The sequence below is a fragment of the Homo sapiens genome, chromosome X (assembly GCF_000001405.40).
Source record: "Homo sapiens chromosome X, GRCh38.p14 Primary Assembly".
NCBI lineage: Eukaryota > Metazoa > Chordata > Mammalia > Primates > Hominidae > Homo > Homo sapiens.
In genome coordinates, this window is record NC_000023.11 from 135,705,869 (window position 1) to 135,821,075 (window position 115,207).

Consider the following 115,207-nt stretch of genomic DNA (forward strand, 5'->3'; position numbering starts at 1 on the left):
TCAAGCATGTCCTGAAGGCGAAAGTAAGTTCCATGATGAAGTGGCCAAAATACACATGGATCCTATTCCTGCCACACAACTTTCTCCATCTACGATTGGCAGGATACTAAAATGGTCCCCATGAATTTCACCCCCTGATTAAGTTACCTAGCATGACAAAAGCGATTTTGCAGATGTGAGTAAGGTTACTAACCTGTTAACCTAAATATAGAGGAATTCCTCAGGTGGGCCTAACCCACACACATGAGCCTTTAAAAGCAGAGTCTTTTCTCCAGCTGGTACCACAAGAGGATGAGACAGTTATGAAGAATGAGAAGAATTTGACATGCTGATGCTGGCTTGAAGATAGGGAAGGGACCTCGTGAAAAGATCTGGTAAGCCCCTTTATGAGTTGAGAGTGAGTCCCAGTTCACAGCCAGCCAGAATCAAGGATTTCAGTTCTGCATGGCAAGGAATTGGATTCTGCCAAATATCCAAATGAATTTGGAATTGCATTCCACCCCAAACTTTTTAGATGAGAACACCGCTTGCATACAATTTTGATTTTGGCCTTTTGAGACTCCAAGTAGGGAACCAAGTCAAGACCTCCCAGATTTCTGAACTGCAGAACTGTGAGATAATAAATAATAATTCAGTGTTGCTTTTAGCCATTTAATTTGGAGTAGTTTGTTACAGGGCAATAAAACTAATACATTCTCTCAATCTGCACCTATATCCCTAAGGGGAGTACACTACAACCAGTTGAATGAAGAAGCAGTACCTCAGGGTTAGTTTACCAATAGAGCTGAATGACATGCAGGCACCACTTATATTAGTTTTCATACAGGAAAAAAGAGAGAGAGAATATAAATTAATTACAATCTCATTTGTTGGACTTATATTTAGGTTAAAATGTAACATATAGGAGAAGACTACTGGAATCACGGAGGAAAGACCAGTGAAAATCCACGCTTTTATTTTTTAAAAGTCGCAAATATTGTCAACATAAAGATTCTTGAAATTCCAGGAATTCAACAGTCCGAAGAATATTTATTCAAGAAAAATGGCTAAATCACACTACCAACCATAAGCGTTGTGATGTTTTAACTTGTTCCATTCCCCCACACTCTGCTCTGCTCCAATGTTAGCCTTTAAACTTACACCCTCACAACTCTGGTAGCTCTGAATACCATCAAATTATCAGCCACTTGCAGGGAGCTACTGGTTGGAGCTCCCCTAAAATCTCTATTTCCAGACAATCACTACTTTGAATATTAATATTATTATTATGTTTGAGACAGGGTCTCTCTCTGTCTCCCAGACTCGATGGCACTGGCACAATTATGGCTCACTGCAGCCTCGACCTCCTGGGTTCAAGAGATCCTCCTGCCTCAGCCTCTGGAGTAGCTGGAACTACAGGCATGAGCCACCGCGGCCAGCCTAATCATCACTATTTAGCATGCCACCAAAACTCCCTGAGAAGCACCATTCTCAGAGCTTGTGTTTAATTAAACTGTCTGATAGCTGGCTTTGTGTGAATACCCCATCCACTATCTTCAGGTGTAAGCTAGGAATTCCTGTAGGGCTGTGTTGCACAGAAGTGATGGCAGTGGGCAATGCTGTCCTGTTTTGATTTTACAAGGAATGCATCTAAGATTTCTCCCCTGCGAATAACGTGTGCAGTGGATTTCTGATAGACCCACAGCTAGTATCATACTGAATGATAGAGACCTTTCTTATATGCGTTTACATTTTTTCTCATGAATAGGTTGTTGCATTTTAACACGGTTTATGCTTTAAGTGTGATGATAACATAGATTTCTTTTTGTGTGTGTGTTAATATAGTGTGCCATCCATGAACTTACTGGCGGTCAGGTACAAATTCACCCCATTCTTTTTGAGACAGGGTTTGGTTCTGTCGCCCAAGGTGGAGTGCAGTGGCGGGATCTCGGCTCAAGGCAACCTCGGCATCCCAGGTTCAAGTGATCCTCCCATATCAACTTTCCTAGTAGTTGGGTCCACAGGTGCGCGCCACCACGCCCAGCCAATTTTTGTGTTTTTCTTTTTGGTTGGTTGGCTGTTTTGTACAGCCAGGGTCTGGCTATGTTACCCAGGCGATTTCATCCCGCTGTGTGAGAAAGTTCTGCGTTCCTCTCCCTACGTAGCTGTGCAGTTGTTACTGAAGGCCGACTGTAGAGGGCGCCAGAGTCAGCGAATGGGAGGGCTGTGCTTCCTGGTTCCCCTGGCTGGAGCCCATGGTCTTGCAGAGTACAAGCCTTCACCTCGGGACTCTGGCGCCCCCAACAGATTCCCAGTGTTCAGCTGGGGCAGGACAAGTGGTGGCCAGCAGCTTCCCTTCCATCCCCCTTGGGCTGTACGGGATCAGTGCTTCTGGTGAGATGCGTCCCATGCACATCATTCACAGGTACCCTAGAGGGCACATATCCCACAACTCCCAGAGGGCAAGTTTCCAGAAAGTACAGCCAGTGGTGGAATTTTCGCTGCCATTTTGTGAGGTGCCACAGCCGCTCCTCTGGAAAGGTTAGGACTTCAGGACTGTGAGTGGGGCAGTTTTTCTCTGGATGCTTTAATATCGCCCCAGAAAGTGTCTTTCTGGGGTGCTCTGCGTTGGGTGTGTGGTACGGCTCCCTGGGTGATGTGGTTCCGCTCTGGAGACACCACCGTGGGTGCCTGTGTCAGCCGTCGGAGACCGTTTTCCTTGGGCACCTTGTCTTCGCTAGCAGGGTTTCACTAACTTGTCAATGTGTCACGGTACTGCACAACATTGATAAAACAAGCATCTATTATGCAACTCGCTTCGTGTTCCTTATTTAGTGGTAAGAAAGGCAAGATGTAGGAACTTCCTGTTCACCTTATGAACACCATCTTGACATGCCAGACTACTAGATTGTTAAACGTTTCACTCAGTTAGAAGGTCCCTGATTTTGTGTGGGAATTATTTCTCACATAATGTCTTGTAAGTGTGTCGCTAATGTGTCTGGATTAGTTGCTACCTCCTGCGCAGTCAGCATAATGTCATCAGTGCAAAGAATGGTGTTACATCTGGTTTAAGAGAAAGGTGGTCATGGTCCCTAAGGACTCGTTTAGGATATAAACCTTGAGAGTTGATATAAGGTTGAAAGAGGAGATGATAGTACATTGCTGTCCTTTCTAGCTGGACCCAAACTCTTCTTTATGACAACTACTGAAAGTAAACAAAACATTCACCTAATTAATATTATATATCAGGTTGCCAGGGATGTCACGGTTGCTGACGCAACAAAACCACCTGCAGTACAGCAGCTGCAGTTGGAACAACAATTTGATTAAGTTTATGGTCCGATCTCGGCTCACTGCAACCTCCACCTCCCAGGTTCAAGCAGTTCTCTTGCCTCAGCCTCCTGTGTAGCTGGGACTATAGGCATGCACTGTTACACCTGGCTAATTGTTTGCATTTCTTAGCAGAGACAGGGTTTCACCATGTTGGCCAGGCTAGTCTCAAACTCCTGACCTCGAGTGATCTGCCCACCTCAGACTCCCAAAGTGCTGGGATTACAAGCGTGAGCCACCGCGCCAGGCCCCGGCTATTTTTTGTATTTTTGGTAGAGATGTGGTTTTGCCATGTTGGCCAGCCTTGCCTGGAACTCCTGACCTCAAGCGATCCACCCACTTCTGCCTCCCAAATCCTGGGATTACAGGCGTGAGCCACTGTGTCTGGCGAAAACTTCACTTTTAAGTGAAACACAGAAACAAAATCAGATAATCAGAAAATGAGATACTGCATGTTCTCATTCATATGTGGGAGCTAAACAATGGGTACACATGAACATAAAGGTAGAAACCATTGACTCTGAGGACTCCAAAAGGGAAGTGGAGGGGAGGGAGGGAGCGGGTTGGAGGGTTGAAAAACTACCTATTGGATGCTCTCTTCACTATTTGGGTGATGGGTTCACTAGAAGCCCAAACCCCAGCATTATGCAATTATACCCAAGTGAGAAAACTGTACGTGTACCCTTCTGGTATTTATAATTTTAAAAAGGTTAAAAAAGAAAGCTTCAGTTTTAAATCTTAACCAGATATACATGAAAAGGATTACTACACTTTGACACCTTTACAAGTTTCTATGTTAGTTTTTAGTATTAAAGGTGAAACCTATTCCTTGACCACTTTATTAATTGTATATCCTCTTTGAACAAACATCCAAAATACAAGACTGTCACTTTTCGTTCTGTAACTGTGATTCTTCACTGCAGTCTTCTATAGATTTTACAGAGTTAATGGTCCCTAATATCTGCCATTCTCCAACTGTCCTGGGTGGCGAAATGGCTGCCATAGTAAACTTGTCACTGATAAATAGAGTTTCTGGAAACATGCAGGGCTTGTTATTTAAGAGTGACTCCATTTGGGCATTCTGGTGGATGGCCTACAGGTTTTCTTGCAGAGTATACTAGAGTCTCCAGAATGAATAACCCTAGGAACTTGAGGAACTAGCGCTTTCCAGAATTTTGGAAGCCAAGATACAAATATTGGTTTTCTCAAAAGCAATGCAAGTGGGAAGGAAAATCCATATCTAGACTAAATGTCTGTTGAGGTAAGAAGAAAGCACTTCTCTTTTTACAATAGAAGTGATCTATTGTAATCCACATACCAACTAGTGGCTGGCAGATCATTTTGGAGTCTGGTGCTAAATTGGGGGCTTAGTGTTGGTCTCCATTCCTGGAAGATTGTTCACTCAGCAATGACTGTAGCCAGGTTTGCCATGGTGAGTGGAAGTCCATGCTACTGCGCATAATCTCCATCCTTGACAGTTTGACCACTTTGTTGAGCCCATAAGATTGTGACACAAGTGTTGGGGAAAGAGGCTAATTAATATGTAGATAATAAGTACCTTATCCATCTGATTATTAAATTCTGCTCTGCTGAGGATACCCTTTGCTGAGAACTCTCATGAGACCCCAATATCTTCACATTGTATGTCCACTTGGAAAGGTCTGTCCACATATTTGTTTTTTTTTCTCAGACGTCCTTGACAGAAATTTTTAATCATGTGTCCTCAATGTCCCTGACAATTCAGCGAATGAGTGGGACACAGCCTATGCATGGTACATACTTACACGTCTGGATATGCCTCCTCCAAGAAGGTGCACTGCTCAAAGTTCTTCCCTCTGGGAGGATTTCCCTTCATCACTGTCCTTCAGGGCTGTCCCAGTCAGGACTGTCACATGCAGCTGTCCACTTGTGGCTTGTGTGGTAGGCAGGATTCTAATTAAGCCCCAACAAGATTCCAGTCTCATGGTTATTCAATCAAATACTCATATGAGTACTGCTGTGGTGGGATTTTTTTAATGCAAAAATGAGTATTTCATTTTGATAACACTAGAAGAAACAAACAAAACAACTGTGTTCCTACATCGAAGTGAAAACAATGTTTAAGCTTTCCTATCAATCAAATATATTCCAAAAGAAAATGTGTTCTGTAAAGGTTCTGAAACACAGGCAAATATTAATACAATAGGCTAGGAAGCTATAATACTGAAAATGACTCTCTTCTGACAGGGTACTTAACAAACATAATTTTTAATTTTAATTTTAATTTATTTATTTTAAGACGGAGTCTCCCTTTGTCGCCCAGGCTGGAGTGCAGTGGCTCGATCTCTGCTCACTGAAGCTTGTGCCTCCCAGGTTCAAGTGATTCTCCTGCCTCTGCCTCCCGAGTAGCTGGGATTGCAGGTGCCCACCACCATGCCTGGCTATATTTTTAATTTTTTTTTTACAAACATAACTTTTGAATTACAAAACCAGTGAAGTAATCCCTTCCAAATAATTGTGTCAAGAGTGAAACTGCTTGTTCCATTAAAACTCCAAAACTTTCGCTGTAATATTTTTTGCCACTATGAACAATTCAAGTAAATTTTGCTGCACTTAAAATAAGTTATGAAAGTGGAAAAATGGGCGGGGCGTGGTGGCTCACACCTGTAATCCCAGCACTTTTGGAGGCCAAGGAAGATGAATCACTTGAAGTCAGGAGTTTGAGACCAGCCTGGCCGATGTGGTGAAACACTGTCTCTACTAAAAATACAAAAATTAGCCGGGCATGGTGGTGCATGCCTGTAATCCCAACTTCTGGGGAGGCTGAGGCAGGAGAATCACTTGAACCTGGGAGGCGGAGGTTGCAGTGAGCCGAGATTATGGCACTGCACTCCAGCCTAGGTGACAGAGCCAGACTCTGTCTCAAAAAAAATAAAAAAGGTGGAAAAATATACAAAGTTCCAGATTAAAATGATTAATAGATGCAATATAATAAGGTTTCCCCTCCTTTCTTTTTTTCTTTCTTTTTTTTTTTTTTTTTTTTTTTTTAGACAGTCTCACTTTGTCACCCAGGCTATGCGATCAAAGCTCAATGCAGCCTCAAACTCCTAGTCTCAAGCCTCCTGGTCTCAAGCCTCCCAAGTAGCTGGGACCACAAGTACACTTTCAGCTAATTTTTGTATCTTGTGTACAGACGGGGTTTCACCATGCTGCCCAGGCCACTCTTGAACTCTTGGGCTCAAGGAATCTACCCACCTTGGCCTCCCAAAGTGCTGGGGTACAGGCATGAGCCACCACACTGTGGCCCTCATTTTTCTTATCAATTAACAACTGTTACCTTTAACAGATAGAGGTTGAATTTATATTTATTTATTTATTTATTTATATTTTTAGACAGAGTCTCGCTCTGTTACCCAGGCTGGAGTGCAGTGGTGTGATCTCAGCTCACTGCAACCTCACTTCCCCAGTTCAAGTGATTCTCCTGCCTCAGCCTCCCAAGTAGCTGTTGGGACTACAGGTGCGCGCCCCACGCCCGGTTAATTTTCTGTATTTTTAGTTGAGACGAGATTCACCATGTTGGCCAGGCTGGTCCCGAACTCCTGACCTCAGGTGGTCCAGCTGCTTTGGCCTCCCAAAGTGCTGAGATTACAGGCGCGAGCCACAGCGCCCGTTGGGGTTGACTTTAAAACACAACCCCATCCAATGAAGATTTCAGTTTGTTGATGTTGTCGTTTCTTTCTTTCTTTCTTCTTTCTTTCTTTCTTTTCTTTTCTTTTCTTTTTTTCTTTCTTTCTTTCTTTCTTTCTTTCTTTCTTTCTTTTCTTTCTCCTTCCTTCCTTCCTCTCTCTCTCTCTCTCTTTCTTTCTTTCTTTCTTTCTTTCTTCTTTCCTTTTTTTTTTTTGAGATAGAGTCTCCTCTATGGCCAGGCTGGAGTACGGTGGTGCGTTCTCGGCTCTCTGCTACCTCTGCCTCCTGGGTTCCAGCGATCCTCCCACCTCAACTTCCCGAGTAGTTGGGACCACAGGCGCCCGCCACCATGCCCAGCTAATTTTTGTGTGTGTTTTTTTTTTTTTTGGTTGGTTGGTTGCTCTGTAGAGCCGGGGTCTCACTATGTTACCCAGGCGATTTCATCCCACTGTGTGAGAAGGTTCTGCGTTCCTCTGCTTATGTTGCTGTGCAGTTGTTACTGAAGGTCGCCTGTAGAGGGCGCCAGTCAGCGAAGGGGAGGGCTGCGCTTCCTGGTTCTCTGGGGCACGAGGCTTCACCTCAGGATTCTGGCGCCCCCAACAGGTTCCCAGTGTTCGGCTGGGCCAGCACACTGTGGCTGGCTGCTTCCCTTCCTTCCATCCCCTTTGGACCAAACGGGATCGGTGCTTCTGGTGAGACGCCTCCCCATGCACATCACTCCCAGGTGCCCTAGGGGGCACATTTCCCACAACTCCCAGAGGGCAGGTTTCTAGAAAGTGCCACCAGTGGGGAGGCGCCACAACTTCACTGCCATTTTGTGAGGTGCTGCTGTCTCTCCTCCAGCAAGGTCAGGACTTAAGGACTGTGAGTGGGGCAGTTTTTCCCTGGATGCTTTAATTTCACCCCAGAAAGTGTCCTTTTTCCTCAGAAAGAGTCTTTTCTGTGGTGTTCTCTGTCTGGTGTGTGGTAGGGCTCCCTTGGGGAAGTGGCTCAGCTCTGGGGACACCGCCATGGGCGCCTGTGTCAGCCGCGGGGGAGCGTTTTCCTTGGGCACCTCGTCTCAGCCATGTTGTGAGGCCGGGGGGCTTTTCTTGGGGGCTCTGTCTCGGTGATGCTAGGGACTTTTCCTACTGAAATGACCTGAGCCCGGGGGTGGGGGCCATGCCTTGGTTGCTTGTGTCGGCCTCGGGTGCGGTGCTGTTTCTTTCCCACTCAGTCGCAGTCCTGAGCGGGGGCTCTGCCTTGGGGACTCTATCTGTTCTCATGGAACATGGTGGGGGTGGCTGTGTCCCAGACGCATGATCGCCGCCCTGTGGGATCGCTGACGGGGGCTTTATCTCAACCTGCGAGGGACTCTTCCTTGGGTGCTGATGTCGTCCGTGAGGCACATTTGCCCTTGGATGTCGCTCACTCTCAGCTAGGATGTGTTGGCTTTTCTTTGGTTCTGCTTATCCGCGATGTGGACGCTTACCGGATGCTTTGTCTTGGTGGTGGGTGCTCTCTCCCGGTGCTGCGGGGGAATGGGGTGCTGTTCCTTGGATTCTCTAAGCCTATGGTGGGACTCAGGGAGCTCTGTGTCAGCCATGAGGGAGGCCACGTGACCTTGGGAACTCTGTCTCTACCCAGGTTGGGGTGCTTTTCCTCGGTGGGTTGATCTCAATTCTGAAGGAACTCTTCACCGGGACTCTATCTGACCTTTCGGCCACAGCCTCAGGTGTCTGTGTGGGAATGGAAGTCCAGAAATATTCGAAGGTTCCAGCTGTGCCACATTCGAACACTCGCTGTACAGTTAGTCTTTCATTCCAGCCACTCCGATGGGTGTGCAGTGATCTCTCCTTATGTCTACACTCGCATTTCTCTGCCGATTAATGAGATTGAGCACCTTTTTAAAAAAATTGTTTTTATTTATTGATTTTTGTTTGTCTTTTGAGATGAGGTCTCCCTCTGTCACCCAGACTGGATTGCAGTGCCACCACACCCAGCTATTTATTGTTTTTTTTTTTTTTTGAGCACCATTTTATGTGTTTATTGGTCATTTAACTATGTCTTTCATGAAGTTCCTTTTCAGGTATTTTCCTCCAGCTTTTACTGAGATGTTTGTATTTTAAAAATGGATTTGTAGTTTCCATATATTCTGTATTTGAGTTATATACACATGCACGCAGGCATATATGTACATATATAAAAATACGTATACAATTTTAGTATCTTCTATAAATCTTTTTTGCTTTTACACGATCTCAATAATGTATTTTAGATGAACAGATTCTCTTAATTTTATTAGTCAGTGTATTATTTATGGGTAGTGCTTTTTATTATTTAAGAAACATCTTTGAATCACCCAATGCCATTACTATTATATATATATAATACTTATATATATATAATACTTATATATATAATACTTATATATATATAATACTTATATATATATAATACTTATATATATAATACTTATATATACAATACTTATATATAATACTTATATATTATATATATATAATACTTACATATAATACTTATATATATAATACTTATATATAATACTTATATATATAATACTTATATATAATACTTATATATATAATACTTATATATAATACTTATATATATAATACTTATATATAATACTTATATATAATACTTATATGTATATAATACTTATATATATAATACTTATAGGTATATAATACTTATATATAATACTTATATGTATATAATACTTATATATATAATACTTATAGGTATATAATACTTATATATAATACTTATATGTATATAATACTTATATATATAATACTTATATGTATATAATACTTATATATATAATACTTATATGTATATAATACTTATATATATAATACTTATATATATAAAATACTTTAAGTTCTGGGATACATGTGCAGAACGTGCAGGTTTGTTACATAGGTAGACACATGCCATGGTGGTTTGCTGCACCCATCAACCCATCATCTACATTAGGTATTTCTCTAATGCTATCCCTCCCCAGCCCCCCTCCCCCAACAGATCCCACTGTGTGATGTTCTCCTCCCTGTGTCCATGTGTTCTCATTGTTCAACTCCCACTTATGAGTGAGAACATGTGGTGTTTGGTTTTCTGTTCCTGTGTTATCTTGCTGACACATGTCCCTTCAAACGACATGAACTCATTCTTTTTTAGGGCTGCAAAGTATTCCATGGTGTATATGTGCCACATTTTCTTTATCCAGTCTATCATTGATGGGCATTTGGGTTGATTCCAAGTCTTTGCTGTTATGAATAGTGCCGTGATAAACATACGTGTGCATGTGTCTTTATAGAAGAATGATTTATAATCCTTTAGGTATATACCCAGTGATGGGATTGCTGAGTCAGATGGTATTTCTGGTTCTAGATCCTTGAGGAATCGCCACACTGTCTTCCACAATGGTTGAACTAATTTGCACTCATGATGATAATATTCTAAGTTTTCTTCTAGATCTCCCAATCATCAGAAATAAATTCTCATGGAATGGAGTAAAGTCAGAGTCCAGATATATTTGATGTGATTATTAGCCATTAGAGTATGACTCTTATGAAGTGCATATTCAGCTTTTCCCCCCAAATTTTAGTGGGATGTTTGTTTTTTAGAAATTCATTTGTAGTTCTGGATATATTCTGGATTCCATTCATTTGTTGCCAGATAAATATGTATATATGTGTGTAAGTAATATATATTTTATATATAACCTATACTATATACTACATAATGTATAATCTACAAACATGATTTGGTTTTTCACCTCTTAATAGTGTCTTTGAGGAACAGAACTTTTCCATTTAATTATGTCTAATTAAACAATTCATTCTTTATGGTTAGTGCTTGTTTATCCTCATTAAAAACATCTTTGCCTATACTATAGTTGTGAAGACAGTATCTTAAGTGTTTACTAGATTGTCTATCCATCTTTAATAAAGTTTTGTGGAGTGGGAAGAAGTAAGAGTCAAGGTTTGTATTTTCCCTGCATTTATCAAGTGCATTTATTAAAAGCACTGTCTTTTCCACAATGATTTACAACTCTTCTGTATTTTGTATTTCCAGATTGTTTCTGGCCTCTGTGTCCTCTTCCCTTGGTGTATTTGCCTGTCATTGCTCCAGTACCACACTGTTTTAATTACTCTACCTTTATAGTAAATTTCATATATAGTAGTGCGTATCTACTAACTTAGTTCTTTTTCTTTAAAAAAAACTTTGTATTTTCCTTGGCTTAAAAAAAACTTGGCTTTTCCAAATCTTTAATTTGCATATACTTAAAAAATGATCTGCTTGTGAATTTTCAGAAAAACTTTTGTTAACATGGTGGAATTTTAAATATGATTGCTAGGATCATTCTGAGAGACTTGACAATAATGTCTTTTAATAATGTCTTTTAATAATGTCTTCCAGCCAGGCATGGTGGCTCACGCCTGTAATCCCAGCACTGTGGGAGGCCGAGGTGGGCAGATCACTTGCAGCCAGGAGTTTGAGACCAGTGTGGCTAACATAGTGAAACCCCGTCTCTACTAAAAATACAAAAATTAGCCAGGCGTTGTGGCAGGCGCCTGTAATCTCAGCTACTCGGGAGGCTGAGGCAGGAGAATTGCTTGAACTCAGGAGGTGGAGGTTGCAGTGAGCAGAGACTGTGCCACTCTACTCCAGCCTGGGCGACAGAGGGAGGCTCCGACTCAAAAAAAAAAATGATGTCTTCCATTGCATGGAAAGAATATTTTTCTCCATTTACTGCAGTCTTGAATTTCTCTGAGTGATGTTTTATAATTTTTGTGTAGTGCTGTACCACATCTTGATTAAATTTATTCCTAAATATTTGATGTTTTTGGTACTGTTTTTAATGACATTTGAAATCTCATATTCTAATTATTTGTTGCTATTAATTATACAGAAATGCCATTGGTTTTCATTATATCTAGTAAGTTGACTAAATTTGCTTATTAACTGTAATGATTTTATTCTTCTGCATTTTTCTATGTACAGAACAATGTCATCTGTGAATGACAGTTTTATTTCTTTCCAAATTTTAAACCTATTGTATTTTCCTGATGCTACAGCACTTTTTAGAACCTCCAATAGATTGTTGAATGGATAGTGGACATCTTTGTCTTGTTTTCAAACTCAGGGAGAAAATACTGATACGTCACTATGAAGTATGGCATTTAAAAATTTTTTGTACATATGCTAACCAGAATAGGAAACTTGCCCTTTTTCCTAAGTTGGTGATAGTTTTTATCACGAATGGACTTTAAACATTGACCATGTATGAAAATGATCATGTGGTGTTTCCCTGTTTGTTGCTGTTGTTGTTGTTGTTAATGTGGTGCATTACATTTATCGATTATCAAATGTTAAATCAATGTTGCCTTTCTGCAATATACTCCACCATGATGTATGTCCTTTTTAAGTACTATTGCATTTTATTTGCTCACCCTTAGTTTGGAATTTTTGTGTCTAAGTTCAGGGGTGATATTGGCTTGTATTTTTGGCTTGATCTTGTAGTTTTTCATTCTTCTAAATTCCTTGTCAGATGTTGTTATCAGTTTTGTATCAATCTTCTAATAAGAGTTCCTAATAAGGGTTAATACAGATTGGTTTATACATCTATTTGAATATATAAGTATAAATACTTATATATTAAATACATATTTTGCATAATATAATGTATAATATATAGTTTAAAATATAATGTTTAACAAGGGTTAATACAGATTGGTTTATACAGCTATTTTTCCTAATAAGGGTTAATACAGATTGGCTTATACATCTTCAAATAGGTAATAATATTTTTATCTATTTTTGGTTGATGACAGCTGCTTATTCCACAAGCATTCTGATTGATTTGGTTATACCATCTTTCTTCTGTTTTACTTTGTGTACATTAAAATTAGGTTTCTTTTCCTGAGAACAGAGTGTTTGTTGAGACTTGGTAAATCTTGGCTCATGATTAAAAGTGAAATTAATGATTCAAAGTCTTGGTTGTATACACATATGCAGATTGCTTGCCATTTTGTGATTGTTAGATTTTTGTCATGAATAGAATATATTCATTGATGTTTTTCAGGAAACAATGACCGATAAAACAGAGAAGGTGGCTGTAGATCCTGAAACTGTGTTTAAACGTCCCAGGGAATGTGACAGTCCTTCGTATCAGAAAAGGCAGAGGATGGCCCTGTTGGCAAGGAAACAAGGAGCAGGAGACAGCCTTATTGCAGGCTCTGCCATGTCCAAAGCAAAGAGTAAGTAAGCCTGTCCTCACGTCCTCCTCATGCTCCTGCCTCATCCCCTCCAGAGAAACTGTCCTTGTCAAGGTTAACAGTTTCGGCTGACATTGCCATTAACTTCTCAGCAGCATTTGACAGTTGTTCACTCGCTTCTTCATGAAAACCTTCTAGGATTTCCATTTCCGACAATCTTTTTTTTTTTTAATTTCTTGTCCGTATTGGTGAATCCCTATCATTTTTTTCTTGAGATGGACTTTCGCTCTTCTCAGCCAGGCTGGAGTGCAGTGGCGCGATCTCGGCTCACTGAAATCTCCGTCTCCTGGGTTCAAGTGATTCTTCTGCCGCAGCCTCCCGAGTAGCGGGATTACAAGCACCAGCCACCACACCCAGCTAATTTTTGTAAGTTTAGTAGAGATGGGGTTTCGCCATGTCGGCCAGGCTGGTCTGGAACTCCCCCCCTCAGGTGATCCACCCACCTCAGCCTCCCAAAGTGCTGGGATTACACGCACGAGCCACCGCCCCCGACCCCATCATTGTTTTTTTCTACATTTCTTTTTCTTCTCTTCTCTAAATACTGCAAAAAATTCCTGAACCCCAGCATCTCTCTCTCTCCTTCTATTCCACTCTGCCACGATCAATCACTGAGCTCCTGAGATACCTCCATGTTTCCCATTATTTCCCGCATCAAACACATACCCTCCAACCCTGCAGCCGGGTCATGATGTTGGCATGTAAATCACGTGATGCCATGTCGCTCCTGAACACCCATCCTCAACACTCCTAAGCACTCAGAACCGACTGCGAAGCAGCTTTGGTCTGTGAGGTTCTGCGTGGCCTGGCCTCCGTCACCCTCTCCTCACACGGGCCCCATCATCTCCTGACTCTCTCTGCTACTGTCCTTCACCCCGTAGTGCCCGGTCCATCCCCACTCCAGCCCATATCCTTGGCCTCACCGCAACCTGGAACTCCCCCTCTGCCTCTGCGCAGGCAGCTCTGCTTTCTCCTTCAAGCCCTGCCCAAGGGTACCTCCACAGAAGGCTCTGCCCAACCAGCAGCAGCTCCTGGGGCTCCCTCTGCTGCTGTTGCCCACAGGCCTGTGGACTGCTTCCTTACCACTAGCCCAACACTGTATGTTTCATTTGCTCATTGTGCACGTACTGTCTGACCGCCCCATGAGGATGTGAGCTCCAGAAGGGCAGGGAACGTTGCTCTCTGGGCTGTTTACTGCTGATCCCCAGCTACCGGCACGCTGCCTGCCACAGACGATGAATAAATGAGAGGTGTCAGACCTGGAGTGAAAAGAAAGTCACTTTTGTGAGACAGAAAGGAAGGATGAGGAAAATCATACACTAAAAGGGATTTTTTGTTGATGGAGTACATGTAGAACTTTCAGCAGTAATGGCCACCTCTATTTTCTCAGAATATGTTTGATGTAGAGAGGAGGCTGGTTGAGGTGTGTCCAAGTTGTCTGGCTTCCAGCTTAGTAAAACATGGCAGTTTGTAAGTGAATTTGAGAAATCATGATATCAAGTGAGACTTGCTGCTTTCAACTTGTAAAGCATAACAAGCTGAAACTGTCCCATGAGTACCAGGGATCTGTGAATGTTGCTTTAGAGTTGTACTGCCTTACTTGGTTTCCATGTCTATTCATAGGGCCAGAAAATAAGAGGTGGTTTTATTGTATTATGTGTCCTGGCCTCCGTTTGTCAGGCCTGGGATTTCTCCCTGGTGTATCCTCCCATTTATGAAATAAATAATTCCCTAGAAACTGAGGAGCACATAGATGTACCCAGAGGGGTGATGAAACACACATATCTCACAGCTCAGCTTCTCAGTTTGATTTCCAGAGCTGTCATTCATGAGGTCTATGTGGAGGGGAAAGAAAGTGGTCAAACACCAACTGATGGCTTTTACTCAAAATCTGTTTCACCAGAGCTTATGACAGGACATGCTATTCCACCCAGCCAATTGGATTCTCAGATTGATGACTTCACTGGTTTCAGCAAAGATAGGATGATGCAGAAACCTGGTAGCAATGCACCTGTGGGAGGAAACGTTACCAGCAGTTTCTCTGGAGATGACCTAGAATGCAGAGAAACAGCCTCCTCTCCCAAAAGCCAACGAGAAATTAATGCTGATATAAAACGTAAATTAGTGAAGGAACTCCGATGCGTTGGACAAAGTAAGTAATATAAGAATGTCTGTTTTATAAAACTATAGGAAGTCTCTCTTTCTATGATTCAGAAGATATTCATGTTGCCTGTTGAGTTTCATTCTTTGCCAGAGTTGAGATTGCACATAATTTATGGTGGTTCCTCTTTTCTTTGACTAAAGCATGTACATTTTTTCTTTTTCTTTTCTTACTTGGTTATGGTTAAAGGAGTTACATTCGTATGTATGTGCAGGTGTCTTTTTTATTATTTAGGTTTTGTATGTGCAGGTATCTTGATTTAAGCATTTAAAACATTTCAGCCTCTGAAGCATGATTGCTGAGGTGTAGATTCACTTCTATTCTTCTTTATATTTGATAATACTGAAGTTTTTTTTTTTTCAACATCTTCAGAATATGAAAAAATCTTCGAAATGCTTGAAGGAGTGCAAGGACCTACTGCAGTCAGGAAGCGATTTTTTGAATCCATCATCAAGGAAGCAGCAAGGTGGGTAGAAATAGGAACTGTCCAATTTCTTTAAGCACTTGGGCTCAATAGAGCACTGGGGGTGAGCGTTGGGGAACAGCCCCTGCCTTGCGTTTCTCAAACCCTGGTCCTCACTCACAGTTACGGCTGTCTCCACAGTTACTTAGGCTAATGTTATCTGAGTGTAACTCATTCTTCGAAGACTATGGAGACTTCCATTTTCACCATAGTCTGAGGTGCGCATTGTCCCTCAATTGACACTCTTTGTATTTGCTAGACTACCTCTTTTTAAAAAATTTGTGTAGGCACATAGCAGATGCATATATTTCTGGGCTATATGAGATATTGTGATACAGACAACAATGTGTAATAATCACATCAAGGTAAGTGGGGTTTCTATCACCTCAAGCTTTTATCCTTTGCGTTACAGAGAATACAATTATACTCTTCATTATTTTTAAATGTGCAATTAAATTATTACCGACTATAGTCACCCTGTTTGGCTATGAAATACGACATCTTATTTATTCCATACTTCTACGTATTAATCATCCCCACTTCCCACACCCTCCACCCCCACTAACCTTTGTAGCCTCTGGTAACTGTCATTCTACTCTCTATCTCCATTAGTTCAGTTGTTTTACACTTTTACTCCCAAAAATAAGTGAGAACATGTGAAGTTTGTCTTTCTGTGCCTGGCTTATTTCACTTAACATAAGGACCTTCGGTTCTATCCGTGTTGTTGCAAATGACTGAATCTCATTCTTTTTTTTATGGCTAAACAGTACTCTGTGGTGTATATGTACCATATTTTCTTTACCCATTCATGTGTTAGTGGACACTTAGGTTGCTTCCAAATCTTGGCTACTGTGGATGGTGCTGCAACAAACATGGGAGTGCAGATATCTGTTCGGTACACTGACTTCCTTTCTCTTGGGTATATACCCAGCAGTGGGATTGCTGGATCATATGATAGCTCCATTTTTAGTTGTTTGAGGAACCTCCAAACTGTTCTTCATAGTTAGTTGTTGTAGTAATTTATATTCTCACCAACAGTGTATGAAGGTTCCCTTTTCTCCACACCCTTGCCAGCATTTGTTATGCCGGCTAGACTGCCTCTTACCATGCAGATACATTTCTATTTCCATGCTGACTGTTACTTCATCTTTCTATCTGTCACAGCGCTTCCTACAGCATAGGTTCTTTGGCTATCTTTTGGTTAATGACATGTCTCTTTCTTTTCAGATGTATGAGACGAGACTTTGTTAAGCACCTTAAGAAGAAACTGAAACGTATGATTTGAGAATACTTGTCCCTGGAGGATTATCACACCCCAAATGCATAATCTCGTTAATGATTGAGGAGAGAAAAGGATCAGATTGCTGTTTTCTACAATGGAGCAGGATATTGCTGAAGTCTCCTGGCATATGTTACCGAATCAAATAGCCTTCCAGAGGCTAAGAAATTTCTGTTAGTAAAAGATGTTCTTTTTCCCAAAGCATTTTATTTGAAAGGATAACTTGTGTTTTGGTTATTTTGTATTCCCACCTGTGCTGGTAGATATTATTAACCCATTAGGTAAATACTATTACAGTCGTGGTTTCTGCAGCAGCTCACAGTGTTGTAGCTGGTATTTATCACTACGTTCTTTCGCTACCCATTTCACATTCCCTTTGCCCTGAGATAGCATGTCAGTTGGTCATGATGCTTGGCCTGGCAGGATGACTCAAACCTTCATTACGGAAGAGTCTGAACCATTAGATGTCCTGCCTGGATGGGGTTGCTGTGATCTTCCATTAACTCTAATCGAAAAACACGGGAGGACTAAGAAGCTCTCTAGACATATCACACATACTCTTCCTTAGCCCCTGGTGTAGTGGGAACCCGATCTCAATGTTGAAATCTGTATCATCAGCCTTCAACGAAAAGGCAGAACTAATGGGAGATTTTAATGTGTGTGTGTGTGTATTTTACACACACACACACATTAAAATACACACACACTTTAAAATCTCCCATTATACATGTAATGCACATTATACCTGTGTGTGTGTGTGTGTGTTGGTAGGGGGTATATATACCTACACACACACACTTTGTAATCTCCCATTATACATATAATACACATTATACACATTACACATATTACATATACACCCCTATTCATATATATATACCCCATATATATATATACCATATATAGTATATATATATATATGTGGTATATATACCATATATATATATATGCACGTAGGGTGGTATATCCAATATATATAATAAAGGTAGTTCCTAGATAGGATTGGCCTGATAACAATAATTTGGAGCTTCAGTAGCAGTCCCTTTAAGACTGTTGTCTCCAGATATGACTTGCACATTCTATGCTTTTTATTTTATTTTTTTAAGACAGAATCTTGCTCTGTTGCCCAGGCTAGAGTGCAGTGTCACGATCACAAGTCACTGCAACCTCCAGCTCACCCCAGTTCAAGCGATCCTTGTGCTTCAGCCTCCCAAGTAGCTGGGATTACAGGTGCACCACAGGTGCCATCACGCTGCTAATTTTTGCATTTTTAGTGGAGATGGGGTTTTGCCATGTTGTCCAGGCTGGTCTCGAAACCTGGCCTCAAGTGATCTGCCCATCTCAGCCTCCCAAGGTGCTAGGATTACAGGCATGAGCCACTGCACCCAGCCCATTCTATGCTTTTTTTAAAATTAATTCATTCATTGATTCAACAAATATTAATTGTTCCAGGTACTTTTCTTTTTTTATTATTATACTTTAAGTTTTAGGGTACATGTGCACAACGTGCAGGTTTGTTACATATGTATACATGTGCCAAGTTGGTGTGCTTCACCCATAAACTCGTCATTTAACATTAGGTATATCTCCTAATGCTATCCCTCCCCCCTCCCCACACCCCACAACAGGCCCCGGTGTGTGATGTTCCCCTTCCTGTGTCCATGTGGTCTCATTGTTCAATTCCCACCTACGAGTGAGAACATGCGGTGTTTGGTTTTTGTCCTTGGGATAGTTTGCTGAGAATGATGGTTTCCAGCTTCATCCATGTCCCTACAAAGGACATGAACTCATCATTTTTCATGGCTGCATAGTATTCCATGGTGTATATGTGCCACATTTTCTTAATCCAGTATATCACTGATGGACATTTGGGTTGGTTGCAAGTCTTTGCTATTGTGAATAGTGCCGCAATAAATATACGTGTGCATGTGTCTTTATAGCAGCATGATTTATAATCCTTTGGGTATATACCCAGTAATGGGATGGCTTGGTCAAATGGTATTTCTAGTTCTAGATCCCTGAGGAATTGCCACACTGACTTCCACAATGGTTGAACTAGTTTACAGTCCCACCAACAGTGTAAAAGTGTTCCTATTTGTCCACATCCTCTCCAGCACCTGTTGTTTCCTGATTTTTAAATGATTGCCATTTTAATTGGTGTGAGATGGTATCTCATTGTGGTTTTGATTTGCATTTATCTGATGGCCAGTGATGATGAGTATTTTTTCATGTGTCTGTTGGCTGCATAAATGTCTTCTTTTGAGAAGTATCTGTTCATATCCTTCGCCCGCTTGTTGATGGGGTTGTGTGTTTTTTTCTTGTAAATTTGTTTGAGTTCATTGTAGATTCTGGATATTAGCCCTTTTTCAGATGAGTAGATTGCACAAATTTTCTGCCATTCTGTAGGTTGCCTGTTCACTCTGATGGTAGTTTCTTTTGCCGTGCAGAAGCTCTTTAGTTTAATTAGATCCCATTTGTCAATTTTGGCTTTTGTTGCCATTGCTTTTGGTGTTTTAGACATGAAGTCCTTGCCCATGCCTATGTCCTGAATGGTATTGCCTAGGTTTTCTCCTAGGGTTTTTATGGTTTTAGGTCTAACATGTAAGTCTTTAATCCATCTTGAATTAATTTTTGTATAAAGTATAAGGAAGGGATCCCATTTCAGCTTTCTCCATATGGCTAGCCAGTTTTCCCAGCACCATTTATTGAATAGGGAATCCTTTCCCCATTTCTTGTTTTTGTCAGGTTTGTCAAAGATCAGATAGTTGTAGATATGCGGCATTATTTCTGAGGGCTCTGTTCTGTTCTGTTCCATTGGTCTGTATCTCTGTTTTGGTAACAGTACCATGCTGTTTTGGTTACTGTAGCCTTGTAGTATAGTTTGAAGTCAGGTAGCATGATGTCTCCAGCTTTGTTCTTTTGGCTTAGGATTGACTTGGCGATGCGGGCTCTTTTTTGGTTCCATATGAACTTTAAAGTAGTTTTTTCCAATTCTGTGAAGAAAGTCATTGGTAGCTTGATGGGGATGGCATTGAATCTATAAATTACCCTGGGCAATATGGCCATTTTCACGATATTGATTCTTCCTACCCATGAGCATGGAATGTTCTTCCATTTGTTTGTATCCTCTTTTATTTCATTGAGCAGTGGTTTGTAGTTCTCCTTGAAGAGGTCCTTCACAATCCCTTGTAAGTTGGATTCCTAGGTATTTTATTCTCTTTGAAGCAATTGTGAATGGGAGTTCACTCATGATTTGGCTCTCTGTTTGTCTGTTATTAGTGTATAAGAATGCTTGTGATTTTTTGCACATTGATTTTGTCTCCTGAGACTTTGCTGAAGTTGCTTATCGGCTTAAGGAGATTTTGGGCTGAGACAATGGGGTTTTCTATATATACAATCATGTCATCTGCAAACAGGGACAGTTTGACTTCCTCTTTTCCTAATTGAATGCCCTTTATTTCTTTCTCCTGCCTGACTGCCCTGGCCACAGCTTCCAACACTATGTTGAATAGGAGTGGTGAGAGAGGGCATCCCTGTCTTGTGCCAGTTTTCAAAGGGAATGCTTCCAGTTTTTGTCCATTCAGTATGATATTGGCTGTGGGTTCGTCATAAATAGCTCTTATTACTTTGAGATACGTCCCATCAACACCTAATTTATTGAGAGTTTTTAGCATGAAGGTTGTTGAATTTTGTCAAAGGTCTTTTCTGCATCTATTGAGATAATCATGTGGTTTTTGTCTTTGGTTCTGTTTATATGCTGGATTACATTTATTGGTTTGCGAATGTTGAACCAGCCTTGCATCCCGGGGATGAAGCCCACTTGATCATGGTCGATAAGCTTTTTGATGTGCTGCTGGATTCGGTTTGCCAGTATTTTATTGAGGATTTTTGCATCAATGTTCATCAAGGATATTGGTCTAAAATTCTCTTTTTTGGTTGTGTCTCTGCCAGGCTTTGGTATCAGGATGATGCTGGCCTCATAAAATGATTTAGGGAGGATTCCCTCTTTTTCTATTGATTGGAATAGTTTCAGAAGGAATGGTACCAGCTCCTCCTTGTACCTCTGGTAGAATTCGGCTGAGAATCCATCTGGTCCTGGACTTTTTTTGGTTGGTAAGCTATTAATTATTACCTCAATTTCAGAGCCTGTTATTGGTCTATTCAGAGATTCAACTTCTTCCTGGTTTAGTCTTGGGAGGGTATATGTGTCGAGGAATTCATCCATTTCTTCTAGATTTTCTAGTTTATTTGCGTAGAGGTGTTTATAGTACTCTTTGATGGTAGTTTGTATTTCTGTGGGATCGGTGGTGATATCCCCTTTACCATTTTTCATTGCGTCTATTTGATTCTTCTCTCTTTTCTTCTTTATTAGTCTTGCTAGCGGTCTATCAATTTTGTTGATCTTTTCAAAAAACCAGCTCCTGGATTCATTGATTTTTTTGAAGGGTTTTTTGTGTCTCTATTTCCTTCAGTTCTGCTCTGATCTTAGTTATTTCTTGCCTTCTGCTAGCTTTTGAATGTGTTTGCTCTTCCTTCTCTAGTTCTTTTAATTGTGATGTTAGGGTGTCAATTTTAGCTCTTTCGTGCTTTCTCTTGTGGGCATTTAGTGCTATAAATTTCCCTCTACACACTGCTTTGAATGTGTCCCAGAGATTCTGGTATGCATGGTACTGTTACCAAAACAGAGATATAGACCAATGGAACAGAATAGAGCCCTCAGAAACAATGCCACATATCTACAACTATCTGATCTTTGACAAACCTGACAAAAACAAGAAATGGGGAAAGGATTCCCTATTTAATAAATGGTGCTGGGAAAACTGGCTAGCCACATGTAGAAAGCTGAAACTGGATCCCTTCCGTACACCTTATACAAAAATTTATTCAAGATGGATTAAAGACTTAAATGTTAGACCTAAAACAGTAAAAACCGTAGATGAAAACCTAGGCAATACCATTCAAGACATAGTAGGCATGGGCAAGGACTTCATGACTAAAACACCAAAAGCAATGGCAACAAAAGCCAGAATTGACAAGTGGGGTCTAATAAAACTAAGGGGTTCTGCACAGCAAAAGAAACTACCACCAGAGTGAACAGGCAACCTACAGAATGGGAGAAAAAATGCTCCTCATCACTGGTCATCAGAGAAATGCAAATCAAAACCACAGTGAGATGCCATCTCACACCAGTTAGAATGGTGATCATTAAAAAGTCAGGAAACAACAGGTGTTGGAGAGGATGTGGACAAATAGGAACACTTTTACACTGTTGGTGGGACTGTAAATTAGATCAACCATTGTGGAAGACAGTGTGGCCATTCCTCAAGGATCTAGAACTGGAAATACCATTTGACCCAGCCAGCCGATTACTGGGTATATACCCAAAGAATTATAAATCATGCTGCTATAAAGACACATGCACATGTATGTTTATTGCGGCACTATTCACAATAGGAAAGACTTGGAACCAACCCAAATGTCCATCAATGATAGACTGGATTAAGAAAATGTGGCACATATACACCATGGAATACTATGCAGCCATAAAAAAGGATGAGTTCATGTCCTCTGTAGGGACATGGATGAAGCTGGAAACCATCATTCTGAGCAAACTATCACAAGGACAGATAACCAAACACCGCATGTTCTCACTCATAGGCGAGAAGGATAGCGTTAGGAGATATACCTAACGTAAATGATGAGTTAACGGGTACAGCACACCAACATGGCACATGCATACATATGTAACAATCCTGCACGCTGTGCACATGTTCCCTAGAACTTAAAGTATAATGAAAATAAATGAATAAATAGAAGTTAGACCTGCCAATAACCCAAATGAGCTTGAAAATAATTTCTCTCTGAGTCCTCAGTTAGTCAGCAGCCTGGTTGATAACTTACCTTTGATTTGTGAGATCCTAAGCAGAGATACCAATCTAGGCTGCATGGATTTCTGATCTACAGAACTGCTTATATATTTGTGTTGTTTTAAGCTGCTAAATTGGGGATAATTTCTTTTGCAGTAGTAACAAACTTAATAGACGTGGTGCCGGCATATTCTGAAATAACAAATGAAAATCAGGCATGATGTTTTTTATTTTCTCATCAACTGGTCGCAGGGAACTCCCCATGAGACCGCAGGTGCAGGACTAAGGAAGCTTCTCTTTTTCTGGGCCCCAATCCATGCTAGCAGGGTTTCAGGCACCTGTCAGTGGGTCACAGTACTGCACAACATTGAGGTATATACTAAGACAACATCTATTATGGAACTCGTTTCTGTGTTCCTTATTTAGTAGTAAAAAAGGCAAGATGTAAGAACATGCTGTTCACCTTATAACCACCATCTTGACATGCCAGACTACTAAGTTGTTAGACGTTTCCCTCAGGTAGAAGACCCCTGACGTTGTTTGGGAATTATTTCTCACATAATGTCTTGTAAGTGTGTCGCTAATGTGTCTGGATTAGTTGCTACCTCCTGCGCAGTCAGCATAATGTCATCAGTGCAAAGAATGGTGTTACATCTGGTTTAAGAGAAAGGTGGTCATGGTCCCTAAGGACTCATTTAGGATATAAACCTTGAGAGTTGATATAAGGTTGAAAGAGGAGATGATAGTACATTGCTGTCCTTTCTAGCTGGACCCAAACTCTTCTTTATGACAACTACTGAAAGAAAACAAAACATTCACCTAATCACGATTATATATCAGGTTCCCAGGGATGTCACAGTTGCCGATGCAACAAAACCACCTGCAGTACAGCAGCTGCAGTTGGAACAACAATTTGATTAAGTTTATGGTCCGATCTCGGCTCACGGCCACCTCCACCTCCCGGGTTCAAGCAATTCTCTTGCCTCAGCCTCCTGTGTAGCTGGACTATAGGCACACACTATCACACCTGGCTAGTTGTTTGCATTTCTTAGTAGAGACAGGGTTTCACCATGTTGGCTAGGCTAGTCTCAAACTCCTGACCTCGAGTGATCTGCCCACCTCAGACTCCCAAAGTGCTGGGATTACAAGCGCGAGCCACCGCGCCAGGCCCCGGCTATTTTTTGTATTTTTGGTGGAGCTGTGGTTTCGCCATGTTGGCCAGCCTTATCTGGAACTCCTGACCTCAAGCGATCCACCCACTTCTGCCTCCCAAATCCTGGGATTACAGGCGTGAGCCACTGTGTCCAGCGAAAACTTCACTTTTAAGTGAAACGCAGAAACAAAATCAGATAATCAGAAAATGAGATACTGCGTGTTCTCATTCATATGTGGGAGCTAAACAATGGGTACACATGAACATAAAGGTAGAAACCATTGACTCTGAGGACTCCAAAAGGGAAGTGGAGGGGAGGGAGGGAGCGGGTTGGAGGGTTGAAAAACTACCTATTGGATACTCTCTTCACTATTTGGGAGATGGGTTCACTAGAAGCCCAAACCCCGGAATTATGCAATTATATCCAAGTGAGAAACTTGTACATGTACCCGTCTTGCATCTATAATTTTAAAAAGGTTAAAAAAGAAAGCTTCAGTTTTAAATCTTAACCAGATATACATGAAAAGGATTACTATACTTGGACACCTTTACAGGTTTCTATGTTAGTTTTTGGTGTTAAAGCAGAAAACTGTTCCTCGACCACTTTATTAATTGTATATCCTCTTTGTACAAACATCCAAAATAGAAGACTGTCACTTTTGGTTCTGTAACTGTGATTCTTTACTGCAGTCTTCTACAGCTTTTACAGAATTAATGGTCCCTAGTATCTGCCATTCTCCAATTGCCCTGGGTGGCGAAATGGCTGCCGTAGTAAACTTTTCACTGATAATTAGAGGTTTTGGAAACATGCAGGGCTTGTTATTTAAGAGTGACTCCATTTGGGCATTCCGGTGGATGGCCTACAGGTTTTCTTGCAGAGTATACTAGAGTCTCCAGAATGAATAACCCTAGGAACTTGAGGAACTAGTGCTTTCCAGAATTTTGGAAGCCAAGATACAAATATTGAAGAGTCCAGTCCCAGTTATAATCACCATCAGAAGAGAAAATGTCTGTGCATTCAATCAGTGTCTAATTGCCATCCCAGGTGAAGGCTAGACCCATATCATGCTCTGTGGATTTCCAGGGTCTTTTTTCATTTTTCATTTTTGTCAGTACCTAGTGGGTGTATATATTTATGGATTACATGAGATATTTTGATAAGGCATACAATGTATAATAATCACATCAGGGTAAATAGTCTCCATCACCGCAACCATTTATCCTTCCTTTGTGTTACAAACAATCCAATTATACTCTTTTAGTGATTTTAAAATTTATAATAAATTATTGACTCTAGTCACCCTGTTGTGCTATCAAATGCTACATCTTACTCATTCTACCTAACTATATTTTTGTACCCACGAGCCATCCCCGCTTCCCCCGACACCCCCACTACTCTTCCCTGCCTCTGGTAACCATCCTTCTACTCTCTATCTCCATGAGTTCGGTGGTTTTAATTTTTAGCTCCCACAAAGGAGTGAGAACATGTGAAGTTTGTCTTTCTTTGCCTGGCTTATTTCACTTAACATAATGACCTCCAGTTCCACCCATGTTGTTGAAAATGATGAGATCTCATTCTTTTTTATGGCTGAATAGTACTTCACTGTGTATATGTACCACATTTTCTTTATCCATTCATCTGCTGGAGGACACTTAGGTTGCTTCCAAATCTTAGCTATTGTGAATGGTGCTGCAACAAACATGGGAGTGCAGATACCTCTTCCATATACTAGTTTCCTTTCTTTTCCAAGTTTTTATATGCACTTCATCAGCAGTGCTGTAGAAACTGCAGCTGGCAATGTAAGTCCCTGGAAAGAGAACATCACACCCAGGGCACTCTTGCCACTCTGATAGCTACATCTTTTTGAAGACATGGTAAAAGTCTGGGGTAAAGTAGTGGTTGTTCTCTAGCAAAAATCGAACACCAGCCTACCCCTGAAGTATTTTGAACCTTTCGCATACAAAATGCAAATTACAATACCAAAGTCATTTGATGTGGCCAAATGGGTGGGGATTCTTGGGATTAAGCACCCCATCTTCAAAGCTGCATTCTTCTTCAGGTACCTGAGGCAATGTCTGGGGTTATTACGGGGAAACTCATTGGGGTACCAACAAATGCTGAAAGGAGAGAACATTGGTAGAACCGGACAGCCTCACAGTGGTGGCCTTGGACTGTAGCAGTTGGAGCTGGCTCTGGCAGCTGCCCTCATCTTGGGTCCTGGGGTGCCTGCCCATAGGCTCTCAGCTGCCCTGCACTGCCGGGGCTCCGCATCCTCGCCTGGCAGCTGCAGCTCATCAGACTAGGAGCTGCCAGGGCTCAGTGTCACCTCGGTCCTCCCAGTTCAGCATCCAGGTCTGTCCTGGGAGAAGCCCTGCCTGAGCCCCACCCCAGCCCTCTTTGTTCCCTGTGCTGCCAGCGGACTTGCCTCCTGGGCACACTCATCCATCAGTGGCCAGGGGCCTGCAGGACCCAGCCAAGCAGCCTCTGCCCACTCCAGCAGTGACTGGCTGGGGTGGGCTTTTGCAGATGGCATAAACTCCATATCTCAGTTATCCCTGAGGTGTCCCTGTGGATGGGCCTGCCACACTCAATTGAGTCCTTTAAAAGCAGACAGAGATGGGCGTGGTGTTTCACGCCTGTAATCCCAGTGCTTTGGGAGGGTGAGGTGGGCAGACCACTTGAGTCCAGGAGTTCGAGACCAGCCTGGCCAGCATAGTGAAACCCCTGTCTCCAAACACAATTGTTTTTTTAAATTAGGTGGGCGTGGTGGTGCGTGCCTATAGTCCCAGCTACTTGGGAGGCTGAGGCGAGAGGATCATTTGAACCCAGCAATTTGAGGCTGCAGTGAGCCATGATCACATCACTGCACTCCAGCCTGGGAGACAGAGCGAGACCCTGTCTAACAAACAAACAAACAAATGAACAACACCACTGATGCCCCCCCACCCACCCCAATAAAAACACATAAAAGTCGACAGATTTCTTCACCAGAGAGCAGAAACAGAAGTACAAGATAGTCAAAGGACAAGAGGGATTTGATTGGGCTTTACTGTTTTGAAGATGTAGGAGTACACAACGAAGCTATGCTGGAGGGCCTAGGAGCTGAGAGTAGTCCCTGGCTGTCACCCAGTAAAGAAACCAGGACCTCATTTCTACAACCTTAAACACAGGAATAGATCATCAATGTCCTCAGACATTAAGGAAATGGAAATCAAATCCACAAGGAGATACTACCTCACCTCACTGGGATGAATATTAACAAGTAATTAACAAGTGTTATAGAGGAGAAATTGGAACCCTCCACCATTGCTGCTGGGAATGTAAAATGATGCAGCATCTTTGAAAAATAGTCTGGCATTTCTTCACAGAATTGATAATAAAGTTATTGAACAACCTGCAAATTCCACTTCTAGCTAAATATCCAAGAGAAATACAAGCATATATCCACAGCAAAACTTGCACACAAATATTTGAAGCCAGATCCAATATTATATTTTGTACACCTTCATACCCCAGCCTTAAGAACTACTCTCACACATTTACCAGAGACTACTATATTGGAAAAATCATACAGTTGTTTCGGTGACTATCACACCTCTTGACAGGGCTCAGTGTTTAACTCACTGTTTTGGCCAGCAGGAACTTGAATTTAAGTGCAGGTTAAGAAGCAATGAGGGGTGCTGGTGTTAGTTTCAGAGGAGGAGCAGCGGTGCCCTTCAAGGCAACGATCTCAGGTGAGACCCTCACAGCTCTTCGGGTAAAGGGGAACCTCGGGCAGGAGGAGTGGGAGGGCTGCTTCTATTGACAAAGACACCCGGAGAATTTAGGGATTTGCAATGGACCGAATGTTTGTGTCCCCCGCCACATTCATTTATTGAAATCCTAACTCCTATTGTGATGTTATTAGGAGGTGGAGCCATTGGAAGGTCATGAAAGTGGAGCCCTAATAAATGGGAATATTGTCCATATAAAAGGGACCCCAGAGAGCTCTCTGTGCCCTGGCAACATGGAAGAGGGCCCTCACCAGAACCTGACCATGCTGGCACCTTGATCTCAGACTTACAGCCTCTAGAAATGTGAGAAATACAATTTCTGTTGTTTGTAAGCTACCTAGTATATGGTATTTTATTATAGCAGCCCTAACTGACTAAAACACAGTTCTAAGTGCCCAGATTCATTGGCATAAACCTATACGTTTCCATTCCAGTTTTCAGTATCTGATTTCTCCCTATTAGTGCCCTAACATTAGCAGAAGAGACCCTTTTGAGGTTGTGAATTCAATTTGTGCTGTAATTCAGCCACTGACAGGAGTAGACTTTGGATTTCATTTTCCCAAATCTTGGCCTGGTTGCTATAGGAGATGACAGTTTCTTTCAGGCCAGTCATAGATGTTATCAGGTCCTTCCTTCACACCTTGAGCAAGAACTTTAACGACTTCTTTCTTCATGTTCTACAGTACATTAGAAACAACAAATCAACCACTCAATACTCCTTATTTTGACCAAACCATTCTAAGATATCAAAGCACAAGAAAGCCAACCAGGTCAGGGCCGGTGGCTCATGCCTGTAATTCCAGCACTTTGGGAGGCTGAGGCAGGAGTATTGCTGGAGCCCAGGAGTTAGAGACCAGACAAAAAATTTACAGTTAGTCACCCAGGGACTTGTCTTTTATAGGCACTTCATTATAGGACTCTAAAGGTGTAAATGTGAGTAATTCTTTTGCTATTTCTTACTGTGCACTACCAGTGCTCATTTTACTACTGCAAACTGTTGGGGTGACCAGACCCAGCACCAGGTCGTGGGAGCGACAAAGTCCAGCGGGGTCAAAGGATTGTGAAAAAGACAGTTTGAGAAGGAAAGTGGGACCCGGGGCCATCATGATTGTGGAGGCTGTGAAGGCCCTGAGCTCTGGGAGCCCATGCTATTTATTGGTAATCCAACAAAGAGACAGGTGGTGAGAATGTAAGGGTCAAAAGGGCAGGTGCATGATCTACAGCTGTGACGGTTTAGCATTTATATGGAACATGTTCTGCTACTTGAGATAATGGGAATAGAGTTGATCTAGGAGCCTAGGAGGGCTAGAAGCAAGGAGCCAGCAAGTCTGGACACATTCCAGAGGACATTATGTCAGACATGCAAGCCCTGCCTCAGTTTTTTTTTCCCAACACTCAGCATTTTCCAAAGAAAAACAGGTTCATTAAAGCCTCCAAATTTAATCACAATTAAGAAATATTCCAGAAAACCCAGAATGAATTCAAGGAAGGTGTCATTAAGACTTTCTTTGGAAGCACTCTCAATGTTGAAATCTGTATCAGTCAGCCTTCAACGAAAAGGCAGAACTAATGGGAGATTTTAATGTGTGTATACACACACACACACATTAAAATCTCCCATTTATATACACACTTTAAAATACACACACACACACACACACACACACACTTTAAAATCTCCCATTATACATGTAATACACATTATACCTGTGTGTGTGTGTGTGTGTGTGTGTGTGTGTGTGTGTGTTGGTAGGGGGTATATATACATACACACACACACTTTATAATTTCCCATTATACATATAATACACATTATACACATTACACATATTATATATACACCCCCATATATATATATGTATGTGTGTGGGGGGGGTATATCCAATATATATAATAAAGGTAGTTCCTAGATAGGATTGGTCTGATAAAATAATTTGGAGCTGCAGTAGCAGTGCCTGTAAGGCTGTTGTCTCCAGATATGACTTGCACATTCTACGCTTTTTTATTTTATTTTTTTAAGACAGAATCTTGCCCTGTTGCCCAGGCTAGAGTGCAGTGGCATCATCACAAGTCACTGCAACCTCCACCTTACCCTGGTTCAAGCGATCCTTGTGCCTCAGCCTCCCAAGTATCTGGGATTACAGGTGCACCACAGGTGCCATCATGCTGCTAGTTTTTGTATTTTTAGTGGAGATGGGGTTTTGTCATGTTGGCCAGGATGGTCTTGAAACCTGGCTTCAGGTGATCTGCCCGTCTCAGCCTCCCAAAGTGCTGGGATTACAGGCATGAGCCACTGCACCCGGCCCATTCTATGATTTTAAAGCACAAAAAGAGCAAAATATTGTGTGGTTTTACCTTTAATATTTTACAAAGGTTTACATTTATAAGTAATGTTTTGTTTCTTATTAATTTGCAAATATTTTGTGTACAAAATGATTTCAACTTTTCATATATACAAAGAAAACATTTTGTTAATTTTCACAAATCCATTAATGCTGGAGAAATTTCTAGTTGTCTTTTCTTTCTTTCTTTCTTTCTTTCTTCCTACCTTTCATTCTTCCGTTCATTCTTTAATTCTTTCTATCTTTCCTTCTTTTCTTTCTTTTCCTTTCTTTCTTTCCAACAGAGTTTTGCCCTGTTGCCTAGGCTGGAGTGCAGTGTCAGAATCTTGCCTCACTGCAGCCTTGGCCTCCCAGGCTCAGGCGATCCTCCCACCTCAGCCTCCCGAGTAGCTGGGACTACTGGTGCACACCACCATGTCTGGCTAATTTTTGGATTATTATTATATTTTTTGTAGAGCTGGGGTCTCGCCATGTTGCCCAGTATGGTCTCTAACTCCTGGGCTCAACCAATCCCCCTGCCTCAGCCTCCCAAAGGGCTGGGATTACAGGCATGAGTCACCACACCCAGCCTAGTTGCCTTTCTTGTGCTTTGTTATTCCTTCATGGAAAAGTAAATTGTACTATTTTCTTTCAGAATATTCAGGTAAGAACATCACAATTTAGACTTCAAAACTACACTCACTGTCAACAGTGGTATTTGTTCATGCTTGATTATGAAATATTGACCTTAGCAGCAAGGAAATTTTTAAAAATGGATTTCAGGACAGGCCGTGTGTACTAGTTATCAGCATAGAGTAAAACTTTGCAACTCTATAAGCAGGTGATACAATGAGGCTTAATAAAGGCAGTGGATAGATGCACAAATTGAATGATGATTTGTTAAAAAGAATTGGTCTTACACAATTGTGAAAGGTGGTAACGCAGTCTCTATAAGGCTTTTATTGTCTCTACTGAGGATGGCGATGTAACAAATAGGCTGAAACCTACAAAGAGGATCTGGAACATTATGAGGGCAGATGGAGGTACATGTTCATTTTTGTTGCCTCTGATCTTAGTGATGAGGGCGTCCTGCAGTAGCCAGGAAAGGCTCTTTCAGAACCTAGCAGAGCTAAACATATACACCTGGCCCAGAAGATAGAGAAGGTGAAAGAGCATCCAGGGGAAGGAAGAGAAATTGCAGGTCTGGCTGCAGCTTCATACCAATAAGGTGAATCCAGAGAGCAGCAACAACGTGTGTAGCTACAAATGGCTGCTGCCTCCTATCCACTGCCCTGCACAATTTTTCAAAGAACCTCCACGGGGAACACCAGATACTTCCCAGAAAGAGAACTGTGGCTAATATAATTCGGCCTAGCCAAGCTGACAAATTGCATGTTATACCCTTGTCACTTGAAAATACAAACTCTTCTCCAAAAGAGGGCACTAAAGCCCCACATTTTTCTTAAATCTTGTTCAATCTGCTGCTACCTAATTCACACTGTGCCTTTAATATCCTGCATCTTAAATTCTGAAAAATAAAGTTAACTTAATAACACATCTTGTGGTAGATCAGGGGATGTCAGGAGGTCAAAACCAAAAATATTTAGTTTATATATATATTATAAAACATATATGTGACACATATAATATTAATATATATGCAAATGAATTCATATCAAAATAAGGAAGTGATACTCTTTATTCTGAAACAAACACAGAAACAAGGACTTATGTTAGTGTTTGTATCTGCCTATGGTCATGTAGTCACTTTTCCCACTACCCATTTTATACTCCCTTTATCCTCATCAAGCACCTTCCCTGGTGACAGACCTTTTCAGAGTGGGGTGACTCAAACCTCCAATCTTGAGGTTCACGGCCATAAGCAGTCCTGATTGAATTAGGCTGTTGTAGTTTTCATTGACTTTCATCACTGGACACAGGAGTACTAAGAGGTGCTCTATAGGCTCTCCTGAATTTTAGACATATCTCTCCTTAACCCCATGATGACTGAAAGGTTGTGCCTCAATCAACTTGCAGACTTGACTAGTTTATAGACCTAAAACCTCATGAATTAAGACAAGGCCTCTTGAGGAGGGACCTTTCTAAAATGAAAAAGTTTATACCACCACTCTTTCTCCCATTCTTACTCAAAGAAGGCCTGTAGCCCTTCACTAAGGTGAAAGTACATGCGGAAGAGAAATTATTAGATTTCTCAATGACTACAGGACCCCAGTTCTGAATTGACACGAATTTCTTGAAGACACAAACATCATGCTGATTCTTTCGAAAAATATGTGATTTATTACTGAGCCTTGGGTGACATTCAATGCTTGACCATGGACGCCAAATTATAATGCTACTTAGACATGCCTGTCTTATCCTAGGTGCTTTCTGACCCACCAAGTTACAGCAATGGGTATGCATAGAAGCACACCATTATTAAATGGAAGTGGTATGTACAAGATCAAGCATGTCCTGAAGGCGAAAGTAAGTTCCATGATGAAGTGGCCAAAATACACATGGATCCTATTCCTGCCACACAACTTTCTCCATCTACGATTGGCAGGATACTAAAATGGTCCCCATGAATTTCACCCCCTGATTAAGTTATCTAGCATGACAAAAGCGATTTTGCAGATGTAAGTAAGGTTACTAACCTGTTAACCTAAATATAGAGGAATTCCTCAGGTGGGCCTAACCCACACACATGAGCCTTTAAAAGCAGAGTCTTTTCTCCAGCTGGTACCACAAGAGGATGAGACAGTTATGAAGAATGAGAAGAATTTGACATGCTGATGCTGGCTTGAAGATAGGGAAGGGACCTCGTGAAAAGATCTGGTAAGCCGCTTTATGAGTTGAGAGTGAGTCCCAGTTCACAGCCAGCCAGAATCAAGGATTTCAGTTCTGCATGGCAAGGAATTGGATTCTGCCATATATCCGGATGAATTTGGAATTGCATTCCACCCCAAACTTTTTAGATGAGAACACCGCTTGCATACAATTTTGATTTTGGCCTTTTGAGACTCCAAGTAGGGAACCAAGTCAAGACCTCCCAGATTTCTGAACTGCAGAACTGTGAGATAATAAATAATAATTCGGTGATGCTTTTAGCCATTTAATTTGGAGTTGTTTGTTACACGGCAATAAAACTAATATATTCTCTCAATCTGGACCTATATCCCTAAGGGGAGTACACTATAACCAGTTGAATGAAGAAGCAGTACCTCAGGGCTAGCTTACCAATAGAGGTGAATGATATGCAGGCACCACTTATATTAGTTTTCATACAGGAAAAAAGAAAGAGAATATAAATTCCAATCTCATTTGTTGGATTTATATTTAAGTTAAAATGTAACATATAGGAGAAGACTACTGGAATCACGGAGGAAAGACCAGTGAAAATCCATGCTTTTATTTTTAAAAAGTGGCAAATATTGTCAACATAGAAATTATTGGAATTCTGGGAATTCAACAGTCCGAAGAATATTTATTCAAGAAAAATGGCTAAATCACACTACAAACCATAAGCTTTGTGGTGATTTAACCTGTTCCACTCCCCCACTCCCCTCCTCTGCTCCATGTTAGCCTTTAAACTTACACCCTCACAACTCTGGTAGCTCTGAATATCAGCAAATTATCAGCCACTGCATGGAGCTACTGGTTGGAGCTCCCCTAAAATCTCTATTTCCAGACAATCACCACTATTAATACTAGTACTATTATTATGTTTGAGACAGGGTCTCACTCTATCTCCTATACTGGATGGCAGTGGAGCACTTATGGTTCACTGCAGCCTCGACCTCCTGGGTTCAAGCAATCCTCCTGCCTCAGCCTCCCAAGTAGCTGGAACTATAGGCATGAACCACCTAATCACCACTATTAAGCATGTCACCAAAACTCCCTGAGAAGCACCATTCTCAGAGCTTGTGTTTAATTAAACTGTCTGATAGCTGGCTTTGTGTGAATACCCCACCCGCTATATTCAGGTGTAAGCTAGGAATTCCTGTAGGGCTGTGTTGCACAGAAGTGATGGCAGTGGGCAATTCTGTCCTGTTTTGGTTTTACAAGGAATGCATCTCATATTTCTCCCCTAGGAATAATGTGTGCAGTGGATTTCTGATAGACCCACAGCTAGTATCATACTGAATGATAGAGACCTTTCTTAAATGCTTTTACATTTTTTCTCATGAATAGGTTATTGCATTTTTAACATGATTTATGCTTTAAATGCGATGATAACATACTTCTTTTTTGTGCATTAATATAGTGTGCCATCCATGAACTTACTGGCGGTCAGGTACAAATTCACCCCATTCTTTTTGAGACAGGGTTTGGCTCTGTTGCCCAAGGTGGAGTGCAGTGGCACGATCTCGGCTGATGGCAACTTCTGCCTCCCAGGTTCAAGTGATCCTCCCACGTCAACTTTCTGAGTAGTTGGGGCCACAGGTGCGCGCCACCACGCCCAGCTAATTTTTGTGTTTTTCTTTTTGGTTGGTTGGCTGTTTTGTACAGCCATGGTTTGGCTATGTTACCCAGGCGATTTCATCCCGCTGTGTGGGAAAGTTCTGCGTTCCTCTCCCTACCTAGCTGTGCAGTTGTTACTGAAGGCCGACTGTAGAGGGCGCCAGAGTCAGAGAATGGGAGGGCTGTGCTTCCTGGTTCTTCTGGCTTGCGCCCGAAGTCCTACAAAGCGTGAGGGCTTCACCTCGGGACTCTGGCGACCCCAACAGGTTCCCAGTGTTCGGCTGGGGCAGGACAAGTGGTGGTGGGCAGCTTCCCTTCCATCCCTCTTGGGCTGTATGGGATTTGTGCTTCTGGTGAGATGCGTCCCATGCACATCATTCGCAGGTGCCCTAGGGGGCAGATTTCCCACAACTCTCAGAGGGCAGGTTTCTAGAAAGTTCAGCCAGTGGTGCAATTTTCGCTGCCATTTTGTGAGGTGCCGCCGCCGCTCCTCCGGCAAGGTCAGGACTTCAGAACTGTGAGTGGGGCGGTTTTTCTCTGGATGTTTTAATTTCGCCCTGGAAAGTGTCTTTTCTGGGCTGCACTGCATCGGGTGTCGGATGTGTGATACGGCAGCCTGCGTGATGTGGTTCCGCTCTGGAGGCACCACCGTGGGTGCCTGTGTTAGCCGTGGGAGAGCGTTTTCCTTGGGCACCTTGTCTCGGCTATGTTGTGGGGCCAGGGGGCTTTTCTTGGGGGCTCCCTCTCGATGATGTGAGGGACTTTTCCTGCTGAAATGACCTGAGCCCGGGGGTGGGGACCCTGCCTTGGTTCCCTTTGTCAGACTCGGGTTAGGGGATGTTTCTTCCCCATTCAGTCACAGCCCTGAGTGGGGACTCTGCCTTGGGCACTCTGTCTGTGCTCAGGAGCTGGGGTGGGGGTGACTGTTCTCTGGATGCATGATCGTCGCCCTGTGGGGTTACTCTCCATCGGGGGCTTTATCTCAGCCCGCGAGGGACTCTTCCTTGGGTGCTGATGTCGGCCGTGGGGCGCATTTGTCCTTGGATGTCGCTCGTTCTCAACTAGGATGTGTTCGCTTTTCTTTGGATCTGTTTATCCCTGATGGGGACGCTTACCAGATGCTTTCTCTTGGTGCTGGGTTTTAAAATAATATTATCTGTGGGTTCTCTCTCTCGGTGCCACGGGAGGGTGGAGTGCTGTTCTTTGGATTCTCTAAGCTTATGGTGGGACTCGGGGAGCTCTGTGTCAGCCATGAGGGAGGGCACCTGACCTTGGGAGTTCTGTCTCGCCCTAGGGTGGAGTGCTTTTCCTCGGTTGGTTGATCTCAGTCCTGAAGGAGCTCTTCTTTGGGGTTCTGTCTGACCTTTGGGCCATAGCCCTGGGTGTCTGTGTGGAAACCGGGGTCCAGAAATACTCGAAGGTTCCAGCTGTGCCACTTTCGCTCAATCGCTGTACAGTTACTCTTTCATTCCAGCCACTCTGATGGGTGTGCAGTGATCTCTCTTTATGTCTACACTTGCATTTCTCTGCCGATTAATGAGATTGAGCACTATTTTTTTTAAAATTGTTTTTATTTATTGATTTTTGTTTGTCTTCTGAGACAGGGTCTCACTCTGTTGCCCAGGCTGGAGTGCAGTGGCATGATCTCGGCTCACTGCAATCTCAACCTCCCGGGGCTCAATTGACTCTCTTCCCTCAGTCTGCCAAGTAGCTGGGACTACAAGCGCAGGCCACCAAGCCCGGCTAATCTTTGTATTTTTTGGTAGAGACGGGGTTTCACCACGTTGCCCAAGCTGTTCTCCAACTCCCGGGCTCAAGTGATCCACCCCCTTGGCCTCCCAAAGTGCTGGGATCACAGGCGTGAGCCACCGCGCCCACCTATTTATTGATTTTTTTTTTTGGAGTATCTTTTTATGTGTTTATTGGTCCTTTAACTACAGCTTTTCGGAAGTTCCTTTTCAGGTCTTTTCCCCCAAATTTTATTGAGATGTTTGTATTTTAAAAATGGATTTGTGGTTTACATATATTCTGGATTTCAGTTATACACAGGCATATATGTACATATAGACAAATATGTATACAATTTTAGTATCTTCTACAAATCTGTTTTGCTTTTACACTATCTTAATAATGTGTTTTAGATGAACAGATTCTCTTAATTTTATTCATCAGTGCTTATTTATGGCTATTCCTTTTTATTATTTTAAGAAACATCTTTGCCTCACCCAATGCCATGATGATAATATTCTAAGTATTCTTCTAGATCTCCCATTCATCTCAAATAAATTTTCATGGAATGGAGTACAGTCAGAGTCCAGGTATATTTGAGGTGTTTATTAGCTATTTGAGTATGACTCTTATGAAGTGCATATTCAGCTTTTCTCCCCAGATTTTATTGAGATGTTTGCTTTTTGAAAATTGATTTGAAGTTCTGGATATATTCTGGATTCCACTCAGTTGTTGTCAGATGTATATACAGATGTATATGTGTGTGTGTGTGTGTGATTAATATATATTTACATGTATAACCTATACATATATACTGTATGATATATAATCTACAAATATACTTCGTTTTTTCATTGTCTTAATAGTGTCTTTTGAGGAATAGAAGTTTTCCATTTAATTATGTGTAATTCAACAATTCATTCTATTATTTATTTATTTTTGAGACAGAGTTTTGCTCTTGTTGCCCAGGCTGGAGTGCAATGGCACGATCTCAGCTCACTGCAACCTCTGCCTCCCGTGTTCAAGTGATTCTCATGCCCCAGCCTCCCGATGAGCTGGGATTACAAGCACCCACCACCACGCCCAGCTAATTTTGTATTTTTAGTAGAGACGGGGTTTCTCCATGTTGGTCAGGCTGGTCTCAAGCTCCTGACCTCAGGTGATCTGCCCACCTCAGCCTCCCAAAGTGCTGGGATTACAGGTGTGAGCCACCGCGCCCGGCAAACAATTCATTCTTTATGGTTAATGCTTTTTTATCCTCGTTAAAAACATCTTTGCCTATTCTATAGTTGTGAAGATAATATCTTAAGTGTTTACTAGATTGTCTATCCATCTTCAATAAAGTTTTTGGAGTGGGATGAGGTAAGATTCAAGGTTTGTATTTTCCCTGCATTTATCACATTTATCAAGTGCATTTATTAAAAGCACTGTCCTTTCCACAATGATTTCCAGGAGCTCTCCTGTGGTAAATCTAGCTATTTTGTATTTCCACATTGTTTCTGGCCTCTGTGTCCTCTTCCATTTGTGTATTTGCCTGTCATTGCTCCAATATCACACTGTTTTAATTACTCTACCTTTATAGTAAATCTCATATTTAATAGTGTATATCTACCAACTTACTTCTATTTCTGTTCTTTTTTTTTTTTTTTTTTTTTTTACAGATGGAGTTTTGCTTTTGTTGCCCAGGATGGAGTGCGATGGCATGATCTCCACTCACTGCAAATTCGGCCTCCCAGGTTCAAGCGATTCTCCTGCCTCAGCCTCCCAAGTAGCTGGAATTACAGGTGCCTGCCACCATGCCCGGCTAATTTTTATATTTTTAATAGAGATGGGGTTTCACCATGTTGGCTAGGCTGGTCTCAAACTCCTGACCTCGTGATCTGCCCGCCTCGGCCTCCCAGAGTGTTGGGATTACAGGTGTTAGCCACCACGCCTGGCCACTTCTATTTCTTAAAGATTGCCTGGGGTTTTCCAAATCTTAAATGTCCATATACTTTTAAAAATAATTATCAGCTTGTCAATTTTTGGAAATTTTTTTTTACATGGTGGAATTTTAAATAAGATTGCTATGATCATTCTGGGAGAATTAAAAATAAAGCCTCTTAATAATGTCTTCCATTCCATGGAAATAATATTTTTTCTCCATTTACTGTAGTCTTGAATTTCTCTCAGTGATGTTTTATAATTTTTATGTAGTGCTGTAGCACATCATTGGATTTATTCCTAAATATTTTATGTTTTTGGTACTGTTATTAATGACATTTGAAATTTTATTTTTTTCAGTGTCACATCTACTCTTTTTTTTATTATTATACTTTAAGTTTTAGGGTACATGTGCACAATGTGCAGGTTTGTTACATATGTATACATGTGACATGTTGGTGTGCTGCACTAGAAATACCATTTGACCCAGCCATCCCATTACTGGGTATATACCCAAAGGATTATAAAACATGCTGCTATAAAGACACATGCACACGTATGTTTATTGCGGCACTATTCACAATAGCAAAGACTTGCAACCAACCCAAATGTCCAACAATGATAGACTGGATTAAGAAAATGTGGCACATATACACCATGGAATACTATGCAGCCATGAAAAATGATGAGTTCATGTCCTTTGTAGGGACATGGATGAAGCTGGAAACCATCATTCTCAGCAAACTATTGCAAGGACAAAAAACCAAACACCGCATGTTCTCACTCATAGGTGGGAATTGAACAATGAGAACACATGGACACAGGGTGGGGAACATCACACACCAGGGCCTGTTGTGGTGTGTGGGGAGCGGGGAGGGGTAGCATTAGGAGATATGCCTAATGCTAAATGACGAGTTAATGGGTGCAGCACACCAACATGGCACATGTATACATATGTAACAAACCTGCCCATTGTGCACATGTACCCTAAAACTTAAAGTATAATAATAATAAAAATAAATTAAATTAAATTAAAAAATTAAAAATAAAAAAATAAAAAAAACTTTTAAACAGCCAGTAAACATTGTTTCTGATTCAGCTTATGTAGTGCAAGCCAAACAAAATATTGATTGTGCCTTAATTCGAAATGTGACTGAACAACTTAATTTTTTATTTCATTCTTTACAGCAAGCAGTACAACAAAGGCATTCACCTTTCTATATCACTCATATGAGAGCACATACTAACCTCCCTGGCCCTTTAACTAAACTTAATCAAAGGGAGGATGCATTGGTGTCTGCAGCTTTTGCTGATGCACAAACATTTCATTCTTTAACCCATCTTAATGCTGCTGAAAAAGATATGGTCTATAATGGAAACAAGCTAAAGAAATTGTGCAACACTCTTCTGCCTGCCAAGTCCTGCATTTGTCACATCAAGGAACAGGAGTTAACCCTAGAGATTTATCTCCAAATTCCATTTGGCAGATGGATGTAGCACATATTCCTGCTTTTGGAAAATTGTCCTTTGCTCATTTTTCAGTACATATCTATTCGTATTTTATCTGGCCCACATGTCAAACAGGGGAGGCTACAGCTCATGTTAAAAGACATCTTTTATCTTGCTTTTCTGTTATGGGAATCCCAGAAAAAAATCACAGCTGATAACGGCCCCGGATACTGTAGCATTCTTTCAACAATGGAATATTGCCCATACTACAGGTATTCCATATAACTCACAAGGACAGGCAATAGTGGAAACAGCTAATCGTACTTTAAAAACTGAAATACAAAAGCAGAAGGCAGGAGACCAGGAATATAAAATACCACATATGCAATTGCATCTAGCTTTATTAACATTAATTTTTTTTTAATGTACAAAAAGATCAACCCATAACTGCAGCAGTACAACACCTGACAGGACAAAAGGAAAATAAAAAGGCTGGAGAAGATATATGGTGGAGGGATGCACATACAAAGAACTGGGAAAAAAGGAAAGATAATTATATGGGGAAGAGGATTTGCTTGTATCTCTCCAGGTGACAATCAGGTGCCTGTGTGGGTGCCCACCAAACATCTGAAGATCTATCATGAGCCACAGCATCTAGTGTACCCACCTGTACAGTGTGAATTGAAGGTTTGAAAAGCCTCGATTTGCTTTCCCTGTGCCTTCTGTTAGAAGGGGCCTGTTTCTCATTTTCAGTGGCCTCCCAGCTACAGCTACAAAGGTTTTTGCTTCTGTTTCAGTAGATTTACTAACATGGGGGTGAGGGTGTGCATGTGGATGCCCTCAAGATGTGTACAACCATGGAACAGGAGACTGGAGGGACCCATGGATCCCAACCATGGACCAGGTTCCCCCAGTACGAGCCATGAGCCAGTTGAATCTGAATGTGAAGATGGAACGAAGACTGACCAGAGTCACGATGCTTAATGGACCAGTGCTTTCTGACTCAGCTCCTCTCTACCCTGAATACAAGAGACCCTAACAGTTAGGCAGGAATATCATTGCCCCTATTCAGCATGAAAAAGTTACAGAAGACGGACCTTCATCCTTCTGCAACCCCTAGAATTAAGGGTCCTCTTGTAAAAGGGAAAGGGGAGATATGTGGGAAGCATTCAAATCAGAGTGACTCCAGTTTGCATAAGGGCTAAGAAAAATGAAGCTGGATCACCAACTGGCAATTAAGGGCTGCACAACCTGCAATTGACTTGCAGAATTAAAAGAGGCCACCTTTTATGCTAGTAATAATGATAGCTAGTAATAATGATAGTAATAATGATACCATTTCTTTTACAATAAAGAGAAGCGGGGTATATTGGGAAAAAGCTGAGTGTTGGGAAAAAAACTGAGGCAGGGCTTGCATGTCTGACATAATGTCCTCAGGAATGTGTCTATACTTGCTTGCTCCTAGCTTCTAGCCTTCCTAGGCTCCTAGATCAATTCTATTCCCATTATCTCAAGTAGCAGAACATGTTCCATATAAATGGTAAAGTGTCACAGCTGTAGATCATGCACCTGCCTTTTTGACCCCCACATTCTCACCACCTGTCTCTTTGTTGGATTACCAATAAATAGTGTGGGCTCCCAGAGCTCAGGGCCTTCGCAGCCTCCACAATCATGATGGTCCCCTGGTCCCACTTTCCTTCTCAAACTTTTTCTCAATCCTTTGACTCTGCCAGACTTCATCGCCCCCATGACCTGGTGCTGGGTCTGATCACCCCAACAGTTTGCAGTAGTAAAATGAGCACTGGTAGTGCACAGTAAGAAATAGCAAAAGAATTATTCGAATTTACACCTTTAGAGTCCTATAATTAAGTGTAGGGACCAGCCCCACAGGGTCGGTGGGTTTCTCCCCATGTGTGGAGACGAGAGAGTGTAGAAATAAAGACACAAGACAAAGAGATAAAAGAAAAGGCAGCTGGGCCTGGGGGACCACTACTACCAAGACGCAGAGACCAGTAGTGGCCCCGAATGCCAGGCTGCACTGATATTTCTTGGATACAAGACAAAGGGGCAAGATAAGGAGAGTCAGCCATCTCCAATGATAGGTAAGGCCATGTGGGTCACGTGTCCACTGGACAGGGGGCCCTTCCCTGCCTGGCAGCTGAGGCAGAGAGAGAGAGGAGACAGAGAGAGAGAGACAGCTTATGCCATTATTTTTGCTTATTAGAGACTTTTAGTACTTTCACTAATTTTGCTACTACTATCTAAAAGGCAGAGCCAGGTGTACAGGATGGAACATGAAGGCAGACAAGGAGCGTGACCATTGAAGCACAGCATCACAGGGAGACGGTTAGGCCTCCGGACAACTGTGGGCAAGCCTGACTAATGTCAGGCCCTCCACAAGAGGTGGAGGAGTAGAGTCTTCTCCAAACTCCCCCGGGGAAAGGGAGACTCCCCTTTCCCAGTCTGCTAAGTAGTGGTTGTTTTTCCTTGACACTTATGCTACCACTAGACCACGGTCCGCTTGGCAATGGGCGTTTTCCCAGACACTGGCGTTACCGCTAGACCAAGGAACACTCTGGTGGCCCTGTCCGGGCATAACAGAAGGCTCGCACTCTTGTCTTCTGGTCACTTCTCACTATGTCTCCTCAGCTCCTATCTCTGTATGGCCTGGTTTTTCCTAGGTTATGATTATAGAGTGAGGATTATTATAATATTGGAATAAAGAGTAATTGCTACAAACTAATGATTAATGATATTCATATATAATAATATCTAAGATCTATATCTGGTATAACTATTCTTATTTTATATTTTATTCTACTGGAACTGCTCGTGTCCTCACTCTCTTGCCTCGGCACCTGGGTGGCTTGCCGCCCACAATCAAGTGCCTATAAAAGACAAGTCCCTGGGTGACTAACTGTAAATTTTTTGTCTGGTCTCTAACTCCTGGGCTCCAGCAATACTCCTGCCTCAGCCTCCCAAAGTGCTGGAATTACAGGCATGAGCCACCGGCCCTGACCTGGTTGGCTTTCTTGTGCTTTGATATCTTAGAATGGTTTGGTCAAAATAAGGAGTATTGAGTGGTTGATTTGTTGTTTCTAATGTACTGTAGAACATGAAGAAAGAAGTCGTTAAAGTTCTTGCTCAAGGTGTGAAGGAAGGACCTGATAACATCTATGACTGGCCTGAAAGAAACTGTCATCTCCTATAGCAACCAGGCCAAGATTTGGGAAAATGAAATCCAAAGTCTACTCCTGTCAGTGGCTGAATTACAGCACAAATTGAATTCACAACCTCAAAAGGGTCTCTTCTGCTAATGTTAGGGCACTAATAGGGAGAAATCAGATACTGAAAACTGGAATGGAAACGTATAGGTTTATGCCAATGAATCTGGGCACTTAGAACTGTGTTTTAGTCAGTTAGGGCTGCTATAATAAAATACCATATACTAGGTAGCTTACAAACAACAGAAATTGTATTTCTCACATTTCTAGAGGCTGTAAGTCTGAGATCAAGGTGCCAGCATGGTCAGGTTCTGGTGAGGGCCCTCTTCCATGTTGCCAGGGCACAGAGAGCTCTCTGGGGTCCCTTTTATATGGACAATATTCCCATTTATTAGGGCTCCACTTTCATGACCTTCCAATGGCTCCACCTCCTAATAACATCACAATAGGAGTTAGGATTTCAATAAATGAATGTGGCGGGGGACACAAACATTCGGTCCATTGCAAATCCCTAAATTCTCCGGGTGTCTTTGTCAATAGAAGCAGCCCTCCCACTCCTCCTGCCCGAGGTTCCCCTTTACCCGAAGAGCTGTGAGGGTCTCACCTGAGATCGTTGCCTTGAAGGGCACCGCTGCTCCTCCTCTGAAACTAACACCAGCACCCCTCATTGCTTCTTAACCTGCACTTAAATTCAAGTTCCTGCTGGCCAAAACAGTGAGTTAAACACTGAGCCCTGTCAAGAGGTGTGATAGTCACCGAAACAACTGTATGATTTTTCCAATATAGTAGTCTCTGGTAAATGTGTGAGAGTAGTTCTTAAGGCTGGGGTATGAAGGTGTACAAAATATAATATTGGATCTGGCTTCAAATATTTGTGTGCAAGTTTTGCTGTGGATATATGCTTGTATTTCTCTTGGATATTTAGCTAGAAGTGGAATTTGCAGGTTGTTCAATAACTTTATTATCAATTCTGTGAAGAAATGCCAGACTATTTTTCAAAGATGCTGCATCATTTTACATTCCCAGCAGCAATGGTGGAGGGTTCCAATTTCTCCTCTATAACACTTGTTAATTACTTGTTAATATTCATCCCAGTGAGGTGAGGTAGTATCTCCTTGTGGATTTGATTTCCATTTCCTTAATGTCTGAGGACATTGATGATCTATTCCTGTGTTTAAGGTTGTAGAAATGAGGTCCTGGTTTCTTTACTGGGTGACAGCCAGGGACTACTCTCAGCTCCTAGGCCCTCCAGCATAGCTTCGTTGTGTACTCCTACATCTTCAAAACAGTAAAGCCCAATCAAATCCCTCTTGTCCTTTGACTATCTTGTACTTCTGTTTCTGCTCTCTGGTGAAGAAATCTGTCGACTTTTATGTGTTTTTATTGGGGTGGGTGGGGGGGCATCAGTGGTGTTGTTCATTTGTTTGTTTGTTTGTTAGACAGGGTCTCGCTCTGTCTCCCAGGCTGGAGTGCAGTGATGTGATCATGGCTCACTGCAGCCTCAAATTGCTGGGTTCAAATGATCCTCTCGCCTCAGCCTCCCAAGTAGCTGGGACTATAGGCACGCACCACCACGCCCACCTAATTTAAAAAAACAATTGTGTTTGGAGACAGGGGTTTCACTATGCTGGCCAGGCTGGTCTCGAACTCCTGGACTCAAGTGGTCTGCCCACCTCACCCTCCCAAAGCACTGGGATTACAGGCGTGAAACACCACGCCCATCTCTGTCTGCTTTTAAAGGACTCAATTGAGTGTGGCAGGCCCATCCACAGGGACACCTCAGGGATAACTGAGATATGGAGTTTATGCCATCTGCAAAAGCCCACCCCAGCCAGTCACTGCTGGAGTGGGCAGAGGCTGCTTGGCTGGGTCCTGCAGGCCCCTGGCCACTGATGGATGAGTGTGCCCAGGAGGCAAGTCCGCTGGCAGCACAGGGAACAAAGAGGGCTGGGGTGGGGCTCAGGCAGGGCTTCTCCCAGGACAGACCTGGATGCTGAACTGGGAGGACCGAGGTGACACTGAGCCCTGGCAGCTCCTAGTCTGATGAGCTGCAGCTGCCAGGCGAGGATGCGGAGCCCCGGCAGTGCAGGGCAGCTGAGAGCCTATGGGCAGGCACCCCAGGACCCAAGATGAGGGCAGCTGCCAGAGCCAGCTCCAACTGCTACAGTCCAAGGCCACCACTGTGAGGCTGTCCGGTTCTACCAATGTTCTCTCCTTTCAGCATTTGTTGGTACCCCAATGAGTTTCCCCGTAATAACCCCAGACATTGCCTCAGGTACCTGAAGAAGAATGCAGCTTTGAAGATGGGGTGCTTAATCCCAAGAATCCCCACCCATTTGGCCACATCAAATGACTTTGGTATTGTAATTTGCATTTTGTATGCGAAAGGTTCAAAATACTTCAGGGGTAGGCTGGTGTTCGATTTTTGCTAGAGAACAACCACTACTTTACCCCAGACTTTTACCATGTCTTCAAAAAGATGTAGCTATCAGAGTGGCAAGAGTGCCCTGGGTGTGATGTTCTCTTTCCAGGGACTTACATTGCCAGCTGCAGTTTCTACAGCACTGCTGATGAAGTGCATATAAAAACTTGGAAAAGAAAGGAAACTAGTATATGGAAGAGGTATCTGCACTCCCATGTTTGTTGCAGCACCATTCACAATAGCTAAGATTTGGAAGCAACCTAAGTGTCCTCCAGCAGATGAATGGATAAAGAAAATGTGGTACATATACACAGTGAAGTACTATTCAGCCATAAAAAAGAATGAGATCTCATCATTTTCAACAACATGGGTGGAACTGGAGGTCATTATGTTAAGTGAAATAAGCCAGGCAAAGAAAGACAAACTTCACATGTTCTCACTCCTTTGTGGGAGCTAAAAATTAAAACCACCGAACTCATGGAGATAGAGAGTAGAAGGATGGTTACCAGAGGCAGGGAAGAGTAGTGGGGGTGTCGGGGGAAGCGGGGATGGCTCGTGGGTACAAAAATATAGTTAGGTAGAATGAGTAAGATGTAGCATTTGATAGCACAACAGGGTGACTAGAGTCAATAATTTATTATAAATTTTAAAATCACTAAAAGAGTATAATTGGATTGTTTGTAACACAAAGGAAGGATAAATGGTTGCGGTGATGGAGACTATTTACCCTGATGTGATTATTATACATTGTATGCCTTATCAAAATATCTCATGTAATCCATAAATATATACACCCACTAGGTACTGACAAAAATGAAAAATGAAAAAAGACCCTGGAAATCCACAGAGCATGATATGGGTCTAGCCTTCACCTGGGATGGCAATTAGACACTGATTGAATGCACAGACATTTTCTCTTCTGATGGTGATTATAACTGGGACTGGACTCTTCAATATTTGTATCTTGGCTTCCAAAATTCTGGAAAGCACTAGTTCCTCAAGTTCCTAGGGTTATTCATTCTGGAGACTCTAGTATACTCTGCAAGAAAACCTGTAGGCCATCCACCGGAATGCCCAAATGGAGTCACTCTTAAATAACAAGCCCTGCATGTTTCCAAAACCTCTAATTATCAGTGAAAAGTTTACTACGGCAGCCATTTCGCCACCCAGGGCAATTGGAGAATGGCAGACACTAGGGACCATTAATTCTGTAAAAGCTGTAGAAGACTGCAGTAAAGAATCACAGTTACAGAACCAAAAGTGACAGTCTTCTATTTTGGATGTTTGTACAAAGAGGATATACAATTAATAAAGTGGTCGAGGAACAGTTTTCTGCTTTAACACCAAAAACTAACATAGAAACCTGTAAAGGTGTCCAAGTATAGTAATCCTTTTCATGTATATCTGGTTAAGATTTAAAACTGAAGCTTTCTTTTTTAACCTTTTTAAAATTATAGATGCAAGACGGGTACATGTACAAGTTTCTCACTTGGATATAATTGCATAATTCCGGGGTTTGGGCTTCTAGTGAACCCATCTCCCAAATAGTGAAGAGAGTATCCAATAGGTAGTTTTTCAACCCTCCAACCCGCTCCCTCCCTCCCCTCCACTTCCCTTTTGGAGTCCTCAGAGTCAATGGTTTCTACCTTTATGTTCATGTGTACCCATTGTTTAGCTCCCACATATGAATGAGAACACGCAGTATCTCATTTTCTGATTATCTGATTTTGTTTCTGCGTTTCACTTAAAAGTGAAGTTTTCGCTGGACACAGTGGCTCACGCCTGTAATCCCAGGATTTGGGAGGCAGAAGCGGGTGGATCGCTTGAGGTCAGGAGTTCCAGATAAGGCTGGCCAACATGGCGAAACCACAGCTCCACCAAAAATACAAAAAATAGCCGGGGCCTGGCGCGGTGGCTCGCGCTTGTAATCCCAGCACTTTGGGAGTCTGAGGTGGGCAGATCACTCGAGGTCAGGAGTTTGAGACTAGCCTAGCCAACATGGTGAAACCCTGTCTCTACTAAGAAATGCAAACAACTAGCCAGGTGTGATAGTGTGTGCCTATAGTCCAGCTACACAGGAGGCTGAGGCAAGAGAATTGCTTGAACCCGGGAGGTGGAGGTGGCCGTGAGCCGAGATCGGACCATAAACTTAATCAAATTGTTGTTCCAACTGCAGCTGCTGTACTGCAGGTGGTTTTGTTGCATCGGCAACTGTGACATCCCTGGGAACCTGATATATAATCGTGATTAGGTGAATGTTTTGTTTTCTTTCAGTAGTTGTCATAAAGAAGAGTTTGGGTCCAGCTAGAAAGGACAGCAATGTACTATCATCTCCTCTTTCAACCTTATATCAACTCTCAAGGTTTATATCCTAAACGAGTCCTTAGGGACCATGACCACCTTTCTCTTAAACCAGATGTAACACCATTCTTTGCACTGATGACATTATGCTGACTGCGCAGGAGGTAGCAACTAATCCAGACACATTAGCGACACACTTACAAGACATTATGTGAGAAATAATTCCCAAACAACGTCAGGGGTCTTCTACCTGAGGGAAACGTCTAACAACTTAGTAGTCTGGCATGTCAAGATGGTGGTTATAAGGTGAACAGCATGTTCTTACATCTTGCCTTTTTTACTACTAAATAAGGAACACAGAAACGAGTTCCATAATAGATGTTGTCTTAGTATATACCTCAATGTTGTGCAGTACTGTGACCCACTGACAGGTGCCTCAAACCCTGCTAGCATGGATTGGGGCCCAGAAAAAGAGAAGCTTCCTTAGTCCTGCACCTGCGGTCTCATGGGGAGTTCCCTGCGACCAGTTGATGAGAAAATAAAAAACATCATGCCTGATTTTCATTTGTTATTTCAGAATATGCCGGCACCACGTCTATTAAGTTTGTTACTACTGCAAAAGAAATTATCCCCAATTTAGCAGCTTAAAACAACACAAATATATAAGCAGTTCTGTAGATCAGAAATCCATGCAGCCTAGATTGGTATCTCTGCTTAGGATCTCACAAATCAAAGGTAAGGTATCAACCAGGCTGCTGACTAACTGAGGACTCAGAGAGAAATTATTTTCAAGCTCATTTGGGTTATTGGCAGGTCTAACTTCTATTTATTCATTTATTTTCATTATACTTTAAGTTCTAGGGAACATGTGCACAGCGTGCAGGATTGTTACATATGTATGCATGTGCCATGTTGGTGTGCTGTACCCGTTAACTCATCATTTACGTTAGGTATATCTCCTAACGCTATCCTTCTCGCCTATGAGTGAGAACATGCGGTGTTTGGTTATCTGTCCTTGTGATAGTTTGCTCAGAATGATGGTTTCCAGCTTCATCCATGTCCCTACAGAGGACATGAACTCATCCTTTTTTATGGCTGCATAGTATTCCATGGTGTATATGTGCCACATTTTCTTAATCCAGTCTATCATTGATGGACATTTGGGTTGGTTCCAAGTCTTTCCTATTGTGAATAGTGCCGCAATAAACATACATGTGCATGTGTCTTTATAGCAGCATGATTTATAATTCTTTGGGTATATACCCAGTAATCGGCTGGCTGGGTCAAATGGTATTTCCAGTTCTAGATCCTTGAGGAATGGCCACACTGTCTTCCACAATGGTTGATCTAATTTACAGTCCCACCAACAGTGTAAAAGTGTTCCTATTTGTCCACATCCTCTCCAACACCTGTTGTTTCCTGACTTTTTAATGATCACCATTCTAACTGGTGTGAGATGGCATCTCACTGTGGTTTTGATTTGCATTTCTCTGATGACCAGTGATGAGGAGCATTTTTTCTCCCATTCTGTAGGTTGCCTGCTCACTCTGGTGGTAGTTTCTTTTGCTGTGCAGAACCCCTTAGTTTTATTAGACCCCACTTGTCAATTCTGGCTTTTGTTGCCATTGCTTTTGGTGTTTTAGTCATGAAGTCCTTGCCCATGCCTACTATGTCTTGAATGGTATTGCCTAGGTTTTCATCTACGGTTTTTACTGTTTTAGGTCTAACATTTAAGTCTTTAATCCATCTTGAATAAATTTTTGTATAAGGTGTACGGAAGGGATCCAGTTTCAGCTTTCTACATGTGGCTAGCCAGTTTTCCCAGCACCATTTATTAAATAGGGAATCCTTTCCCCATTTCTTGTTTTTGTCAGGTTTGTCAAAGATCAGATAGTTGTAGATATGTGGCATTGTTTCTGAGGGCTCTATTCTGTTCCATTGGTCTATATCTCTGTTTTGGTAACAGTACCATGCATACCAGAATCTCTGGGACACATTCAAAGCAGTGTGTAGAGGGAAATTTATAGCACTAAATGCCCACAAGAGAAAGCACGAAAGAGCTAAAATTGACACCCTAACATCACAATTAAAAGAACTAGAGAAGGAAGAGCAAACACATTCAAAAGCTAGCAGAAGGCAAGAAATAACTAAGATCAGAGCAGAACTGAAGGAAATAGAGACACAAAAAACCCTTCAAAAAAATCAATGAATCCAGGAGCTGGTTTTTTGAAAAGATCAACAAAATTGATAGACCGCTAGCAAGACTAATAAAGAAGAAAAGAGAGAAGAATCAAATAGACGCAATGAAAAATGGTAAAGGGGATATCACCACCGATCCCACAGAAATACAAACTACCATCAAAGAGTACTATAAACACCTCTACGCAAATAAACTAGAAAATCTAGAAGAAATGGATGAATTCCTCGACACATATACCCTCCCAAGACTAAACCAGGAAGAAGTTGAATCTCTGAATAGACCAATAACAGGCTCTGAAATTGAGGTAATAATTAATAGCTTACCAACCAAAAAAAGTCCAGGACCAGATGGATTCTCAGCCGAATTCTACCAGAGGTACAAGGAGGAGCTGGTACCATTCCTTCTGAAACTATTCCAATCAATAGAAAAAGAGGGAATCCTCCCTAAATCATTTTATGAGGCCAGCATCATCCTGATACCAAAGCCTGGCAGAGACACAACCAAAAAAGAGAATTTTAGACCAATATCCTTGATGAACATTGATGCAAAAATCCTCAATAAAATACTGGCAAACCGAATCCAGCAGCACATCAAAAAGCTTATCGACCATGATCAAGTGGGCTTCATCCCCGGGATGCAAGGCTGGTTCAACATTCGCAAACCAATAAATGTAATCCAGCATATAAACAGAACCAAAGACAAAAACCACATGATTATCTCAATAGATGCAGAAAAGACCTTTGACAAAATTCAACAACCTTCATGCTAAAAACTCTCAATAAATTAGGTGTTGATGGGACGTATCTCAAAGTAATAAGAGCTATTTATGACGAACCCACAGCCAATATCATACTGAATGGACAAAAACTGGAAGCATTCCCTTTGAAAACTGGCACAAGACAGGGATGCCCTCTCTCACCACTCCTATTCAACATAGTGTTGGAAGCTGTGGCCAGGGCAGTCAGGCAGGAGAAAGAAATAAAGGGCATTCAATTAGGAAAAGAGGAAGTCAAACTGTCCCTGTTTGCAGATGACATGATTGTATATATAGAAAACCCCATTGTCTCAGCCCAAAATCTCCTTAAGCCGATAAGCAACTTCAGCAAAGTCTCAGGAGACAAAATCAATGTGCAAAAAATCACAAGCATTCTTATACACTAATAACAGACAAACAGAGAGCCAAATCATGAGTGAACTCCCATTCACAATTGCTTCAAAGAGAATAAAATACCTAGGAATCCAACTTACAAGGGATTGTGAAGGACCTCTTCAAGGAGAACTACAAACCACTGCTCAATGAAATAAAAGAGGATACAAACAAATGGAAGAACATTCCATGCTCATGGGTAGGAAGAATCAATATCGTGAAAATGGCCATATTGCCCAGGGTAATTTATAGATTCAATGCCATCCCCATCAAGCTACCAATGACTTTCTTCACAGAATTGGAAAAAACTACTTTAAAGTTCATATGGAACCAAAAAAGAGCCCGCATCGCCAAGTCAATCCTAAGCCAAAAGAACAAAGCTGGAGACATCATGCTACCTGACTTCAAACTATACTACAAGGCTACAGTAACCAAAACAGCATGGTACTGTTACCAAAACAGAGATACAGACCAATGGAACAGAACAGAACAGAGCCCTCAGAAATAATGCCGCATATCTACAACTATCTGATCTTTGACAAACCTGACAAAAACAAGAAATGGGGAAAGGATTCCCTATTTAATAAATGGTGCTGGGAAAACTGGCTAGCCATATGGAGAAAGCTGAAATGGGATCCCTTCCTTATACTTTATACAAAAATTAATTCAAGATGGATTAAAGACTTACATGTTAGACCTAAAACCATAAAAACCCTAGGAGAAAACCTAGGCAATACCATTCAGGACATAGGCATGGGCAAGGACTTCATGTCTAAAACACCAAAAGCAATGGCAACAAAAGCCAAAATTGACAAATGGGATCTAATTAAACTAAAGAGCTTCTGCACGGCAAAAGAAACTACCATCAGAGTGAACAGGCAACCTACAGAATGGGAGAAAATTTGTGCAATCTACTCATCTGAAAAAGGGCTAATATCCAGAATCTACAATGAACTCAAACAAATTTACAAGAAAAAAACACACAACCCCATCAACAAGCGGGCGAAGGATATGAACAGATACTTCTCAAAAGAAGACATTTATGCAGCCAACAGACACATGAAAAAATACTCATCATCACTGGCCATCAGATAAATGCAAATCAAAACCACAATGAGATACCATCTCACACCAATTAAAATGGCAATCATTTAAAAATCAGGAAACAACAGGTGCTGGAGAGGATATGGACAAATAGGAACACTTTTACACTGTTGGTGGGACTGTAAACTAGTTCAACCATTGTGGAAGTCAGTGTGGCAATTCCTCAGGGATCTAGAACTAGAAATACCATTTGACCAAGCCATCCCATTACTGGATATATACCCAAAGGATTATAAATCATGCTGCTATAAAGACACATGCACACGTATATTTATTGCGGCACTATTCACAATAGCAAAGACTTGCAACCAACCCAAATGTCCATCAGTGATATACTGGATTAAGAAAATGTGGCACATATACACCATGGAATACTATGCAGCCATGAAAAATGATGAGTTCATGTCCTTTGTAGGGACATGGATGAAGCTGGAAACCATCATTCTCAGCAAACTATCCCAAGGACAAAAACCAAACACCGCATGTTCTCACTCGTAGGTGGGAATTGAACAATGAGACCACATGGACACAGGAAGGGGAACATCACACACCGGGGCCTGTTGTGGGGTGTGGGGAGGGGGGAGGGATAGCATTAGGAGATATACCTAATGTTAAATGACGAGTTTATGGGTGAAGCACACCAACTTGGCACATGTATACATATGTAACAAACCTGCACGTTGTGCACATGTACCCTAAAACTTAAAGTATAATAATAAAAAAAAGAAAAGTACCTGGAACAATTAATATTTGTTGAATCAATGAATGAATTAATTTTAAAAAAAGCATAGAATGGGCTGGGTGCAGTGGCTCATGCCTGTAATCCTAGCACCTTGGGAGGCTGAGATGGGCAGATCACTTGAGGCCAGGTTTCGAGACCAGCCTGGACAACATGGCAAAACCCCATCTCCACTAAAAATGCAAAAATTAGCAGCGTGATGGCACCTGTGGTGCACCTGTAATCCCAGCTACTTGGGAGGCTGAAGCACAAGGATCGCTTGAACTGGGGTGAGCTGGAGGTTGCAGTGACTTGTGATCGTGACACTGCACTCTAGCCTGGGCAACAGAGCAAGATTCTGTCTTAAAAAAATAAAATAAAAAGCATAGAATGTGCAAGTCATATCTGGAGACAACAGTCTTAAAGGGACTGCTACTGAAGCTCCAAATTATTGTTATCAGGCCAATCCTATCTAGGAACTACCTTTATTATATATATTGGATATACCACCCTACGTGCATATATATATATATATATATATATATATATATATATACCATATATATATGGTATATATACCATATATATATGGTATATATACCATATATGGTATATATACCACATATATATATATATACTATATATGGTATATATATATATGGGGTATATATATATGAATAGGGGTGTATATGTAATATGTGTAATGTGTATAATGTGTATTATATGTATAATGGGAGATTACAAAGTGTGTGTGTGTAGGTATATATACCCCCTACCAACACACACACACACACACAGGTATAATGTGCATTACATGTATAATGGGAGATTTTAAAGTGTGTGTGTATTTTAATGTGTGTGTAAAATACACACACACACATTAAAATCTCCCATTAGTTCTGCCTTTTCGTTGAAGGCTGATGATACAGATTTCAACATTGAGATCGGGTTCCCACTACACCAGGGGCTAAGGAAGAGTATGTGTGATATGTCTAGAGAGCTTCTTAGTCCTCCCGTGTTTTTCGATTAGAGTTAATGGAAGATCACAGCAACCCCATCCAGGCAGGACATCTAATGTTTCAGACTCTTCCGTAATGAAGGTTTGAGTCATCCTGCCAGGCCAAGCATCATGACCAACTGACATGCTATCTCAGGGCAAAGGGAATGTGAAATGGGTAGCGAAAGAACGTAGTGATAAATACCAGCTACAACACTGTGAGCTGCTGCAGAAACCACGACTGTAATAGTATTTACCTAATGGGTTAATAATATCTACCAGCACAGGTGGGAATACAAAATAACCAAAACACAAGTTATCCTTTCAAATAAAATGCTTTGGGAAAAAGAACATCTTTTACTAACAGAAATTTCTTAGCCTCTGGAAGGCTATTTGATTCGGTAACATATGCCAGGAGACTTCAGCAATATCCTGCTCCATTGTAGAAAACAGCAATCTGATCCTTTTCTCTCCTCAATCATTAACGAGATTATGCATTTGGGGTGTGATAATCCTCCAGGGACAAGTATTCTCAAATCATACGTTTCAGTTTCTTCTTAAGGTGCTTAACAAAGTCTCGTCTCATACATCTGAAAAGAAAGAGACATGTCATTAACCAAAAGATAGCTAAAGAACCTATGCTGTAGGAAGCACTGTGATGGATAGAAAGATGAAGTAACAGTCAGCATGGAAATAGAAATGTATCTGCATGGTAAGAGGCAGTCTAGCCGGCATAACAAATGCTGGCAAGGGTGTGGAGAAAAGGGAACCTTCATACACTGTTGGTGAGAATATAAATTACTACAACAACTAACTATGAAGAACAGTTTGGAGGTTCCTCAAACAACTAAAAATGGAGCTATCATATGATCCAGCAATCCCACTGCTGGGTATATACCCAAGAGAAAGGAAGTCAGTGTACCGAACAGATATCTGCACTCCCATGTTTGTTGCAGCACCATCCACAGTAGCCAAGATTTGGAAGCAACCTAAGTGTCCACTAACACATGAATGGGTAAAGAAAATATGGTACATATACACCACAGAGTACTGTTTAGCCATAAAAAAAAGAATGAGATTCAGTCATTTGCAACAACACGGATAGAACCGAAGGTCCTTATGTTAAGTGAAATAAGCCAGGCACAGAAAGACAAACTTCACATGTTCTCACTTATTTTTGGGAGTAAAAGTGTAAAACAACTGAACTAATGGAGATAGAGAGTAGAATGACAGTTACCAGAGGCTACAAAGGTTAGTGGGGGTGGAGGGTGTGGGAAGTGGGGATGATTAATACGTAGAAGTATGGAATAAATAAGATGTCGTATTTCATAGCCAAACAGGGTGACTATAGTCGGTAATAATTTAATTGCACATTTAAAAATAATGAAGAGTATAATTGTATTCTCTGTAACGCAAAGGATAAAAGCTTGAGGTGATAGAAACCCCACTTACCTTGATGTGATTATTACACATTGTTGTCTGTATCACAATATCTCATATAGCCCAGAAATATATGCATCTGCTATGTGCCTACACAAATTTTTTAAAAAGAGGTAGTCTAGCAAATACAAAGAGTGTCAATTGAGGGACAATGCGCACCTCAGACTATGGTGAAAATGGAAGTCTCCATAGTCTTCGAAGAATGAGTTACACTCAGATAACATTAGCCTAAGTAACTGTGGAGACAGCCATAACTGTGAGTGAGGACCAGGGTTTGAGAAACGCAAGGCAGGGGCTGTTCCCCAACGCTCACCCCCAGTGCTCTATTGAGCCCAAGTGCTTAAAGAAATTGGACAGTTCCTATTTCTACCCACCTTGCTGCTTCCTTGATGATGGATTCAAAAAATCGCTTCCTGACTGCAGTAGGTCCTTGCACTCCTTCAAGCATTTCGAAGATTTTTTCATATTCTGAAGATGTTGAAAAAAAAAAACTTCAGTATTATCAAATATAAAGAAGAATAGAAGTGAATCTACACCTCAGCAATCATGCTTCAGAGGCTGAAATGTTTTAAATGCTTAAATCAAGATACCTGCACATACAAAACCTAAATAATAAAAAAGACACCTGCACATACATACGAATGTAACTCCTTTAACCATAACCAAGTAAGAAAAGAAAAAGAAAAAATGTACATGCTTTAGTCAAAGAAAAGAGGAACCACCATAAATTATGTGCAATCTCAACTCTGGCAAAGAATGAAACTCAACAGGCAACATGAATATCTTCTGAATCATAGAAAGAGAGACTTCCTATAGTTTTATAAAACAGACATTCTTATATTACTTACTTTGTCCAACGCATCGGAGTTCCTTCACTAATTTACGTTTTATATCAGCATTAATTTCTCGTTGGCTTTTGGGAGAGGAGGCTGTTTCTCTGCATTCTAGGTCATCTCCAGAGAAACTGCTGGTAACGTTTCCTCCCACAGGTGCATTGCTACCAGGTTTCTGCATCATCCTATCTTTGCTGAAACCAGTGAAGTCATCAATCTGAGAATCCAATTGGCTGGGTGGAATAGCATGTCCTGTCATAAGCTCTGGTGAAACAGATTTTGAGTAAAAGCCATCAGTTGGTGTTTGACCACTTTCTTTCCCCTCCACATAGACCTCATGAATGACAGCTCTGGAAATCAAACTGAGAAGCTGAGCTGTGAGATATGTGTGTTTCATCACCCCTCTGGGTACATCTATGTGCTCCTCAGTTTCTAGGGAATTATTTATTTCATAAATGGGAGGATACACCAGGGAGAAATCCCAGGCCTGACAAACGGAGGCCAGGACACATAATACAATAAAACCACCTCTTATTTTCTGGCCCTATGAATAGACATGGAAACCAAGTAAGGCAGTACAACTCTAAAGCAACATTCACAGATCCCTGGTACTCATGGGACAGTTTCAGCTTGTTATGCTTTACAAGTTGAAAGCAGCAAGTCTCACTTGATATCATGATTTCTCAAACTCACTTACAAACTGCCATGCTTTACTGAGCTGGAACCCAGGCAACTGGGATACAACTCAACCGGTCTCCTGTTATATCAAACACATTCTGAGAAAATAGAGGCGGCCATTACTGCTAAAAGTTCTATACGCACTCCACCACCAAAAAGTCCCTTTTACTGTATGATTTTCCTCATCCTTCCTTTCTGTCTCACAAAAGTGACTTTCTTTTCACTCCAGGTCTGACACCTCTCATTTATTCATCGTCTGTGGCAGGCAGCGTGCCGGTAGCTGGGGATCAGCAGTAAACAGCCCAGAGAGCAACGTTCCCTGCCCTTGTGGAGCTCACATCCTCATGGGGCGGTCAGACAGTACGTGCACAATGAGCAAATGAAACATACAGTGTTGGGCTAGTGGTAAGGAAGCAGTCCACAGGCCTGTGGGCAACAGCAGCAGAGGGAGCCCCAGGAGCTGCTGCTGGTTGGGCAGAGCCTTCTGTGGAGGTACCCTTGGGCAGGGCTTGAAGGAAAAAGCAGAGCTGCCTGCGCAGAGGCAGAGGGGGAGTTCCAGGTTGCGGTGAGGCCAAGGATATGGGCTGGAGTGGGGATGGACCGGGCACTACGGGGTGAAGGACAGTAGCAGAGAGAGTCAGGAGATGATGGGGCCCGTGTGAGGAGAGGGTGACGGAGGCCAGGCCACGCAGAACCTCGCAGACCAAAGCTGCTTCGCAGTCGGTTCTGAGTGCTTAGGAGTGTTGAGGATGGGTGTTCAGGAGCGACATGGCATCACGTGATTTACATGCCAACATCATGACCCGGCTGCAGGGTTGGAGGGTATGTGTTTGATGCGGGAAATAATGGGAAACATGGAGGTATCTCAGGAGCTCAGTGATTGATCGTGGCAGAGTGGAATAGAAGGAGAGAGAGAGATGCTGGGGTTCAGGAATTTTTTACAGTATTTAGAGAAGAGAAGAAAAAGAAATGTAGAAAAAAACAATGATGGGGTCGGGGGCGGTGGCTCGTGCGTGTAATCCCAGCACTTTGGGAGGCTGAGGTGGGTGGATCACCTGAGGGGGGGAGTTCCAGACCAGCCTGGCCGACATGGCGAAACCCCATCTCTACTAAACTTACAAAAATTAGCTGGGTGTGGTGGCTGGTGCTTGTAATCCCGCTACTCGGGAGGCTGCGGCAGAAGAATCACTTGAACCCAGGAGACGGAGATTTCAGTGAGCCGAGATCGCGCCACTGCACTCCAGCCTGGCTGAGAAGAGCGAAACTCCATCTCAAGAAAAAAATGATAGGGATTCACCAATACGGACAAGAAATTAAAAAAAAAAAAAAGATTGTCGGAAATGGAAATCCTAGAAGGTTTTCATGAAGAAGCGAGTGAACAACTGTCAAATGCTGCTGAGAAGTTAATGGCAATGTCAGCCGAAACTGTTAACCTTGACAAGGACAGTTTCTCTGGAGGGGATGAGGCAGGAGCATGAGGAGGACGTGAGGACAGGCTTACTTACTCTTTTCTTTGGACATGGCAGAGCCTGCAATAAGGCTGTCTCCTGCTCCTTGTTTCCTTGCCAACAGGGCCATCCTCTGCCTTTTCTGATACGAAGGACTGTCACATTCCCTGGGACGTTTAAACACAGTTTCAGGATCTACAGCCACCTTCTCTGTTTTATCGGTCATTGTTTCCTGAAAAACATCAATGAATATATTCTATTCATGACAAAAATCTAACAATCACAAAATGGCAAGCAATCTGCATATGTGTATACAACCAAGACTTTGAATCATTAATTTCACTTTTAATCATGAGCCAAGATTTACCAAGTCTCAACAAACACTCTGTTCTCAGGAAAAGAAACCTAATTTTAATGTACACAAAGTAAAACAGAAGAAAGATGGTATAACCAAATCAATCAGAATGCTTGTGGAATAAGCAGCTGTCATCAACCAAAAATAGATAAAAATATTATTACCTATTTGAAGATGTATAAGCCAATCTGTATTAACCCTTATTAGAAAAAATGGATGTATAAACCAATCTGTATTAACCCTTATTATACATTATATTTTAAATTATATATTATATATCATATATATTTAATATATAAGTATTTATGCTTATATATTCAAATAGATGCATAAACCAACGTGTATTAACCCTTATTAGGAACCCTTATTAGAAGATTGATACAAAACTGATAACAACATCTGACAAGGAATTTAGAAGAATGAAAAACTACAAGATCAAGCCAAAAATACAAGCCAAGATCACCCCGAACTTAGACACAAAAATTCCAAACTAAGGGTGAGCAAATAAAATGTACTAGTACTTAAAAAGGACATACATCAGCCATGGTGGAGTATATTGCAGAAAGGCAACACTGATTTAACATTTGAAAATCGACAAATGTAGTGCACCACATTAACAACAACAACAACAACAACAACAAAAACAGGGAAACACCGCATGATCATTTTCATACATGGATCAATGTTTAAAGTCCATTCGTGATAAAAACTATCACCAACTTAGGAAAAAGGGCAACTTTCCTATTCTGGTTAGCATATGTACAAAAAATTTTTAAATGCCATACTTCATAGTGACGTATCAGTATTTTCTCCCTGAGTTTGAAAACAAGACAAAGATGTCCACTATCCATTCAACAATTTACTGGAGGTTCTAAAAAGTGCCATATCATCAGGAAAATACAATAGGTTTAAAATTTGGAAAGAAATAAAACTGTCATTATTCACAGATGACATTGTTCTGTACATAGAAAAATGCAGAAGAATAAAATCATTACAGTTAATAAGCAAATTTAGTCAACTTACTAGATACAATGAAAACCAATGGCATTTCTGTATAATGAATAGCAATTCTGTATAATGAATGGCATTATACAGAATGGCAATTCTGTATAACGAATAATTAGAATATGAGATTTCAAATGTCATTAAAAACAGTTCCAAAAACATCAAATATTTAGGAATAAATCTAATCAAGATGTGCTAGAGTACTTCACAAAAATTATAAAACATCACTCAGAGAAATTCAAGACTGCAGTAAATGGAGAAAAATTTTCTTTCCATGCATTGGAAGACATTTTTTTTTTTTTGAGTCGGAGCCTCGCTCTGTCACCCAGGCTGCAGTGGAGTGGCACAGTCTCTGCTCACTGCAACCTCCACTTCCCAGGTTCAAGCAATTCTCCTGCCTCAGCCTCCTGAGTAGCTGCGATTACGGGCGCCTGCCACGACGCTGGATAAAGAAAATGTGGTACATATACACCACGGAATACTATGCAGCCATAAAAAAGAATGAGTTCATGTCCTTTGAAGGGACATGTGTCAGCAAGCTAACACAGGAACAGAAAACCAAACACCACGTGTCCTCACTCATAAGTGGGAGTTGAACAATGAGAACACATGGACGCGGGGAGAAGAACATCACACAGTGGGGCCTGTCAGGGGTTGGGGGGCTAGGGGAGGGATAGCATTAGAGAAATACCTAAGGTAGATGACGGGTCAATGGGTGCAGCAAACAACCATGGCATGTGTCTTCCTATGTAACAAACCTGCACGTTCTGCCCATGTATCCCGGAACTTAAAGTATAATTTTAAGAAAAGGAATATTATCGTAATGGCATTGGGTGAGTCAAAGATGTTTCTTAAAATAATAAAAAGCACTATCCATAAATAATACACTAATTAATAAAATTAAGAGAATCTGTTCATCTACAACACATTATTGAGATCGTGTAAAAGCAAAAAAGATTTATAGAAGATACTAAAATTGTATATGTATTTTTGTATATGTACATATACGCCTGTGTGCCTGTGCGTATAACTCAAATACAGAATATATGGAAACTACAAATCCATTTTTAAAATACAAACATCTCAGTAAAAGCTGGGGGAAAATACCTGAAAAGGAACTTCATAAAAGGCATAGTTAAATGACCAATAAACACATAAAATGGTGCTAAAAAAAAAAAAAAAGAAAACAATAAATAGCTGGGTGTGGTGGCACTGCAATCCAGTCTGGGTGACAGAGGGAGACCTCATCTCAAAAGACAAACAAAAATCAATAAATAAAAACAATTTCTTAAAAAGGTGCTCGATCTCATTAATCAGCAGAGAAATGCGAGTGTAGACATAAGGAGAGATCACTGCACACCCATCAGAGTGGCTGGAATGAAAGACTAACTGTACTGCGAGTGTTCGAATGTGGCACAGCTGGAACCTTCGAATATTTCTGGACTCCCATTCCCACACAGACACCTGAGGCTGTGGCTGAAAGGTCAGATAGAATCCCAGGAAAGAGCTCCTTCAGAATTGCGATCAACCAACCGAGGAAAAGCACCCCAACCTGGGTCGAGACAGAGTTCCCAAGGTCACGTGGCCTCCTTCATGGCTGACACAGAGCTCCCTGAGTCCCACCATAGGCTTAGAGAATCCAAGGAACATTACCCCATTCCCCGGCGGCACCGGGAGAGAGCACCTACAGATAATAATTTTAAAAACCCAGCACCAAGAGAAAGCATCCATCCAGTAAGCGTCCACAACGGGGATAAGCAGAACCAAAGAAAAGCCAACACATTGTAACTGAGAGCGAGCAACATCCGAGGACAAATGCGCCTCACGGCCGACATCAGTACCCAAGGAAGAGTCCACCAGAGGTTGAGATAAAGCCCCCGACAGTGACCCCACAGGGCTACGATCATGTGTCCGGGGCACAGCCACCCCCACCACGTTCCATGAGCACAGATAGTGACCCCAGGGCAGAGTCCCCCCTCAGGACAGCGACTGAGCGGGAAAGAAACACCGCCGCACCCGAGACCGACACAGGCAACCAAGGCATGGCCCCCACCCCCCGGGCTCAGGTCATTTCAGCAGGAAAAGTCGCCTTTTCCATCACCGACAGGGAGCCCCCAACAAGAGCCCCCAAGAAAAGCCCCCTGGCCCCACAACATAGCCGAGACGGGGTGCCCAAGGAAAACGCTCCCCCGCGGCTGACACAGGCGCCCATGGCGGTGTCCCCAGAGCTAAGCCACTTCCCCAAGGGAGCCCTCCCACACACCGGACAGAGAACACCACAGAAAAGACTCTTTCTGAGGAAAAAGGACACTTTCCAGGGCGAAATTAAAGCATCCAGGGAAAAACTGCCCACTCACAGTCCTGAAGTCCTGACCTTGCTGGAGGAGAGACGGCGGCACCTCACAAAATGGCAGTGAAGTTGTGGCGCCTCCCCACTGGTGGCACTTTCTAGAAACCTGCCCTCTGGGAGTTGTGGGAAATGTGCCCCCTAGGGCACCTGGGAGTGATGTGCATGGGGAGGCGTCTCACCAGAAGCACCGATCCCGTTTGGCCCAAGGGGGATGGGAGGAAGGGAAGTAGCCAGCCACAGCGTGCCTGCCCCAGCCGAACACTGGGAACCTGTTGGGGGCGCCAGAGTGCTGAGGAGAAGCCTCGTGCCCCAGAGAACCAGGAAGCGCAGCCCTCCCCTTCGCTGACTCTGGCGCCCTCTACAGGCGACCTTCAGTAACAACTGCACAGCAACGTATGCGGAGGAATGCAGAACCTTCTCACCCAGCGGGATGAAATCGCCTGGGTAACATAGTGAGACCCCGGCTCTACAAAGCAACCAACTAATCAAAAAAGAAAGAAAGAAAGAAAGAAAGAAAGAAAGAAACACACAAATTAGCTGGGCCTAGTGGCCTCGCACCTGTGGTCCCAACTACTCGGGAAGTTGAGGTGGGAGGATGGCTTGAACCCGGGAGGTGGAGGTAGCAGTGAGCCACTGCACTCCAGCCCAGGCGGTAGAGGAGACCCCACCTCAGAAAAAAAAAAAAAAAAAAGAAAGAAAGAAGGAAAAGAAAAGAAAAAGAAAAAGAACAACAACAAACTGCAATTTTCATTTGAGGGGGTTGTGTTTTAAAGTCAACCCCGACCCGCCACAGTGGCTCACGCCTGTAATCTCAACACTTTGGGAGGCCGAAGGGGCTGGACCACCTGAGGTCAGGAGTTCGAGACCAGTCTGTCTGACCAACATGGTGAATCCCGTCTCTACTAAAAATACAGAAAATTACCGGGCGTGGTGGCATGCACCTATAATCCCACCAGCTACTTGGGAGGCTGAGGCTGGAGAATCGCTTGAACCGGGCAGGCAGAATTTGCAGTGAGCTGAGATCATGCCACTGCACTCCAGCCTGGGTAACAGAGTGAGACTCTGTCTAAAAATAAAAATCAATCAATCAATAAATAAAGTCAACCTCTATCTGTTAAAGGTAACCATTATTGTTAATTGATAAGAAAAATGAGGGCCCCAGTGCGGTCGCTCACGTCTGTAATCCCAGCAATTTGGGAGACCAAGAGGGGTGGATTCCTTGAGCCCAGGAGTTCAAGAGCAGCCTGGGCAGCATGGTGAAACCCCATCTTAACACAAAATACAAAAATTAGCTGAGCGTGTAACTGTGGTCCCAGCTGCTCGGGAGGCTTGACACCAGGAGGTTGAGGCTGCATTGACCTTTGTTCGCACCATTGCACTATAGCCTGGGTGACAGAGTAAGACTGTCTACAAAAAAAAGAAAGAGAGAAAGAAAGAGAGAAAGAAAGAGAGAAAGAAAGAAAGAGAAAGAAAAAAGAAGGAAGGAAGGAAAGAAAGAACGAAAGAAAGAAAGGAAGGAAGAAAGGAAGGATGGAAGAAAGAAGGGAAGAAAGGAAGAAAGGAAGGATGGAAGAAAGAAGGGAAGAAAGGAAGAAAGAAAGAGAGAAAGAAAGAAAGGATGGAAGGAGGGGAAACCTTATTATATTGCATCTATTAATCATTTTAATCTGGAACTTTGTATATTTTTCCACCTTTTTTATTTTTTTTGAGACAGTCTGGCTCTGTCACCCAGGCTGGAGTGCAGTGGCATGATCTTGGCTCACTGCAACCTCCGCCTCCCAGGTTCAAGCAGTTCTCCTTCCTCAGCCTCCCGAGAAGCTGGGATTACAGGCATGTACCACCATGCCCGGCTGGTATTTGTATTTTTAGCAGAGACGGTGTTTCACAATGTTCTCCAGGCTGGTCTCAAACTCCTGACTTTAAGTGATTCATCTGCCTTGGCCTCCCAAAGTCCTGGGATTACAGGGGAGAGCCACCATGCCCGGCCCATTTTTCTACTTTCACAACTTATTTTAAGTGCAGCAAAATTTACTTGAATTGTCCATAGTGGTAAAAAATATTACAGCGAAATTTTTCGAGTTTTAATGGAACAGGCAGTTTCACTATTGACACAATTATTTGGAAGGGATTACTTCACTGGTTTTGTAATTCAAAAGTTATGTTTGTAAAAAACTTAAAATTAAAATTAAAAAATATAGCCAGGCATGGTGGTGGGCACCTGTACTCCCTGCTACTAGGGCAGCAGAGGCAGGAGAATCACTTGAACCTGAGAGGTGCAAGCTTCAGTGAGCAGAGATCGCGTCACTGCACTCCAAAGGGGCAGAGATCCATTGTCACTGGGGGACAAAGGGAGAGTCCGTCTCAAAATAAATTAATTAATTAAAATTAAAATTAAAAATTATGTTTGTTAAGTACCCTGTTAGAAGAGAGTCATATTCAGTATTACAGCTTCTTAGCCTATTGTGTTAATATTTGCCTGTGCTTCAGAACCTTCATAGAACACATTTTCTTTTGGAATATATTTGATTGATAGGAAAGCTTAAACATTGTTTTCACTTTGATGTAGGAACAGTTGTTTTGTTTGTTTCCTCTAGTGCTATCAAAATAAAATACTCATTTTTTGCATTAAAAAAATCCCACCAGAGCAGTACTCATAGGAGTATTTGATTGAATAACCATGAGACTGGAATCTTGTTGGGGCTTAATTAGAATCCTGCCTACCACACAAGCCACAGGTGGACAGCTGCATACGACAGTCCTGACTGGGACAGCCCTGAAGGACAGTGATGAAGGGAAATCCTCCCAGAGGGAAGAACTTTGAGCAGTGCACCTTCTTGGAGGAGGCATATCCAGACGTGTAAGTATGTATCATGCATAGGCTGTGTCCCACTCATTCGCTGAATTGTCAGGGACTTTGAGAACACACGATTAAAAATGTGCGACAAAGAAGTCTGAGAAAAAAAAAAATATGTGGACAGGCCTGTCCAAACGGACATACAATGTGAAGATATTGGGGTCTCATGAGAGTTCTCAGCAAAGGGTATCCTCAGCAGAGCAGAATTTTAATAATCAGATGGATAAGGTACTTATTATCTAGGTATTAATCAGCCTCTTTCCCTAACACGTGTGTCACAATCTTACCGGCTCAACAAACAAAGTGGTCAAACTGGCAGGGTTGGAGATTATGCGCAGTAGCATGGACCTCCACTCACCATGGCAAACCTGGCTACGGTCATTGCTGAGTGAAAAATCTTCCAGGAATGGAGACCAACACTAAGCCCCCAATTTGGCACCAGACTCCAGAATGATCTGCCAGCCACTAGTTGGTATGTGGATTACAATAGATCACTTCTATTATAAAAAGAGAAGTGCTTTCTTCTTACCTGAACAGACATTTAGTCTAGATATGGATTTTCCTTCCCACTTGCAGTGCTTTTGAGAAAACCAATGTTTGTATCTCGGCTTCCAAAATTCTGGAAAGCGCTAGTTCCTCAAGTTCCTAGGGTTATTCATTCTGGAGACTCTAGTATACTCTGCAAGAAAACCTGTAGGCCATCCACCAAAATGCCCAAATGGAGTCACTCTTAAATAACGAGCCCTGCATGTTTCCAGAAACTCTAATTATCAGTGAAAAGTTTACTATGGCAGCGATTTCGCCACCCAGGGCAATTGGAGAATGGCAGATACTAGGGACCATTAACTCTGTGAAAGCTGTAGAAGACTGCAGTCAAGACAGTTACAGAACCAAAAGTGACAGTCTTCTATTTCCGATGTTTGTACAAAGAGGACATACAATTAATAAAGTGGTCGAGGAACAGGTTTCTGCTTTAATACCAAAAACTAACATAGAAACCTGTAAAGGTGTCCAAGTATAGTAATCCTTTTCCTGTGTATTTGGTTAAGATTTAAAACTGAAGCTTTCTTTGTTAGCTTTTTTAAAATTATAGATGCCAGAAGGGTACATGTACAGATTTCTCACTTGGATATAATTGCACAGTGCCGGGGTTTGGGCTTCTAGTGAACTCATCACCCAAATAGTGAAGAGAGTATCCAATAGGTAGTTTTTCAACCCTCCGACCCGCTCCCTCCCTCCCCTCTACCTCCATTTTGGAGTCCCCAGAGTCAATGGTTTCTACCTTTATTTTCATGTGTACCCATTGTTTAGCTCCCACATATGAATGAGAACACGCAGTATCTCATTTTCTGATTATCAGATTTTGCTTCTGCGTTTCACTTAAAAGTGAAGTTTTCACCGGACACAGTGGCTCACGCCTGTAATCCCAGGATTTGGGAGGCAGAAGCGGGTGGATCACTTGAGGTCAGGAGTTCCAGACGAGGCTGGCCAAAGTGGCGAAACCACATCTCTACCAAAAATACAAAAAATAGCTGGGGCCCTGCGCAGTGGCTCGCACTTGCACTTTGGGAGTCTGAGGTGGGCATATCACTTGAGGTCAGGAGTTTGAGACTAGCCTGGCCAACATGGTGAAACTCTGTCTCTACTAAGAAATACAAACAATTAGCCAGGTGTGATAATGCGTTTCTATAGTCCCAGCTACACAAGGAGGCTGAGGCAAGAGAACTGCTTGAACCCGGGAGGTGGAGGTTGCAGTGAGCCGAGATTGCACCATAAACTTAATCAAATTGTTGTTCCAACTGCAGCTGCTGTACTACAAGTGGTTTTGTTGTGTCAGCAACTGTGACATCCCTCGGAACCTGATATACAATACTGATTAGGTGAATGTTTGGCTTTCTTTCAGTAATTGTCGTAAACAAGAATTTCAATTCAGCTAGAAAGGACAGCAATGTACTATCATTTCCTATTTCAAGCTTATATCAACTCTCTAGGTTTATATCCTAAACGAGTTCTTAGGGAAAATGGCCACCTTTCTCTTAAACCAGATGTGACACCATTCTTTGCAGTGATGACATCATGCTGACTGAAAAGGAGGTAGCAACTAATCCAGACATGGTAGCAACACACTTGCAAGACATTATGTGAGAAATAATTCTCACACAAAATCAGGGGCCTTCTAACTGAGTGAAGCGTTTAACAATCTGGTAGTCTGGCATGTCAAGATGGTGGTTATAAGGTGAACAGCAAGTTCTTACATCTTGCCTTTCTTACTACTAAATAAGGAACATGAAACGAGTTGCATAATAGATGCTTGTTTTAGCATATACCTAAATGTTGTGCAGTACCGTGGACCCATTGACAAGTGACTGAAACCCCGCTAGCATGGACCGGGGCCCAGAAAAAGAGAAGCTTCCCTAATCCTGCACCTGTGATCTCATGTGGAGTTCCCTGAGACCAGTTGACTAGAAAATAAAAAACTTCATGCCTGATTTTCATTTGTTACTTCAGAATATGCAGGCACCACATCTATTAGGTTTGTTACTAATGCAAAAGAAATTGTCCCCGATTCAGCAGCTTAAAATAACACAAATATATAAGCAGTTCTGTAGATCAGAAATCCATGCAGCCTGGATTGGTTTCTCTGCTTAGGATCTCACAAAATCAAAGTTAGGGTATCAACCAGGCTGCTGACTAACTAAGGACTCAGAGAGAACCTGTTTTCAAGCACATTTGGGTTACGGGCAGGTCTAACTTCTTAAAGTTGTGGAACTGAGGTAGCCGTATACTTGCGGTCTTGGCTGAGGCCACTCTAAGCTACCTGAGACCCCTCCATACCTACTTGGGTGCACCCCTCTATCTTCTAAGCAGTAATGGTGCATCATGATTATGGTGGCTGAGATAAAGCTTATTTACGGGTTTGGCAACATGAACTTTCATTTACCAGGTCCATCTCACTACAGCCACTGCTCACTATTCAATCTGACAGCAGCAGAGACCAACACTGAGTCCCCAATATGGCACCATGTCCCAGAGTGGTCAGTCAGCTTCCAGGTAGCACTGTGATTACTTGGGTCTGCTTCCACGATTGAAGGGGTATCACTTTGATCTTCCTCAAATAGACACTTATTCTGCATATGGATTTTCATTCCCACCCATGGAACTTCAAGGAAATCGGTACTGTGGTATGAGGAAAGGCTGTATCCACCGTCGTGGTATTCCACACTGCACCAGTTTTAAACATCAAACTCACTTTACAGGCAATGAAGTATGGGAATGGGCTCATGCTAATGTACTTCACTAGTCTTGTGATGTTCTTCAACATCCTGAAATGGCTGGCTCAATAGAACATTGGAGGACCTTTTAAAGCCTGAGTTGTCATTGCAGCTTTGTGGCAGTGCCTTGTGGGGCTTGGCTGACAATCTAGAAAGTGGCAAAGCTGAATCCTAGCCTCAAGTATATGGAACTATTTCTCCCATAGCCACATTTATGACTTCAAGAATGAAGGAGGCAATATGTGGGCCTTCTCTCACTATTACTCCTGGGTATCTAGTAACAAAATGTTGCTTCTTATGCTCAAGAAGCAAACTGTGCACCAAGAAGCCAACTTTTGGCTCTGCTGGACTAGAGGACTTAGTTACACATTGAGGAATTTTTTCAACAGGGGAAACCAAAGTGATTCCACCAAAATGAAAGTTGTTCCGTATGAACTTTAAAGTAGTTTTTTCCAATTCTGTGAAGAAAGTCATTGGTAGCTTGATGGGGATGGCATTGAATCTATAAATTACCCTGGGCAATATGGCCATTTTCACGATATTGATTCTTCCTACCCATGAGCATGGAATGTTGTTCCATTTGTTTGTGTCCTCTTTTATTTCATTGAGCACTGGTTTGTAGTTCTCCTTGAAGAGGTCCTTCACGTCCCTTGTAAGTTGGATTCCTAGGTATTTTATTATCTTTGAAGCAATTGTGCATGGGAGTTCACTCATGATTTGGCTCTCTGTTTGTCTGTTACTGGTGTATAAGAATGCTTGTGATTTTTGCACACTGATTTTGGAACCAAAAAAGAGCCCGCATTGCCAAGTCAATCCTAAGCCAAAAGAACAAAGCTGGAGGCATCACGCTACCTGACTTCAAACTATACTACAAGTCTACAGTAACCAAAACAGCATGGTACTGTTATCAAAACAGAGATACAGACCAATGGAACAGAACAGAGCCCTCAGAAATAATGCTGCATATCTACAACTATCTGATCTTTGACAAACCTGACAAAAACAAGAAATGGGGAAAGGATTCCCTATTTAATAAATGGTGCTGGGAAAACTGGCTAGCCATATGGAGAAAGCTGAAATGGGATCCCTTCCTTACACTTTATACAAAAATTAATTCAAGATGGATTCAAGACTTACATGTTAGACCTAAAACCATAAAAACCCTAGAAGAAAACCTAGGCAATACCATTCAGGACATAGGCATGGGCAAGGACTTCATGTCTAAAACACCAAAAGCAATGGCAACAAAAGTCAAAATTGACAAATGGGATCTAATTAAACTAAAGAGTTTCTGCACGGCAAAAGAAACCACCATCAGAGTGAACAGGCAACCTACAGAATGGGAGGAAATTTTTGCAGTCTACTCATCTGACAAAGGGCTAATATCCAGAATCTACAACGAACTCAAACAAATTTACAAGAAAAAAACAAACAACCCCATCAACAAGCGGGCGAAGGATATGAACAGATACTTCTCAAAAGAAGACATTTATGCAGCCAACAGACACATGAAAACATGCTCATCATCACTGGCCATCAGATAAATGCAAATCAAAACCACAATGAGATACCATCTCACACCAGTTAGAATGGCAATCATTAAAAAGTCAGGAAACAACAGGTGCTGGAGAGGATGTGGACAAATAGGAACACTTTTACACTGTTGGTGGGACTGTAAACTAGTTCAACCATTGTGGAAGTCAGTGTGGCGATTCCTCAGGGATCTAGAACTAGAAATACCATTTGACCCAGCCATCCCATTACTGAGTATATACCCAAAGGATTATAAAACATGGTGCTATAAAGACACATGCACACGTATGTTTATTGTGGCACTATTCACAATAGCAAAGACTTGGAACCAACCCAAATGTCCAACAATGATAGACTGGATTAAGAAAACGTGGCACATATACACCATGGAATACTATGCAGCCATGAAAAATGATGAGTTCATGTCCTTTGTAGGGACATGGATGAAGCTGGAAACCATCATTCTCAGCAAACTATCGCAAGGACAAAAAACCAAACACCGCATGTTCTCCCTCATAGGTGGGAACTGAACAATGAGAACACATGGACACAGGAAGGGGAACATCACACACTGGGTCCTGTTGTGGGGTGTGGGGAGGGGGGAGGGATAGCATTAGGAGATATACCTAATGTTAAATGATGAGTTAATGGGTGCAGCACACAAAAATGGCACATGTATACATATGTAACAAACCTGCACGTTGTGCACATGTACCCTAAACCTTAAAGTATAATAAAAAAAAGTACCTGGCACAATTAATATTTGTTGAATAATTGAATGAATTAATTTTTTTAAAAAAAGCATAGAATGGGCTGGGTGCAGTGGCTCATGCCTGTAATCCTAGAACCTTGGGAGGCTGAGATGGGCAGATCACTTGAGGCCAGGTTTCGAGACCAGCCTGGACAACATGGCAAAACCCCATCTCCACTAAAAATACAAAAATTGCAGCGTGATGGCACCTGTGGTGCACCTGTAATCCCAGCTACTTCGAAGGCTGAAGCACAAGGATCGCTTGAACTGGGGTGAGGTCGAGGTGGCAGTGACTTGTGATCGTGTCACCGCACTCTAGCCTGGGCAACAGAGCAAGATTCTGTCTTTAAAAAAAATAAAAAGCATAGAACGTTCAAGTCGTATCTGGAAACAACAGCCTTACAGGGACTGCTACTGCAGCTCCAAATTATTGTATCAGACCAATCCTATCTAGGAACTACCTTTATTATATATATTGGATATACCCCCCCACACACGCATACATATATATATATGGGGGTGTATATATAATATGTGTAATGTGTATTATATGTATAATGGGAGATTAGAAAGTGTGTGTGTGCATGTATATATACCCCCTACCAACACACACACACACACACACACACACACACACACACACACACATTAAAATCTCCCATTAGTTCTGCCTTTTCGTTGAAGGCTGATGATACAGATTTCAACATTGAGATCGGGTTCCCACCACACGAGGGGCTAAGGAAGAGTATGTGTGATATGTCTAGAGAGCTTCTTAGTCCTCCTGTGTTTTTCGATTAGAGTTAATGGAAAATCACAGCAACCCCATCCAGGCAGGATATCTAATGGTTCAGACTCTTCCGTAATGAAGGTTTGAGTCATCCTGCCAGGCCAAGCATCATGACCAACTGACATGCTATCTCAGGGCAAAGGGAATGCGAAACGGGTAGCGAAAGAAGGTAGTTATAAACGCCAGCTACATCAGTGTGAGCTGCTGCAGAAACCACGACTGTAATAGTATTTACCTAATGGGTTAATAATATCTACCAGCACAGGTGGGAATACAAAATAACCAAAACACAAGTTATCCTTTCAAATAAAACGCTTTGGGAAAAAGAACATCTTTTACTAACAGAAATTTCTTAGCCTCTGGAAGGCCAGTTGATTCGGTAACATATGCCAGGAGACTTCAGCAATATCCTGCTCCATTGTAGAAAACAGCAATCTGATCCTTTTCTCTCCTCAATCATTAACGAGATTATGCATTTGGGGTGTGATAATCCTCCAGGGACAAGTATTCTCAAATCATACGTTTCAGTTTCTTCTTAAGGTGCTTAACAAAGTCTCGTCTCATACATCTGAAGAGAAAGAGACATGTCATTAACCAAAAGATAGCCAAAGAACCTATGCTGTAGGAAGCGCTGTGACAGATAGAAAGATGAAGTAACAGTCAGCATGGAAATAGAAATGTATCTGCATGGTAAGAGGCAGTCTAGCCGGCATAACAAATGCTGGCAAGGGTGTGGAGAAAAGGGAACCTTCATACACTGTTGGTGAGAATATAAATTACTACAACAACTAACTATGAAGAACAGTTTGGAGGTTCCTCAAACAACTAAAAATGGAGCTATCATATGATCCAGCAATCCCACTGCTGGGTATATACCCAAGAGAAAGGAAGTCAGTGTACCGAACAGATATCTGCACTCCCATGTTTGTTGCAGCACCATCCACAGTAGCCAAGATTTGGAAGCAACCTAAGTGTCCACTAACACATGAATGGGTAAAGAAAATATGGTACATATACACCACAGAGTACTGTTTAGCCATAAAAAAAAGAATGAGATTCAGTCATTTGCAACAACACGGATAGAACCGAAGGTCCTTATGTTAAGTGAAATAAGCCAGGCACAGAAAGACAAACTTCACATGTTCTCACTTATTTTTGGGAGTAAAAGTGTAAAACAACTGAACTAATGGAGATAGAGAGTAGAATGACAGTTACCAGAGGCTACAAAGGTTAGTGGGGGTGGAGGGTGTGGGAAGTGGGGATGATTAATACGTAGAAGTATGGAATAAATAAGATGTCGTATTTCATAGCCAAACAGGGTGACTATAGTCGGTAATAATTTAATTGCACATTTAAAAATAATGAAGAGTATAATTGTATTCTCTGTAACGCAAAGGATAAAAGCTTGAGGTGATAGAAACCCCACTTACCTTGATGTGATTATTACACATTGTTGTCTGTATCACAATATCTCATATAGCCCAGAAATATATGCATCTGCTATGTGCCTACACAAATTTTTTAAAAAGAGGTAGTCTAGCAAATACAAAGAGTGTCAATTGAGGGACAATGCGCACCTCAGACTATGGTGAAAATGGAAGTCTCCATAGTCTTCGAAGAATGAGTTACACTCAGATAACATTAGCCTAAGTAACTGTGGAGACAGCCATAACTGTGAGTGAGGACCAGGGTTTGAGAAACGCAAGGCAGGGGCTGTTCCCCAACGCTCACCCCCAGTGCTCTATTGAGCCCAAGTGCTTAAAGAAATTGGACAGTTCCTATTTCTACCCACCTTGCTGCTTCCTTGATGATGGATTCAAAAAATCGCTTCCTGACTGCAGTAGGTCCTTGCACTCCTTCAAGCATTTCGAAGATTTTTTCATATTCTGAAGATGTTGAAAAAAAAAAAACTTCAGTATTATCAAATATAAAGAAGAATAGAAGTGAATCTACACCTCAGCAATCATGCTTCAGAGGCTGAAATGTTTTAAATGCTTAAATCAAGATACCTGCACATACAAAACCTAAATAATAAAAAAGACACCTGCACATACATACGAATGTAACTCCTTTAACCATAACCAAGTAAGAAAAGAAAAAGAAAAAATGTACATGCTTTAGTCAAAGAAAAGAGGAACCACCATAAATTATGTGCAATCTCAACTCTGGCAAAGAATGAAACTCAACAGGCAACATGAATATCTTCTGAATCATAGAAAGAGAGACTTCCTATAGTTTTATAAAACAGACATTCTTATATTACTTACTTTGTCCAACGCATCGGAGTTCCTTCACTAATTTACGTTTTATATCAGCATTAATTTCTCGTTGGCTTTTGGGAGAGGAGGCTGTTTCTCTGCATTCTAGGTCATCTCCAGAGAAACTGCTGGTAACGTTTCCTCCCACAGGTGCATTGCTACCAGGTTTCTGCATCATCCCATCTTTGCTGAAACCAGTGAAGTCATCAATCTGAGAATCCAATTGGCTGGGTGGAATAGCATGTCCTGTCATAAGCTCTGGTGAAACAGATTTTGAGTAAAAGCCATCAGTTGGTGTTTGACCACTTTCTTTCCCCTCCACATAGACCTCATGAATGACAGCTCTGGAAATCAAACTGAGAAGCTGAGCTGTGAGATATGTGTGTTTCATCACCCCTCTGGGTACATCTATGTGCTCCTCAGTTTCTAGGGAATTATTTATTTCATAAATGGGAGGATACACCAGGGAGAAATCCCAGGCCTGACAAACGGAGGCCAGGACACATAATACAATAAAACCACCTCTTATTTTCTGGCCCTATGAATAGACATGGAAACCAAGTAAGGCAGTACAACTCTAAAGCAACATTCACAGATCCCTGGTACTCATGGGACAGTTTCAGCTTGTTATGCTTTACAAGTTGAAAGCAGCAAGTCTCACTTGATATCATGATTTCTCAAATTCACTTACAAACTGCCATGCTTTACTGAGCTGGAACCCAGGCAACTGGGATACAACTCAACCGGTCTCCTGTTATATCAAACACATTCTGAGAAAATAGAGGCGGCCATTACTGCTAAAAGTTCTATACGCACTCCACCACCAAAAAGTCCCTTTTACTGTATGATTTTCCTCATCCTTCCTTTCTTTCTCACAAAAGTGACTTTCTTTTCACTCCAGGTCTGACACCTCTCATTTATTCATCGTCTGTGGCAGGCAGCGTGCCGGTAGCTGGGGATCAGCAGTAAACAGCCCAGAGAGCAACGTTCCCTGCCCTTGTGGAGCTCACATCCTCATGGGGCGGTCAGACAGTACGTGCACAATGAGCAAATGAAACATACAGTGTTGGGCTAGTGGTAAGGAAGCAGTCCACAGGCCTGTGGGCAACAGCAGCAGAGGGAGCCCCAGGAGCTGCTGCTGGTTGGGCAGAGCCTTCTGTGGAGGTACCCTTGGGCAGGGCTTGAAGGAAAAAGCAGAGCTGCCTGCGCAGAGGCAGAGGGGGAGTTCCAGGTTGCGGTGAGGCCAAGGATATGGGCTGGAGTGGGGATGGACCGGGCACTATGGGGTGAAGGACAGTAGCAGAGAGAGTCAGGAGATGATGGGGCCCGTGTGAGGAGAGGGTGACGGAGGCCAGGCCACGCAGAACCTCGCAGACCAAAGCTGCTTCGCAGTCGGTTCTGAGTGCTTAGGAGTGTTGAGGATGGGTGTTCAGGAGCGACATGGCATCACGTGATTTACATGCCAACATCATGACCCGGCTGCAGGGTTGGAGGGTATGTGTTTGATGCGGGAAATAATGGGAAACATGGAGGTATCTCAGGAGCTCAGTGATTGATCGTGGCAGAGTGGAATAGAAGGAGAGAGAGAGATGCTGGGGTTCAGGAATTTTTTACAGTATTTAGAGAAGAGAAGAAAAAGAAATGTAGAAAAAAACAATGATGGGGTCGGGGGCGGTGGCTCGTGCGTGTAATCCCAGCACTTTGGGAGGCTGAGGTGGGTGGATCACCTGAGGGGGGGAGTTCCAGACCAGCCTGGCCGACATGGCGAAACCCCATCTCTACTAAACTTACAAAAATTAGCTGGGTGTGGTGGCTGGTGCTTGTAATCCCGCTACTCGGGAGGCTGCGGCAGAAGAATCACTTGAACCCAGGAGACGGAGATTTCAGTGAGCCGAGATCGCGCCACTGCACTCCAGCCTGGCTGAGAAGAGCGAAACTCCATCTCAAGAAAAAAATGATAGGGATTCACCAATACGGACAAGAAATTAAAAAAAAAAAAAAGATTGTCGGAAATGGAAATCCTAGAAGGTTTTCATGAAGAAGCGAGTGAACAACTGTCAAATGCTGCTGAGAAGTTAATGGCAATGTCAGCCGAAACTGTTAACCTTGACAAGGACAGTTTCTCTGGAGGGGATGAGGCAGGAGCATGAGGAGGACGTGAGGACAGGCTTACTTACTCTTTTCTTTGGACATGGCAGAGCCTGCAATAAGGCTGTCTCCTGCTCCTTGTTTCCTTGCCAACAGGGCCATCCTCTGCCTTTTCTGATACGAAGGACTGTCACATTCCCTGGGACGTTTAAACACAGTTTCAGGATCTACAGCCACCTTCTCTGTTTTATCGGTCATTGTTTCCTGAAAAACATCAATGAATATATTCTATTCATGACAAAAATCTAACAATCACAAAATGGCAAGCAATCTGCATATGTGTATACAACCAAGACTTTGAATCATTAATTTCACTTTTAATCATGAGCCAAGATTTACCAAGTCTCAACAAACACTCTGTTCTCAGGAAAAGAAACCTAATTTTAATGTACACAAAGTAAAACAGAAGAAAGATGGTATAACCAAATCAATCAGAATGCTTGTGGAATAAGCAGCTGTCATCAACCAAAAATAGATAAAAATATTATTACCTATTTGAAGATGTATAAGCCAATCTGTATTAACCCTTATTAGAAAAAATGGATGTATAAACCAATCTGTATTAACCCTTATTATACATTATATTTTAAATTATATATTATATATCATATATATTTAATATATAAGTATTTATGCTTATATATTCAAATAGATGCATAAACCAACGTGTATTAACCCTTATTAGGAACCCTTATTAGAAGATTGATACAAAACTGATAACAACATCTGACAAGGAATTTAGAAGAATGAAAAACTACAAGATCAAGCCAAAAATACAAGCCAAGATCACCCCGAACTTAGACACAAAAATTCCAAACTAAGGGTGAGCAAATAAAATGTACTAGTACTTAAAAAGGACATACATCAGCCATGGTGGAGTATATTGCAGAAAGGCAACACTGATTTAACATTTGAAAATCGACAAATGTAGTGCACCACATTAACAACAACAACAACAACAACAACAAAAACAGGGAAACACCGCATGATCATTTTCATACATGGATCAATGTTTAAAGTCCATTCGTGATAAAAACTATCACCAACTTAGGAAAAAGGGCAACTTTCCTATTCTGGTTAGCATATGTACAAAAAATTTTTAAATGCCATACTTCATAGTGACGTATCAGTATTTTCTCCCTGAGTTTGAAAACAAGACAAAGATGTCCACTATCCATTCAACAATTTACTGGAGGTTCCAAAAAGTGCCATATCATCAGGAAAATACAATAGGTTTAAAATTTGGAAAGAAATAAAACTGTCATTATTCACAGATGACATTGTTCTGTACATAGAAAAATGCAGAAGAATAAAATCATTACAGTTAATAAGCAAATTTAGTCAACTTACTAGATACAATGAAAACCAATGGCATTTCTGTATAATGAATAGCAATTCTGTATAATGAATGGCATTATACAGAATGGCAATTCTGTATAACGAATAATTAGAATATGAGATTTCAAATGTCATTAAAAACAGTTCCAAAAACATCAAATATTTAGGAATAAATCTAATCAAGATGTGCTAGAGTACTTCACAAAAATTATAAAACATCACTCAGAGAAATTCAAGACTGCAGTAAATGGAGAAAAATTTTCTTTCCATGCATTGGAAGACATTTTTTTTTTTTTTTGAGTCGGAGCCTCGCTCTGTCACCCAGGCTGCAGTGGAGTGGCACAGTCTCTGCTCACTGCAACCTCCACTTCCCAGGTTCAAGCAATTCTCCTGCCTCAGCCTCCTGAGTAGCTGCGATTACGGGCGCCTGCCACGACGCTGGATAAAGAAAATGTGGTACATATACACCACGGAATACTATGCAGCCATAAAAAAGAATGAGTTCATGTCCTTTGAAGGGACATGTGTCAGCAAGCTAACACAGGAACAGAAAACCAAACACCACGTGTCCTCACTCATAAGTGGGAGTTGAACAATGAGAACACATGGACGCGGGGAGAAGAACATCACACAGTGGGGCCTGTCAGGGGTTGGGGGGCTAGGGGAGGGATAGCATTAGAGAAATACCTAAGGTAGATGACGGGTCAATGGGTGCAGCAAACAACCATGGCATGTGTCTTCCTATGTAACAAACCTGCACGTTCTGCCCATGTATCCCGGAACTTAAAGTATAATTTTAAGAAAAGGAATATTATCGTAATGGCATTGGGTGAGTCAAAGATGTTTCTTAAAATAATAAAAAGCACTATCCATAAATAATACACTAATTAATAAAATTAAGAGAATCTGTTCATCTACAACACATTATTGAGATCGTGTAAAAGCAAAAAAGATTTATAGAAGATACTAAAATTGTATATGTATTTTTGTATATGTACATATACGCCTGTGTGCCTGTGCGTATAACTCAAATACAGAATATATGGAAACTACAAATCCATTTTTAAAATACAAACATCTCAGTAAAAGCTGGGGGAAAATACCTGAAAAGGAACTTCATAAAAGGCATAGTTAAATGACCAATAAACACATAAAATGGTGCTAAAAAAAAAAAAAAAAGAAAACAATAAATAGCTGGGTGTGGTGGCACTGCAATCCAGTCTGGGTGACAGAGGGAGACCTCATCTCAAAAGACAAACAAAAATCAATAAATAAAAACAATTTCTTAAAAAGGTGCTCGATCTCATTAATCAGCAGAGAAATGCGAGTGTAGACACAAGGAGAGATCACTGCACACCCATCAGAGTGGCTGGAATGAAAGACTAACTGTACTGCGAGTGTTCGAATGTGGCACAGCTGGAACCTTCGAATATTTCTGGACTCCCATTCCCACACAGACACCTGAGGCTGTGGCTGAAAGGTCAGATAGAATCCCAGGAAAGAGCTCCTTCAGAATTGCGATCAACCAACCGAGGAAAAGCACCCCAACCTGGGTCGAGACAGAGTTCCCAAGGTCACGTGGCCTCCTTCATGGCTGACACAGAGCTCCCTGAGTCCCACCATAGGCTTAGAGAATCCAAGGAACATTACCCCACTCCCCGGCGGCACCGGGAGAGAGCACCTACAGATAATAATTTTAAAAACCCAGCACCAAGAGAAAGCATCCAGTAAGCGTCCACAACGGGGATAAGCAGAACCAAAGAAAAGCCAACACATTGTAACTGAGAGCGAGCAACATCCGAGGACAAATGCGCCTCACGGCCGACATCAGTACCCAAGGAAGAGTCCACCAGAGGTTGAGATAAAGCCCCCGACAGTGACCCCACAGGGCTACGATCATGTGTCCGGGGCACAGCCACCCCCACCACGTTCCATGAGCACAGATAGTGACCCCAGGGCAGAGTCCCCCCTCAGGACAGCGACTGAGCGGGAAAGAAACACCGCCGCACCCGAGGCCGACACAGGCAACCAAGGCATGGCCCCCACCCCCCGGGCTCAGGTCATTTCAGCAGGAAAAGTCGCCTTTTCCATCACCGACAGGGAGCCCCCAACAAGAGCCCCCAAGAAAAGCCCCCTGGCCCCACAACATAGCCGAGACGGGGTGCCCAAGGAAAACGCTCCCCCGCGGCTGACACAGGCGCCCATGGCGGTGTCCCCAGAGCTAAGCCACTTCCCCAAGGGAGCCCTCCCACACACCGGACAGAGAACACCACAGAAAAGACTCTTTCTGAGGAAAAAGGACACTTTCCAGGGCGAAATTAAAGCATCCAGGGAAAAACTGCCCACTCACAGTCCTGAAGTCCTGACCTTGCTGGAGGAGAGACGGCGGCACCTCACAAAATGGCAGTGAAGTTGTGGCGCCTCCCCACTGGTGGCACTTTCTAGAAACCTGCCCTCTGGGAGTTGTGGGAAATGTGCCCCCTAGGGCACCTGGGAGTGATGTGCATGGGGAGGCGTCTCACCAGAAGCACCGATCCCGTTTGGCCCAAGGGGGATGGGAGGAAGGGAAGTAGCCAGCCACAGCGTGCCTGCCCCAGCCGAACACTGGGAACCTGTTGGGGGCGCCAGAGTGCTGAGGAGAAGCCTCGTGCCCCAGAGAACCAGGAAGCGCAGCCCTCCCCTTCGCTGACTCTGGCGCCCTCTACAGGCGACCTTCAGTAACAACTGCACAGCAACGTATGCGGAGGAATGCAGAACCTTCTCACCCAGCGGGATGAAATCGCCTGGGTAACATAGTGAGACCCCGGCTCTACAAAGCAACCAACTAATCAAAAAAGAAAGAAAGAAAGAAAGAAACACACAAATTAGCTGGGCCTAGTGGCCTCGCACCTGTGGTCCCAACTACTCGGGAAGTTGAGGTGGGAGGATGGCTTGAACCCGGGAGGTGGAGGTAGCAGTGAGCCACTGCACTCCAGCCCAGGCGGTAGAGGAGACCCCATCTCAGAAAAAAAAAAAAAAAGAAAGAAAGAAGGAAAAGAAAAGAAAAAGAAAAAGAACAACAACAAACTGCAATTTTCATTTGAGGGGGTTGTGTTTTAAAGTCAACCCCGACCCGCCACAGTGGCTCACGCCTGTAATCTCAACACTTTGGGAGGCCGAAGGGGCTGGACCACCTGAGGTCAGGAGTTCGAGACCAGTCTGTCTGACCAACATGGTGAATCCCGTCTCTGCTAAAAATACAGAAAATTACCGGGCGTGGTGGCATGCACCTATAATCCCACCAGCTACTTGGGAGGCTGAGGCTGGAGAATCGCTTGAACCGGGCAGGCAGAATTTGCAGTGAGCTGAGATCATGCCACTGCACTCCAGCCTGGGTAACAGAGTGAGACTCTGTCTAAAAATAAAAATCAATCAATCAATAAATAAAGTCAACCTCTATCTGTTAAAGGTAACCATTATTGTTAATTGATAAGAAAAATGAGGGCCCCAGTGCGGTCGCTCACGTCTGTAATCCCAGCAATTTGGGAGACCAAGAGGGGTGGATTCCTTGAGCCCAGGAGTTCAAGAGCAGCCTGGGCAGCATGGTGAAACCCCATCTTAACACAAAATACAAAAATTAGCTGAGCGTGTAACTGTGGTCCCAGCTGCTCGGGAGGCTTGACACCAGGAGGTTGAGGCTGCATTGACCTTTGTTCGCACCATTGCACTATAGCCTGGGTGACAGAGTAAGACTGTCTACAAAAAAAAAGAAAGAGAGAAAGAAAGAGAGAAAGAAAGAAAGAAAGAGAAAGAAAAAAGAAGGAAGGAAGGAAAGAAAGAACGAAAGAAAGAAAGGAAGGAAGAAAGGAAGGATGGAAGAAAGAAGGGAAGAAAGGAAGAAAGGAAGGATGGAAGAAAGAAGGGAAGAAAGGAAGAAAGAAAGAGAGAAAGAAAGAAAGGATGGAAGGAGGGGAAACCTTATTATATTGCATCTATTAATCATTTTAATCTGGAACTTTGTATATTTTTCCACCTTTTTTATTTTTTTTGAGACAGTCTGGCTCTGTCACCCAGGCTGGAGTGCAGTGGCATGATCTTGGCTCACTGCAACCTCCGCCTCCCAGGTTCAAGCAGTTCTCCTTCCTCAGCCTCCCGAGAAGCTGGGATTACAGGCATGTACCACCATGCCCGGCTGGTATTTGTATTTTTAGCAGAGACGGTGTTTCACAATGTTCTCCAGGCTGGTCTCAAACTCCTGACTTTAAGTGATTCATCTGCCTTGGCCTCCCAAAGTCCTGGGATTACAGGGGAGAGCCACCATGCCCGGCCCATTTTTCTACTTTCACAACTTATTTTAAGTGCAGCAAAATTTACTTGAATTGTCCATAGTGGTAAAAAATATTACAGCGAAATTTTTCGAGTTTTAATGGAACAGGCAGTTTCACTATTGACACAATTATTTGGAAGGGATTACTTCACTGGTTTTGTAATTCAAAAGTTATGTTTGTAAAAAACTTAAAATTAAAATTAAAAAATATAGCCAGGCATGGTGGTGGGCACCTGTACTCCCTGCTACTAGGGCAGCAGAGGCAGGAGAATCACTTGAACCTGAGAGGTGCAAGCTTCAGTGAGCAGAGATCGCGTCACTGCACTCCAAAGGGGCAGAGATCCATTGTCACTGGGGGACAAAGGGAGAGTCCGTCTCAAAATAAATTAATTAATTAAAATTAAAATTAAAAATTATGTTTGTTAAGTACCCTGTTAGAAGAGAGTCATATTCAGTATTACAGCTTCTTAGCCTATTGTGTTAATATTTGCCTGTGCTTCAGAACCTTCATAGAACACATTTTCTTTTGGAATATATTTGATTGATAGGAAAGCTTAAACATTGTTTTCACTTTGATGTAGGAACAGTTGTTTTGTTTGTTTCCTCTAGTGCTATCAAAATAAAATACTCATTTTTTGCATTAAAAAAATCCCACCAGAGCAGTACTCATAGGAGTATTTGATTGAATAACCATGAGACTGGAATCTTGTTGGGGCTTAATTAGAATCCTGCCTACCACACAAGCCACAGGTGGACAGCTGCATACGACAGTCCTGACTGGGACAGCCCTGAAGGACAGTGATGAAGGGAAATCCTCCCAGAGGGAAGAACTTTGAGCAGTGCACCTTCTTGGAGGAGGCATATCCAGACGTGTAAGTATGTATCATGCATAGGCTGTGTCCCACTCATTCGCTGAATTGTCAGGGACTTTGAGAACACACGATTAAAAATGTGCGACAAAGAAGTCTGAGAAAAAAAAAATATGTGGACAGGCCTGTCCAAACGGACATACAATGTGAAGATATTGGGGTCTCATGAGAGTTCTCAGCAAAGGGTATCCTCAGCAGAGCAGAATTTTAATAATCAGATGGATAAGGTACTTATTATCTAGGTATTAATCAGCCTCTTTCCCTAACACGTGTGTCACAATCTTACCGGCTCAACAAACAAAGTGGTCAAACTGGCAGGGTTGGAGATTATGCGCAGTAGCATGGACCTCCACTCACCATGGCAAACCTGGCTACGGTCATTGCTGAGTGAAAAATCTTCCAGGAATGGAGACCAACACTAAGCCCCCAATTTGGCACCAGACTCCAGAATGATCTGCCAGCCACTAGTTGGTATGTGGATTACAATAGATCACTTCTATTATAAAAAGAGAAGTGCTTTCTTCTTACCTGAACAGACATTTAGTCTAGATATGGATTTTCCTTCCCACTTGCAGTGCTTTTGAGAAAACCAATGTTTGTATCTCAGCTTCCAAAATTCTGGAAAGCGCTAGTTCCTCAAGTTCCTAGGGTTATTCATTCTGGAGACTCTAGTATACTCTGCAAGAAAACCTGTAGGCCATCCACCAAAATGCCCAAATGGAGTCACTCTTAAATAACGAGCCCTGCATGTTTCCAGAAACTCTAATTATCAGTGAAAAGTTTACTATGGCAGCGATTTCGCCACCCAGGGCAATTGGAGAATGGCAGATACTAGGGACCATTAACTCTGTGAAAGCTGTAGAAGACTGCAGTCAAGACAGTTACAGAACCAAAAGTGACAGTCTTCTATTTCCGATGTTTGTACAAAGAGGACATACAATTAATAAAGTGGTCGAGGAACAGGTTTCTGCTTTAATACCAAAAACTAACATAGAAACCTGTAAAGGTGTCCAAGTATAGTAATCCTTTTCCTGTGTATTTGGTTAAGATTTAAAACTGAAGCTTTCTTTGTTAGCTTTTTTAAAATTATAGATGCCAGAAGGGTACATGTACAGATTTCTCGCTTGGATATAATTGCACAGTGCCGGGGTTTGGGCTTCTAGTGAACTCATCACCCAAATAGTGAAGAGAGTATCCAATAGGTAGTTTTTCAACCCTCCGACCCGCTCCCTCCCTCCCCTCTACCTCCATTTTGGAGTCCCCAGAGTCAATGGTTTCTACCTTTATTTTCATGTGTACCCATTGTTTAGCTCCCACATATGAATGAGAACACGCAGTATCTCATTTTCTGATTATCAGATTTTGCTTCTGCGTTTCACTTAAAAGTGAAGTTTTCACCGGACACAGTGGCTCACGCCTGTAATCCCAGGATTTGGGAGGCAGAAGCGGGTGGATCACTTGAGGTCAGGAGTTCCAGACGAGGCTGGCCAAAGTGGCGAAACCACATCTCTACCAAAAATACAAAAAATAGCTGGGGCCCTGCGCAGTGGCTCGCACTTGCACTTTGGGAGTCTGAGGTGGGCATATCACTTGAGGTCAGGAGTTTGAGACTAGCCTGGCCAACATGGTGAAACTCTGTCTCTACTAAGAAATACAAACAATTAGCCAGGTGTGATAATGCGTTTCTATAGTCCCAGCTACACAAGGAGGCTGAGGCAAGAGAACTGCTTGAACCCGGGAGGTGGAGGTTGCAGTGAGCCGAGATTGCACCATAAACTTAATCAAATTGTTGTTCCAACTGCAGCTGCTGTACTACAAGTGGTTTTGTTGTGTCAGCAACTGTGACATCCCTCGGAACCTGATATACAATACTGATTAGGTGAATGTTTGGCTTTCTTTCAGTAATTGTCGTAAACAAGAATTTCAATTCAGCTAGAAAGGACAGCAATGTACTATCATTTCCTATTTCAAGCTTATATCAACTCTCTAGGTTTATATCCTAAACGAGTTCTTAGGGAAAATGGCCACCTTTCTCTTAAACCAGATGTGACACCATTCTTTGCAGTGATGACATCATGCTGACTGAAAAGGAGGTAGCAACTAATCCAGACATGGTAGCAACACACTTGCAAGACATTATGTGAGAAATAATTCTCACACAAAATCAGGGGCCTTCTAACTGAGTGAAGCGTTTAACAATCTGGTAGTCTGGCATGTCAAGATGGTGGTTATAAGGTGAACAGCAAGTTCTTACATCTTGCCTTTCTTACTACTAAATAAGGAACATGAAACGAGTTGCATAATAGATGCTTGTTTTAGCATATACCTAAATGTTGTGCAGTACCGTGGACCCATTGACAAGTGACTGAAACCCCGCTAGCATGGACCGGGGCCCAGAAAAAGAGAAGCTTCCCTAATCCTGCACCTGTGATCTCATGTGGAGTTCCCTGAGACCAGTTGACTAGAAAATAAAAAACTTCATGCCTGATTTTCATTTGTTACTTCAGAATATGCAGGCACCACATCTATTAGGTTTGTTACTAATGCAAAAGAAATTGTCCCCGATTCAGCAGCTTAAAATAACACAAATATATAAGCAGTTCTGTAGATCAGAAATCCATGCAGCCTGGATTGGTTTCTCTGCTTAGGATCTCACAAAATCAAAGTTAGGGTATCAACCAGGCTGCTGACTAACTAAGGACTCAGAGAGAACCTGTTTTCAAGCACATTTGGGTTACGGGCAGGTCTAACTTCTTAAAGTTGTGGAACTGAGGTAGCCGTATACTTGCGGTCTTGGCTGAGGCCACTCTAAGCTACCTGAGACCCCTCCATACCTACTTGGGTGCACCCCTCTATCTTCTAAGCAGTAATGGTGCATCATGATTATGGTGGCTGAGATAAAGCTTATTTACGGGTTTGGCAACATGAACTTTCATTTACCAGGTCCATCTCACTACAGCCACTGCTCACTATTCAATCTGACAGCAGCAGAGACCAACACTGAGTCCCCAATATGGCACCATGTCCCAGAGTGGTCAGTCAGCTTCCAGGTAGCACTGTGATTACTTGGGTCTGCTTCCACGATTGAAGGGGTATCACTTTGATCTTCCTCAAATAGACACTTATTCTGCATATGGATTTTCATTCCCACCCATGGAACTTCAAGGAAATCGGTACTGTGGTATGAGGAAAGGCTGTATCCACCGTCGTGGTATTCCACACTGCACCAGTTTTAAACATCAAACTCACTTTACAGGCAATGAAGTATGGGAATGGGCTCATGCTAATGTACTTCACTAGTCTTGTGATGTTCTTCAACATCCTGAAATGGCTGGCTCAATAGAACATTGGAGGACCTTTTAAAGCCTGAGTTGTCATTGCAGCTTTGTGGCAGTGCCTTGTGGGGCTTGGCTGACAATCTAGAAAGTGGCAAAGCTGAATCCTAGCCTCAAGTATATGGAACTATTTCTCCCATAGCCACATTTATGACTTCAAGAATGAAGGAGGCAATATGTGGGCCTTCTCTCACTATTACTCCTGGGTATCTAGTAACAAAATGTTGCTTCTTATGCTCAAGAAGCAAACTGTGCACCAAGAAGCCAACTTTTGGCTCTGCTGGACTAGAGGACTTAGTTACACATTGAGGAATTTTTTCAACAGGGGAAACCAAAGTGATTCCACCAAAATGAAAGTTGTTCCGTATGAACTTTAAAGTAGTTTTTTCCAATTCTGTGAAGAAAGTCATTGGTAGCTTGATGGGGATGGCATTGAATCTATAAATTACCCTGGGCAATATGGCCATTTTCACGATATTGATTCTTCCTACCCATGAGCATGGAATGTTGTTCCATTTGTTTGTGTCCTCTTTTATTTCATTGAGCACTGGTTTGTAGTTCTCCTTGAAGAGGTCCTTCACGTCCCTTGTAAGTTGGATTCCTAGGTATTTTATTATCTTTGAAGCAATTGTGCATGGGAGTTCACTCATGATTTGGCTCTCTGTTTGTCTGTTACTGGTGTATAAGAATGCTTGTGATTTTTGCACACTGATTTTGGAACCAAAAAAGAGCCCGCATTGCCAAGTCAATCCTAAGCCAAAAGAACAAAGCTGGAGGCATCACGCTACCTGACTTCAAACTATACTACAAGTCTACAGTAACCAAAACAGCATGGTACTGTTATCAAAACAGAGATACAGACCAATGGAACAGAACAGAGCCCTCAGAAATAATGCTGCATATCTACAACTATCTGATCTTTGACAAACCTGACAAAAACAAGAAATGGGGAAAGGATTCCCTATTTAATAAATGGTGCTGGGAAAACTGGCTAGCCATATGGAGAAAGCTGAAATGGGATCCCTTCCTTACACTTTATACAAAAATTAATTCAAGATGGATTCAAGACTTACATGTTAGACCTAAAACCATAAAAACCCTAGAAGAAAACCTAGGCAATACCATTCAGGACATAGGCATGGGCAAGGACTTCATGTCTAAAACACCAAAAGCAATGGCAACAAAAGTCAAAATTGACAAATGGGATCTAATTAAACTAAAGAGTTTCTGCACGGCAAAAGAAACCACCATCAGAGTGAACAGGCAACCTACAGAATGGGAGGAAATTTTTGCAGTCTACTCATCTGACAAAGGGCTAATATCCAGAATCTACAACGAACTCAAACAAATTTACAAGAAAAAAAACAAACAACCCCATCAACAAGCGGGCGAAGGATATGAACAGATACTTCTCAAAAGAAGACATTTATGCAGCCAACAGACACATGAAAACATGCTCATCATCACTGGCCATCAGATAAATGCAAATCAAAACCACAATGAGATACCATCTCACACCAGTTAGAATGGCAATCATTAAAAAGTCAGGAAACAACAGGTGCTGGAGAGGATGTGGACAAATAGGAACACTTTTACACTGTTGGTGGGACTGTAAACTAGTTCAACCATTGTGGAAGTCAGTGTGGCGATTCCTCAGGGATCTAGAACTAGAAATACCATTTGACCCAGCCATCCCATTACTGAGTATATACCCAAAGGATTATAAAACATGGTGCTATAAAGACACATGCACACGTATGTTTATTGTGGCACTATTCACAATAGCAAAGACTTGGAACCAACCCAAATGTCCAACAATGATAGACTGGATTAAGAAAACGTGGCACATATACACCATGGAATACTATGCAGCCATGAAAAATGATGAGTTCATGTCCTTTGTAGGGACATGGATGAAGCTGGAAACCATCATTCTCAGCAAACTATCGCAAGGACAAAAAACCAAACACCGCATGTTCTCCCTCATAGGTGGGAACTGAACAATGAGAACACATGGACACAGGAAGGGGAACATCACACACTGGGTCCTGTTGTGGGGTGTGGGGAGGGGGGAGGGATAGCATTAGGAGATATACCTAATGTTAAATGATGAGTTAATGGGTGCAGCACACAAAAATGGCACATGTATACATATGTAACAAACCTGCACGTTGTGCACATGTACCCTAAACCTTAAAGTATAATAAAAAAAAGTACCTGGCACAATTAATATTTGTTGAATAATTGAATGAATTAATTTTTTTAAAAAAAGCATAGAATGGGCTGGGTGCAGTGGCTCATGCCTGTAATCCTAGAACCTTGGGAGGCTGAGATGGGCAGATCACTTGAGGCCAGGTTTCGAGACCAGCCTGGACAACATGGCAAAACCCCATCTCCACTAAAAATACAAAAATTGCAGCGTGATGGCACCTGTGGTGCACCTGTAATCCCAGCTACTTCGAAGGCTGAAGCACAAGGATCGCTTGAACTGGGGTGAGGTCGAGGTGGCAGTGACTTGTGATCGTGTCACCGCACTCTAGCCTGGGCAACAGAGCAAGATTCTGTCTTTAAAAAAAATAAAAAGCATAGAACGTTCAAGTCGTATCTGGAAACAACAGCCTTACAGGGACTGCTACTGCAGCTCCAAATTATTGTATCAGACCAATCCTATCTAGGAACTACCTTTATTATATATATTGGATATACCCCCCCACACACGCATACATATATATATATGGGGGTGTATATATAATATGTGTAATGTGTATTATATGTATAATGGGAGATTAGAAAGTGTGTGTGTGCATGTATATATACCCCCTACCAACACACACACACACACACACACACACACACACACACACACACATTAAAATCTCCCATTAGTTCTGCCTTTTCGTTGAAGGCTGATGATACAGATTTCAACATTGAGATCGGGTTCCCACCACACGAGGGGCTAAGGAAGAGTATGTGTGATATGTCTAGAGAGCTTCTTAGTCCTCCCGTGTTTTTCGATTAGAGTTAATGGAAAATCACAGCAACCCCATCCAGGCAGGATATCTAATGGTTCAGACTCTTCCGTAATGAAGGTTTGAGTCATCCTGCCAGGCCAAGCATCATGACCAACTGACATGCTATCTCAGGGCAAAGGGAATGCGAAACGGGTAGCGAAAGAAGGTAGTTATAAACGCCAGCTACATCAGTGTGAGCTGCTGCAGAAACCACGACTGTAATAGTATTTACCTAATGGGTTAATAATATCTACCAGCACAGGTGGGAATACAAAATAACCAAAACACAAGTTATCCTTTCAAATAAAACGCTTTGGGAAAAAGAACATCTTTTACTAACAGAAATTTCTTAGCCTCTGGAAGGCCAGTTGATTCGGTAACATATGCCAGGAGACTTCAGCAATATCCTGCTCCATTGTAGAAAACAGCAATCTGATCCTTTTCTCTCCTCAATCATTAACGAGATTATGCATTTGGGGTGTGATAATCCTCCAGGGACAAGTATTCTCAAATCATACGTTTCAGTTTCTTCTTAAGGTGCTTAACAAAGTCTCGTCTCATACATCTGAAGAGAAAGAGACATGTCATTAACCAAAAGATAGCCAAAGAACCTATGCTGTAGGAAGCGCTGTGACAGATAGAAAGATGAAGTAACAGTCAGCATGGAAATAGAAATGTATCTGCATGGTAAGAGGCAGTCTAGCCGGCATAACAAATGCTGGCAAGGGTGTGGAGAAAAGGGAACCTTCATACACTGTTGGTGAGAATATAAATTACTACAACAACTAACTATGAAGAACAGTTTGGAGGTTCCTCAAACAACTAAAAATGGAGCTATCATATGATCCAGCAATCCCACTGCTGGGTATATACCCAAGAGAAAGGAAGTCAGTGTACCGAACAGATATCTGCACTCCCATGTTTGTTGCAGCACCATCCACAGTAGCCAAGATTTGGAAGCAACCTAAGTGTCCACTAACACATGAATGGGTAAAGAAAATATGGTACATATACACCACAGAGTACTGTTTAGCCATAAAAAAAAGAATGAGATTCAGTCATTTGCAACAACACGGATAGAACCGAAGGTCCTTATGTTAAGTGAAATAAGCCAGGCACAGAAAGACAAACTTCACATGTTCTCACTTATTTTTGGGAGTAAAAGTGTAAAACAACTGAACTAATGGAGATAGAGAGTAGAATGACAGTTACCAGAGGCTACAAAGGTTAGTGGGGGTGGAGGGTGTGGGAAGTGGGGATGATTAATACGTAGAAGTATGGAATAAATAAGATGTCGTATTTCATAGCCAAACAGGGTGACTATAGTCGGTAATAATTTAATTGCACATTTAAAAATAATGAAGAGTATAATTGTATTCTCTGTAACGCAAAGGATAAAAGCTTGAGGTGATAGAAACCCCACTTACCTTGATGTGATTATTACACATTGTTGTCTGTATCACAATATCTCATATAGCCCAGAAATATATGCATCTGCTATGTGCCTACACAAATTTTTTAAAAAGAGGTAGTCTAGCAAATACAAAGAGTGTCAATTGAGGGACAATGCGCACCTCAGACTATGGTGAAAATGGAAGTCTCCATAGTCTTCGAAGAATGAGTTACACTCAGATAACATTAGCCTAAGTAACTGTGGAGACAGCCATAACTGTGAGTGAGGACCAGGGTTTGAGAAACGCAAGGCAGGGGCTGTTCCCCAACGCTCACCCCCAGTGCTCTATTGAGCCCAAGTGCTTAAAGAAATTGGACAGTTCCTATTTCTACCCACCTTGCTGCTTCCTTGATGATGGATTCAAAAAATCGCTTCCTGACTGCAGTAGGTCCTTGCACTCCTTCAAGCATTTCGAAGATTTTTTCATATTCTGAAGATGTTGAAAAAAAAAAAACTTCAGTATTATCAAATATAAAGAAGAATAGAAGTGAATCTACACCTCAGCAATCATGCTTCAGAGGCTGAAATGTTTTAAATGCTTAAATCAAGATACCTGCACATACAAAACCTAAATAATAAAAAAGACACCTGCACATACATACGAATGTAACTCCTTTAACCATAACCAAGTAAGAAAAGAAAAAGAAAAAATGTACATGCTTTAGTCAAAGAAAAGAGGAACCACCATAAATTATGTGCAATCTCAACTCTGGCAAAGAATGAAACTCAACAGGCAACATGAATATCTTCTGAATCATAGAAAGAGAGACTTCCTATAGTTTTATAAAACAGACATTCTTATATTACTTACTTTGTCCAACGCATCGGAGTTCCTTCACTAATTTACGTTTTATATCAGCATTAATTTCTCGTTGGCTTTTGGGAGAGGAGGCTGTTTCTCTGCATTCTAGGTCATCTCCAGAGAAACTGCTGGTAACGTTTCCTCCCACAGGTGCATTGCTACCAGGTTTCTGCATCATCCCATCTTTGCTGAAACCAGTGAAGTCATCAATCTGAGAATCCAATTGGCTGGGTGGAATAGCATGTCCTGTCATAAGCTCTGGTGAAACAGATTTTGAGTAAAAGCCATCAGTTGGTGTTTGACCACTTTCTTTCCCCTCCACATAGACCTCATGAATGACAGCTCTGGAAATCAAACTGAGAAGCTGAGCTGTGAGATATGTGTGTTTCATCACCCCTCTGGGTACATCTATGTGCTCCTCAGTTTCTAGGGAATTATTTATTTCATAAATGGGAGGATACACCAGGGAGAAATCCCAGGCCTGACAAACGGAGGCCAGGACACATAATACAATAAAACCACCTCTTATTTTCTGGCCCTATGAATAGACATGGAAACCAAGTAAGGCAGTACAACTCTAAAGCAACATTCACAGATCCCTGGTACTCATGGGACAGTTTCAGCTTGTTATGCTTTACAAGTTGAAAGCAGCAAGTCTCACTTGATATCATGATTTCTCAAATTCACTTACAAACTGCCATGTTTTACTAAGCTGGAAGCCAGACAACTTGGACACACCTCAACCAGCCTCCTCTCTACATCAAACATATTCTGAGAAAATAGAGGTGGCCATTACTGCTGAAAGTTCTATATGTACTCCATCAACAAAAAATCCCTTTTAGTGTATGATTTTCCTCATCCTTCCTTTCTGTCTCACAAAAGTGACTTTCTTTTCACTCCAGGTCTGACACCTCTCATTTATTCATCGTCTGTGGCAGGCAGCGTGCCGGTAGCTGGGGATCAGCAGTAAACAGCCCAGAGAGCAACGTTCCCTGCCCTTCTGGAGCTCACATCCTCATGGGGCGGTCAGACAGTACGTGCACAATGAGCAAATGAAACATACAGTGTTGGGCTAGTGGTAAGGAAGCAGTCCACAGGCCTGTGGGCAACAGCAGCAGAGGGAGCCCCAGGAGCTGCTGCTGGTTGGGCAGAGCCTTCTGTGGAGGTACCCTTGGGCAGGGCTTGAAGGAAAAAGCAGAGCTGCCTGCGCAGAGGCAGAGGGGGAGTTCCAGGTTGCGGTGAGGCCAAGGATATGGGCTGGAGTGGGGATGGACCGGGCACTATGGGGTGAAGGACAGTAGCAGAGAGAGTCAGGAGATGATGGGGCCCGTGTGAGGAGAGGGTGACGGAGGCCAGGCCACGCAGAACCTCGCAGACCAAAGCTGCTTCGCAGTCGGTTCTGAGTGCTTAGGAGTGTTGAGGATGGGTGTTCAGGAGCGACATGGCATCACGTGATTTACATGCCAACATCATGACCCGGCTGCAGGGTTGGAGGGTATGTGTTTGATGCGGGAAATAATGGGAAACATGGAGGTATCTCAGGAGCTCAGTGATTGATCGTGGCAGAGTGGAATAGAAGGAGAGGGAGAGATGCTGGGGTTCAGGAATTTTTACAGTATTTAGAGAAGAGAAGAAAAAGAAATGTAGAAAAAAACAATGATGGGGTCGGGGGCGGTGGCTCGTGCGTGTAATCCCAGCACTTTGGGAGGCTGAGGTGGGTGGATCACCTGAGGGGGGGAGTTCCAGACCAGCCTGGCCGACATGGCGAAACCCCATCTCTACTAAACTTACAAAAATTAGCTGGGTGTGGTGGCTGGTGCTTGTAATCCCGCTACTCGGGAGGCTGCGGCAGAAGAATCACTTGAACCCAGGAGACGGAGATTTCAGTGAGCCGAGATCGCGCCACTGCACTCCAGCCTGGCTGAGAAGAGCGAAACTCCATCTCAAGAAAAAAATGATAGGGATTCACCAATACGGACAAGAAATTAAAAAAAAAAAAAAAAGATTGTCGGAAATGGAAATCCTAGAAGGTTTTCATGAAGAAGCGAGTGAACAACTGTCAAATGCTGCTGAGAAGTTAATGGCAATGTCAGCCGAAACTGTTAACCTTGACAAGGACAGTTTCTCTGGAGGGGATGAGGCAGGAGCATGAGGAGGACGTGAGGACAGGCTTACTTACTCTTTTCTTTGGACATGGCAGAGCCTGCAATAAGGCTGTCTCCTGCTCCTTGTTTCCTTGCCAACAGGGCCATCCTCTGCCTTTTCTGATACGAAGGACTGTCACATTCCCTGGGACGTTTAAACACAGTTTCAGGATCTACAGCCACCTTCTCTGTTTTATCGGTCATTGTTTCCTGAAAAACATCAATGAATATATTCTATTCATGACAAAAATCTAACAATCACAAAATGGCAAGCAATCTGCATATGTGTATACAACCAAGACTTTGAATCATTAATTTCACTTTTAATCATGAGCCAAGATTTACCAAGTCTCAACAAACACTCTGTTCTCAGGAAAAGAAACCTAATTTTAATGTACACAAAGTAAAACAGAAGAAAGATGGTATAACCAAATCAATCAGAATGCTTGTGGAATAAGCAGCTGTCATCAACCAAAAATAGATAAAAATATTATTACCTATTTGAAGATGTATAAGCCAATCTGTATTAACCCTTATTAGAAAAAATGGATGTATAAACCAATCTGTATTAACCCTTATTATACATTATATTTTAAATTATATATTATATATCATATATATTTAATATATAAGTATTTATGCTTATATATTCAAATAGATGCATAAACCAACGTGTATTAACCCTTATTAGGAACCCTTATTAGAAGATTGATACAAAACTGATAACAACATCTGACAAGGAATTTAGAAGAATGAAAAACTACAAGATCAAGCCAAAAATACAAGCCAAGATCACCCCGAACTTAGACACAAAAATTCCAAACTAAGGGTGAGCAAATAAAATGTACTAGTACTTAAAAAGGACATACATCAGCCATGGTGGAGTATATTGCAGAAAGGCAACACTGATTTAACATTTGAAAATCGACAAATGTAGTGCACCACATTAACAACAACAACAACAACAACAACAAAAACAGGGAAACACCGCATGATCATTTTCATACATGGATCAATGTTTAAAGTCCATTCGTGATAAAAACTATCACCAACTTAGGAAAAAGGGCAACTTTCCTATTCTGGTTAGCATATGTACAAAAAATTTTTAAATGCCATACTTCATAGTGACGTATCAGTATTTTCTCCCTGAGTTTGAAAACAAGACAAAGATGTCCACTATCCATTCAACAATTTACTGGAGGTTCCAAAAAGTGCCATATCATCAGGAAAATACAATAGGTTTAAAATTTGGAAAGAAATAAAACTGTCATTATTCACAGATGACATTGTTCTGTACATAGAAAAATGCAGAAGAATAAAATCATTACAGTTAATAAGCAAATTTAGTCAACTTACTAGATACAATGAAAACCAATGGCATTTCTGTATAATGAATAGCAATTCTGTATAATGAATGGCATTATACAGAATGGCAATTCTGTATAACGAATAATTAGAATATGAGATTTCAAATGTCATTAAAAACAGTTCCAAAAACATCAAATATTTAGGAATAAATCTAATCAAGATGTGCTAGAGTACTTCACAAAAATTATAAAACATCACTCAGAGAAATTCAAGACTGCAGTAAATGGAGAAAAATATTCTTTCCATGCATTGGAAGACATTACTTTTTTTTTTTTTGAGTCGGAGCCTCGCTCTGTCACCCAGGCTGCAGTGGAGTGGCACAGTCTCTGCTCACTGCAACCTCCACTTCCCAGGTTCAAGCAATTCTCCTGCCTCAGCCTCCTGAGTAGCTGCGATTACGGGCGCCTGCCACGACGCTGGATAAAGAAAATGTGGTACATATACACCACGGAATACTATGCAGCCATAAAAAAGAATGAGTTCATGTCCTTTGAAGGGACATGTGTCAGCAAGCTAACACAGGAACAGAAAACCAAACACCACGTGTCCTCACTCATAAGTGGGAGTTGAACAATGAGAACACATGGACGCGGGGAGAAGAACATCACACAGTGGGGCCTGTCAGGGGTTGGGGGGCTAGGGGAGGGATAGCGTTAGAGAAATACCTAAGGTAGATGACGGGTCAATGGGTGCAGCAAACAACCATGGCATGTGTCTTCCTATGTAACAAACCTGCACGTTCTGCCCATGTATCCCAGAACTTAAAGTATAATTTTAAGAAAAGGAATATTATCGTAATGGCATTGGGTGAGTCAAAGATGTTTCTTAAAATAATAAAAAGCACTATCCATAAATAATACACTAATTAATAAAATTAAGAGAATCTGTTCATCTACAACACATTATTGAGATCGTGTAAAAGCAAAAAAGATTTATAGAAGATACTAAAATTGTATATGTATTTTTGTATATGTACATATACGCCTGTGTGCCTGTGCGTATAACTCAAATACAGAATATATGGAAACTACAAATCCATTTTTAAAATACAAACATCTCAGTAAAAGCTGGGGGAAAATACCTGAAAAGGAACTTCATAAAAGGCATAGTTAAATGACCAATAAACACATAAAATGGTGCTAAAAAAAAAAAAAAAAGAAAACAATAAATAGCTGGGTGTGGTGGCACTGCAATCCAGTCTGGGTGACAGAGGGAGACCTCATCTCAAAAGACAAACAAAAATCAATAAATAAAAACAATTTCTTAAAAAGGTGCTCGATCTCATTAATCAGCAGAGAAATGCGAGTGTAGACATAAGGAGAGATCACTGCACACCCATCAGAGTGGCTGGAATGAAAGACTAACTGTACTGCGAGTGTTCGAATGTGGCACAGCTGGAACCTTCGAATATTTCTGGACTCCCATTCCCACACAGACACCTGAGGCTGTGGCTGAAAGGTCAGATAGAATCCCAGGAAAGAGCTCCTTCAGAATTGCGATCAACCAACCAACCGAGGAAAAGCACCCCAACCTGGGTCGAGACAGAGTTCCCAAGGTCACGTGGCCTCCTTCATGGCTGACACAGAGCTCCCTGAGTCCCACCATAGGCTTAGAGAATCCAAGGAACATTACCCCATTCCCCGGCGGCACCGGGAGAGAGCACCTACAGATAATAATTTTAAAAACCCAGCACCAAGAGAAAGCATCCATCCAGTAAGCGTCCACAACGGGGATAAGCAGAACCAAAGAAAAGCCAACACATTGTAACTGAGAGCGAGCAACATCCGAGGACAAATGCGCCTCACGGCCGACATCAGTACCCAAGGAAGAGTCCACCAGAGGTTGAGATAAAGCCCCCGACAGTGACCCCACAGGGCTACGATCATGTGTCCGGGGCACAGCCACCCCCACCACGTTCCATGAGCACAGATAGTGACCCCAGGGCAGAGTCCCCCCTCAGGACAGCGACTGAGCGGGAAAGAAACACCGCCGCACCCGAGGCCGACACAGGCAACCAAGGCATGGCCCCCACCCCCCGGGCTCAGGTCATTTCAGCAGGAAAAGTCGCCTTTTCCATCACCGACAGGGAGCCCCCAACAAGAGCCCCCAAGAAAAGCCCCCTGGCCCCACAACATAGCCGAGACGGGGTGCCCAAGGAAAACGCTCCCCCGCGGCTGACACAGGCGCCCATGGCGGTGTCCCCAGAGCTAAGCCACTTCCCCAAGGGAGCCCTCCCACACACCGGACAGAGAACACCACAGAAAAGACTCTTTCTGAGGAAAAAGGACACTTTCCAGGGCGAAATTAAAGCATCCAGGGAAAAACTGCCCACTCACAGTCCTGAAGTCCTGACCTTGCTGGAGGAGAGACGGCGGCACCTCACAAAATGGCAGTGAAGTTGTGGCGCCTCCCCACTGGTGGCACTTTCTAGAAACCTGCCCTCTGGGAGTTGTGGGAAATGTGCCCCCTAGGGCACCTGGGAGTGATGTGCATGGGGAGGCGTCTCACCAGAAGCACCGATCCCGTTTGGCCCAAGGGGGATGGGAGGAAGGGAAGTAGCCAGCCACAGCGTGCCTGCCCCAGCCGAACACTGGGAACCTGTTGGGGGCGCCAGAGCGCTGAGGAGAAGCCTCGTGCCCCAGAGAACCAGGAAGCGCAGCCCTCCCCTTCGCTGACTCTGGCGCCCTCTACAGGCGACCTTCAGTAACAACTGCACAGCAACGTATGCGGAGGAATGCAGAACCTTCTCACCCAGCGGGATGAAATCGCCTGGGTAACATAGTGAGACCCCGGCTCTACAAAGCAACCAACTAATCAAAAAAGAAAGAAAGAAAGAAAGAAAGAAACACACAAATTAGCTGGGCCTAGTGGCCTCGCACCTGTGGTCCCAACTACTCGGGAAGTTGAGGTGGGAGGATGGCTTGAACCCGGGAGGTGGAGGTAGCAGTGAGCCACTGCACTCCAGCCCAGGCGGTAGAGGAGACCCCACCTCAGAAAAAAAAAAAAAAAAAAAAAGAAAGAAAGAAGGAAAAGAAAAGAAAAAGAAAAAGAACAACAACAAACTGCAATTTTCATTTGAGGGGGTTGTGTTTTAAAGTCAACCCCGACCCGCCACAGTGGCTCACGCCTGTAATCTCAACACTTTGGGAGGCCGAAGGGGCTGGACCACCTGAGGTCAGGAGTTCGAGACCAGTCTGTCTGACCAACATGGTGAATCCCGTCTCTACTAAAAATACAGAAAATTACCGGGCGTGGTGGCATGCACCTATAATCCCACCAGCTACTTGGGAGGCTGAGGCTGGAGAATCGCTTGAACCGGGCAGGCAGAATTTGCAGTGAGCTGAGATCATGCCACTGCACTCCAGCCTGGGTAACAGAGTGAGACTCTGTCTAAAAATAAAAATCAATCAATCAATAAATAAAGTCAACCTCTATCTGTTAAAGGTAACCATTATTGTTAATTGATAAGAAAAATGAGGGCCCCAGTGCGGTCGCTCACGTCTGTAATCCCAGCAATTTGGGAGACCAAGAGGGGTGGATTCCTTGAGCCCAGGAGTTCAAGAGCAGCCTGGGCAGCATGGTGAAACCCCATCTTAACACAAAATACAAAAATTAGCTGAGCGTGTAACTGTGGTCCCAGCTGCTCGGGAGGCTTGACACCAGGAGGTTGAGGCTGCATTGACCTTTGTTCGCACCATTGCACTATAGCCTGGGTGACAGAGTAAGACTGTCTACAAAAAAAAAGAAAGAGAGAAAGAAAGAAAGAAAGAGAAAGAAAAAAGAAGGAAGGAAGGAAAGAAAGAACGAAAGAAAGAAAGGAAGGAAGAAAGGAAGGATGGAAGAAAGAAGGGAAGAAAGGAAGAAAGGAAGGATGGAAGAAAGAAGGGAAGAAAGGAAGAAAGAAAGAGAGAAAGAAAGAAAGGATGGAAGGAGGGGAAACCTTATTATATTGCATCTATTAATCATTTTAATCTGGAACTTTGTATATTTTTCCACCTTTTTTATTTTTTTTGAGACAGTCTGGCTCTGTCACCCAGGCTGGAGTGCAGTGGCATGATCTTGGCTCACTGCAACCTCCGCCTCCCAGGTTCAAGCAGTTCTCCTTCCTCAGCCTCCCGAGAAGCTGGGATTACAGGCATGTACCACCATGCCCGGCTGGTATTTGTATTTTTAGCAGAGACGGTGTTTCACAATGTTCTCCAGGCTGGTCTCAAACTCCTGACTTTAAGTGATTCATCTGCCTTGGCCTCCCAAAGTCCTGGGATTACAGGGGAGAGCCACCATGCCCGGCCCATTTTTCTACTTTCACAACTTATTTTAAGTGCAGCAAAATTTACTTGAATTGTCCATAGTGGTAAAAAATATTACAGCGAAATTTTTCGAGTTTTAATGGAACAGGCAGTTTCACTATTGACACAATTATTTGGAAGGGATTACTTCACTGGTTTTGTAATTCAAAAGTTATGTTTGTAAAAAACTTAAAATTAAAATTAAAAAATATAGCCAGGCATGGTGGTGGGCACCTGTACTCCCTGCTACTAGGGCAGCAGAGGCAGGAGAATCACTTGAACCTGAGAGGTGCAAGCTTCAGTGAGCAGAGATCGCGTCACTGCACTCCAAAGGGGCAGAGATCCATTGTCACTGGGGGACAAAGGGAGAGTCCGTCTCAAAATAAATTAATTAATTAAAATTAAAATTAAAAATTATGTTTGTTAAGTACCCTGTTAGAAGAGAGTCATATTCAGTATTACAGCTTCTTAGCCTATTGTGTTAATATTTGCCTGTGCTTCAGAACCTTCATAGAACACATTTTCTTTTGGAATATATTTGATTGATAGGAAAGCTTAAACATTGTTTTCACTTTGATGTAGGAACAGTTGTTTTGTTTGTTTCCTCTAGTGCTATCAAAATAAAATACTCATTTTTTGCATTAAAAAAATCCCACCAGAGCAGTACTCATAGGAGTATTTGATTGAATAACCATGAGACTGGAATCTTGTTGGGGCTTAATTAGAATCCTGCCTACCACACAAGCCACAAGTGGACAGCTGCATACGACAGTCCTGACTGGGACAGCCCTGAAGGACAGTGATGAAGGGAAATCCTCCCAGAGGGAAGAACTTTGAGCAGTGCACCTTCTTGGAGGAGGCATATCCAGACGTGTAAGTATGTATCATGCATAGGCTGTGTCCCACTCATTCGCTGAATTGTCAGGGACTTTGAGAACACACGATTAAAAATGTGCGACAAAGAAGTCTGAGAAAAAAAAAAATATGTGGACAGGCCTGTCCAAACGGACATACAATGTGAAGATATTGGGGTCTCATGAGAGTTCTCAGCAAAGGGTATCCTCAGCAGAGCAGAATTTTAATAATCAGATGGATAAGGTACTTATTATCTAGGTATTAATCAGCCTCTTTCCCTAACACGTGTGTCACAATCTTACCGGCTCAACAAACAAAGTGGTCAAACTGGCAGGGTTGGAGATTATGCGCAGTAGCATGGACCTCCACTCACCATGGCAAACCTGGCTACGGTCATTGCTGAGTGAAAAATCTTCCAGGAATGGAGACCAACACTAAGCCCCCAATTTGGCACCAGACTCCAGAATGATCTGCCAGCCACTAGTTGGTATGTGGATTACAATAGATCACTTCTATTATAAAAAGAGAAGTGCTTTCTTCTTACCTGAACAGACATTTAGTCTAGATATGGATTTTCCTTCCCACTTGCAGTGCTTTTGAGAAAACCAATGTTTGTATCTCGGCTTCCAAAATTCTGGAAAGCGCTAGTTCCTCAAGTTCCTAGGGTTATTCATTCTGGAGACTCTAGTATACTCTGCAAGAAAACCTGTAGGCCATCCACCAAAATGCCCAAATGGAGTCACTCTTAAATAACGAGCCCCGCATGTTTCCAGAAACTCTAATTATCAGTGAAAAGTTTACTATAGCAGCGATTTCGCCACCCAGGGCAATTGGAGAATGGCAGATACTAGGGACCATTAACTCTGTGAAAGCTGTAGAAGACTGCAGTCAAGACAGTTACAGAACCAAAAGTGACAGTCTTCTATTTTCGATGTTTGTACAAAGAGGACATACAATTAATAAAGTGGTCGAGGAACAGGTTTCTGCTTTAATACCAAAAACTAACATAGAAACCTGTAAAGGTGTCCAAGTATAGTAATCCTTTTCCTGTGTATTTGGTTAAGATTTAAAACTGAAGCTTTCTTTGTTAGCTTTTTTAAAATTATAGATGCCAGAAGGGTACATGTACAGATTTCTCACTTGGATATAATTGCACAGTGCCGGGGTTTGGGCTTCTAGTGAACTCATCACCCAAATAGTGAAGAGAGTATCCAATAGGTAGTTTTTCAACCCTCCGACCCGCTCCCTCCCTCCCCTCTACCTCCATTTTGGAGTCCCCAGAGTCAATGGTTTCTACCTTTATTTTCATGTGTACCCATTGTTTAGCTCCCACATATGAATGAGAACACGCAGTATCTCATTTTCTGATTATCAGATTTTGCTTCTGCGTTTCACTTAAAAGTGAAGTTTTCACCGGACACAGTGGCTCACGCCTGTAATCCCAGGATTTGGGAGGCAGAAGCGGGTGGATCACTTGAGGTCAGGAGTTCCAGACGAGGCTGGCCAAAGTGGCGAAACCACATCTCTACCAAAAATACAAAAAATAGCTGGGGCCCTGCGCAGTGGCTCGCACTTGCACTTTGGGAGTCTGAGGTGGGCATATCACTTGAGGTCAGGAGTTTGAGACTAGCCTGGCCAACATGGTGAAACTCTGTCTCTACTAAGAAATACAAACAATTAGCCAGGTGTGATAATGCATTTCTATAGTCCCAGCTACACAAGGAGGCTGAGGCAAGAGAACTGCTTGAACCCGGGAGGTGGAGGTTGCAGTGAGCCGAGATTGCACCATAAACTTAATCAAATTGTTGTTCCAACTGCAGCTGCTGTACTACAAGTGGTTTTGTTGTGTCAGCAACTGTGACATCCCTCGGAACCTGATATACAATACTGATTAGGTGAATGTTTGGCTTTCTTTCAGTAATTGTCGTAAACAAGAATTTCAATTCAGCTAGAAAGGACAGCAATGTACTATCATTTCCTATTTCAAGCTTATATCAACTCTCTAGGTTTATATCCTAAACGAGTTCTTAGGGAAAATGGCCACCTTTCTCTTAAACCAGATGTGACACCATTCTTTGCAGTGATGACATCATGCTGACTGAAAAGGAGGTAGCAACTAATCCAGACATGGTAGCAACACACTTGCAAGACATTATGTGAGAAATAATTCTCACACAAAATCAGGGGCCTTCTAACTGAGTGAAGCGTTTAACAATCTGGTAGTCTGGCATGTCAAGATGGTGGTTATAAGGTGAACAGCAAGTTCTTACATCTTGCCTTTCTTACTACTAAATAAGGAACATGAAACGAGTTGCATAATCGATGCTTGTTTTAGCATATACCTAAATGTTGTGCAGTACCGTGGACCCATTGACAAGTGACTGAAACCCTGCTAGCATGGACCGGGGCCCAGAAAAAGAGAAGCTTCCCTAATCCTGCACCTGTGGTCTCATGTGGAGTTCCCTGAGACCAGTTGACTAGAAAATAAAAAACATCATGCCTGATTTTCATTTGTTACTTCAGAATATGCAGGCACCACATCTGTTAGGTTTGTTACTAATGCAAAAGAAATTGTCCCCGATTCAGCAGCTTAAAATAACACAAATATATAAGCAGTTCTGTAGATCAGAAATCCATGCAGGCTGGATTGGTTTCTCTGCTTAGGATCTCACAAAATCAAAGTTAGGGTATCAACCAGGCTGCTGACTAACTAAGGACTCAGAGAGAACCTGTTTTCAAGCACATTTGGGTTACGGGCAGGTCTAACTTCTTAAAGTTGTGGAACTGAGGTAGCCGTATACTTGCGGTCTTGGCTGAGGCCACTCTAAGCTACCTGAGACCCCTCCATACCTACTTGGGTGCACCCCTCTATCTTCTAAGCAGTAATGGTGCATCATGATTATGGTGGCTGAGATAAAGCTTATTTACGGGTTTGGCAACATGAACTTTCATTTACCAGGTCCATCTCACTACAGCCACTGCTCACTATTCAATCTGACAGCAGCAGAGACCAACACTGAGTCCCCAATATGGCACCATGTCCCAGAGTGGTCAGTCAGCTTCCAGGTAGCACTGTGATTACTTGGGTCTGCTTCCACGATTGAAGGGGTATCACTTTGATCTTCCTCAAATAGACACTTATTCTGCATATGGATTTTCATTCCCACCCATGGAACTTCAAGGAAATCGGTACTGTGGTATGAGGAAAGGCTGTATCCACCGTCGTGGTATTCCACACTGCACCAGTTTTAAACATCAAACTCACTTTACAGGCAATGAAGTATGGGAATGGGCTCATGCTAATGTACTTCACTAGTCTTGTGATGTTCTTCAACATCCTGAAATGGCTGGCTCAATAGAACATTGGAGGACCTTTTAAAGCCTGAGTTGTCATTGCAGCTTTGTGGCAGTGCCTTGTGGGGCTTGGCTGACAATCTAGAAAGTGGCAAAGCTGAATCCTAGCCTCAAGTATATGGAACTATTTCTCCCATAGCCACATTTATGACTTCAAGAATGAAGGAGGCAATATGTGGGCCTTCTCTCACTATTACTCCTGGGTATCTAGTAACAAAATGTTGCTTCTTATGCTCAAGAAGCAAACTGTGCACCAAGAAGCCAACTTTTGGCTCTGCTGGACTAGAGGACTTAGTTACACATTGAGGAATTTTTTCAACAGGGGAAACCAAAGTGATTCCACCAAAATGAAAGTTGTTCCGTATGAACTTTAAAGTAGTTTTTTCCAATTCTGTGAAGAAAGTCATTGGTAGCTTGATGGGGATGGCATTGAATCTATAAATTACCCTGGGCAATATGGCCATTTTCACGATATTGATTCTTCCTACCCATGAGCATGGAATGTTGTTCCATTTGTTTGTGTCCTCTTTTATTTCATTGAGCACTGGTTTGTAGTTCTCCTTGAAGAGGTCCTTCACGTCCCTTGTAAGTTGGATTCCTAGGTATTTTATTATCTTTGAAGCAATTGTGCATGGGAGTTCACTCATGATTTGGCTCTCTGTTTGTCTGTTACTGGTGTATAAGAATGCTTGTGATTTTTGCACACTGATTTTGGAACCAAAAAAGAGCCCGCATTGCCAAGTCAATCCTAAGCCAAAAGAACAAAGCTGGAGGCATCACGCTACCTGACTTCAAACTATACTACAAGTCTACAGTAACCAAAACAGCATGGTACTGTTATCAAAACAGAGATATAGACCAATGGAACAGAACAGAGCCCTCAGAAATAATGCTGCATATCTACAACTATCTGATCTTTGACAAACCTGACAAAAACAAGAAATGGGGAAAGGATTCCCTATTTAATAAATGGTGCTGGGAAAACTGGCTAGCCATATGGAGAAAGATGAAATGGGATCCCTTCCTTACACTTTATACAAAAATTAATTCAAGATGGATTCAAGACTTACATGTTAGACCTAAAACCATAAAAACCCTAGAAGAAAACCTAGGCTATAATACCATTCAGGACATAGGCATGGGCAAGGACTTCACGTCTAAAACACCAAAAGCAATGGCAACAAAAGTCAAAATTGACAAATGGGATCTAATTAAACTAAAGAGTTTCTGCACGGCAAAAGAAACTACCATCAGAGTGAACAGGCAACCTACAGAATGGGAGGAAATTTTTGCAGTCTACTCATCTGACAAAGGGCTAATATCCAGAATCTACAACGAACTCAAACAAATTTACAAGAAAAAAACAAACAACCCCATCAACAAGCGGGCGAAGGATATGAACAGATACTTCTCAAAAGAAGACATTTATGCAGCCAACAGACACATGAAAACATGCTCATCATCACTGGCCATCAGATAAATGCAAATCAAAACCACAATGAGATACCATCTCACACCAGTTAGAATGGCAATCATTAAAAAGTCAGGAAACAACAGGTGCTGGAGAGGATGTGGACAAATAGGAACACTTTTACACTGTTGGTGGGACTGTAAACTAGTTCAACCATTGTGGAAGTCAGTGTGGCGATTCCTCAGGGATCTAGAACTAGAAATACCATTTGACCCAGCCATCCCATTACTGAGTATATACCCAAAGGATTATAAAACATGCTGCTATAAAGACACATGCACACGTATGTTTATTGTGGCACTATTCACAATAGCAAAGACTTGGAACCAACCCAAATGTCCAACAATGATAGACTGGATTAAGAAAACGTGGCACATATACACCATGGAATACTATGCAGCCATGAAAAATGATGAGTTCATGTCCTTTGTAGGGACATGGATGAAGCTGGAAACCATCATTCTCAGCAAACTATCGCAAGGACAAAAAACCAAACACCGCATGTTCTCCCTCATAGGTGGGAACTGAACAATGAGAACACATGGACACAGGAAGGGGAACATCACACACTGGGTCCTGTTGTGGGGTGTGGGGAGGGGGGAGGGATAGCATTAGGAGATATACCTAATGTTAAATGATGAGTTAATGGGTGCAGCACACAAAAATGGCACATGTATACATATGTAACAAACCTGCACGTTGTGCACATGTACCCTAAACCTTAAAGTATAATAAAAAAAAAGTACCTGGCACAATTAATATTTGTTGAATAATTGAATGAATTAATTTTTTAAAAAAAAGCATAGAATGGGCTGGGTGCAGTGGCTCATGCCTGTAATCCTAGAACCTTGGGAGGCTGAGATGGGCAGATCACTTGAGGCCAGGTTTCGAGACCAGCCTGGACAACATGGCAAAACCCCATCTCCACTAAAAATACAAAAATTGCAGCGTGATGGCACCTGTGGTGCACCTGTAATCCCAGCTACTTCGAAGGCTGAAGCACAAGGATCGCTTGAACTGGGGTGAGGTCGAGGTGGCAGTGACTTGTGATCGTGTCACCGCACTCTAGCCTGGGCAACAGAGCAAGATTCTGTCTTTAAAAAAAATAAAAAGCATAGAATGTTCAAGTCCTATCTGGAAACAACAGCCTTACAGGGACTGCTACTGCAGCTCCAAATTATTGTATCAGACCAATCCTATCTAGGAACTACCTTTATTATATATATTGGATATACCCCCCCACACACGCATACATATATATATATGGGGGTGTATATATAATATGTGTAATGTGTATTATATGTATAATGGGAGATTAGAAAGTGTGTGTGTGCATGTATATATACCCCCTACCAACACACACACACACACACACACACACACACACACACACACACATTAAAATCTCCCATTAGTTCTGCCTTTTCGTTGAAGGCTGATGATACAGATTTCAACATTGAGATCGGGTTCCCACCACACCAGGGGCTAAGGAAGAGTATGTGTGATATGTCTAGAGAGCTTCTTAGTCCTCCCGTGTTTTTCGATTAGAGTTAATGGAAAATCACAGCAACCCCATCCAGGCAGGATATCTAATGGTTCAGACTCTTCTGTAATGAAGGTTTGAGTCATCCTGCCAGGCCAAGCATCATGACCAACTGACATGCTATCTCAGGGCAAAGGGAATGCGAAACGGGTAGCGAAAGAAGGTAGTTATAAACGCCAGCTACATCAGTGTGAGCTGCTGCAGAAACCACGACTGTAATAGTATTTACCTAATGGGTTAATAATATCTACCAGCACAGGTGGGAATACAAAATAACCAAAACACAAGTTATCCTTTCAAATAAAACGCTTTGGGAAAAAGAACATCTTTTACTAACAGAAATTTCTTAGCCTCTGGAAGGCCAGTTGATTCGGTAACATATGCCAGGAGACTTCAGCAATATCCTGCTCCATTGTAGAAAACAGCAATCTGATCCTTTTCTCTCCTCAATCATTAATGAGATTATGCATTTGGGGTGTGATAATCCTCCAGGGACAAGTATTCTCAAATCATACGTTTCAGTTTCTTCTTAAGGTGCTTAACAAAGTCTCGTCTCATACATCTGAAGAGAAAGAGACATGTCATTAACCAAAAGATAGCCAAAGAACCTATGCTGTAGGAAGCGCTGTGACAGATAGAAAGATGAAGTAACAGTCAGCATGGAAATAGAAATGTATCTGCATGGTAAGAGGCAGTCTAGCCGGCATAGCAAATGCTGGCAAGGGTGTGGAGAAAAGGGAACCCTCATACACTGTTGGTGGGAACATAAATTACTACAACAACTATGAAGAACAGTTTGGAGGTTCCTCAAACAACTAAAAATGGAGCTATCATATGATCCAGCAATCCCACTGCTGGGTATATACCCAAGAGAAAGGAAGTCAGTGTACCGAAGAGATATCTGCACTCCCATGTTTCCTGCACCACCATTCACAGTAGCCAAGATTTGGAAGCAACCTAAGTGTCCACTAACACGTGAATGGGTAAAGAAAATATGGTACATATACACCACAGAGTACTGTTTAGCCATAAAAAAAAGAATGAGATTCAGTCATTTGCAACAACACGGATAGAACCGAAGGTCCTTATGTTAAGTGAAATAAGCCAGGCACAGAAAGACAAACTTCACATGTTCTCACTTATTTTTGGGAGTAAAAGTGTAAAACAACTGAACTAATGGAGATAGAGAGTAGAATGACAGTTACCAGAGGCTACAAAGGTTAGTGGGGGTGGAGGGTGTGGGAAGTGGGGATGATTAATACGTAGAAGTATGGAATAAATAAGATGTCGTATTTCATAGCCCAACAGGGTGACTATAGTCGGTAATAATTTAATTGCACATTTAAAAATAATGAAGAGTATAATTGTATTCTCCCCGTAACGCAAAGGATAAAAGCTTGAGGTGATAGAAACCCCACTTACCTTGATGTGATTATTACACATTGTTGTCTGTATCACAATATCTCATATAGCCCAGAAATATATGCATCTGCTATGTGCCTACACAAATTTTTTAAAAAGAGGTAGTCTAGCAAATACAAAGAGTGTCAATTGAGGGACAATGCGCACCTCAGACTATGGTGAAAATGGAAGTCTCCATAGTCTTCGAAGAATGAGTTAGACTCAGATAACATTAGCCTAAGTAACTGTGGAGACAGCCGTAACTGTGAGTGAGGACCAGGGTTTGAGAAACGCAAGGCAGGGGCTGTTCCCCAACGCTCACCCCCAGTGCTCTATTGAGCCCAAGTGCTTAAAGAAATTGGACAGTTCCTATTTCTACCCACCTTGCTGCTTCCTTGATGATGGATTCAAAAAATCGTTTCCTGACTGCAGTAGGTCCTTGCACTCCTTCAAGCATTTCGAAGATTTTTTCATATTCTGAAGATGTTGAAAAAAAAAAACTTCAGTATTATCAAATATAAAGAAGAATAGAAGTGAATCTACACCTCAGCAATCATGCTTCAGAGGCTGAAATGTTTTAAATGCTTAAATCAAGATACCTGCACATACAAAACCTAAATAATAAAAAAGACACCTGCACATACATACGAATGTAACTCCTTTAACCATAACCAAGTAAGAAAAGAAAAAGAAAAAATGTACATGCTTTAGTCAAAGAAAAGAGGAACCACCATAAATTATGTGCAATCTCAACTCTGGCAAAGAATGAAACTCAACAGGCAACATGAATATCTTCTGAATCATAGAAAGAGAGACTTCCTATAGTTTTATAAAACAGACATTCTTATACTACTTACTTTGTCCAACGCATCGGAGTTCCTTCACTAATTGACGTTTTATATCAGCATTAATTTCTTGTTGGCTTTTGGGAGAGAAGGCTGTTTCTCTGCATTCTAGGTCATCTCCAGAGAAACTGCTGGTAACGTTTCCTCCCACAGGTGCATTGCTACCAGGTTTCTGCATCATCCTATCTTTGCTGAAACCAGTGAAGTCATCAATCTGAGAATCCAATTGGCTGGGTGGAATAGCATGTCCTGTCATAAGCTCTGGTGAAACAGATTTTGAGTAAAAGCCATCAGTTGGTGTTTGACCACTTTCTTTCCCCTCCACATAGACCTCATGAATGACAGCTCTGGAAATCAAACTGAGAAGTTGAGCTGTGAGATATGTGTGTTTCATCACCCCTCTGGGTACATCTATGTGCTCCTCAGTTTCTAGGGAATTATTTATTTAATAAATGGGAGGATACACCAGGGAGAAATCCCAGGCCTGACAAACGGAGGCCAGGACACATAATACAATAAAACCACCTCTTATTTTCTGGCCCTATGAATAGACATGGAAACCAAGTAAGGCAGTACAACTCTAAAGCAACATTCACAGATCCCTGGTACTCATGGGACAGTTTCAGCTTGTTATGCTTTACAAGTTGAAAGCAGCAAGTCTCACTTGATATCATGATTTCTCAAATTCACTTACAAACTGCCATGTTTTACTAAGCTGGAAGCCAGACAACTTGGACACACCTCAACCAGCCTCCTCTCTACATCAAACATATTCTGAGAAAATAGAGGTGGCCATTACTGCTGAAAGTTCTATATGTACTCCATCAACAAAAAATCCCTTTTAGTGTATGATTTTCCTCATCCTTCCTTTCTGTCTCACAAAAGTGACTTTCTTTTCACTCCAGGTCTGACACCTCTCATTTATTCATCGTCTGTGGCAGGCAGTGTGCCGGTAGCTGGGGATCAGCAGTAAACAGCCCAGAGAGCAACGTTCCCTGCCCTTGTGGAGCTCACATCCTCATGGGGCGGTCAGACAGTACGTGCACAATGAGCAAATGAAACATACAGTGTTGGGCTAGTGGTAAGGAAGCAGTCCACAGGCCTGTGGGCAACAGCAGCAGAGGGAGCCCCAGGAGCTGCTGCTGGTTGGGCAGAGCCTTCTGTGGAGGTACCCTTGGGCAGGGCTTGAAGGAAAAAGCAGAGCTGCCTGCGCAGAGGCAGAGGGGGAGTTCCAGGTTGCGGTGAGGCCAAGGATATGGGCTGGAGTGGGGATGGACCGGGCACTACGGGGTGAAGGACAGTAGCAGAGAGAGTCAGGAGATGATGGGGCCCGTGTGAGGAGAGGGTGACGGAGGCCAGGCCACGCAGAACCTCGCAGACCAAAGCTGCTTCGCAGTCGGTTCTGAGTGCTTAGGAGTGTTGAGGATGGGTGTTCAGGAGCGACATGGCATCACGTGATTTACATGCCAACATCATGACCCGGCTGCAGGGTTGGAGGGTATGTGTTTGATGCGGGAAATAATGGGAAACATGGAGGTATCTCAGGAGCTCAGTGATTGATCGTGGCAGAGTGGAATAGAAGGAGAGAGAGAGATGCTGGGGTTCAGGAATTTTTTACAGTATTTAGAGAAGAGAAGAAAAAGAAATGTAGAAAAAAACAATGATGGGGTCGGGGGCGGTGGCTCGTGCGTGTAATCCCAGCACTTTGGGAGGCTGAGGTGGGTGGATCACCTGAGGGGGGGAGTTCCAGACCAGCCTGGCCGACATGGCGAAACCCCATCTCTACTAAACTTACAAAAATTAGCTGGGTGTGGTGGCTGGTGCTTGTAATCCCGCTACTCGGGAGGCTGCGGCAGAAGAATCACTTGAACCCAGGAGACGGAGATTTCAGTGAGCCGAGATCGCGCCACTGCACTCCAGCCTGGCTGAGAAGAGCGAAACTCCATCTCAAGAAAAAAATGATAGGGATTCACCAATACGGACAAGAAATTAAAAAAAAAAAAAAGATTGTCGGAAATGGAAATCCTAGAAGGTTTTCATGAAGAAGCGAGTAAACAACTGTCAAATGCTGCTGAGAAGTTAATGGCAATGTCAGCCGAAACTGTTAACCTTGACAAGGACAGTTTCTCTGGAGGGGATGAGGCAGGAGCATGAGGAGGACGTGAGGACAGGCTTACTTACTCTTTTCTTTGGACATGGCAGAGCCTGCAATAAGGCTGTCTCCTGCTCCTTGTTTCCTTGCCAACAGGGCCATCCTCTGCCTTTTCTGATACGAAGGACTGTCACATTCCCTGGGACGTTTAAACACAGTTTCAGGATCTACAGCCACCTTCTCTGTTTTATCGGTCATTGTTTCCTGAAAAACATCAATGAATATATTCTATTCATGACAAAAATCTAACAATCACAAAATGGCAAGCAATCTGCATATGTGTATACAACCAAGACTTTGAATCATTAATTTCACTTTTAATCATGAGCCAAGATTTACCAAGTCTCAACAAACACTCTGTTCTCAGGAAAAGAAACCTAATTTTAATGTACACAAAGTAAAACAGAAGAAAGATGGTATAACCAAATCAATCAGAATGCTTGTGGAATAAGCAGCTGTCATCAACCAAAAATAGATAAAAATATTATTACCTATTTGAAGATGTATAAGCCAATCTGTATTAACCCTTATTAGAAAAAATGGATGTATAAACCAATCTGTATTAACCCTTATTATACATTATATTTTAAATTATATATTATATATCATATATATTTAATATATAAGTATTTATGCTTATATATTCAAATAGATGCATAAACCAACGTGTATTAACCCTTATTAGGAACCCTTATTAGAAGATTGATACAAAACTGATAACAACATCTGACAAGGAATTTAGAAGAATGAAAAACTACAAGATCAAGCCAAAAATACAAGCCAAGATCACCCCGAACTTAGACACAAAAATTCCAAACTAAGGGTGAGCAAATAAAATGTACTAGTACTTAAAAAGGACATACATCAGCCATGGTGGAGTATATTGCAGAAAGGCAACACTGATTTAACATTTGAAAATCGACAAATGTAGTGCACCACATTAACAACAACAACAACAACAACAACAAAAACAGGGAAACACCGCATGATCATTTTCATACATGGATCAATGTTTAAAGTCCATTCGTGATAAAAACTATCACCAACTTAGGAAAAAGGGCAACTTTCCTATTCTGGTTAGCATATGTACAAAAAATTTTTAAATGCCATACTTCATAGTGACGTATCAGTATTTTCTCCCTGAGTTTGAAAACAAGACAAAGATGTCCACTATCCATTCAACAATTTACTGGAGGTTCCAAAAAGTGCCATATCATCAGGAAAATACAATAGGTTTAAAATTTGGAAAGAAATAAAACTGTCATTATTCACAGATGACATTGTTCTGTACATAGAAAAATGCAGAAGAATAAAATCATTACAGTTAATAAGCAAATTTAGTCAACTTACTAGATACAATGAAAACCAATGGCATTTCTGTATAATGAATAGCAATTCTGTATAATGAATGGCATTATACAGAATGGCAATTCTGTATAACGAATAATTAGAATATGAGATTTCAAATGTCATTAAAAACAGTTCCAAAAACATCAAATATTTAGGAATAAATCTAATCAAGATGTGCTAGAGTACTTCACAAAAATTATAAAACATCACTCAGAGAAATTCAAGACTGCAGTAAATGGAGAAAAATTTTCTTTCCATGCATTGGAAGACATTTTTTTTTTTTTTTGAGTCGGAGCCTCGCTCTGTCACCCAGGCTGCAGTGGAGTGGCACAGTCTCTGCTCACTGCAACCTCCACTTCCCAGGTTCAAGCAATTCTCCTGCCTCAGCCTCCTGAGTAGCTGCGATTACGGGCGCCTGCCACGACGCTGGATAAAGAAAATGTGGTACATATACACCACGGAATACTATGCAGCCATAAAAAAGAATGAGTTCATGTCCTTTGAAGGGACATGTGTCAGCAAGCTAACACAGGAACAGAAAACCAAACACCACGTGTCCTCACTCATAAGTGGGAGTTGAACAATGAGAACACATGGACGCGGGGAGAAGAACATCACACAGTGGGGCCTGTCAGGGGTTGGGGGGCTAGGGGAGGGATAGCATTAGAGAAATACCTAAGGTAGATGACGGGTCAATGGGTGCAGCAAACAACCATGGCATGTGTCTTCCTATGTAACAAACCTGCACGTTCTGCCCATGTATCCCGGAACTTAAAGTATAATTTTAAGAAAAGGAATATTATCGTAATGGCATTGGGTGAGTCAAAGATGTTTCTTAAAATAATAAAAAGCACTATCCATAAATAATACACTAATTAATAAAATTAAGAGAATCTGTTCATCTACAACACATTATTGAGATCGTGTAAAAGCAAAAAAGATTTATAGAAGATACTAAAATTGTATATGTATTTTTGTATATGTACATATACGCCTGTGTGCCTGTGCGTATAACTCAAATACAGAATATATGGAAACTACAAATCCATTTTTAAAATACAAACATCTCAGTAAAAGCTGGGGGAAAATACCTGAAAAGGAACTTCATAAAAGGCATAGTTAAATGACCAATAAACACATAAAATGGTGCTAAAAAAAAAAAAAAAAAGAAAACAATAAATAGCTGGGTGTGGTGGCACTGCAATCCAGTCTGGGTGACAGAGGGAGACCTCATCTCAAAAGACAAACAAAAATCAATAAATAAAAACAATTTCTTAAAAAGGTGCTCGATCTCATTAATCAGCAGAGAAATGCGAGTGTAGACACAAGGAGAGATCACTGCACACCCATCAGAGTGGCTGGAATGAAAGACTAACTGTACTGCGAGTGTTCGAATGTGGCACAGCTGGAACCTTCGAATATTTCTGGACTCCCATTCCCACACAGACACCTGAGGCTGTGGCTGAAAGGTCAGATAGAATCCCAGGAAAGAGCTCCTTCAGAATTGCGATCAACCAACCGAGGAAAAGCACCCCAACCTGGGTCGAGACAGAGTTCCCAAGGTCACGTGGCCTCCTTCATGGCTGACACAGAGCTCCCTGAGTCCCACCATAGGCTTAGAGAATCCAAGGAACATTACCCCACTCCCCGGCGGCACCGGGAGAGAGCACCTACAGATAATAATTTTAAAAACCCAGCACCAAGAGAAAGCATCCAGTAAGCGTCCACAACGGGGATAAGCAGAACCAAAGAAAAGCCAACACATTGTAACTGAGAGCGAGCAACATCCGAGGACAAATGCGCCTCACGGCCGACATCAGTACCCAAGGAAGAGTCCACCAGAGGTTGAGATAAAGCCCCCGACAGTGACCCCACAGGGCTACGATCATGTGTCCGGGGCACAGCCACCCCCACCACGTTCCATGAGCACAGATAGTGACCCCAGGGCAGAGTCCCCCCTCAGGACAGCGACTGAGCGGGAAAGAAACACCGCCGCACCCGAGGCCGACACAGGCAACCAAGGCATGGCCCCCACCCCCCGGGCTCAGGTCATTTCAGCAGGAAAAGTCGCCTTTTCCATCACCGACAGGGAGCCCCCAACAAGAGCCCCCAAGAAAAGCCCCCTGGCCCCACAACATAGCCGAGACGGGGTGCCCAAGGAAAACGCTCCCCCGCGGCTGACACAGGCGCCCATGGCGGTGTCCCCAGAGCTAAGCCACTTCCCCAAGGGAGCCCTCCCACACACCGGACAGAGAACACCACAGAAAAGACTCTTTCTGAGGAAAAAGGACACTTTCCAGGGCGAAATTAAAGCATCCAGGGAAAAACTGCCCACTCACAGTCCTGAAGTCCTGACCTTGCTGGAGGAGAGACGGCGGCACCTCACAAAATGGCAGTGAAGTTGTGGCGCCTCCCCACTGGTGGCACTTTCTAGAAACCTGCCCTCTGGGAGTTGTGGGAAATGTGCCCCCTAGGGCACCTGGGAGTGATGTGCATGGGGAGGCGTCTCACCAGAAGCACCGATCCCGTTTGGCCCAAGGGGGATGGGAGGAAGGGAAGTAGCCAGCCACAGCGTGCCTGCCCCAGCCGAACACTGGGAACCTGTTGGGGGCGCCAGAGTGCTGAGGAGAAGCCTCGTGCCCCAGAGAACCAGGAAGCGCAGCCCTCCCCTTCGCTGACTCTGGCGCCCTCTACAGGCGACCTTCAGTAACAACTGCACAGCAACGTATGCGGAGGAATGCAGAACCTTCTCACCCAGCGGGATGAAATCGCCTGGGTAACATAGTGAGACCCCGGCTCTACAAAGCAACCAACTAATCAAAAAAGAAAGAAAGAAAGAAAGAAACACACAAATTAGCTGGGCCTAGTGGCCTCGCACCTGTGGTCCCAACTACTCGGGAAGTTGAGGTGGGAGGATGGCTTGAACCCGGGAGGTGGAGGTAGCAGTGAGCCACTGCACTCCAGCCCAGGCGGTAGAGGAGACCCCATCTCAGAAAAAAAAAAAAAAAGAAAGAAAGAAGGAAAAGAAAAGAAAAAGAAAAAGAACAACAACAAACTGCAATTTTCATTTGAGGGGGTTGTGTTTTAAAGTCAACCCCGACCCGCCACAGTGGCTCACGCCTGTAATCTCAACACTTTGGGAGGCCGAAGGGGCTGGACCACCTGAGGTCAGGAGTTCGAGACCAGTCTGTCTGACCAACATGGTGAATCCCGTCTCTGCTAAAAATACAGAAAATTACCGGGCGTGGTGGCATGCACCTATAATCCCACCAGCTACTTGGGAGGCTGAGGCTGGAGAATCGCTTGAACCGGGCAGGCAGAATTTGCAGTGAGCTGAGATCATGCCACTGCACTCCAGCCTGGGTAACAGAGTGAGACTCTGTCTAAAAATAAAAATCAATCAATCAATAAATAAAGTCAACCTCTATCTGTTAAAGGTAACCATTATTGTTAATTGATAAGAAAAATGAGGGCCCCAGTGCGGTCGCTCACGTCTGTAATCCCAGCAATTTGGGAGACCAAGAGGGGTGGATTCCTTGAGCCCAGGAGTTCAAGAGCAGCCTGGGCAGCATGGTGAAACCCCATCTTAACACAAAATACAAAAATTAGCTGAGCGTGTAACTGTGGTCCCAGCTGCTCGGGAGGCTTGACACCAGGA

The 115,207-nt window shown here is 42.4% G+C and overlaps 5 protein-coding genes and 2 pseudogenes across 15 annotated transcripts, besides 2 other annotated features; 2 read left to right on the forward strand and 5 right to left on the reverse strand.

Annotated features, from left to right (window-relative positions):
• Positions 2,240–2,299: an enhancer, noted in NCBI's record as "active region_29985". NCBI's record gives its function as "activates an Ori minimal core promoter by ATAC-STARR-seq in GM12878 lymphoblastoid cells {active_cell/tissue: GM12878}" and the evidence as "EXISTENCE:reporter gene assay evidence [ECO:0000049][PMID:35858748]".
• On the forward strand, positions 2,530–17,360 carry CT45A1 (cancer/testis antigen family 45 member A1). Of its 4 annotated transcripts, none has more exons than XM_011531352.2 (5): positions 2,530–2,537; positions 13,067–13,241; positions 15,160–15,408; positions 15,790–15,883; positions 17,108–17,360. In XM_011531352.2, exons 2-5 carry the CDS (start codon positions 13,073–13,075, stop codon positions 17,163–17,165), a joined length of 570 nt encoding a protein of 189 aa, XP_011529654.1. In that variant the 5' UTR covers positions 2,530–2,537; positions 13,067–13,072; the 3' UTR covers positions 17,166–17,360. The 4 variants fall into 4 exon arrangements, with proteins under 4 accessions (XP_011529654.1, XP_005278198.1, XP_047298129.1 ...); XM_005278141.5 differs by lacking the exon at positions 2,530–2,537 and adding an exon at positions 7,581–7,667; XM_047442173.1 differs by lacking the exon at positions 2,530–2,537 and adding an exon at positions 7,771–7,839.
• MGAT2P1 (MGAT2 pseudogene 1) lies at positions 24,665–25,262 on the reverse strand (annotated as a pseudogene).
• Positions 35,005–35,124: an enhancer, noted in NCBI's record as "active region_29986". NCBI's record gives its function as "activates an Ori minimal core promoter by ATAC-STARR-seq in GM12878 lymphoblastoid cells {active_cell/tissue: GM12878}" and the evidence as "EXISTENCE:reporter gene assay evidence [ECO:0000049][PMID:35858748]".
• MGAT2P2 (MGAT2 pseudogene 2) lies at positions 46,319–46,916 on the forward strand (annotated as a pseudogene).
• Positions 54,176–62,323, reverse strand: CT45A3 (cancer/testis antigen family 45 member A3). 3 transcript variants are annotated; one of them, NM_001370148.2, is made up of 5 exons: positions 62,240–62,323; positions 58,408–58,582; positions 56,240–56,488; positions 55,766–55,859; positions 54,176–54,541 (listed from the first exon to the last, which is right to left on the reverse strand). In NM_001370148.2, the coding sequence occupies exons 2-5, from the start codon at positions 58,574–58,576 to the stop codon at positions 54,484–54,486; spliced, it is 570 nt and encodes a 189-aa protein (NP_001357077.1). In that variant the 5' UTR covers positions 58,577–58,582; positions 62,240–62,323; the 3' UTR covers positions 54,176–54,483. The 3 variants fall into 3 exon arrangements, with proteins under 3 accessions (NP_001357077.1, NP_001017435.1, NP_001357078.1); NM_001017435.2 differs by lacking the exon at positions 62,240–62,323 and adding an exon at positions 62,085–62,125 and having other exon boundaries at positions 54,271–54,541; NM_001370149.1 differs by lacking the exon at positions 62,240–62,323 and adding an exon at positions 62,068–62,125 and having other exon boundaries at positions 54,271–54,541.
• On the reverse strand, positions 69,984–79,635 carry CT45A5 (cancer/testis antigen family 45 member A5). 2 transcript variants are annotated; one of them, NM_001007551.6, is made up of 5 exons: positions 79,369–79,635; positions 75,693–75,867; positions 73,525–73,773; positions 73,050–73,143; positions 69,984–71,825 (listed from the first exon to the last, which is right to left on the reverse strand). In NM_001007551.6, exons 2-5 carry the CDS (start codon positions 75,859–75,861, stop codon positions 71,768–71,770), a joined length of 570 nt encoding a protein of 189 aa, NP_001007552.2. In that variant the 5' UTR covers positions 75,862–75,867; positions 79,369–79,635; the 3' UTR covers positions 69,984–71,767. The 2 variants fall into 2 exon arrangements, with proteins under 2 accessions (NP_001007552.2, NP_001165759.2); NM_001172288.2 differs by having other exon boundaries at positions 71,262–71,825; positions 79,352–79,607.
• CT45A6 (cancer/testis antigen family 45 member A6) lies at positions 88,817–96,919 on the reverse strand. 3 transcript variants are annotated; one of them, NM_001017438.3, is made up of 5 exons: positions 96,643–96,919; positions 92,957–93,131; positions 90,787–91,035; positions 90,312–90,405; positions 88,817–89,087 (listed from the first exon to the last, which is right to left on the reverse strand). In NM_001017438.3, the coding sequence occupies exons 2-5, from the start codon at positions 93,123–93,125 to the stop codon at positions 89,030–89,032; spliced, it is 570 nt and encodes a 189-aa protein (NP_001017438.2). In that variant the 5' UTR covers positions 93,126–93,131; positions 96,643–96,919; the 3' UTR covers positions 88,817–89,029. The 3 variants fall into 3 exon arrangements, with proteins under 3 accessions (NP_001017438.2, XP_011529653.1, XP_005262482.2); XM_011531351.3 differs by having other exon boundaries at positions 96,798–96,887; XM_005262425.5 differs by having other exon boundaries at positions 96,626–96,784.
• CT45A2 (cancer/testis antigen family 45 member A2) lies at positions 105,800–114,198 on the reverse strand. 3 transcript variants are annotated; one of them, XM_011531389.3, is made up of 5 exons: positions 114,061–114,198; positions 110,229–110,403; positions 108,060–108,308; positions 107,586–107,679; positions 105,800–106,363 (listed from the first exon to the last, which is right to left on the reverse strand). In XM_011531389.3, the coding sequence occupies exons 2-5, from the start codon at positions 110,395–110,397 to the stop codon at positions 106,306–106,308; spliced, it is 570 nt and encodes a 189-aa protein (XP_011529691.1). In that variant the 5' UTR covers positions 110,398–110,403; positions 114,061–114,198; the 3' UTR covers positions 105,800–106,305. The 3 variants fall into 3 exon arrangements, with proteins under 3 accessions (XP_011529691.1, NP_689795.4, XP_006724846.1); NM_152582.7 differs by having other exon boundaries at positions 113,906–114,144; XM_006724783.3 differs by lacking the exon at positions 114,061–114,198 and adding an exon at positions 113,889–113,976.

Coding starts and splice junctions, on each gene's coding strand:
- CT45A1 (XM_011531352.2), top strand. CDS start 13,073: ATGACCGATAAAACAGAGAAGGTGGCTGTAGATCCTGAAACTGTGTTT. Junction 13,242..15,159: donor TGCCATGTCCAAAGCAAAGA/GTAAGTAAGCCT, acceptor CTGTTTCACCAG/AGCTTATGACAGGACATGCT. Junction 15,409..15,789: donor ACTCCGATGCGTTGGACAAA/GTAAGTAATATA, acceptor CAACATCTTCAG/AATATGAAAAAATCTTCGAA.
- CT45A3 (NM_001370148.2), bottom strand. CDS start 58,576: ATGACCGATAAAACAGAGAAGGTGGCTGTAGATCCTGAAACTGTGTTT. Junction 55,860..56,239: donor ACTCCGATGCGTTGGACAAA/GTAAGTAATATA, acceptor CAACATCTTCAG/AATATGAAAAAATCTTCGAA. Junction 54,542..55,765: donor ATCATCAAGGAAGCAGCAAG/GTGGGTAGAAAT, acceptor CTTTCTTTTCAG/ATGTATGAGACGAGACTTTG.
- CT45A5 (NM_001007551.6), bottom strand. CDS start 75,861: ATGACCGATAAAACAGAGAAGGTGGCTGTAGATCCTGAAACTGTGTTT. Junction 73,144..73,524: donor ACTCCGATGCGTTGGACAAA/GTAAGTAATATA, acceptor CAACATCTTCAG/AATATGAAAAAATCTTCGAA. Junction 71,826..73,049: donor ATCATCAAGGAAGCAGCAAG/GTGGGTAGAAAT, acceptor CTTTCTCTTCAG/ATGTATGAGACGAGACTTTG.
- CT45A6 (NM_001017438.3), bottom strand. CDS start 93,125: ATGACCGATAAAACAGAGAAGGTGGCTGTAGATCCTGAAACTGTGTTT. Junction 91,036..92,956: donor TGCCATGTCCAAAGAAAAGA/GTAAGTAAGCCT, acceptor CTGTTTCACCAG/AGCTTATGACAGGACATGCT. Junction 90,406..90,786: donor ACTCCGATGCGTTGGACAAA/GTAAGTAATATA, acceptor CAACATCTTCAG/AATATGAAAAAATCTTCGAA.
- CT45A2 (XM_011531389.3), bottom strand. CDS start 110,397: ATGACCGATAAAACAGAGAAGGTGGCTGTAGATCCTGAAACTGTGTTT. Junction 107,680..108,059: donor ACTCCGATGCGTTGGACAAA/GTAAGTAGTATA, acceptor CAACATCTTCAG/AATATGAAAAAATCTTCGAA. Junction 106,364..107,585: donor ATCATCAAGGAAGCAGCAAG/GTGGGTAGAAAT, acceptor CTTTCTCTTCAG/ATGTATGAGACGAGACTTTG.